We start from the raw sequence: 144,179 nt of genomic DNA, 5'->3' as shown, positions 1-144,179 counted from the left end.
CACATCCCTTGAAAACTCCAGAGGTACGCGGAGATCAGTGCCTCCAAAGGAGACGATGCCTGACTCCTCGTGAAACTTGATAGGAGTCCCAGGATTCCTGTGGCACGTGGAAAGGGACCCTTGGTCTCCGGCCTCAGCTGGAGAGGCGTCCCAATTGCCCTGCCAAGCCTCGAGGAGAATCCCGAGTTGTCCCTCGCAACTAGGCACGAGTCCTGACGTTGCTGAACTAACACGTGTGTGGAAGGGCCATCCCCGTCTTAACTCGAGAATATACCCCAGGTTCCTGCTGCAACTCGGGAAAAACCATGAGACTTCCCCCTCGCCGCGAGATGAGGCCAAATTCCCCTGCACTGCGTGCAGAGCAATTCCGTGTTGCACATCACACATGAAAGGAGCCTTGATTTCCTTGATGGCACTCCAGAGAAACCCCAAGAACACTGTTTCAAGGTTGACAGATCCTGAGGTCACTGTAGCAACACGAAAGAGGTCCGTGGACCAAAAATCAACTCGAGATGAGAGGTTAGTCCCTGGCTTCGACTCCAGAGGAATACCACCTTACCACAAGCACCTCAAGAGGAGGCTTCTCTCAGCTCTATGTATGTGAGAGGGACCCTGAGTTTGCGGCCTCAAGTGGAATGGAGACCGCGATGCCCTGACTCGAAATAAGGCCGGATATCCCTGCAGTGACTTGAATGCAGGCTCGTCTTGCATCTCCCAAGACGAAAGGATGTCTGAATCCCCTGTGGAGACCACAGAGAAAGACCTAGTTCCCCACCTCATGGCGACCGGAGGCCTCACATCCTTTGAAAACTCCAGAGGTACGCGGAGATAAGTGCCTCCAAAGGAGACGATGCCTGACTCCTCGTCAAACTTGATAGGAGTCCCAGGATTCCTGTGGCACGTGGAAAGGGACCCTTGGTCTCCCACCTCAGCTGGAGAGGCGTCCGAATTGCCCTGCCAAGCCTCGAGGAGAATTCCGAGTTGTCCCTCGCAACTAGGCAGGAGTCGTGCCGTCACTGAACTAACACGTGTGTGGAAGGGCCATCCCCGTCGTAACTCGAGAATATACCGCAGGTTCCCGCCGCAACTCGAGAAAAACCATGAGACTTCACCCTCGCCGCGAGATGAGGCCCGATTCCCCTGCACTGCGTGCAGAGCAATTCTGTGTTGCACATCACACATGAAAGGAGCCTTGATTTCCTTGATGGCACTCCAGAGAAACCCCAAGAACACTGTTTCAAGGTTGAGGGATCCTGAGGTCACGGTAGCAACACAAAAGAGCTCCGTGGACCAAAAATCAACTCGAGATGAGAGGTTATTCCCTGGCTTCGACTCCAGAGGAATACCACCTTACCACAAGCACCTCAAGAGGAGGCTTCTCTCAGCTCTGTGTATGTGAGAGGGACCCTGAGTTTGCGGCCTCAAGTGGAATGGAGACCGCGATGCCCTGACTCGAAATAAGGCCGGATATCCCTGCAGTGACTTGAATGCAGGCTCGTCTTGCATCTCCCAAGACGAAAGGATGTCTGAATCCCCTGTGGAGACCACAGAGAAAGACCTAGTTCCCCACCTCATGGCGACCGGAGGCCTCACATCCTTTGAAAACTCCAGAGGTACGCGGAGATCAGTGCCTCCAAAGGAGACGATGCCTGACTCCTCGTCAAACTTGATAGGAGTCCCAGGATTCCTGTGGCACGTGGAAAGGGACCCTTGGTCTCCCACCTCAGCTGGAGAGGCGTCCCAATTGCCCTGCCAAGCCTCGAGGAGAATCCCGAGTTGTCCCTCGCAACTAGGCAGGAGTCCTGCCGTCGCTGAACTAACACGTGTGTGGAAGGGCCATCCCCGTCGTAACTCGAGAATATACCGCAGGTTCCCGCCGCAACTCGAGAAAAACCATGAGACTTCACCCTCGCCGCGAGATGAGGCCCGATTCCCCTGCACTGCGTGCAGAGCAATTCTGTGTTGCACATCACATATGAAAGGAGCCTTGATTTCCTTGATGGCACTCCAGAGAAACCCCGAGAACACTGTTTCAAGGTTGAGGGATCCTGAGGTCACGGTAGCAACACAAAAGAGTTCCGTGGACCAAAAATCAACTCGAGATGAGAGGTTATTCCCTGGCTTCGACTCCAGAGGAATACCACCTTACCACAAGCACCTCAAGAGGAGGCTTCTCTCAGCTCTAACTATGTGAGAGGGACCCTGAGTTTGCGGCCTCAAGTGGAATGGAGACCGCGATGCCCTGACTCGAAATAAGGCCGGATATCCCTGCAGTGACTTGAATGCAGGCTCGTCTTGCATCTCCCAAGACGAAAGGATGTCTGAATCCCCTGTGGAGACCACAGAGAAAGACCTAGTTCCCCACCTCATCGCGACCGGAGGCCTCACATCCTTTGAAAACTCCAGAGGTACGCGGAGATCAGTGCCTCCAAAGGAGACGATGCCTGACTCCTCGTGAAACTTGATAGGAGTCCCAGGATTCCTGTGGCACGTGGAAAGGGACCCTTGGTCTCCCGCCTCAGCTGGAGAGGCGTCCCAATTGCCCTGCCAAGCCTCGAGGAGAATCCCGAGTTGTCCCTCGCAACTAGGCAGGAGTCCTGACGTCGCTGAAGAAACACGTGGGTGGAAGGGCCATCCCCGTCGTAACTCGAGAATATACCGCAGGTTCCCGCCGCAACTCGAGAAAAACCATGAGACTTCCCCCTCGCCGCGAGATGAGGCCCGATTCCCCTGCACTGCGTGCAGAGCAATTCCGTGTTGCACATCACACATGAAAGGAGCCTTGATTTCCTTGATGGCACTCCAGAGAAACCCCAAGAACACTGTTTCAAGGTTGAGGGATCCTGAGATCACTGTAGCAACACGAAAGAGGTCCGTGGACCAAAAATCAACTCGAGATGAGAGGTTAGTCCCTGGCTTCGACTCCAGAGGAATACCACCTTACCACAAGCACCTCAAGAGGAGGCTTCTCTCAGCTCTATGTATGTGAGAGGGACCCTGAGTTTGCGGCCTCAAGTGGAATGGAGACCGCGATGCCCTGACTCGAAATAAGGCCGGATATCCCTGCAGTGACTTGAATGCAGGCTCGTCTTGCATCTCCCAAGACGAAAGGATGTCTGAATCCCCTGTGGAGACCACAGAGAAAGACCTAGTTCCCCACCTCATCGCGACCGGAGGCCTCACATCCTTTGAAAACTCCAGAGGTGCGCGGAGATCAGTGCCTCCAAAGGAGACGATGCCTGACTCCTCGTCAAACTTGATAGGAGTCCCAGGATTCCTGTGGCACGTGGAAAGGGACCCTTGGTCTCCCACCTCAGCTGGAGAGGCGTCCCAATTGCCCTGCCAAGCCTCGAGGAGAATCCCGAGTTGTCCCTCGCAACTAGGCAGGAGTCCTGACGTTGCTGAACAAACACGTGTGTGGAAGGGCCATCCCCGTCGTAACTCGAGAATATACCCCAGGTTCCCGCCGCAACTCGAGAAAAACCATGAGACTTCCCCCTCGCCGCGAGATGAGGCCCGTTTCCCCTGCACTGCGTGCAGAGCAATTCCGTGTTGCACATCACACATGAAAGGAGCCTTGAGTTCCTTGATGGCACTCCAGAGAAACCCCAAGAACACTGTTTCAAGGTTGAGGTATCCTGAGGTCACTGTAGCAACACGAAAGAGCTCCGTGGACCAAAAATCAACTCGAGATGAGAGGTTAGTCCCTGGCTTCGACTCCAGAGGAATACCACCTTACCACAAGCACCTCAAGAGGAGGCTTCTCTCAGCTCTAGGTATGTGAGAGGGACCCTGAGTTTGCGGCCTCAAGTGGAATGGACACCGCGATGCCCTGACGCGAAATAAGGCCGGATATCCCTGCAGTGACTTGAATGCAGGCTCGTCTTGCATCTCCCAAGACCAAAGGATGTCTGAATCCCCTGTGGAGACCACAGAGAAAGACCTAGTTCCCCACCTCATGGCGACCGGAGGCCTCACATCCTTTGAAAACTCCAGAGGTACGCGGAGATCAGTGCCTCCAAAGGAGACGATGCCTGACTCCTCGTGAAACTTGATAGGAGTCTCAGGATTCCTGTGGCACGTGGAAAGGGACTCTTGGTCTCCCGCCTCAGCTGGAGAGGCGTCCCAATTGCCCTGCCAAGCCTCGAGGAGAATCCCGAGTTTTCCCTCGCAACTAGGCAGGAGTCCTGCCGTCGCTGAACTAACACGTGGTTGGAAGGGCCATCCCCGTCGTAACTCGAGAATATACCGCAGGTTCCCGCCGCAACTCGAGAAAAACCATGAGACTTCACCCTCGCCGCGAGATGAGGCCCGATTCCCCTGCACTGCGTGCAGAGCAATTCTGTGTTGCACATCACACATGAAAGGAGCCTTGATTTCCTTGATTGCACTCCAGAGAAACCCCGAGAACACTGTTTCAAGGTTGAGGGATCCTGAGGTCACGGTAGCAACACGAAAGAGCTCCGTGGACCAAAAATCAACTCGAGATGAGAGGTTATTCCCTGGCTTCGACTCCAGAGGAATACCACCTTACCACAAGCACCTCAAGAGGAGGCTTCTCTCAGCTCTAACTATGTGAGAGGGACCCTGAGTTTGCGGCCTCAAGTGGAATGGAGACCGCGATGCCCTGACTCGAAAAAAGGCCGGATATCCCTGCAGTGACTTGAATGCAGGCTCGTCTTGCATCTCCCAAGACGAAAGGATGTCTGAATCCCCTGTGGAGACCACAGAGAAAGACCTAGTTCCCCACCTCATCGCGACCGGAGGCCTCACATCCTTTGAAAACTCCAGAGGTATGCGGAGATCAGTGCCTCCAAAGGAGACGATGCCTGACTCCTCGTGAAACTTGATAGGAGTCCCAGGATTCCTGTGGCACGTGGAAAGGGACCCTTGGTCTCCCGCCTCAGCTGGAGAGGCGTCCCAATTGCCCTGCCAAGCCTCGAGGAGAATCCCGAGTTGTCCCTCGCAACTTGGCAGGAGTCCTGACGTCGCTGAACAAACACGTGGGTGGAAGGGCCATCCCCGTCGTAACTCGAGAATATACCCCAGGTTCCCGCCGCAACTCGAGAAAAACCATGAGACTTCCCCCTCGCCGTGAGATGAGGCCCGATTCCCCTGCACTGCATGCAGAGAAATTCCGTGTTGCACATCAAACAAGAAAGGAGCCTTAATTTCCTTGATGGCACTCCAGAGAAACCCCAAGAACACTGTTTCAAGGCTAGAGGGATCCTGAGGTCAGTGTAGCAACACGAAAAAGCTCCGTGGCCCAAGAATCAACTCGAGATGAGAGGTTAGTCCCTGGCTTCGACTCCAGAGGAATACCACCTTACCACAAGCACCTCAAGAGGAGGCTTCTCTCAGCTCTAGGTATGTGAGAGGGACCCTGATTTTGCGGCCTCAAGTGGAATGGACACCGCGATGCCCTGACTCGAAATAAGGCCGAATATCCCTGCAGTGACTTGAATGCAGGCTCGTCTTGCATCTCCCAAGATGAAAGGAAGTCTGAATCCCCTGTGGAGACCACAGAGAAAGACCTAGTTCACCACCTCATCGCGACCGGAGGCCTCACATCCTTTGAAAACTCCAGAGGTACGCGGAGATCAGTGCCTCCAAAGGAGACGATGCCTGACTCCTCGTGAAACTTGATTGGAGTCCCAGGATTCCTGTGGCACGTGGAAAGGGACCCTTGGTCTCCGCCTCAGCTGGAGAGGCGTCCCAATTGCCCTGCCAAGCCTCGAGGAGAATCCCGAGTTTTCCCTCGCAACTAGGCAGGAGTCCTGCCGTCGCTGAACTAAAACGTGGTTGGAAGGGCCATCCCCGTCGTAACTCGAGAATATACCGCAGGTTCCCGCCGCAACTCGAGAAAAACCATGAGACTTCACCCTCGCCGCGAGATGAGGCCCGATTCCCCTGCACTGCGTGCAGAGCAATTCTGTGTTGCACATCACACATGAAAGGAGCCTTGATTTCCTTGATTGCACTCCAGAGAAACCCCGAGAACACTGTTTCAAGGTTGAGGGATCCTGAGGTCACGGTAGCAACACGAAAGAGCTCCGTGGACCAAAAATCAACTCGAGATGAGAGGTTATTCCCTGGCTTCGACTCCAGAGGAATACCACCTTACCACAAGCACCTCAAGAGGAGGCTTCTCTCAGCTCTAACTATGTGAGAGGGACCCTGAGTTTGCGGCCTCAAGTGGAATGGAGACCGCGATGCCCTGACTCGAAAAAAGGCCGGATATCCCTGCAGTGACTTGAATGCAGGCTCGTCTTGCATCTCCCAAGACGAAAGGATGTCTGAATCCCCTGTGGAGACCACAGAGAAAGACCTAGTTCCCCACCTCATCGCGACCGGAGGCCTCACATCCTTTGAAAACTCCAGAGGTATGCGGAGATCAGTGCCTCCAAAGGAGACGATGCCTGACTCCTCGTGAAACTTGATAGGAGTCCCAGGATTCCTGTGGCACGTGGAAAGGGACCCTTGGTCTCCCGCCTCAGCTGGAGAGGCGTCCCAATTGCCCTGCCAAGCCTCGAGGAGAATCCCGAGTTGTCCCTCGCAACTAGGCAGGAGTCCTGACGTCGCTGAACAAACACGTGGGTGGAAGGGCCATCCCCGTCGTAACTCGAGAATATACCCCAGGTTCCCGCCGCAACTCGAGAAAAACCATGAGACTTCCCCCTCGCCGTGAGATGAGGCCCGATTCCCCTGCACTGCATGCAGAGAAATTCCGTGTTGCACATCACACATGAAAGGAGCCTTGAGTTCCTTGATGGCACTCCAGAGAAACCGCAAGAACACTGTTTCAAGGCTAGAGGGATCCTGAGGTCACTGTAGCAACACGAAAGAGCTCCGTGGACCAAAAATCAACTTGAGATGAGAGGTTAGTCCCTGGCTTCGACTCCAGGGGAATACCACCTTACCACAAGCACCTCAAGAGGAGGCTTCTCTCAGCTCTAGGTATGTGAGAGGGACCCTGATTTTCCGGCCTCAAGTGGAATGGACACTGCAATGCCCTGTCGCAAAATAAGGCCGGATATCCCTGCAGTGATTTGAATGCAGGCTCGTCTTGCATCTCCCAAGATGAACGGATGTCTGAATCCCCTGTGGAGACCGCAGAGAAAGACCTAGTTCCCCACCTCATCGCGACCGGAGGCCTCACATCCTTTGAAAACTCCAGAGGTACGCGGAGATCAGTGCCTCCAAAGGAGACGATGCCTGACTCCTCGTGAAACTTGATAGGAGTCACAGGATTCCTGTGGCAGGTGGAAAGGGACCCTTGGTCTCCCGCCTCAGCTGGAGAGGCGTCCCAATTGCCCTTCCAAGCCTCGAGGAGAATCCCGAGTTGTCCCTCGCAACTAGGTAGGAGTCTGACGTCGCTGAACAAACACGTGTGTGGAAGGGCCATCCACGTCGTAACTCGAGAATATACCCCAGGTTCCCGCCGCAACTCGAGAAAAACCATTAGACTTCCCCTTCGCCGAAAAATGAGGCCCGATACCCTGCACTGCGTGCAGAGCAATTCCGTGTTGCACATCACACATGAAAGGAGCCTTGATTTCCTTGACGGCACTCCAGAGAAACCCCAAGAACACTGTTTCAAGGCTAGAGGGATCCTGAGGTCACTGTAGCAACATGAAAGAGCTCCGTGGACCAAAAATCAACTCGAGATGAGAGGTTAGTCCCTGGCTTCGACTCCAGAGGAATACCACCTTACCACAAGCACCTCAAGAGGAGGCTTCTGTCAGCTCTACGTATGTGAGAGAGACCCTGAGTTTGCGGCCTCAAGTGGAATGGACACCGTGATGCCCTGACGCGAAATAAGGCCGGATATCCCTGCAGTGACTTGAATGCAGGCTCGTCTTGCATCTCCCAAGACGAAAGGATGTCTGAATCCACTGTGGAGACCACAGAGAAAGACCTAGTTCCCCACCTCATCGCGAACGGAGGCCTCACATCCCTTGAAAACTCCAGAGGTACGCGGAGATCAGTGCCTCCAAAGGAGACGATGCCTGACTCCTCGTGAAACTTGATAGGAGTCCCAGGATTCCTGTGGCACGTGGAAAGGGACCCTTGGTCTCCCGCCTCAGCTGGAGAGGCGTCCCAATTGCCCTGCCAAGCCTCGAGGAGAATCCCGAGTTGTCCCTCGCAACTAGGCAGGAGTCCTGCCGTCGCTGAACTAACACGTGTGTGGAAGGGCCATCCCCGTCTTAACTCGAGAATATACCCCAGGTTCCTGCTGCAACTCGAGAAAAACCATGAGACTTCCCCCTCGCCGCGAGATGAGGCCAAATTCCCCTGCACTGCGTGCAGAGCAAATCCGTGTTGCACATCACACATGAAAGGAGCCTTGATTTCCTTGATGGCACTCCAGAGAAACCCCAAGAACACTGTTTCAAGGCTAGAGGGATCCTGAGGTCACTGTAGCAACACGAACGAGCTCCGTGGACCAAAAATCAACTCAAGATGAGAGGTTAGTCCCTGGCTTCCACTCTAGAGGAATACCACCTTACCACAAGCACCTCAAGAGGAGGCTTCTCTCAGCTCTAGGTATGTGAGAGGGACCCTGAGTTTGCGGCCTCAAGTGCAATGGACACCGCGATGCTCTGGCTCGAAATATTCCGCATATGCCTGCAGTGACTTGAATGCAGGCTCGTCTTGCATCTCCCAAGACGAAAGGATGTCTGAATCACCGGTGTAGACCACAGAGAAAGACCTAGTTCCCCACCTCATCGCGACCGGAGGCCTCACATCCTTTGAAAACTCCAGAGGTACGCGGAGATCAGTGCCTCCAAAGGAGACGATGCCTGACTCCTCGTGAAACTTGATAGGAGTCCCAGGATTCCTGTGGCACGTGGAAAGGAACACTTGGTCTCCCACCTCACCTGGAGAGGCGTCCCAATTGCCCTGCCAAGACTCGAGGAGAATCCCGAGTTGTCCCTCGCAACTAGGCAGGAGTCCTGACGTCGCTGAACAAACACTTGGGTGGAAGGGCCATCCCCGTCGTAACTCGAGAATATACCCCAGGTTCCCGCCGCAACTCGAGAAAAACCATGAGACTTCCCCCTCGCCGCGAGATGAGGCCCGATTCCCCTGCACTGCGTGCAGAGCAATTCTGTGTTGCCCATCACACATGAAAGGAACCTTGATTTCCTTGATGGCACTCCAGAGAAACCCCAAGAACACTGTTTCAAGGTTGACGGATCCTGAGGTCACTGTAGCAACACGAAAGAGCTCCGTGGACCAAAAATCAACTCGAGATGAGAGGTTAGTCCCTGGCTTCGACTCCAGAGGAATACCACCTTACCACAAGCACCTCAAGAGGAGGCTTCTCTCAGCTCTATGTATGTGAGAGGGACCCTGAGTTTGCGGCCTCAAGTGGAATGGACACTGCGATGCCCTGACTCGAAATAGGCCGGATAACCCTGCAGTGACTTGAATGCAGGCTCGTCTTGCATCTCCCAAGACGAAAGGATGTCTGAATCCCCTGTGGAGACGACAGAGAAAGACCTAGTTCCCCACCTCATCGCGACCGGAGGCCTCACATCCTTTGAAATCTCCAGAGGTACGCGGAGATCAGTGCCTCCAAAGGAGACGATGCCTGACTCCTCCTGAAACTTGATAGGAGTCCCAGGATTCCTGTGGCACGTGGAAAGGGACCCTTGGTCTCCCGCCTCAGCTGGAGAGGCGTCCCAATTGCCCTGCCAAGCCTCGAGGAGATTCCCGAGTTGTCCCTCGCAACTAGGCAGGAGTCCTGAAGTCGCTGAACAAACACTTGTGTGGAAGGGCCATCCCCGTCGTAACTCGAGAATATACCCCAGGTCCCGCCGCAACTCGAGAAAAACCATGAGACTTCCCCCTCGCCACGAGATGAGGCCCCATTCCCCTGCACTGCGTGCAGAGCAATTCCGTGTTGCACATCACACATGAAAGGAGCCTTGATTTCATTGATGGCACTCCAGAGAAACCCCAAGAACACTGTGTCAAGGCTAGAGGGATCCCGAGGTCACTGTAGCAACACGAAAGAGCTCCGCGGACGAAAAATCAACTCGAGATGAGAGGTTAGTCCCTGGCTTCGACTCCAGAGGAATACCACCTTACCACAAGCACCTCAAGAGGAGGCTTCTCTCAGCTCTAGCTATGTGAGAGGGACCCTGAGTTTGCGGCCTCAAGTGGAATGGACACCGCGATGCCCTGACGCGAAATAAGGCCGGATATCCCTGCAGTGACTTGAATGCAGGCTCGTCTTGCATCTCCCAAGACGAAAGGATGTCTGAATCCCCTGTGGAGACGACAGAGAACGACCTAGTTCCCCACCTCTTCGCGACTTGAGGCCTCACATCCTTTGAAAACTCCAGAGGTACGCGGAGATCAGTGCCTCCAAAGGAGACGATGCCTGACTCCTCGTGAAACTTGATAGGATTCCCAGGATTCCTGTGGCACGTGGAAAGGGACCCTTGGTCTCCCGCCTCAGCTGGAGAGGCGTCGCAATTGCCCTGCCAAGCCTCGAGGAGAATCCCGAGTTGTCCCTCGCAACTAGGCAGAAGTCCTGACGTCGCTGAAAAAACACGTGGGTGGAAGGGCCATCCCCGTCATAACTCGAGAATATACCCCAGGTTCCCGCCGCAACTCGAGAAAAACCATGAGACTTCCCCCTCGCCGCGAGATGAGGCCCGATTCCCCTGCACTGCGTGCAGAGCAATTCCGTGTTGCACATCACACATGAAAGGAGCTTTGATTTCCTTGATGGCACTCCAGAGAAACCCCAAGAACACTGTTTCAAGGCTAGAGGGATCCTGACGTCACTGTAGCAACACGAAAGAGCTCCGTGGACCAAAAATCAACTCGAGATGAGAGGTTAGTTCCTGGCTTCCACTCCAGAGGAATACCACCTTACCACAAGCACCTCAAGAGGAGGCTTCTCTCAGCTCTAGGTATGTGAGAGGGACCCTGAGTTTGCGGCCTCAAGTGGAATGGACACCGCGATTCCCTGACGCAAAATAAGGCCGGATATCCCTGCAGTGACTTGAATGCAGGCTCGTCTTGCATCTCCCAAGACGAAAGGATGTCTGAATCCCCTGTGGAGACCACAGAGAAAGACCTAGTTCCCCACCTCATCGCGACCAGAGGCCTCACATCCTTTGAAAACTCCAGAGGTACGCGGAGATCAGTGCCTCCAAAGGAGACGATGCCTGACTCCTCGTGAAACTTGATAGGAGTCCCAGGATACCTGTGGCACGTGGAAAGGGACCCTTGGTCTCCCGCCTCAGCTGGAGAGGCGTCCCAATTGCCCTGCCAAGCCTCGCGGAGAATCCCGAGTTGTCCCTCGCAACTAGGCAGGAGTCCTGACGTCGCTGAACAAACACGTGGGTGGAAGGGCCATCCCCGTCTAACTCGAGAATATACCCCAGGTTCCCGCCGCAACTCAAGAAAAACCATGAGACTTCCCCCTCGCCGCGAGATGAGGCCCGATTCCCCTGCATTGCGTGCAGAGCAATTCTGTGTTGCACATCACACATGAAAGGAGCCTTGATTTCCTTGATGGCACTCCAGAGAAACCCCAAGAACACTGTTTCAAGGTTGAGGGATCCTGAGGTCACTGTAGCAACAAGAAAGAGCTCCGTGGACCAAAAATCAACTCGAGATGAGAGGTTAGTCCCTGGCTTCGACTCCAGAGGAATACCACCTTACCACAAGCACCTCAAGAGGAGGCTTCTCTCAGCTCTATGTATGTGAGAGGGACCCTGAGTTTGCGGCCTCAAGTGGAATGGAGACCGCGATGCCCTGACGCGAAATAAGGCCGGATATCCCTGCAGTGACTTGAATGCAGGCTCGTCTTGCATCTCCCAAGACGAAAGGATGTCTGAATCCCCTGTGGAGACCACAGAGAAAGTCCTAGTTCCCAACCTCATGGCGACCGGAGGCCTCACATCCTTTGAAAACTCCAGAGGTACGCGGAGATCAGTGCCTCCAAAGGAGACGATGCCTGACTCCTCGTGAAACTTGATAGGAGTTCCAGGATTCCTGTGGCACGTGGAAAGGGACCCTTGGTCTCCCGCCTCAGCTGGAGAGGCGTCGCAATTGCCCTGCCAAGCCTCGAGGAGAATCCCGAGTTGTCCCTCGCAACTAGGCAGGAGTCCTGACGTCGCTGAACAAACACGTGGGTGGAAGGGCCATCCCCGTCGTAACTCGAGAATATACCCCAGGTTCCCGCCGCAACTCGAGAAAAACCATGAGACTTCCCCCTCGCCGCGAGATGAGGCCCGATTCCCCTGCACTGCGTGCAGAGCAATTCCGTGTTGCACATCACACATGAAAGGAGCCTTGATTTCCTTGATGGCACTCCAGAGAAACCAAAAGAACACTGTGTCAAGGCTAGAGGGATCCCGAGGTCACTGTAGCAACACGAAAGAGCTCCGCGGACCAAAAATCAACTCGAGAAGAGATGTTAGTCCCTGGCTTCGACTCCAGAGGAATACCACCTTACCACAAGCACCTCAAGAGGAGGCTTCTCTCAGCTCTAGCTATGTGAGAGGGACCGTGAGTTTGCGGCCTCAAGTGGAATGGAGACCGCGATGCCCTGTCGCGAAATAAGGCCGGATATCCCTGCAGTGACTTGAATGCAGGCTCGTCTTGCATCTCCCAAGACGAAAGGATGTCTGAATCCCCTGTGGAGACCACAGAGAAAGACCTAGTTCCCCACCTCTTCGCGACTTGAGGCCTCACATCCTTTGAAAACTCCAGAGGTACGCGGAGATCAGTGCCTCCAAAGGAGACGATGCCTGACTCCTCGTGAAACTTGATAGGAGTCCCAGGATTCCTGTGGCACGTGGAAAGGGACTCTTGGTCTCCCGCCTCAGCTGGAGAGGCGTCCCAATTGCCCTGCCAAGCCTCGAGGAGAATCCCGAGTTGTCCCTCGCAACTAGGCAGAAGTCCTGACGTCGCTGAACAAACACGTGGGTGGAAGGGCCATCCCCGTCATAACTCGAGAATATACCCCAGGTTCCCGCCGCAACTCGAGAAAAACCATGAGACTTCCCCCTCGCCGCGAGATGAGGCCCGATTCCCCTGCACTGCGTGCAGAGCAATTCCGTGTTGCACATCACACATGAAAGGAGCTTTGATTTCCTTGATGGCACTCCAGAGAATCCCCAAGAACACTGTTTCAAGGCTAGAGGGATCCTGAGGTCACTGTAGCAACACGAAAGAGCTCCGTGGACCAATAATCAACTCGAGATGAGAGGTTAGTCCCTGGCTTCCACTCCAGAGGAATACCACCTTACCACAAGCACCTCAAGAGGAGGCTTCTCTCAGCTCTAGGTATGTGAGAGGGACCCTGAGTTTGCGGCCTCAAGTGGAATGGACACCGCGATTCCCTGACGCGAAATAAGGCCGTATATCCCTGCAGTGACTTGAATGCAGGCTGGTCTTGCATCTCCCAAGACGAAAGGATGTCTGAATCCCCTGTGGAGACCACAGAGAAAGACCTAGATCCCCACCTCATCGCGACTGGAGGCCTCACATCCTTTGAAAACTCCAGAGGTACGCGGAGATCAGTGCCTGCAAAGGAGACGATGCCTGACTCCTCGTGAAACTTGATAGGAGTCCCAGGATACCTGTGGCACGTGGAAAGGGACCCTTGGTCTCCCGCCTCAGCTGGAGAGGCGTCGCAATTGCCCTGCCAAGCCTCGAGGAGAATCCCGAGTTGTCCCTCGCAACTAGGCAGGAGTCCTGACGTCGCTGAACAAACACGTGGGTGGAAGGGCCATCCCCGTCGTAACTCGAGAATATACCCCAGGATCCCGCCGCAACTCGAGAAAAACCATGAGACTTCCCCCTCGCCGCGAGATGAGGCCCGATTCCCCTGCACTGCGTGCAGAGCAATTCCGTGTTGCACATCACACATGAAAGGAGCCTTGATTTCCTTGATGGCACTCCAGAGAAACCCCAAGAACACTGTGTCAAGGCTAGAGGGATCCCGAGGTCACTGTAGCAACACGAAAGAGCTCCGCGGACCAAAAATCAACTCGAGATGAGATGTTAGTCCCTGGCTTCGACTCCAGAGGAATACCACCTTACCACAAGCACCTCAAGAGGAGGCTTCTCTCAGCTCTATGTATGTGAGAGGGACCCTGAGATTGCGGCCTCAAGTGGAATGGAGACCGCGATGCCCTGACGCGAAATAAGGCCGGATATCCCTGCAGTGTCTTGAATGCAGGCTCGTCTTGCATCTCCCAAGACGAAAGGATGTCTGAATCCCCTGTGGAGACCACAGAGAAAGACCTAGTTCCCCACCTCATCGCGACCGGAGGCCTCACATCCTTTGAAAACTCCAGAGGTACGCGGAGATCAGTGCCTCCAAAGGAGATGATGCCTGACTCCTCGTGAAACTTGATAGGAGTCCCAGGATTCCTGTGGCACGTGGAAAGGGACCCTTGGTCTCCCGCCTCAGCTGGAGAGGCGTCGCAATTGCCCTGCCAAGCCTCGAGGAGAATCCCGAGTTGTCCCTCGCAACTAGGCAGTAGTCCTGACGTCGCTGAACAAACACGTGGGTGGAAGGGCCATCCCCGTCGTAACTCGAGAATATACCCCAGGTTCCCGCCGCAACTCGAGAAAAACCATGAGACTTCCCCCTCGCCGCGAGATGAGGCCCGATTCCCCTGCACTGCGTGCAGAGCAATTCCGTGTTGCACATCACACATGAAAGGAGACTTGATTTCCTTGATGGCACTCCAGAGAAACCCCAAGAACACTGTTTCCAGGCTAGAGGGATCCTGAGGTCACTGTAGCAACACGAAAGAGCTCCGTGGACCAAAAATCAACTCGAGATGAGAGGTTAGTCCCTGGCTTCGACTCCAGAGGAATACCACCTTACCACAAGCACCTCAAGAGGAGGCTTCTCTCAGCTCTAGGTATGTGAGAGGGACCCTGAATTTGCGGCCTCAAGTGGAATGGACACCGCGATGCCCTGACTCGAAATAAGGCCGGATATCCCTGCAGTGACTTCAATGCAGGCTCGTCTTGCATCTCCCAAGACGAAAGGATGTCTGAATCCCCTGTGGAGACCACAGAGAAAGACCTAGTTCCCCACCTCATCGCGACCGGAGGCCTCACATCCTTTGAAAACTCCAGAGGTACGCGGAGATCAGTGCCTCCAAAGGAGACGATGCCTGACTCCTCGTGAAACTTGATAGGAGTCACAGGATTCCTGTGGCACATGGAAAGGGACACTTGGTCTCCCACCTCAGCTGGAGAGGCGTCCCAATTGCCCTGCCAAGCCTCGAGGAGAATCCCGAGTTGTCCCTCGCAACTAGGCAGGAGTCCTGACGTCGCTGAACAAACACGTGGGTGGAAGGGCCATCCCCGTCGTAACTCGAGAATATACCCCAGGTTCCCGCCGCAACTCGAGAAAAACCATGAGACATCCCCCTCGCCACGAGATGAGGCCCGATTCCACTGCACTGCGTGCAGAGCAATTCCGTGTTGCACATCACACATGAAAGGAGCCTTGATTTCCTTGATGGCACTCCAGAGAAACCCCAAGAACACTGTTTCAAGGCTAGAGGGATCCTGAGGTCACTGTAGCAACATGAAAGAGCTCCGTGGACCAAAAATCAACTCGAGATGAGAGGTTAGTCCCTGGCTTCGACTCCAGAGGAATACCACCTTACCACAAGCACCTCAAGAGGAGGCTTCTCTCAGCTCTAGGTATGTGAGAGGGACCCTGAGTTTGCGGCCTCAAGTGGAATGGACACCACGATGCCCTGGCTCGAAATAAGGCCGGATATCCCTGCAGTGACTTGAATGCAGGCTCGTCTTGCATCTCCCAAGACGAAAGGATGTCTGAATTCCCTGTGGAGACCACAGAGAAAGACCTAGTTCCCCACCTCATCGCGACCGGAGGCCTCACATCCTTTGAAAACTCCAGAGGTACGCGGAGATCAGTGCCTCCAAAGGAGACGATGCCTGACTCCTCGTGAAACTTGATAGGAGTCCCAGGATTCCTGTGGCACGTGGAAAGGGACCCTTGGTCTCCGGCCTCAGCTGGAGAGGCCTCCCAATTGCCCTGCCAAGCGTCGAGGAGAATCCCGAGTTGTCCCTCGCAACTAGGCAGGAGTCCTGACGTCGCTGAACAAACACGTGGGTGGAAGGGCCATCCCCGTCGTAACTCTAGAATATACCCCAGGTTCCCGCCGCAACTCGAGAAAAACCATGAGACTTCCCCCTCGCCGCGAGATGAGGCCCGATTCCCCTGCACTGCGTGCAGAGCAATTCCGTGTTGCACATCACACATGAAAGGAGCCTTGATTTCCTTGATGGAATTCCAGAGAAACCCCAAGAACACTGTTTCAAGGCTAGAGGGATCCTGAGGTCACTGTAGCAACACGAAAGAGCTCCGTGGACCAAAAATCATCTCGAGATGAGAGGTTAGTCCCTGGCTTCGACTCCAGAGGAATACCACCTTACCACAAGCACCTCAAGAGGAGGCTTCTCTCAGCTCTAGCTATGTGAGAGGGACCCTGAGTTTGCGGCCTCAAGTGGAATGGACACCGCGATTCCCTGACGCGAAATAAGGCCGGATATCCCTGCAGTGACTTGAATGCAGGCTCGTCTTGCATCTTCCAAGACGAAAGGATGTCTGAATCCCCTGTGGAGACCACAGAGAAAGACCTAGTTCCCCACCTCATCGCGACCGGAGGCCTCACATCCTTTGAAAACTCCAGAGGTACGCGGAGATCAGTGTCTCCAAAGGAGACGATGCCTGACTCCTCGTGAAACTTGATAGGAGTCCCAGGATACCTGTGGCACGTGGAAAGGGACCCTTGGTCTCCCGCCTCAGCTGGAGAGGTGTCGCAATTGCCCTGCCAAGCCTCGAGGAGAATCCCGAGTTGTCCCTCGCAACTAGGCAGGAGTCCTGACGTCGCTGAACTAACACGTGGGTAGAAGGGCCATCCCCGTCGTAACTCGAGAATATACCCCAGGTTCCCGCCGCAACTCGAGAAAAACCATGAGACTTCCCCCTCGCCGCGAGATGAGGCCCGATTCCCCTGCACTGCGTGCAGAGCAATTCCGTGTTGCACATCACACATGAAAGGAGCCTTGATTTCCTTGATGGCACTCCAGAGAAACCCCAAGAACACTGTTTCAAAGCTAGAGGGATCCTGAGGTCACTGTAGCAACACGAAAGAGCTCCGTGGACCAAAAATCAACTCGAGATGAGAGGTTAGTCCCTGGCTTCGACTCCAGAGGAATACCACCTTACCACAAGCACCTCAAGAGGAGGCTTCTCTCAGCTCAATGTATGTGAGAGGGACCCTGAGTTTGCGGCCTCAAGTGGAATGGACAACGCGATGCCCTGACTCGAAATAAGGCCGGATATAACTGCAGTGACTTGAATGCAGGCTCGTCTTGCATCTCCCAAGACGAAAGGATGTCTGAATCCCCTGTGGAGACCACAGAGAAAGACCTAGTTCCCCACCTCATCGCGACCGGAGGCCTCACATCCTTTGAAAACTACAAAGGTACGCGGAGATCAGTGCCTCCAAAGGAGACGATGCCTGACTCCTCGTGAAACTTGATAGGAGTCCCAGGATTCCTGTGGCACGTGGAAAGGGACCCTTGTTATCCGGCCTCAGCTGGAGAGGCGTCCCAATTGCCCTGCCAAGCCTCGAGGAGAATCCCGAGTTGTCCCTCGCAACTAGGCAGGAGTCCTGACGTCGCTGAACAAACACGTGGCTGGAAGGGCCATCCCCGTCGTAACTCGAGAATATACCCCAGGTTCCCGCCGCAACTCGAGAAAAACCATGAGACTTCCCCCTCGCCGCGAGATGAGGCCCGATTCCCCTGCACTGCGTGCAGAGCAATTCCGTGTTGCACATCACACATGAAAGGAGCCTTGATTTCCTTGATGGCACTCCAGAGAAACCCCAAGAACACTGTTTCAAGGATAGAGGGATCCTGAGGTCACTGTAGCAACACGAAAGAGCTCCGTGGACCAAAAATCAACTCGAGATGAGAGGTTAGTCCCTGGCTTCCACTCCAGAGGAATACCACCTTACCACAAGCACCTCAAGAGGAGGCTTCTCTCAGCTCTAGGTATGTGAGAGGGACCCTGAGTTTGCGGCCTCAAGTGGAATGGACACCGCGATGCCCTGGCTCGAAATAAGGCCGGATATCCCTGCAGTGACTTGAATGCAGGCTCGTCTTGCATCTCCCAAGACGAAAGGATGTCTGAATCCCCTGTGGAGACCACAGAGAATGACCTAGTTCCCCACCTCATCGCGACCGGAGGCCTCACATCCTTTGAAAACTCCAGAGGTACGCGGAGATCAGTGCCTCCAAAGAAGACGATGCCTGACTCCTCGTGAAACTTGATAGGAGTCCCAGGATACCTGTGGCACGTGGAAAGGGACCCTTGGTCTCCCGCCTCAGCTGGAGAGGCGTCCCAATTGCCCTGCCAAGCCTCGAGGAGAATCCCGAGTTGTCCCTCGCAACTAGGCAGGAGTCCAGACGTCGCTGAACAAACACGTGGGTGGAAGGGCCATCCCCGTCATGACTGGAGAATATACCCCAGGTTCCCGCCGCAACTCGAGAAAAACCATGAGACTTCCCCCTCGCCGCGAGATGAGGCCCGATTCCCCTGCACTGCGTGCAGAGCAATTCCGTGTTGCACATCACACATGAAAGGAGCCTTGATTCCCTTGATGGCACTCCAGAGAAACCCCAAGAACACTGTTTCAAGGCTAGAGGGATCCTGAGGTCACTGTAGCAACACGAAAGAGCTCCGTGGACCAAAAATCAACTCGAGATGAGAGGTTAGTCCCTGGCTTCGACTCCAGAGGAATACCACCTTACCACAAGCACCTCAAGAGGAGGCTTCTCTCAGCTCTATGTATGTGAGAGGGACCCTGAGTTTGCGGCCTCAAGTGGAATGGACACTGCGATGCCCTGACTCGAAATAGGCCGGATAACCCTGCAGTGACTTGAATGCAGGCTCGTCTTGCATCTCCCAAGACGAAAGGATGTCTGAATCCCCTGTGGAGACCACAGAGAAAGACCTAGTTCCCCACCTCATCGCGACCGGAGGCCTCACATCCTTTGAAAACTCCAGAGGTACGCGGAGATCATTGCCTCCAAAGGAGACGATGCCTGACTCCTCGTGAAACTTGATAAGAGTCCCAGGATTCCTGTGGCACGTGGAAAGGGACCCTTGGTCTCCCGCCTCAGCTGGAGAGGCGTCCCAATTGCCCTGCCAAGCCTCGAGGAGAACCCCGAGTTGTCCCTCGCAACTAGGCAGGAGTCCTGACGTCGCTGAACAAACACGTGGGTGGAAGGGCCATCCCCATCGTACTTCGAGAATGTACCCCAGGTTCCCGCCGCAACTCGAGAAAAACCATGAGACTTCCCCCTCGCCGCGAGATGAGGCCCGATTCCCATGCACTGCGTGCAGAGCAATTCCGTGTTGCACATCACACATGAAAGGAGCCTTGATTTCCTTGATGGCACTCCAGAGAAACCCCAAGAACACTGTTTCAAGGCTAGAGGGATCCTGAGGTCACTGTAGCCACACGAAAGAGCTCCGTGGACCAAAAATCAACTCGAGATGAGAGGTTAGTCCCTGGCTTCGACTCCAGAGGAATACCACCTCACCACAAGCACCTCAAGAGGAGGCTTCTCTCAGCTTTAGCTATGTGAGAGGGACCCTGAATTTGCGGCCTCAAGTGGAATGGACACGGCGATGCCCTGACGTGAAATAAGGCCGGATATCCCTGCAGTGACTTGAATGCAGGCTCGTCTTGCATTTCCCATGACGAAAGGATGTCTGAATCCCCTGTGGAGACCACAGAGAAAGACCTAGTTCCCCACCTCATCGCGACCGGAGGCCTCACATCCCTTGAAAACTCCAGAGGTACGCGGAGATCAGTGCCTCCAAAGAGACGATGACTGACTCCTCGTGAAACTTGATAGGAGTCCCAGGATTCGTGTGGCACGTGGAAAGGGACCCTTGGTCTCCTGCCTCAGCTGGAGAGGCGTCCCAATTGCCCTGCCAAGCCTCGAGGAGAATCCCGAGTTGTCCCTCGCAACTAGGCAGGAGTCCTGCCGTCGCTGAACTAACACGTGTGTGGAAGGGCCATCCCCGTCGTAACTCGAGAATATACCCCAGGTTCCCGCCGCAACTCGAGAAAAACCATGAGACTTCCCCCTCGCCGCGAGATGAGGCCCGATTCCCCTGCACTGCGTGCAGAGCAATTCCGTGTTGCACATCACACATGAAAGGAGCCTTGATTTCCTTGATGGCACTCCAGAGAAACCCCAACAACACTGTTTCAAGGCTAGAGGGATCCTCAGGTCACTGTAGCCACACGAAAGAGCTCCGTGGACCAAAAATCAACTCGAGATGAGAGGTTAGTCCCTGGCTTCGACTCCAGAGGAATACCACCTTACCACAAGCACCTCAAGAGGAGGCTTCTCTCAGCTCTAGCTATGTGAGAGGGACCCTGAGTTTGCGGCCTCAAGTGGAATGGACACCGCGATGCCCTGACTCGAAATAAGGCCGGATATCCCTGCAGAGACTTGAATGCAGGCTCGTCTTGCATCTCCCAAGACGAAAGGATGTCTGAATCCCCTGTGGAGACCACAGAGAAAGACCTAGTTTCCCACCTCATCGCGACCGGAGGCCTCACATCCTCTGAAAACTCCAGAGGTACGCGGAGATCAGTGCCTCCAAAGGAGACGATGCCTGACTCCTCGTGAAACTTGATAGGAGTCCCAGGATTCCTGTGGCACGTGGAAAGGGACCCTTGGTCTCCCGCCTCAGCTGGAGAGGCGTCCCAATTGCCCTGCCAAACCTCGAGGAGAACCCCCAGTTGTCCCTCGCAACTAGGCAGGAGTCCTGCCGTCGCTAAACAAACACGTGGTTGGAAGGGCCATCCCCGTCGTACTTCGAGAATATACCCCAGGTTCCCGCCGCAACTCGAGAAAAACCATGAGACTTCCCCCTCGCCGCGAGATGAGGCCCGATTCCCCTGCACTGCGTGCAGAGCAATTCCGTGTTGCACATCACACATGAAAGGAGCCTTGATTTCCTTGATGTTACTCCAGAGAAACCCCAAGAACACTGTTTCAAGGCTAGAGGGATCCTGAGGTCACTGTAGCAACACGAAAGAGCTCCGTGGACCAAAAATCAACTCGAGATGAGAGGTTAGTCCCTGGCTTCGACTCCAGAGGAATACCACCTCACCACAAGCACCTCAAGAGGAGGCTTCTCTCAGCTCTAGCTATGTGAGAGGTACCCTGAGTTTGCGGCCTCAAGTGGAATGGACACCGCGATGCCCTGACTCGAAATAAGGCCGGATATCCCTGCAGTGACTTGAATGCAGGCTCGTCTTGCATCTCCCAAGACGAAAGGATGTCTGAATCCCCTGTGCAGACCACAGAGAAAGACCTAGTTCCCCACCTCATCGCGACCGGAGGCCTCACATCCTTTGAAAACTCCAGAGGTACGCGGAGATCAGTGCCTCCAAAGGAGACGATGCCTGACTCCTCGTGAAACTTGATAGGAGTCCCAGGATTCCTGTGGCACGTGGAAAGGGACCCTTGGTCTCCCGCCTCAGCTGGAGAGGCGTCCCAATTGCCCTGCCAAGCCTCGAGGAGAATCCCGAGTTGTCCCTCGCAACTAGGCAGGAGTCCTGCCGTCGCTGAACTAACACGTGTGTGGAAGGGCCATCCCCGTCGTAACTCGAGAATATGCCCCAGGTTCCCGCCGCAACATGAGAAAAACCATGAGACTTCCCCCTCGCCGCGAGATGAGGCCCGATTCCCCTGCACTGCGTGCAGAGCAATTCCGTGTTGCACATCACACATGAAAGGAGCCTTGATTTCCTTGATGGCACTCCAGAGAAACCCCAAGAACACTGTTTCAAGGCTAGAGGGATCCTGAGGTCACTGTAGCAACACGAAAGAGCTCCGTGGACCAAAAATCAACTCGAGATGAGAGGTTAGTCCCTGGCTTCGACTCCAGAGGAATACCACCTTACCACAAGCACCTCAAGAGGAGGCTTCTCTCAGCTCTAGCTATGTGAGAGGGACCCTGAGTTTGCGGCATCAAGTGGAATGGACACGGCGATGCCCTGACGTGAAATAAGGCCGGATATCCCTGCAGTGACTTGAATGCAGGCTCGTCTTGCATCTCCCAAGACGAAAGGATGTCTGAATCCCCTGTGGAGACCACAGAGAAAGACCTAGTTCCCCAGCTCATCGCGACCGGAGGCCTCACATTCCTTGAAAACTCCAGAGGTACGCGGAGATCAGTGCCTCCAAAGGAGACGATGCCTGACTTCTCGTGAAATTTGATAGGAGTCCCAGGATTCCTGTGGCACGTGGAAAGGGACCCTTGGTCTCCCGCCTCAGCTGGAGAGGCGTCCCAATTGCCCTGCCAAGCCTCGAGGAGAATCCCAAGTTGTCCCTCGCAACTAGGCAGGAGTCCTGCCGTCGCTGAACTAACACGTGTGTGGAAGGGCCATCCCTGTCGTAACTCGAGAATATACCCCAGGTTCCCGCCGCAACTCGAGAAAAACCATGAGACTTCCCCCTCGCCGCGAGATGAGGCCCGATTCCCCTGCACTGCGTGCAGAGCAATTCCGTGTTGCACATCACACATGAAAGGAGCCTTGATTTCCTTGATGGCACTCCAGAGAAACCCCAACAACACTGTTTCAAGGCTAGAGGGATCCTGAGGTCACTGTAGCCACACGAAAGAGCTCCGTGGACCAAAAATCAACTCGAGATGAGAGGTTAGTCCCTGGCTTCGACTCCAGAGGAATACCACCTTACCACAAGCACCTCAAGAGGAGGCTTCTCTCAGCTCTAGCTATGTGAGAGGGACCCTGAGTTTGCGGCCTCAAGTGGAATGGACACCGCGATGCCCTGACTCGAAATAAGGCCGGATATCCCTGCAGAGACTTGAATGCAGGCTCGTCTTGCATCTCCCAAGACGAAAGGATGTCTGAATCCCCTGTGGAGACCACAGAGAAAGACCTAGTTTCCCACCTCATCGCGACCGGAGGCCTCACATCCTCTGAAAACTCCAGAGGTACGCGGAGATCAGTGCCTCCAAAGGAGACGATGCCTGACTCCTCGTGAAACTTGATAGGAGTCCCAGGATTCCTGTGGCACGTGGAAAGGGACCCTTGGTCTCCCGCCTCAGCTGGAGAGGCGTCCCAATTGCCCTGCCAAGCCTCGAGGAGAACCCCCAGTTGTCCCTCGCAACTAGGCAGGAGTCCTGCCGTCGCTGAACAAACACGTGGTTGGAAGGGCCATCCCCGTCGTACTTCGAGAATATACCCCAGGTTCCCGCCGCAACTCGAGAAAAACCATGAGACTTCCCCCTCGCCGCGAGATGAGGCCCGATTCCCCTGCACTGCGTGCAGAGCAATTCCGTGTTGCACATCACACATGAAAGGAGCCTTGATTTCCTTGATGGCACTCCAGAGAAACCCCAAGAACACTGTTTCAAGGCTAGAGGGATCCTGAGGTCACTGTAGCAACACGAAAGAGCTCCATGGACCAAAAATCAACTCGAGATGAGAGGTTAGTCCCTGGCTTCGACTCCAGAGGAATACCACCTCACCACAAGCACCTCAAGAGGAGGCTTCTCTCAGCTCTAGCTATGTGAGAGGGACCCTGAGTTTGCGGCCTCAAGTGGAATGGACACCGCGATGCCCTGACTCGAAATAAGGGCGGATATCCCTGCAGTGACTTGAATGCAGGCTCGTCTTGCATCTCCCAAGACGAAAGGATGTCTGAATCCCCTGTGGAGACCACAGAGAAAGACCTAGTTCCCCACCTCATCGCGACCGGAGGCCTCACATTCTTTGAAAACTCCAGAGGTACGCGGAGATCAGTGCCTCCAAAGGAGACGATGCCTGACTCCTCGTGAAACTTGATAGGAGTCCCAGGATTCCTGTGGCACGTGGAAAGGGACCCTTGGTCTCCCGCCTCAGCTGGAGAGGCGTCCCAATTGCCCTGCCAAGCCTCGAGAAGAATCCCGAGTTGTCCCTCGCAACTAGGCAGGAGTCCTGACGTCGCTGAAGAAACACGTGGGTGGAAGGGCCATCCCCGTCGTAACTCGAGAATATACCCCAGGTTCCCGCCGCAACTCGAGAAAAACCATGAGACTTCCCCCTCACCGCGAGATGAGGCCCGATTCCCCCTCACTGCGTGCAGAGCAATTCCGTGTTGCACATCACACATGAAAGGAGCCTTGATTTCCTTGATGGCACTCCAGAGAAACCCCAAGAACACTGTTTCAAGGCTAGAGGGATCCTGAGGTCACTGTAGCAACACGAAAGAGCTCCGTGGACCAAAAATCAACTCGAGATGAGAGGTTAGTCCCTGGCTTCGACTCCAGAGGAATACCACCTTACCACCAGCGCCTCAAGAGGAGGCTTCTCTCAGCTCTAGGTATGTGAGAGGGACCCTGAGTTTGCGGCCTCAAGTGGAATGGACACCGCGATGCCCTGACTTGAAATAATGCTGGATATCCCTGCAGTGACTTGAATGCAGGCTCGTCTTGCATCTCCCAAGACGAAAGGATGTCTGAATCCCCTGTGGAAACCACAGAGAAAGACCTAGTTCCCAAGCTCATCGCGACCGGAGGCCTCAAATCCCTTGAAAACTCCAGAGGTACGCGGAGATCAGTGCCTCCAAAGGAGACGATGCCTGACTCCTCGTGAAACTTGATAAGAGTCCCAGGATTCCTGTGGCACGTGGAAAGGGACCCTTGGTCTCCCGCCTCAGCTGGAGAGGCATCGCAATTGCCCTGCCAAGCCTCGAGGAGAATCCCGAGTTGTCCCTCGCAACTAGGCAGGAGTCCTGACGTCGCTGAACAAACACGTGGGTGGAAGGGCCATCCCCGTCGTAACTCGAGAATATACCCCAGGTTCCCGCCGCAACTCGAGAAAAACCATGAGACTTCCCCCTCGCCGCGAGATGAGGCCCGATTCCCCTGCACTGCGTGCAGAGCAATTCTGTTTTGCACATCACACATGAAAGGAGCCTTGATTTCCTTGATGGCACTCCAGAGAAACCCCAAGAACACTGTTTCAAGGTTGAGGGATCCTGAGGTCACTGTAGCAACACGAAAGAGCTCCGTGGACCAAAAATCAACTCGAGATGAGAGGTTAGTCCCTGGCTTCGACTCCAGAGGAATACCACCTTACCACAAGCACCTCAAGAGGAGGCTTCTCTCAGCTCTATGTATGTGAGAGGGACCCTGAGATTGCGGCCTCAAGTGGAATGGAGACCGCGATGCCCTGACGCGAAATAAGGCCGGATATCCCTGCAGTGTCTTGAATGCAGGCTCGTCTTGTATCTCCCAAGACGAAAGGATGTCTGAATCACCTGTGGAGACCACAGAGGAAGACCTAGTTCCCCACCTCATCGCGACCGGAGGCCTCACATCCTTTGAAAACTCCAGAGGTACGCGGAGATCAGTGCCTCCAAAGGAGACGATGCCTGACTCCTCGTGAAACTTGATAGGAGTCCCAGGATTCCTGTGGCACGTGGAAAGGGACCCTTGGTCTCCCGCCTCAGCTGGAGAGGCGTCGCAATTGCCCTGCCAAGCCTCGAGGAGAATCCCGAGTTGTCCCTCGCAACTAGGCAGGAGTCCTGACGTCGCTGAAGAAACACGTGTGTGGAAGGGCCATCCCCGTCGTAACTCGAGAATATACCCCAGGTTCCCGCCGGAACTCGAGAAAAACCATGAGACTTCCCCCTCACCGCGAGATGAGGCCCGATTCCCCTGCACTGCGTGCAGAGCAATTCCGTGTTGCACATCACACATGAAAGGAGCCTTGATTTCCTTGATGGCACTCCAGAGAAACCCCAAGAACACTGTTTCAAGGCTAGAGGGATCCTGAGGTCACTGTAGCAACACGAAAGAGCTCCGTGGACCAAAAATCAACTCGAGATGAGAGGTTAGTCCCTGGCTTCGACTCCAGAGGAATACCACCTTACCACAAGCACCTCAAGAGGAGGCTTCTCTCAGCTCTATGTATGTGAGAGGGACCCTGAGTTTGCGGCCTCAAGTGGAATGGAGACCGCGATGCCCTGACTCGAAATAAGGCCGGATATCCCTGCAGTGACTTGAATGCAGACTCGTCTTGCATCTCCCAAGACGAAACGATGTCTGAATCCCCTGTGGAGACCACAGAGAAAGACCTAGTTCCACACCTCATCGCGACCGGAGGCCTCACATCCTTTGAAAACTCCAGAGGTACGCGGAGATCAGTGCCTCCAAAGGAGACGATGCCTGACTCCTCGTGAAACTTGATAGGAGTCCCAGGATTCCTGTGGCACGTGGAAAGGGACCCTTGGTCTCCGGCCTCAGCTGGAGAGGCCTCCCAATTGCCCTGCCAAGCCTCGAGGAGAATCCCGAGTTGTCCCTCGCAACTAGGCAGGAGTCCTGACGTCGCTGAACAAACACGTGGGTGGAAGGGCCATCCCCGTCGTAACTCGAGAATATACCCCAGGTTCCCGCCGCAACTCGAGAAAAACCATGAGACTTCCCCCTCGCCGCGAGATGAGGCCCGATTCCCCTGCACTGCGTGCAGAGCAATTCCGTGTTGCACATCACACATGAAAGGAGCCTTGATTTCCTTGATGGCACTCCAGAGAAACCTCAAGAACACTGTTTCAAGGCTACAGGGATCCTGAGGTCACTGTAGCAACATGAAAGAGCTCCGTGGACCAAAAATCAACTCGAGATGAGAGGTTAGTCCCTGGCTTCGACTCCAGAGGAATACCACCTTACCACAAGCACCTCAAGAGGAGGCTTCTCTCAGCTCTAGGTATGTGAGAGGGACCCTGAGTTTGCGGCCTCAAGTGGAATGGACACCGCGATGCCCTGGCTCGAAATAAGGCCGGATATCCCTGCAGTGACTTGAATGCAGGCTCGTCTTGCATCTCCCAAGACGAAAGGATGTCTGAATCCCCTGTGGAGACCACAGAGAATGACCTAGTTCCCCACCTCATCGCGACCGGAGGCCTCACATCCTTTGAAAACTCCAGAGGTACGCGGAGATCAGTGCCTCCAAAGGAGACGATGCCTGACTCCTCGTGAAACTTGATAGGAGTCACAGGATTCCTGTGGCACGTGGAAAGGGACACTTGGTCTCCCGCTTCAGCTGGAGAGGCGTCCCAATTGCCCTGCCAAGCCTCGAGGAGAATCCCGAGTTGTCCCTCGCAACTAGGCAGGAGTCCTGACGTCGCTGAACAAACACGTGTGTGGAAGGGCCATTCCCGTCGTAACTCGAGAATATACCCCAGGTTCCCGCCGCAACTCGAGAAAAACCATGAGACTTCCCCCTCGCCGCGAGATGAGGCCCGATTCCCCTGCACTGCGTGCAGAGCAATTCCGTGTTGCACATCACACATGAAAGGAGACTTGATTTCCTTGATGGCACTCCAGAGAAACCCCAAGAACACTGTTTCAAGGCTGGAGGGATCCTGAGGTCCCTGTAGCAGCACGAAAGATCTCCGTGGACCATGAATCAACACGAGATGAGAGGTTAGTCCCTGGCTTCGACTCCAGAGGAATACCACCTTACCACAAGCACCTCAAGAGGAGGCTTCTCTCAGCTCTATGTATGTGAGAGGGACCCTGAGTTTGTGGCCTCAAGTGGAATGGACACTGCGATGCCCTGACTCGAAATAGGCCGGATATCCCTGCAGTGACTTGAATGCAGGCTCGTCTTGCATCTCCCAAGACGAAAGGATGTCTGAATCCCCTGTGGAGACCACAGAGAAAGACCTAGTTCCCCACCTCATCGCGACCGGAGGCCTCACATCCTTTGAAAACTCCAGAGGTATGCGGAGATCAGTGCCTCCAAAGGAGACGATGCCTGACTCCTCGTGAAACTTGATAGGAGTCCCAGGATTCCTGTGGCACGTGGAAAGGGACCCTTGGTCTCCCGCCTCAGCTGGAGAGGCGTCCCAATTGCCCTGCCAAGCCTCGAGGAGAATCCCGAGTTGTCCCTCGCAACTAGGCAGGAGTCCTGACGTCGCTGAAGAAACACGTGTGTGGAAGGGCCATCCCCGTCGTAACTCGAGAATATACCCCAGGTTCCCGCCGCAACTCGAGAAAAACCATGAGACTTCCCCCTCGCCACCAGATGAGGCCCGATTTCCCTGCACTGCGTGCAGAGCAATTCCGTGTTGCACATCACACATGAAAGGAGCCTTGATTTCATTGATGGCACTCCAGAGAAACCCCAAGAACACTGTGTCAAGGCTAGAGGGATCCCGAGGTCACTGTAGCAACACGAAAGAGCTCCGTGGACCAAGAATCAACTCGAGATGAGAGGTTAGTCCCTGGCTTCGACTCCAGAGGAATACCACCTTACCACAAGCACCTCAAGAGGAGGCTTCTCTCAGCTCTATGTATGTGAGAGGGACCATGAGATTGCGGCCTCAAGTGGAATGGAGACCGCGATGCCCTGACGCGAAATAAGGCCGGATATCCCTGCAGTGTCTTGAATGCAGGCTCGTCTTGCATCTCCCAAGACGAAAGGATGTCTGAATCCCCTGTGGAGACCACAGAGAAAGACCTAGTTCCCCACCTCATCGCGACCGGAGGCCTCACATCCTTTGAAAACTCCAGAGGTACGCGGAGATCAGTGCCTCCAAAGGAGACGATGCCTGACTCCTCGTGAAACTTGATAGGAGTCCCAGGATACCTGTGGCACGTGGAAAGGGACCCTTGGTCTCCCGCCTCAGCTGGAGAGGCGTCGCAATTGCCCTGCCAAGCCTCGAGGAGAATCCCGAGTTGTCCCTCGCAACTAGGCAGGAGTCCTGACGTCGCTGAACAAACACGTGGGTGGAAGGGCCATCGCCGTCGTAACTCGAGAATATACCCCAGGTTCCCGCCGCAACTCGAGAAAAACCATGAGACTTCCCCCTCGCCGCGAGATGAGGCCCGATTCTCCTGCACTGCGTGCAGAGCAATTCCGTGTTGCACATCACACATGAAAGGAGCCTTGATTTCCTTGATGGCACTCCAGAGAAACCCCAAGAACACTGTTTCAAAGCTAGAGGGATCCTGAGGTCACTGTAGCAACACGAAAGAGCTCCGTGGACCAAAAATCAACTCGAGATGAGAGGTTAGTCCCTGGCTTCGACTCCAGAGGAATACCACCTTACCACAAGCACCTCAAGAGGAGGCTTCTCTCAGCTCTAGGTATGTGAGAGGGACCCTGAGTTTGCGGCCTCAAGTGGAATGGACAACGCGATGCCCTGACGCGAAATAAGGCCGGATATCCCTGCAGTGACTTGAATGCAGGCTCGTCTTACATCTCCCAAGACGAAAGGATGTCTGAATCCCCTGTGGAGACCACAGAGAATGACCTAGTTCCCCACCTCATCGCGACCGGAGGCCTCACATCCTTTGAAAACTCCAGAGGTACGCGGAGATCAGTGCCTCCAAAGAAGACGATGCCTGACTCCTCGTGAAACTTGATAGGAGTCCCAGGATACCTGTGGCACGTGGAAAGGGACACTTGGTCTCCCGCCTCAGCTGGAGAGGCGTCCCAATTGCCCTGCCAAGCCTCGAGGAGAATCCCGAGTTGTCCCTCGCAACTAGGCAGAAGTCCTGACGTCGCTGAACAAACACGTGGGTGGAAGGGTCATCCCCGTCATGACTCGAGAATATACCCCAGGTTCCCGCCGCAACTCGAGAAAAACCATGAGACTTCCCCCTCGCCGCGAGATGGGACCGATTCCCCTGCACTGCGTGCAGAGCAATTCCGTGTTGCACATCACACATGAAAGGAGCCTTGATTTCCTTGATGGCACTCCAGAGAAACCCCAAGAACACTGTTTCAAGGCTAGAGGGATCCTGAGGTCACTGTAGCAACACGAAAGAGCTCCGTGGACCAAAAATCAACTCGAGATGAGAGGTTAGTCCCTGGCTTCGACTCCAGAGGAATACCACCTTACCACAAGCACCTCAAGAGGAGGCTTCTCTCAGCTCTATGTATGTGAGAGGGACCCTGAGTTTGCGGCCTCAAGTGGAATGGACACTGCGATGCCCTGACTCGAAATAGGCCGGATAACCCTGCAGTGACTTGAATGCAGGCTCGTCTTGCATCTCCCAAGACGAAAGGATGTCTGAATCCCCTGTGGAGACCACAGAGAAAGACCTAGTTCCCCAGCTCATCGCGACCGGAGGCCTCACATCCCTTGAAAACTCCAGAGGTACGCGGAGATCAGTGCCTCCAAAGGAGACGATGCCTGACTCCTCGTCAAACTTGATAGGAGTCCCAGGATTCCTGTGGCACGTGGAAAGGGACCCTTGGTCTCCCGCCTCAGCTGGAGAGGCGTCGCAATTGCCCTGCCAAGCCTCGAGGAGAATCCCGAGTTGTCCCTCGCAACTAGGCAGGAGTCCTGACGTCGCTGAACAAACACGTGGGTGGAAGGGCCATCCCCGTCGTAACTCGAGAATATACCCCAGGTTCCCGCCGCAACTCGAGAAAAACCATGAGACTTCCCCCTCGCCGCGAGATGAGGCCCGATTCCCCTGCACTGCGTGCAGAGCAATTCCGTGTTGCACATCACACATGAAAGGAGCCTTGATTTCCTTGATGGCACTCCAGAGAAACCCCAAGAACACTGTTTCAAAGCTAGAGGGATCCTGAGGTCACTGTAGCAACACGAAAGAGCTCCGTGGACCAAAAATCAACTCGAGATGAGAGGTTAGTCCCTGGCTTCGACTCCAGAGGAATACCACCTTACCACAAGCACCTCAAGAGGAGGCTTCTCTCAGCTCTACGTATGTGAGAGGGACCCTGAGTTTGCGGCCTCAAGTGGAATGGAGACCGCGATGCCCTGACTCGAAATAAGGCCGGATATCCCTGCAGTGACTTGAATGCAGGCTCGTCTTGCATCTCCCAAGACGAAAGGATGTCTGAATCCCCTGTGGAGACCACAGAGAAAGACCTAGTTCCCCACCTCATCGCGACTGGAGGCCTCACAGCCTTTGAAAACTCCAGAGGTACGCGGAGATCAGTGCCTCCAAAGGAGACGATGCCTGACTCCTCGTGAAACTTGATAGGAGTCCCAGGATTCCTGTGGCACGTGGAAAGGGACCCTTGGTCTCCCGCCTCAGCTGGAGAGGCGTCCCAATTGCCCTGCCAAGCCTCGAGGAGAACCCCGAGTTGTCCCTCGCAACTAGGCAGGAGTCCTGACGTCGCTGAACAAACACGTGGGTGGAAGGGCCATCCCCATCGTACTTCGAGAATGTACCCCAGGTTCCCGCCGCAACTCGAGAAAAACCATGAGACTTCCCCCTCGCCGCGAGATGAGGCCCGATTCCCCTGCACTGCGTGCAGAGCAATTCCGTGTTGCACATCACACATGAAAGGAGCCTTGATTTCCTTGATGGCACTCCAGAGAAACCCCAAGAACACTGTTTCAAGGCTAGAGGGATCCTGAGGTCACTGTAGCCACACGAAAGAGCTCCGTGGACCAAAAATCAACTCGAGATGACAAGTTAGTCCCTGGCTTCGACTCCAGAGGAATACCACCTTACCACAAGCACCTCAAGAGGAGGCTTCTCTCAGCTCTAGCTATGTGAGAGGGACCCTGAGTTTGCGGCCTCAAGTGGAATGGAGACCGCGATGCCCTGACTCGAAATAAGGCCGGATATCCCTGCAGTGACTTGAATGCAGGCTCGTCTTGCATCTCCCAAGACGAAAGGATGTCTGAATCCCCTGTGGAGAACACAGAGAATGACCTAGTTCCCCACCTCATCGCGACCGGATGCCTCACATCCTTTGAAAACTCCAGAGGTACGCGGAGATCAGTACCTCCAAAGGAGACGATGCCTGACTCCTCGTGAAACTTGATAGGAGTCCCAGGATTCCTGTGGCACGTGGAAAGGGACCCTTGGTCTCCCGCCTCAGCTGGAGAGGCGTCCCAATTGCCCTGCCAAGCCTCGAGGAGAATCCCGAGTTGTCCCTCGCAACTAGGCAGGAGTCCTGACGTCGCTGAAGAAACACGTGTGTGGAAAGGCCATCCCCGTCGTAACTCGAGAATATACCCCAGGTTCCCGCCGCAACTCGAGAAAAACCATGAGACGTCCCCCTCGCCGCGAGATGAGTCCCGATTCCCCTGCACTGCGTGCAGAGCAATTCCGTGTTGCACATCACACATGAAAGGAGCCTTGATTTCCTTGATGGCACTCCAGAGAATCCCCAAGAACACTGTTTCAAGGCTAGAGGGATCCTGAGGTCACTGTAGCAACACGAAAGAGCTCCGTGGACCAAAAATCAACTCGAGATGAGAGGTTAGTCCCTGGCTTCGACTCCAGAGGAATACCACCTCACCACAAGCACCTCAAGAGGAGGCTTCTCTCAGCTTTAGCTATGTGAGAGGGACCCTGAGTTTGCGGCCTCAAGTGGAATGGACACGGCGATGCCCTGACGTGAAATAAGGCCGGATATCCCTGCAGTGACTTGAATGCAGGCTCGTCTTGCATCTGTCAAGACGAAAGGATGTCTGAATCCCCTGTGGAGACCACAGAGAAAGACCTAGTTCCCCACCTCATGGCGACCGGAGGCCTCACATCCCTTGAAAACTCCAGAGGTACGCGGAGATCAGTGCCTCCAAAGAGACGATGACTGACTCCTCGTGAAACTTGATAGGAGTCCCAGGATTCGTGTGGCACGTGGAAAGGGACCCTTGGTCTCCTGCCTCAGCTGGAGAGGCGTCCCAATTGCCCTGCCAAGCCTCGAGGAGAATCCCGAGTTGTCCCTCGCAACTAGGCAGGAGTCCTGCCGTGGCTGAACTAACACGTGTGTGGAAGGGCCATCCCCGTCGTAACTCGAGAATATACCCCAGGTTCCCGCCGCAACTCGAGAAAAACCATGAGACTTCCCCCTCGCCGCGAGATGAGGCCCGATTCCCCTGCACTGCGTGCAGAGCAATTCCGTGTTGCACATCACACATGAAAGGAGCCTTGATTTCCTTGATGGCACTCCAGAGAAACCCCAACAACACTGTTTCAAGGCTAGAGGGATCCTGAGGTCACTGTAGCCACACGAAAGAGCTCCGTGGACCAAAAATCAACTCGAGATGAGAGGTTAGTCCCTGGCTTCGACTCCAGAGGAATACCACCTTACCACAAGCACCTCAAGAGGAGGCTTCTCTCAGCTCTATGTATGTGAGAGGGACCCTGAGTTTGCGGCCTCAAGTGGAATGGACACCGCGATGCCCTGACTCGAAATAAGGCCGGATATCCCTGCAGAGACTTGAATGCAGGCTCGTCTTGCATCTCCCAAGACGAAAGGATGTCTGAATCCCCTGTGGAGACCACAGAGAAAGACCTAGTTTCCCACCTCATCGCGACCGGAGGCCTCACATCCTCTGAAAACTCCAGAGGTACGCGGAGATCAGTGCCTCCAAGGGAGACGATGCCTGACTCCTCGTGAAACTTGTTAGGAGTCCCAGGATTCCTGTGGCACGTGGAAAGGGACCCTTGGTCTCCCGCCTCAGCTGGAGAGGCGTCCCAATTGCCCTGCCAAGCCTCGAGGATAACCCCCAGTTGTCCCTCGCAACTAGGCAGGAGTCCTGCCGTCGCTGAACAAACACGTGGTTGGAAGGGCCATCCCCGTCGTACTTCGAGAATATACCCCAGGTTCCCGCCGCAACTCGAGAAAAACCATGAGACTTCCCCCTCGCCGCGAGATGAGGCCCGATTCCCCTGCACTGCGTGCAGAGCAATTCCGTGTTGCACATCACACATGAAAGGAGCCTTGATTTCCTTGATGGCACTCCAGAGAAACCCCAAGAACACTCTTTCAAGGATAGAGGGATCCTGAGGTCACTGTAGCAACACGAAAGAGCTCCGTGGACCAAAAATCAACTCGAGATGAGAGGTTAGTCCCTGGCTTCGACTCCAGAGGAATACCACCTCACCACAAGCACCTCAAGAGGAGGCTTCTCTCAACTCTAGCTATGTGAGAGGGACCCTGAGTTTGCGGCCTCAAGTGGAATGGACACCGCGATGCCCTGACTCGAAATAAGGCCGGATATCCCTGCAGTGACTTGAATGCAGGCTCGTCTTGCATCTCCCAAGACGAAAGGATGTCTGAATCCCCTGTGCAGACCACAGAGAAAGACCTAGTTCCCCACCTCATCGCGACCGGAGGCCTCACATCCTTTGAAAACTCCAGAGGTACGCGGAGATCAGTGCCTCCAAAGGAGACGATGCCTGACTCCTCGTGAAACTTGATAGGAGTCCCAGGATTCCTGTGGCACGTGGAAAGGGACACTTGGTCTCCCGCCTCAGCTGGAGAGGCGTCCCAATTGCCCTGCCAAGCCTCGAGGAGAATCCCGAGTTGTCCCTCGCACCTAGGCAGGAGTCCTGACGTCGCTGAAGAAACACGTGGGTGGAAGGGCCATCCCCGTCGTAACTCGAGAATATACCCCAGGTTCCCGCCGCAACTCGAGAAAAACCATGAGACTTCCCCCTCACCGCAAGATGAGGCCCGATTCCCCTGCACTGCGTGCAGAGCAATTCCGTGTTGCACATCACACATGAAAGGAGCCTTGATTTCCTTGATGGCACTCCAGAGAAACCCCAAGAACACTGTTTCAAGGCTAGAGGGATCCTGAGGTCACTGTAGCAACACGAAAGAGCTCCGTGGACCAAAAATCAACTCGAGATGAGAGGTTAGTCCCTGGCTTCGACTCCAGAGGAATACCACCTTACCACAAGCACCTCAAGAGGAGGCTTCTCTCAACTCTACGTATGTGAGAGGGACCCTGAGTTTGCGGCCTCAAGTGGAATGGAGACCGCGATGCCCTGACTCGAAATAAGGCCGGATATCCCTACAGTGACTTGAATGCAGGCTCGTCTTGCATCTCCCAAGACGAAAGGATGTCTGAATCCCCTGTGGAGACCACAGAGAAAGACCTAGTTCCCCACCTCATCGCGACCGGAGGCCTCACAGCCTTTGAAAACTCCAGAGGTACGCGGAGATCAGTGCCTCCAAAGGAGACAATGACTGACTCCTCTTGAAACTTGATAGGAGTCCCAGGATTCCTGTGGCACGTGGAAAAAGACCCTTGGTCTCCCGCCTCAGCTGGAGAGGCGTCCCAATTGCCCTGCCAAGCCTCGAGGAGAACCCCGAGTTGTCCCTCGCAACTAGGCAGGAGTCCTGACGTCGCTGAACAAACACGTGGGTGGAAGGGCCATCCCCATCGTACTTCGAGAATGTACCCCAGGTTCCCGCCGCAACTCGAGAAAAACCATGAGACGTCCCCCTCGCCGCGAGATGAGTCCCGATTCCCCTGCACTGCGTTCAGAGCAATTCCGTGTTGCACATCACACATGAAAGGAGCCTTGATTTCCTTGATGGCACTCCAGAGAAACCCCAAGAACACTGTTTCAAGGCTAGAGGGATCCTGAGATCACTGTAGCAACACGAAAGAGCTCCGTGGACCAAAAATCAACTCGAGATGAGAGGTTAGTCCCTGGCTTCGACTCCAGAGGAATACCACCTCACCACAAGCACCTCAAGAGGAGGCTTCCCTCAGCTTTAGCTATGTGAGAGGGACCCTGAGTTTGCGGCCTCAAGTGGAATGGACACGGCGATGCCCTGACGGGAAATAAGGCTGGATATCCCTGCAGTGACTTGAATGCAGGCTCGTCTTGCATCTGTCAAGACGAAAGGATGTCTGAATCCCCTGTGGAGACCACAGAGAAAGACCTAGTTCCCCACCTCATGGCGACCGGAGGCCTCACATCCCTTGAAAACTCCAGAGGTACGCGGAGATCAGTGCCTCCAAAGAGACGATGACTGTCTCCTCGTGAAACTTGATAGGAGTCCCAGGATTCGTGTGGCACGTGGAAAGGGACCCTTGGTCTCCTGCCTCAGCTGGAGAGGCGACCCAATTGCCCTGCCAAGCCTCGAGGAGAATCCCGAGTTGTCCCTCGCAACTAGGCAGGAGTCCTGCCGTCGCTGAACTAACACGTGTGTGGAAGTGCCATCCCCGTCGTAACTCGAGAATATACCCCAGGTTCCCGCCGCAACTCGAGAAAAACCATGAGACTTCCCCCTCACCGTGAGATGAGGCCCGATTCCCCTGCACTGCGTGCAGAGCAATTCCGTGTTGCACATCACACATGAAAGGAGCCTTGATTTCCTTGATGGCACTCCAGAGAAACCCCAAGAACACTGTTTCAAGGCTAGAGGGATCCTGAGGTCACTGTAGCAACACGAAAGAGCTCCGTGGACCAAAAATCAACTCGAGATGAGAGGTTAGTCCCTGGCTTCGACTCCAGAGGAATACCACCTTACCACCAGCGCCTCAAGAGGAGGCTTCTCTCAGCTCTAGGTATGTGAGAGGGACCCTGAGTTTGCGGCCTCAAGTAGAATGGACACCGCGATGCCCTGACTTGAAATAAGGCTGGATATCCCTGCAGTGACTTGAATGCAGGCTCGTCTTGCATCTCCCAAGACGAAAGGATGTCTGAATCGCCTGTGGAAACCACAGAGAAAGACCTAGTTCCCAAGCTCATCGCGACCGGAGGCCTCAAATCCCTTGAAAACTCCAGAGGTACGCGGAGATCAGTGCCTCCAAAGGAGACGATGCCTGACTCCTCGTGAAACTTGATAAGAGTCCCAGGATTCCTGTGGCACGTGGAAAGGGACCCTTGGTCTCCCGCCTCAGCTGGAGAGGCGTCCCAATTGCCCTGCCAAGCCTCGAGGAGAATCCCGAGTTGTCCCTCGCAACTAGGCAGGAGTCCTGCCGTCGCTGAACTAACACGTGTGTGGAAGGGCCATCCCCGTCGTAACTCGAGAATATACCCCAGGTTCCCTCCGCAACTCGAGAAAAACCATGAGACTTCCCCCTCGCCGCGAGATGAGGCCCGATTCCCCTGCACTGCGTGCAGAGCAATTCCGTGTTGCACATCACACATGAAAGGAGCCTTGATTTCCTTGACGGCAATTCAGCAAAACCCCAAGAACACTGTTTCAAGGCTAGAGGGATCCTGAGGTCACTGTAGCAACACGAAAGAGCTCCGTGGACCAAAAATCAACTCGAGATGATAGGTTAGTCCCTGGCTTCGACTCCAGAGGAATACCACCTTACCACAAGCACCTCAAGAGGAGGCTTCTCTCAGCTCTAGGTATGTGAGAGGGACCCTGAGTTTGCGGCCTCAAGTGGAATGGAGACCGCGATGCCCTGACTCGAAATAAGGCCGGATATCCCTGCAGTGACTTGAATGCAGGCTCGTCTTGCATCTCCCAAGACGAAAGGATGTCTGAATCCCCTGTGGAGACCACAGAGAAAGGCCTAGTTCCCCACATCATCGCGACCGGAGGCCTCACATCCTTTGAAAACTCCAGAGGTATGCGGAGATCAGTGCCTCCAAAGGAGACGATGCCTCACTCCTCGTGAAACCTGATAGGAGTCACAGGATTCCTGTGGCACTTGGAAAGGGACACTTGGTCTCCCACCTCAGCTGGAGAGGCGTCCCAATTGCCCTGCCAAGCCTCGAGGAGAATCCCGAGTTGTCCCTCGCAACTAGGCAGGAGTCCTGACCTCGCTGAACAAACACGTGGTTGGAAGGGCCATCCCCATCGTAACTCGAGAATATACCCCAGGTTCCCGCCGCAACTCGAGAAAAACCATGAGACTTCCCCCTCGCCGCGAGATGAGGCCCGATTCCCCTGCACTGCGTGCAGAGCAATTCCGTGTTGCACATCACACATGAAAGGAGCCTTGATTTCCTTGATGGCACTCCAGAGAAACCCCAAGAACACTGTTTCAAGGCTAGAGGGATCCTGAGGTCACTGTAGCAACATGAAAGAGCTCCGTGGACCAAAAATCAACTCGAGATGAGAGGTTAGTCCCTGGCTTCGACTCCAGAGGAATACCACCTTACCACAAGCACCTCAAGAGGAGGCTTCTCTCAGCTCTAGCTATGTGAGAGGGACCCTGAGTTTGCGGCCTCAAGTGGAATGGACACCGCGATGCCCTGGCTCGAAATAAGGCCGGATATCCCTGCAGTGACTTGAATGCAGGCTCGTCTTGCATCTCCCAAGACGAAAGGATGTCTGAATCCCCTGTGGAGACCACAGAGAATGACCTAGTTCCCCACCTCATCGCGACCGGACGCCTCACATCCTTTGAAAACTCCAGAGGTACGCGGAGATCAGTGCCTCCAAAGGAGACGATGCCTGACTCCTCGTGAAACTTGATAGGAGTCACAGGATTTCTGTGGCACGTGGAAAGGGACACTTGGTCTCCCGCCTCAGCTGGAGAGGCGTCGCAATTGCCCTGCCAAGCCTCGAGGAGAATCCCGAGTTGTCCCTCGCAACTAGGCAGGAGTCCTGACGTCGCTGAACAAACACGTGGGTGGAAGGGCCATCCCCGTCGTAACTCGAGAATATACCCCAGGTTCCCGCCGCAACTCGAGAAAAACCATGAGACTTCCCCCTCGCCGCGAGATGAGGCCCGATTCCCCTGCACTGCGTGCAGAGCAATTCCGTGTTGCACATCACACATGAAAGGAGCCTTGATTTCCTTGATGGCACTCCAGAGAAACCCCAAGAACACTGTTTCAAGGCTGGAGGGATCCTGAGGTCCCTGTAGCAGCACGAAAGATCTCCGTGGACCAAGAATCAACTCGAGATGAGAGGTTAGTCCCTGGCTTCGACTCCAGAGGAATACCACCTTACCACAAGCACCTCAAGAGGAGGCTTCTCTCAGCTCTAGGTATGTGAGAGGGACCCTGAGTTTGCGGCCTCAAGTGGAATGGACACCGCGATGCCCTGACGCGAAATAAGGCCGGATATCCCTGCAGGGACTTGAATGAGGGCTCGTCTTGCATCTCCCAAGATGAAAGGATGTCTGAATCCCCTGTGCAGACCACAGAGAAAGACCTAGTTCCCCACCTCATCGCGACCGGAGGCCTCACATCCTTTGAAAACTCCAGAGGTACGCGGAGATCAGTGCCTCCAAAGGAGACGATGCCTGACTCCTCGTGAAACTTGATAGGAGTCTCAAGATTCCTGTGGCACGTGGAAAGGGACCCTTGGTCTCCCGCCTCAGCTGGAGAGGTGTCCCAATTGCCCTGCCAAGCCTCGAGGAGAATCCCGAGTTGTCCCTCGCAACTAGGCAGGAGTTCTGCCGTCGCTGAACTAACGCGTGTGTGGAAGTGCCATCCCCGTCGTAACTCGAGAATATACCGCAGGTTCCCGCCGCACCTCGAGAAAAATCATGAGACTTCCCCCTCGCCGCGAGATGAGGCCCGATTCCCCTGCACTGCGTGCAGAGCAATTCTGTGTTGCACATCACACATGAAAGGAGCCTTGATTTCCTTGATGGCACTCCAGAGAAACCCCAAGAACACTGTTTCAAGGTTGAGGGATCCTGAGGTCACTGTAGCAACACGAAAGAGCTCCGTGGACCAAAAATCAACTCGAGATGAGAGGTTAGTCCCTGGCTTCGACTCCAGAGGAATACCACCTTACCACAAGCACCTCAAGAGGAGGCTTCTCTCAGCTCTAGGTATGTGAGAGGGACCCTGAGTTTGCGGCCTCAAGTGGAATGGACACCGCGATGCCCTGACTCGAAATAAGGCCGGATATCCCTGCAGTGACTTGAATGCAGGCTCGTCTTGCATCTCCCAAGACGAAAGGATGCCTGAATCCCCTGTGGAGACCACAGAGAAAGGCCTAGTTCCCCACATCATCGCGACCGGAAGCCTCACATCCTTTGAAAACTCCACAGGTACGCGGAGATCAGTGCCTCCAAAGGAGACGATGCCTGACTCCTCGTGAAACTTGATAGGAGTCCCAGGATTCCTGTGGTACGTGGAAAGGGACCCTTGGTCTCCCGCCTCAGCTGGAGAGGTGTCCCAATTGTACTGCCAAGCCTCGAGGAGAATCCCGAGTTGTCCCTCGCAACTAGGCAGGAGTCCAGACGTCGCTGAACAAACACGTGGGTGGAAGGGCCATCCCCGTCGTAACTCGAGAATATACCCCAGGTTCCCGCCGCAACTCGAGAAAAACCATGAGACTTCCCCCTCGCCGCGAGATGAGGCCCGATTCCCCTGCACTGCGTGCAGAGCAATTCCGTGTTGCACATCACACATGAAAGGAGCCTTGATTTCCTTGATGGCACTCCAGAGAAACCCCAAGAACACTGTTTCAAGGTTGAGGGATCCTGAGGTCACTGTAGCAACACGAAAGAGCTCCGTGGACCAAAAATCAACTCGAGATGAGAGGTTAGTCCCTGGCTTCGACTCCAGAGGAATACCACCTTACCACAAGCACCTTAAGAGGAGGCTTCTCTCAGCTCTAGGTATGTGAGAGGGACCCTGAGTTTGCAGCCTCAAGTGGAATGGAGACCGCGATGCCCTGACTCGAAATAAGGCCGGATATCCCTGCAGTGACTTGAATGCAGGCTCGTCTTGCATCTCCCAAGACGAAAGGATGTCTGAATCCCCTGTGTAGACCACAGAGAAAGACCTAGTTCCCCACCTCATCGCGACCGGAGGCCTCACATCCTTTGAAAACTCCAGAGGTACGCGGAGATCAGTGCCTCCAAAGGAGACGATGCCTGACTCCTCGTGAAACTTGATAGGAGTCCCAGGATTCCTGTGGCACGTGGAAAGGGACCCTTGGTCTCCCACCTCAGCTGGAGAGTCGTCGCAATTGCCCTGCCAAGCCTCGAGGAGAATCCCGAGTTGTCCCTCGCAACTAGGCAGGAGACCTGCCGTCGCTGAAAAAACACGTGTGTGGAAGGGCCATCCCCGTCGTAACTCGAGAATATACCCCAGGTTCCCGCCGCAACTCGAGAAAAACCATGAGACTTCCCCCTCGCCGCGAGATGAGGCCCGATTCCCCTGCACTGCGTGCAGAGCAATTCCGTGTTGCACATCACACATGAAAGGAGCCTTGATTTCCTTGATGGCACTCCAGAGAAACCCCAAGAACACTGTTTCAAGGTTGAGGGATCCTGAGATCACTGTAGCAACACGAAATAGCTCCGTGGACCAAAAATCAACTCGAGATGAGAGGTTAGTCCCTGGCTTCGACTCCAGAGGAATACCACCTTACCACAAGCACCTCAAGAGGAGGCTTCTCTCAGCTCTAGGTATGTGAGAGGGACCCTGAGTTTGCGGCCTCAAGTGGAATGGACACCGCGATGCCCTGACTCGAAATAAGGCCGGATATCCCTGCAGTGACTTGAATGCAGGCTCGTCTTGCATCTCCCAAAACGAAAGGATGTCTGAATCCCCTGTGGAGACCATAGAGAAAGACCTAGTTCCCCACCTCCTCGCGACCGGAGGCCTCACATCCTTTGAAAACTCCAGAGGTACGCGGAGATCAGTGCCTCCAAAGGAGACAATAACTGACTCCTCGTGAAACTTGATAGGCTTCCCAGGATTCCTGTGGCACGTGGAAAGGGACCCTTGGTCTCCCGCCTCAGCTGGAGAGGCGTCCCAATTGCCCTGCCAAGCCTCGAGGAGAATCCCGAGTTGTCCCTCGCACCTAGGCAGGAGTCCTGACGTCGCTGAAGAAACACGTGGGTGGAAGGGCCATCCCCGTCGTAACTCGAGAATATACCCCAGGTTCCCGCCGCAACTCGAGAAAAACCATGAGACTTCCCCCTCACCGCAAGATGAGGCCCGATTCCCCTGCACTGCGTGCAGAGCAATTCCGTGTTGCACATCACACATGAAAGGAGCCTTGATTTCCTTGATGGCACTCCAGAGAAACCCCAAGAACACTGTTTCAAGGCTAGAGGGATCCTGAGGTCACTGTAGCAACACGAAAGAGCTCCGTGGACCAAAAATCAACTCGAGATGAGAGGTTAGTCCCTGGCTTCGACTCCAGAGGAATACCACCTTACCACAAGCACCTCAAGAGGAGGCTTCTCTCAACTCTACGTATGTGAGAGGGACCCTGAGTTTGCGGCCTCAAGTGGAATGGAGACCGCGATGCCCTGACTCGAAATAAGGCCGGATATCCCTGCAGTGACTTGAATGCAGGCTCGTCTTGCATCTCCCAAGACGAAAGGATGTCTGAATCCCCTGTGGAGACCACAGAGAAAGACCTAGTTCCCCACCTCATCGCGACCGGAGGCCTCACAGCCTTTGAAAACTCCACAGGTACGCGGAGATCAGTGCCTCCAAAGGAGACGATGCCTGACTCCTCTTGAAACTTGATAGGAGTCCCAGGATTCCTGTGGCACGTGGAAAAAGACCCTTGGTCTCCCGCCTCAGCTGGAGAGGCGTCCCAATTGCCCTGCCAAGCCTCGAGGAGAACCCCGAGTTGTCCCTCGCAACTAGGCAGGAGTCCTGACGTCGCTGAACAAACACGTGGGTGGAAGGGCCATCCCCATCGTACTTCGAGAATGTACCCCAGGTTCCCGCCGCAACTCGAGAAAAACCATGAGACGTCCCCCTCGCCGCGAGATGAGTCCCGATTCCCCTGCACTGCGTTCAGAGCAATTCCGTGTTGCACATCACACATGAAAGGAGCCTTGATTTCCTTGATGGCACTCCAGAGAAACCCCAAGAACACTGTTTCAAGGCTAGAGGGATCCTGAGATCACTGTAGCAACACGAAAGAGCTCCGTGGACCAAAAATCAACTCGAGATGAGAGGTTAGTCCCTGGCTTCGACTCCAGAGGAATACCACCTCACCACAAGCACCTCAAGAGGAGGCTTCCCTCAGCTTTAGCTATGTGAGAGGGACCCTGAGTTTGCGGCCTCAAGTGGAATGGACACGGCGATGCCCTGACGGGAAATAAGGCTGGATATCCCTGCAGTGACTTGAATGCAGGCTCGTCTTGCATCTGTCAAGACGAAAGGATGTCTGAATCCCCTGTGGAGACCACAGAGAAAGACCTAGTTCCCCACCTCATGGCGACCGGAGGCCTCACATCCCTTGAAAACTCCAGAGGTACGCGGAGATCAGTGCCTCCAAAGAGACGATGACTGACTCCTCGTGAAACTTGATAGGAGTCCCAGGATTCGTGTGGCACGTGGAAAGGGACCCTTGGTCTCCTGCCTCAGCTGGAGAGGCGTCCCAATTGCCCTGCCAAGCCTCGAGGAGAATCCCGAGTTGTCCCTCGCAACTAGGCAGGAGTCCTGCCGTCGCTGAACTAACACGTGTGTGGAAGTGCCATCCCCGTCGTAACTCGAGAATATACCCCAGGTTCCCGCCGCAACTCGAGAAAAACCATGAGACTTCCCCCTCGCCGCGAGATGAGGCCCGATTCCCCTGCACTGCGTGCAGAGCAATTCCGTGTTGCACATCACACATGAAAGGAGCCTTGATTTCCTTGATGGCACTCCAGAGAAACCCCAAGAACACTGTTTCAAGGCTAGAGGGATCCTGAGGTCACTGTAGCAACACGAAAGAGCTCCGTGGACCAAAAATCAACTCGAGATGAGAGGTTAGTCCCTGGCTTCGACTCCAGAGGAATACCACCTTACCACCAGCGCCTCAAGAGGAGGCTTCTCTCAGCTCTAGGTATGTGAGAGGGACCCTGAGTTTGCGGCCTCAAGTAGAATGGACACCGCGATGCCCTGACGCGAAATAAGGCCGGATATCCCTGCAGGGACTTGAATGAGGGCTCGTCTTGCATCTCCCAAGATGAAAGGATGTCTGAATCCCCTGTGCAGACCACAGAGAAAGACCTAGTTCCCCACCTCATCGCGACCGGAGGCCTCACATCCTTTGAAAACTCCAGAGGTACGCGGAGATCAGTGCCTCCAAAGGAGACGATGCCTGACTCCTCGTGAAACTTGATAGGAGTCTCAAGATTCCTGTGGCACGTGGAAAGGGACCCTTGGTCTCCCGCCTCAGCAGGAGAGGTGTCCCAATTGCCCTGCCAAGCCTCGAGAAGAATCCCGAGTTGTCCCTCGCAACTAGGCAGGAGTTCTGCCGTCGCTGAACTAACGCGTGTGTGGAAGTGCCATCCCTGTCGTAACTCGAGAATATACCGCAGGTTCCCGCCGCACCTCGAGAAAAATCATGAGACTTCCCCCTCGCCGCGAGATGAGGCCCGATTCCCCTGCACTGCGTGCAGAGCAATTCTGTGTTGCACATCACACATGAAAGGAGCCTTGATTTCCTTGATGGCACTCCAGAGAAACCCCAAGAACACTGTTTCAAGGTTGAGGGATCCTGAGGTCACTGTAGCAACACGAAAGAGCTCCGTGGACCAAAAATCAACTCGAGATGAGAGGTTAGTCCCTGGCTTCGACTCCAGAGGAATACCACCTTACCACAAGCACCTCAAGAGGAGGCTTCTCTCAGCTCTAGGTATGTGAGAGGGACCCTGAGTTTGCGGCCTCAAGTGGAATGGACACCGCGATGCCCTGACTCGAAATAAGGCCGGATATCCCTGCAGTGACTTGAATGCAGGCTCGTCTTGCATCTCCCAAGACGAAAGGATGCCTGAATCCCCTGTGGAGACCACAGAGAAAGGCCTAGTTCCCCACATCATCGCGACCGGAAGCCTCACATCCTTTGAAAACTCCACAGGTACGCGGAGATCAGTGCCTCCAAAGGAGACGATGCCTGACTCCTCGTGAAACTTGATAGGAGTCCCAGGATTCCTGTGGTACGTGGAAAGGGACCCTTGGTCTCCCGCCTCAGCTGGAGAGGTGTCCCAATTGTACTGCCAAGCCTCGAGGAGAATCCCGAGTTGTCCCTCGCAACTAGGCAGGAGTCCTGACGTCGCTGAACAAACACGTGGGTGGAAGGGCCATCCCCGTCGTAACTCGAGAATATACCCCAGGTTCCCGCCGCAACTCGAGAAAAACCATGAGACTTCCCCCTCGCCGCGAGATGAGGCCCGATTCCCCTGCACTGCGTGCAGAGCAATTCCGTGTTGCACATCACACATGAAAGGAGCCTTGATTTCCTTGATGGCACTCCAGAGAAACCCCAAGAACACTGTTTCAAGGTTGAGGGATCCTGAGATCACTGTAGCAACACGAAAGAGCTCCGTGGACCAAAAATCAACTCGAGATGAGAGGTTAGTCCCTGGCTTCGACTCCAGAGGAATACCACCTTATCACAAGCACCTTAAGAGGAGGCTTCTCTCAGCTCTAGGTATGTGAGAGGGACCCTGAGTTTGCAGCCTCAAGTGGAATGGAGACCGCGATGCCCTGACTCGAAATAAGGCCGGATATCCCTGCAGTGACTTGAATGCAGGCTCGTCTTGCATCTCCCAAGACGAAAGGATGTCTGAATCCCCTGTGTAGACCACAGAGAAAGACCTAGTTCCCCACCTCATCGCGACCGGAGGCCTCACATCCTTTGAAAACTCCAGAGGTACGCGGAGATCAGTGCCTCCAAAGGAGACGATGCCTGACTCCTCGTGAAACTTGATAGGAGTCCCAGGATACCTGTGGCACTTGGAAAGGGACACTTGGTCTCCCGCCTCAGCTGGAGAGGCGTCCCAACTGCCCTGCCAAGCCTCGAGGAGAATCCAGAGTTGTCCCTCGCAACTAGGCAGGAGTCCTGACGTCGCTGAGGAAACACGTGGGTGGAAGGGCCATCCCCGTCGTAACTCGAGAATATACCCCAGGTTCCCGCCGCAACTCGAGAAAAACCATGAGACTTCCCCTCGATGTGAGATGAGGCCCGATTCCCCTGTACTCCGTGCAGAGCAATTCCGTCTTGCACATCACACATGAAAGGAGCCTTGATTTCCTTGATGGCACTCCAGAGAAACCCCAAGAACACTGTTTCAAGGCTAGAGGGATCCTGAGGTCACTGTAGCAACACGAAAGAGCTCCGTGGACCAAAAATCAACTCGAGATGAGAGGTTAGTCCCTGGCTTCGACTCCAGAGGAATACCACCTTACCACCAGCGCCTCAAGAGGAGGCTTCTCTCAGCTCTAGGTATGTGAGAGGGACCCTGAGTTTGCGGCCTCAAGTAGAATGGACACCGCGATGCCCTGACGCGAAATAAGGCCGGATATCCCTGCAGGGACTTGAATGAGGGCTCGTCTTGCATCTCCCAAGATGAAAGGATGTCTGAATCCCCTGTGCAGACCACAGAGAAAGACCTAGTTCCCCACCTCATCGCGACCGGAGGCCTCACATCCTTTGAAAACTCCAGAGGTACGCGGAGATCAGTGCCTCCAAAGGAGACGATGCCTGACTCCTCGTGAAACTTGATAGGAGTCTCAAGATTCCTGTGGCACGTGGAAAGGGACCCTTGGTCTCCCGCCTCAGCTGGAGAGGTGTCCAATTGCCCTGCCAAGCCTCGAGAAGAATCCCGAGTTGTCCCTCGCAACTAGGCAGGAGTTCTGCCGTCGCTGAACTAACGCGTGTGTGGAAGTGCCATCCCCGTCGTAACTCGAGAATATACCGCAGGTTCCCGCCGCACCTCGAGAAAAATCATGAGACTTCCCCCTCGCCGCGAGATGAGGCCCGATTCCCCTGCACTGCGTGCAGAGCAATTCTGTGTTGCACATCACACATGAAAGGAGCCTTGATTTCCTTGATGGCACTCCAGAGAAACCCCAAGAACACTGTTTCAAGGTTGAGGGATCCTGAGGTCACTGTAGCAACACGAAAGAGCTCCGTGGACCAAAAATCAACTCGAGATGAGAGGTTAGTCCCTGGCTTCGACTCCAGAGGAATACCACCTTACCACAAGCACCTCAAGAGGAGGCTTCTCTCAGCTCTAGGTATGTGAGAGGGACCCTGAGTTTGCGGCCTCAAGTGGAATGGACACCGCGATGCCCTGACTCGAAATAAGGCCGGATATCCCTGCAGTGACTTGAATGCAGGCTCGTCTTGCATCTCCCAAGACGAAAGGATGCCTGAATCCCCTGTGGAGACCACAGAGAAAGGCCTAGTTCCCCACATCATCGCGACCGGAAGCCTCACATCCTTTGAAAACTCCACAGGTACGCGGAGATCAGTGCCTCCAAAGGAGACGATGCCTGACTCCTCGTGAAACTTGATAGGAGTCCCAGGATTCCTGTGGTACGTGGAAAGGGACCCTTGGTCTCCCGCCTCAGCTGGAGAGGTGTCCCAATTGTACTGCCAAGCCTCGAGGAGAATCCCGAGTTGTCCCTCGCAACTAGGCAGGAGTCCAGACGTCGCTGAACAAACACGTGGGTGGAAGGGCCATCCCCGTCGTAACTCGAGAATATACCCCAGGTTCCCGCCGCAACTCGAGAAAAACCATGAGACTTCCCCCTCGCCGCGAGATGAGGCCCGATTCCCCTGCACTGCGTGCAGAGCAATTCCGTGTTGCACATCACACATGAAAGGAGCCTTGATTTCCTTGATGGCACTCCAGAGAAACCCCAAGAACACTGTTTCAAGGTTGAGGGATCCTGAGATCACTGTAGCAACACGAAAGAGCTCCGTGGACCAAAAATCAACTCGAGATGAGAGGTTAGTCCCTGGCTTCGACTCCAGAGGAATACCACCTTATCACAAGCACCTTAAGAGGAGGCTTCTCTCAGCTCTAGGTATGTGAGAGGGACCCTGAGTTTGCAGCCTCAAGTGGAATGGAGACCGCGATGCCCTGACTCGAAATAAGGCCGGATATCCCTGCAGTGACTTGAATGCAGGCTCGTCTTGCATCTCCCAAGACGAAAGGATGTCTGAATCCCCTGTGTAGACCACAGAGAAAGACCTAGTTCCCCACCTCATCGCGACCGTAGGCCTCACATCCTTTGAAAACTCCAGAGGTACGCGGAGATCAGTGCCTCCAAAGGAGACGATGCCTGACTCCTCGTGAAACTTGATAGGAGTCCCAGGATACCTGTGGCACTTGGAAAGGGACACTTGGTCTCCCGCCTCAGCTGGAGAGGCGTCCCAACTGCCCTGCCAAGCCTCGAGGATAATCCAGAGTTGTCCCTCGCAACTAGGCAGGAGTCCTGACGTCGCTGAGGAAACACGTGGGTGGAAGGGCCATCCCCGTCGTAACTCGAGAATATACCCCAGGTTCCCGCCGCAACTCGAGAAAAACCATGAGACTTCCCCTCGATGTGAGATGAGGCCCGATTCCCCTGTACTCCGTGCAGAGCAATTCCGTCTTGCACATCACACATGAAAGGAGCCTTGATTTCCTTGATGGCACTCCAGAGAAACCCCAAGAACACTGTTTCAAGGATAGAGGGATCCTGAGGTCACTGTAGCAACACGAAAGAACTCTGTGGACCAAAAATCAACTCGAAAAGAGAGGTTAGTCCCTGGATTCGTCTCCAGAGGAATACCACCTTACCACAAGCACCTCAAGAGGAGGCTTCTCTCAGCTCTAGGTATGTGAGAGGGACCCTGAGTTTGCGGCCTCAAGTGGAATGGACACCGCGATGCCCTGACTCGAAATAAGGCCGAATATCCCTGCAGTGACTTCAATGCAGGCTCGTCTTGCATCTCCCAAGACGAAAGGATGTCTGAATCCCCTGTGGAAAGCACAGAGAAAGACTTAGTTCCCCACCTCATCGCGACCGATAGCCTCACATCCTTTGAAAACTCCAGAGGTACGCGGAGATCAGTGCCTCCAAAGGAGACGATGCCTGACTCCTCGTGAAACTTGATAAGAGTCCCAGGATTCCTGTGGCACGTGGAAAGGGACCCTTGGTCTCCCGCCTCAGCTGGAGAGGCGTCCCAATTGCCTTGCCAAGCCTCGAGGAGAATCCCGAGTTGTGTCTCGCAACTAGGCAAGAGTCCTGACGTGGCTGAACAAACACGTGTGTGGAAGGGCCATCCCCGTCGTAACTCGAGAATATACCCCAGGTTCCCGCCGCAACTCGAGAAAAATCATGAGACTTCCCCCTCGCCGCGAGATGAGGCCCGATTCCCCTGCACTGCGTGCAGAGCAATTCTGTGTTGCACATCACACATGAAAGGAGTCTTGATTTCCTTCATGGCACTCCAGAGAAACCCCAAGAACACTGTTTCAAGGCTAGAGGGATCCTGAGGTCACTGTAGCAACACGAAAGAGCTCCGTGGACCAAAAATCAACACGAGATGAGAGGTTAGTCCCTGGCTTCGACTCCAGAGGAATACCACCTTACCACAAGCAGCTCAAGAGGAGGCTTCTCTCAGCTCTAGGTATGTGAGAGGGACCCTGAGTTTGCGGCCTCAAGTGGAATGGACACCGCGATGCCCTGACTCGAAATAAGGCCGGATATCCCTGCAGTGACTTGAATGCAGGCTCGTCTTGCATCTCCCAAGATGAAAGGATGTCTGAATCCCCTGTGGAGACCACAGAGAAAGACCTAGTTCCCCACCTCATCGCGACCGGAGGCCTCAAATCCTTTGAAAACTCCAGAGGTATGCGGAGATCAGTGCCTCCAAAGGAGACGATGCCTGACTCCTCGTGAAACTTGATAGTAGTCCCAGGATTCCTGTGGCACGTGGAAAGGGACCCTTGGTCTCCCGTCTCAGCTGGAGAGGCGTCCCAATTGCCCTGCAAAGCCTCGAGGAGAATCCTGGGTTGGCCCTCGCAACTAGGCAGGAGTCCTGACATGGCTGAACACACACGTGTGTGGAAGGGCCATCCCCGTCGTAACTCGAGAATATACCCCAGGTTCCCGCCGCAACTCGAGAAAAACCATGAGACTTCCCCCTCGATGCGAGATGAGGCCCGATTCCCCTGCACTGCGTGCAGAGCAATTCCGTCTTGCACATCACACATGAAAGGAGCCTTGATTTCCTTGATGGCACTCCAGAGAAACCCCAAGAACACTGTTTCAAGGCTAGAGGGATCCTGAGGTCACTGTAGCAACACGAAAGAGCTCCGTGGACCAAGAATCAACACGAGATGAGAGGTTAGTCCCTGGCTTCGACTCCTGAGGAATACCACCTTACCACAAGCACCTCAAGAGGAGGCTTCTCTCAGCTCTAGGTATGTGAGAGGGATCCTGAGTTTGCGGCCTCAAGTGGAATGGACACCGCGATGCCCTGACGCGAAATAAGGCCTGATATCCCTGCAGTGACTTGAATGCAGGCTCGTCTTGCATCTCCCAAGAAGAAAGGATGTCTGAATCCCCTGTGGAGACCACAGAGAAACACCTAGTTCCCCACCTCATCGCGACCGGAGGCCTCACATCCTTTGAAAACTCCAGAGGTACCCGGAGATTAGTGCCTCCAAAGGAGACGATGCCTGACTCCTCGTGAAACTTGATAGGAGTCCCAGGATTCTTGTGGCACGTGGAAAGGGACCCTTGGTCTCCCGCCTCAGCTGGAGAGGCGTTCCAATTGCCCTGCCAAGCCTCGAGGAGAATCCCGAGTTGTCCCTCGCAACTAGGCAGGAGTCCTGACGTGGCTGAACAAACACGTGGGTGGAAGGGCCATCCCCGTCGTAACTCGAGAATATACCCCAGGTTCCCGCTGCAACTCAAGAAAAACCATGAGACTTCCCCCTCGATGCGAGATGAGGCCCGATTCCCCTGTACTGCGTGCAGAGCAATTCCGTCTTGCACATCACACATGAAAGGAGCCTTGATTTCCTTGATGGCACTCCAGAGAAACCCCAAGAACACTGTTTCAAGGACAGAGGGATCCTGAGGTCACTGTAGCAACACGAAAGAACTCTGTGGACCAAAAATCAACTCGAAAAGAGAGGTTAGTCCCTGGATTCGTCTCCAGAGGAATACCACCTTACCACAAGCACCTCAAGAGGAGGCTTCTCTCAGCTCTAGGTATGTGAGAGGGACCCTGAGTTTGCGGCCTCAAGTGGAATGGACACCGCGATGCCCTGACTCGAAATAAGGCCGGATATCCCTGCAGTGACTTCAATGCAGGCTCGTCTTGCATCTGCCAGGACGAAAGGATGTCTGAATCCCCTGTGGAAAGCACAGAGAAAGACTTAGTTCCCCACCTCATCGCGATCGATAGCCTCACATCCTTTGAAAACTCCAGAGGTACGCGGAGATCAGTGCCTCCAAAGGAGACGATGCCTGACTCCTCGTGAAATTTGATAGGAGTCCCAGGATTCCTGTGGCACTTGGAAAGGGACACTTGGTCTCCCACCTCAGCTGGAGAGGCGTCCCAATTGCCTTGCCAAGCCTCGAGGAGAATCCTGAGTTGTCCCTTGCAACTAGGCAGGAGTCCTGACGTCGCTGAAGAAACACGTGGGTGGAAGGGCCATCCCTGTCGTAACTCGAGAATATACCCCAGGTTCCCGCCGCAACTCGAGAAAAACGATGAGACTTCCCCCTCACCGCGAGATGAGGCCAGATTCCCCTGCACTGCGTGCAGAGCAATTCCGTGTTGCACATCACACATGAAAGGAGCCTTGATTTCCTTGATGGCACTCCAGAGAAACCCCAAGAACACTGTTTCAAGGCTAGAGGGATCCTGAGGTCACTGTAGCAACACGAAAGAGCTCCGTGGACCAAGAATCAACACGAGATGAGAGGTTAGTCCCTGGCTTCGACTCATGAGGAATACCACCTTACCACAAGCACCTCAAGAGGAGGCTTCTCTCAGCTCTAGGTATGTGAGAGGGACCCTGAGTTTGCGGCCTCAAGTGGAATGGACACCGCGATGCCCTGACTCGAAATAAGGCCAGATATCCCTGCAGTGACTGGAATGCAGGCTGGTCTTGCATCTCCCAAGACGAAAGGGTGTCTGAATCCCCTGTGGAGACCACAGAGAAAGACCTAGTTCCCCACCTCATCGCGACAGGAGGCCTCTAATCCTTTGAAAACTCCAGAGGTATGCGGAGATCAGTGCCTCCAAAGGAGACGATGCCTGACTCCTCGTGAAACTTGATAGGAGACCCAGGATTCCTGTGGCACGTGGAAAGGGACCCTTGGTCTCCCGTCTCAGCTGGAGAGGCGTCCCAATTGCCCTGCCAAGCCTCGAGGAGAATCCAGAGTTGTCCCTCGCAACTAGGCAGGAGTCCTGACGTGGCTGAACAAACACGTGGGTGGAAGGGCCATCCCCGTCGTAACTCGAGAATATAACCCAGGTTCCCGCCGCAACTCGAGAAAAACCATGAGACTTCCCCCTCGATGCGAGATGAGGCCTGATTCCCCTTTACTGCGTGCAGAGCAATTCCGTCTTGCACATCACACATGAAAGGAGCCTTGATTTCCTTGATGGCACTCCAGAGAAACCCCAAGAACACTGTTTCAAGGATAGAGGGATCCTGAGGTCACTGTAGTAACACGAAAGATCTCTGTGGACCAAAAATCAACTCGAAAAGAGAGGTTAGTCCCTGGATTCGTCTCCAGAGGAATACCACCTTACCACAAGCACCTCAAGAGGAGGCTTCTCTCAGCTCTAGGTATGTGAGAGGGACCCTGAGTTTGCGGCCTCAAGTGGAATGGACACCGCGATGCCCTGACTCGAAATAAGGCCGGATATCCCTGCAGTGACTTCAATGCAGGCTCGTCTTGCATCTCCCAAGACGAAAGGATGTCTGAATCCCCTGAGGAAAGCACAGAGAAAGACTTAGTTCCCCACCTCATCGCGACCAATAGCCTCACATCCTTTGAAAACTCCAGAGGTACGCGGAGATCAGTGCCTCCAAAGGAGACGATGCCTGACTTCTCGTGAAACTTGATAGGAGTCCCAGGATTCCTGTGGCACGTGGAAAGGGACCCTTGGTCTCCCGCCTCAGCTTGAGAGGCATCCCAATTGCCTTGCCAATCCTCGAGGAGAATCCCGAGTTGTGTCTCGCAACTAGGCAAGAGTCCTGACGTGGCTGAACAAACACGTGTGTGGAAGGGCCATACCCGTCGTAACTCGAGAATATACCCCAGGTTCCCGCCGCAACTCGACAAAAACCATGAGACTTCCCCCTCGACGCGAGATGAGGCCCGATTCCCCTGCACTACATGCAGAGCAATTCTGTGTTGCACATCACACATGAAAGGAGCCTTGATTTCCTTCATGGCACTCCAGAGAAACCCCAAAAACACTGTTTCAAGGCTAGAGGGATCCTGAGGTCACTGCAGCAACACGAAAGAGCTCCGTGGACCAAAAATCAACTCGAGATGAGAGGTTAGTCCCTGGCTTCGACTCCAGAGGAATACCACCTTACCACAAGCACCTCAAGAGGAGGCTTCTCTCAGCTCTAGGTATGTGAGAGGGACCCTGAGTTTGCGGCCTCAAGTGGAATGGACACCGCGATGCCCTGACTCGAAATAAGGCCAGATATCCCTGCAGTGACTGGAATGCAGGCTCGTCTTGCATCTCCCAAGACGAAAGGGTGTCTGAATCCCCTGTGGAGACCACAGAGAAAGACCTAGTTCCCCACCTCATCGCGACAGGAGGCCTCAAATACTTTGAAAACTCCAGAGGTATGCGGAGATCAGTGCCTCCAAAGGAGACGATGCCTGACTCCTCGTGAAACTTGATAGGAGTCCCAGGATTCCTGTGGCACGTGGAAAGGGACCCTTGGTCTCCCGCCTCAGCTTGAGAGGCATCCCAATTGCCTTGCCAAGCCTCGAGGAGAATCCCGAGTTGTGTCTCGCAACTAGGCAAGAGTCCTGACGTGGCTGAACAAACACGTGTGTGGAAGGGCCATACCCGTCGTAACTCGAGAATATACCCCAGGTTCCCGCCGCAACTCGAGAAAAACCATGAGACTTCCCCCTCGCCGCGAGATGAGGCCCGATTCCCCTGCACTGCATGCAGAGCAATTCTGTGTTGCACATCACACATGAAAGGAGCCTTGATTTCCTTCATGGCACTCCAGAGAAACCCCAAAAACACTGTTTCAAGGCTAGAGGGATCCTGAGGTCACTGTAGCAACACGAAAGAGCTCCGTGGACCCAAAATCAACTCGAGATGAGAGGTTAGTCCCTGGCTTCGACTCCAGAGGAATACCATCTTACCACAAGCACCTCAAGAGGAGGCTTCTCTCAGCTCTAGGTATGTCAGAGGGATCCTGAGTTTGCGGCCTCAAGTGGAATGGACACCGCGATGCCCTGACTCGAAATAAGGCCGGATATCCCTGCAGTGACTTGAATGCAGGCTCGTCTTGCATCGCCCAAGAAGAAAGGATGTCTGAATTCCCTGTGGAGACCACAGAGAAACACCTAGTTCCCCACCTCATCGCGACCGGAGGCCTCACATCCTTTGAAAACTCCAGAGGTACGCGGAGATCAGTGCCTCCAAAGGAGACGATGCCTGACTCCTCGTGAAACTTGATAGGAGTCCCAGGATTCTTGTGGCACGTGGAAAGGGACCCTTGGTCTCCCGCCTCAGCTGGAGAGGCGTCCCAATTGCCCTGCCAAGCCTCGAGGAGAATCCAGAGTTGTCCCTCGCAACTAGGCAGGAGTCCTGACGTGGCTGAACAAACACGTGGGTGGAAGGGCCATCCCCGTCGTAACTCGAGAATATACCCCAGGTTCCCGCCGCAACTCGAGAAAAACCATGAGACTTCCCCCTCGATGCGAGATGAGGCCCGATTCCCCTGTACTGCGTGCAGAGCAATTCCGTCTTGCACATCACACATGAAAGGAGCCTTGATTTCCTTGATGGCACTCCAGAGAAACCCCAAGAACACTGTTTCAAGGATAGAGGGATCCTGAGGTCACTGTAGCAACACGAAAGAACTCTGTGGACCAAAAATCAACTCGAAAAGAGAGGTTAGTCCCTGGATACGTCTCCAGAGGAATACCACCTTACCACAAGCACCTCAAGAGGAGGCTTCTCTCAGCTCTAGGTATGTGAGAGGGACCCTGAGTTTGCGGCCTCAAGTGGAATGGACACCGCGATGCCCTGACTCGAAATAAGGCTGGATATCCCTGCAGTGACTTCAATGAAGGCTCGTCTTGCATCTCCCAGGACGAAAGGATGTCTGAATCCCCTGTGGAAAGCACAGAGAAAGACTTAGTTCCCCACCTCATCGCGACCGATAGCCTCACATCCTTTGAAAACTCCAGAGGTACGCGGAGATCAGTGCCTCCAAAGGAGACGATGCCTGACTCCTCGTGAAACTTGATAGGAGTCCCAGGATTCCTGTGGCACTTGGAAAGGGACACTTGGTCTCCCGCCTCAGCTGGAGAGGCGTCCCAATTGCCCTGCCAAGCCTCGAGGAGAATCCAGAGTTGTCCCTCGCAACTAGGCAGGAGTCCTGACGTGGCTGAACAAACACGTGGGTGGAAGGGCCATCCCCGTCGTAACTCGAGAATATACCCCAGGTTCCCGCCGCAACTCGAGAAAAACCATGAGACTTCCCCCTCGCCACGAGATGAGGCCCGATTCCCCTGCACTGCGTGCAGAGCAATTCCGTGTTGCACATCACACATGAAAGGAGCCTTGATTTCCTTGATGGCACTCCAGAGAAACCCCAAGAACACTGTTTCAAGGCTAGAGGGATCCTGAGGTCACTGTAGCAACACCAAAGAGCTCCGTGGGCCAAAAATCAACTCGAGATGAGAGGTTAGTCCCTGGCTTCGACTCCAGAGGAATACCACCTTACCACAAGCACCTCAAGAGGAGGCTTCTCTCAGCTCTAGGTATGTGAGAGGGACCCTGAGTTTGCGGCCTCAAGTGGAATGGACACCGCGATGCCCTGACTCGAAATAAGGCCGGATATCCCTGCAGTGACTTCAATGCAGGCTCGTCTTGCATCTCCCAAGATGAAAGGATGTCTGAATCCCCTGTGGAGACCACAGAGAAAGACCTAGTTCCCCACCTCATCGCGACCGGAGGCCTCACATCCTTTGAAAACTCCAGAGGTACGCGGAGATCAGTGCCTCCAAAGGAGACGATGCCTGACTCCTCGTGAAACTTGATAGGAGTCCCAGGATTCTTGTGGCACGTGGAAAGGGACCCTTGGTCTCCCGCCTCAGCTGGAGAGGCGTCCCAATTGCCCTGCCAAGCCTCGAGGAGAATCCAGAGTTGTCCCTCGCAACTAGGCAGGAGTCCTGACGTGGCTGAACAAACAAGTGGGTGGAAGGGCCATCCCCGTCGTAACTCGAGAATATACCCCAGGTTCCCGCCGCAACTCGAGAAAAACCATGAGACTTCCCCCTCGATGCGAGATGAGGCCCGATTCCCCTGTACTGCGTGCAGAGCAATTCCGTCTTGCACATCACACATGAAAGGAGCCTTGATTTCCTTGATGGCACTTCAGAGAAACCCCAAGAACACTGTTTCAAGGATAGAGGGATCCTGAGGTCACTGTAGCAACACGAAAGAACTCTGTGAACCAAAAATCAACTCAAAAAGAGAGGTTAGTCCCTGGATTCGTCTCCAGAGGAATACCACCTTACCACAAGCACCTCAAGAGGAGGCTTCTCTCAGCTCTAGGTATGTGAGAGGGATCCTGAGTTTGCGGCCTCAAGTGGAATGGACACCGCGATGCCCTGACTCGAAATAAGGCCGGATATCCCTGCAGTGACTTGAATGCAGGCTCGTCTTGCATCTCCCAGGACGAAAGGATGTCTGAATCCCCTGTGGAGACCACAGAGAAAGACCTAATTCCCCACCTTATCGCGACAGGAGGCCTCAAATCCTTTGAAAACTCCAGAGGTTTGCGGAGATCAGTGCCTCCAAAGGAAACGATGCCTGACTCCTCGTGAAACTTGATAGGATACCCAGGATTCCTGTGGCACGTGGAAAGGGACCCTTGGTCTCCCGTCTCAGCTGAAGAGGCGTCCCAATTGCCCTGCAAAGCCTCTAGGAGAATCCCGAGTTGTTCCTCGCAACTAGGCAGGAGTCCTGACGTCGCTGAAGAAACACGTGTGTGGAAGGGCCATCCCCGTCGTAACTCGAGAATATACCCCAGGTTCCCGCCGCAACTCGAGAAAAACCATGAGACTTCCCCCTCGCCGCGAGATGAGGCCCGATTCCCCTGCACTGCGTGCAGAGCAATTCCGTGTTGCACATCACACATGAAAGGAGCCTTGATTTCCTTGATGGCACTCCAGAGAAACCCCAAGAACACTGTTTCAAGGCTAGAGGGATCCTGAGGTCACTGTAGCAACACGAAAGAGCTCCGTGGACTAAGAATCAACACGAGATGAGAGGTTATTCCCTGGCTTCGACTCCTGAGGAATACCACCTTACCACAAGCACCTCAAGAGGAGGCTTCTCTCAGCTCTAGGTATGTGAGAGGGATCCTGAGTTTGCGGCCTCAAGTGGAATGGACACCGCGATGCCCTGACTCGAAATAAGGCCGGATATGCCTGCAGTGACTTGAATGCAGGCTCGTCTTGCATCTCCCAAGAAGAAAGGATGTCTGAATCCCCTGTGGAGACCACAGAGAAAGACCTAGTTCCCCACCTCATCGCGACCGGAGACCTCACATCCTTTGAAAACTCCAGAGGTACGCGGAGATCAGTGCCTCCAAAGGAGATGATGCCTGACTCCTCGTGAAACTTGATAGGAGTCCCAGGATTCTTGTGGCACGTGGAAAGGGACCCTTGGTCTCCCGCCTCAGCTGGAGAGGCGTTCCAATTGCCCTGCCAAGCCTCGAGGAGAATCCCGAGTTGTCCCTCGCAACTAGGCAGGAGTCCTGACGTGGCTGAACAAACACGTGGGTGGAAGGGCCATCCCCGTCGTAACTCGAGAATATACCCCAGGTTCCCGCCGCAACTCGAGAAAAACCATGAGACTTCCCCCTCGATGCGAGATGAGGCCCGATTCCCCTGTACTGCGTGCAGAGCAATTCCGTCTTGCACATCACACATGAAAGGAGCCTTGATTTCCTTGATGGCACTCCAGAGAAACCCCAAGAACACTGTTTCAAGGATAGAGGGATCCTGAGGTCACTGTAGCAACACGAAAGAACTCTGTGGACCAAAAATCAACTCGAAAAGAGAGGTTAGTCCCTGGATACGTCTCCAGAGGAATACCACCTTACCACAAGCACCTCAAGAGGAGGCTTCTCTCAGCTCTAGGTATGTGAGAGGGACCCTGAGTTTGCGGCCTCAAGTGGAATGGACACCGCGATGCCCTGACTCGAAATAAGGCTGGATATCCCTGCAGTGACTTCAATGAAGGCTCGTCTTGCATCTCCCAGGACGAAAGGATGTCTGAATCCCCTGTGGAAAGCACAGAGAAAGACTTAGTTCCCCACCTCATCGCGACCGATAGCCTCACATCCTTTGAAAACTCCAGAGGTACGCGGAGATCAGTGCCTCCAAAGGAGACGATGCCTGACTCCTCGTGAAACTTGATAGGAGTCCCAGGATTCCTGTGGCACTTGGAAAGGGACACTTGGTCTCCCGCCTCAGCTGGAGAGGCGTCCCAATTGCCCTGCCAAGCCTCGAGGAGAATCCAGAGTTGTCCCTCGCAACTAGGCAGGAGTCCTGACGTGGCTGAACAAACACGTGGGTGGAAGGGCCATCCCCGTCGTAACTCGAGAATATACCCCAGGTTCCCGCCGCAACTCGAGAAAAACCATGAGACTTCCCCCTCGCCACGAGATGAGGCCCGATTCCCCTGCACTGCGTGCAGAGCAATTCCGTGTTGCACATCACACATGAAAGGAGCCTTGATTTCCTTGATGGCACTCCAGAGAAACCCCAAGAACACTGTTTCAAGGCTAGAGGGATCCTGAGGTCACTGTAGCAACACCAAAGAGCTCCGTGGGCCAAAAATCAACTCGAGATGAGAGGTTAGTCCCTGGCTTCGACTCCAGAGGAATACCACCTTACCACAAGCACCTCAAGAGGAGGCTTCTCTCAGCTCTAGGTATGTGAGAGGGACCCTGAGTTTGCGGCCTCAAGTGGAATGGACACCGCGATGCCCTGACTCGAAATAAGGCCGGATATCCCTGCAGTGACTTCAATGCAGGCTCGTCTTGCATCTCCCAAGATGAAAGGATGTCTGAATCCCCTGTGGAGACCACAGAGAAAGACCTAGTTCCCCACCTCATCGCGACCGGAGGCCTCACATCCTTTGAAAACTCCAGAGGTACGCGGAGATCAGTGCCTCCAAAGGAGACGATGCCTGACTCCTCGTGAAACTTGATAGGAGTCCCAGGATTCTTGTGGCACGTGGAAAGGGACCCTTGGTCTCCCGCCTCAGCTGGAGAGGCGTCCCAATTGCCCTGCCAAGCCTCGAGGAGAATCCAGAGTTGTCCCTCGCAACTAGGCAGGAGTCCTGACGTGGCTGAACAAACAAGTGGGTGGAAGGGCCATCCCCGTCGTAACTCGAGAATATACCCCAGGTTCCCGCCGCAACTCGAGAAAAACCATGAGACTTCCCCCTCGATGCGAGATGAGGCCCGATTCCCCTGTACTGCGTGCAGAGCAATTCCGTCTTGCACATCACACATGAAAGGAGCCTTGATTTCCTTGATGGCACTTCAGAGAAACCCCAAGAACACTGTTTCAAGGATAGAGGGATCCTGAGGTCACTGTAGCAACACGAAAGAACTCTGTGAACCAAAAATCAACTCAAAAAGAGAGGTTAGTCCCTGGATTCGTCTCCAGAGGAATACCACCTTACCACAAGCACCTCAAGAGGAGGCTTCTCTCAGCTCTAGGTATGTGAGAGGGATCCTGAGTTTGCGGCCTCAAGTGGAATGGACACCGCGATGCCCTGACTCGAAATAAGGCCGGATATCCCTGCAGTGACTTGAATGCAGGCTCGTCTTGCATCTCCCAGGACGAAAGGATGTCTGAATCCCCTGTGGAGACCACAGAGAAAGACCTAATTCCCCACCTTATCGCGACAGGAGGCCTCAAATCCTTTGAAAACTCCAGAGGTTTGCGGAGATCAGTGCCTCCAAAGGAAACGATGCCTGACTCCTCGTGAAACTTGATAGGATACCCAGGATTCCTGTGGCACGTGGAAAGGGACCCTTGGTCTCCCGTCTCAGCTGAAGAGGCGTCCCAATTGCCCTGCAAAGCCTCTAGGAGAATCCCGAGTTGTTCCTCGCAACTAGGCAGGAGTCCTGACGTCGCTGAAGAAACACGTGTGTGGAAGGGCCATCCCCGTCGTAACTCGAGAATATACCCCAGGTTCCCGCCGCAACTCGAGAAAAACCATGAGACTTCCCCCTCGCCGCGAGATGAGGCCCGATTCCCCTGCACTGCGTGCAGAGCAATTCCGTGTTGCACATCACACATGAAAGGAGCCTTGATTTCCTTGATGGCACTCCAGAGAAACCCCAAGAACACTGTTTCAAGGCTAGAGGGATCCTGAGGTCACTGTAGCAACACGAAAGAGCTCCGTGGACTAAGAATCAACACGAGATGAGAGGTTATTCCCTGGCTTCGACTCCTGAGGAATACCACCTTACCACAAGCACCTCAAGAGGAGGCTTCTCTCAGCTCTAGGTATGTGAGAGGGATCCTGAGTTTGCGGCCTCAAGTGGAATGGACACCGCGATGCCCTGACTCGAAATAAGGCCGGATATGCCTGCAGTGACTTGAATGCAGGCTCGTCTTGCATCTCCCAAGAAGAAAGGATGTCTGAATCCCCTGTGGAGACCACAGAGAAAGACCTAGTTCCCCACCTCATCGCGACCGGAGACCTCACATCCTTTGAAAACTCCAGAGGTACGCGGAGATCAGTGCCTCCAAAGGAGATGATGCCTGACTCCTCGTGAAACTTGATAGGAGTCCCAGGATTCTTGTGGCACGTGGAAAGGGACCCTTGGTCTCCCGCCTCAGCTGGAGAGGCGTTCCAATTGCCCTGCCAAGCCTCGAGGAGAATCCCGAGTTGTCCCTCGCAACTAGGCAGGAGTCCTGACGTGGCTGAACAAACACGTGGGTGGAAGGGCCATCCCCGTCGTAACTCGAGAATATACCCCAGGTTCCCGCCGCAACTCGAGAAAAACCATGAGACTTCCCCCTCGATGCGAGATGAGGCCCAATTCCCCTGTACTGCGTGCAGAGCAATTCCGTCTTGCACATCACACATGAAAGGAGCCTTGATTTCCTTGATGGCACTCCAGAGAAACCCCAAGAACACTGTTTCAAGGATAGAGGGATCCTGAGGTCACTGTAGCAACACGAAAGAACTCTGTGGACCAAAAATCAACTCGAAAAGAGAGGTTAGTCCCTGGATACGTCTCCAGAGGAATACCACCTTACCACAAGCACCTCAAGAGGAGGCTTCTCTCAGCTCTAGGTATGTGAGAGGGACCCTGAGTTTGCGGCCTCAAGTGGAATGGACACCGCGATGCCCTGACTCGAAATAAGGCTGGATATCCCTGCAGTGACTTCAATGAAGGCTCGTCTTGCATCTCCCAGGCCGAAAGGATGTCTGAATCCCCTGTGGAAAGCACAGAGAAAGACTTAGTTCCCCACCTCATCGCGACCGGAGGCCTCACATCCTTTGAAAACTCCAGAGGTACGCGGAGATCAGTGCCTCCAAAGGAGACGATGCCTGACTCCTCGTGAAACTTGATAGGAGTCCCAGGATTCCTGTGGCACTTGGAAAGGGACACTTGGTCTCCCGCCTCAGCTGGAGAGGCGTCCCAATTGCCCTGCCAAGCATCGAGGAGAATCCAGAGTTGTCCCTCGCAACTAGGCAGGAGTCCTGACGTGGCTGAACAAACACGTGTGTGGAAGGGCCATACCCGTCGTAACTCGAGAATATACCCCAGGTTCCCGCCGCAACTCGACAAAAACCATGAGACTTCCCCCTCGACGCGAGATGAGGCCCGATTCCCCTGCACTACATGCAGAGCAATTCTGTGTTGCACATCACACATGAAAGGAGCCTTGATTTCCTTCATGGCACTCCAGAGAAACCCCAAAAACACTGTTTCAAGGCTAGAGGGATCCTGAGGTCACTGCAGCAACACGAAAGAGCTCCGTGGACCAAAAATCAACTCGAGATGAGAGGTTAGTCCCTGGCTTCGACTCCGGAGGAATACCACCTTACCACAAGCACCTCAAGAGGAGGCTTCTCTCAGCTCTAGGTATGTGAGAGGGACCCTGAGTTTGCGGCCTCAAGTGGAATGGACACCGCGATGCCCTGACTCGAAATAAGGCCAGATATCCCTGCAGTGACTGGAATGCAGGCTCGTCTTGCATCTCCCAAGACGAAAGGGTGTCTGAATCCCCTGTGGAGACCACAGAGAAAGACCTAGTTCCCCACCTCATCGCGACAGGAGGCCTCAAATACTTTGAAAACTCCAGAGGTATGCGGAGATCAGTGCCTCCAAAGGAGACGATGCCTGACTCCTCGTGAAACTTGATAGGAGTCCCAGGATTCCTGTGGCACGTGGAAAGGGACCCTTGGTCTCCCGCCTCAGCTTGAGAGGCATCCCAATTGCCTTGCCAAGCCTCGAGGAGAATCCCGAGTTGTGTCTCGCAACTAGGCAAGAGTCCTGACGTGGCTGAACAAACACGTGTGTGGAAGGGCCATACCCATCGTAACTCGAGAATATACCCCAGGTTCCCGCCGCAACTCGAGAAAAACCATGAGACTTCCCCCTCGCCGCGAGATGAGGCCCGATTCCCCTGCACTGCATGCAGAGCAATTCTGTGTTGCACATCACACATGAAAGGAGCCTTGATTTCCTTCATGGCACTCCAGAGAAACCCCAAAAACACTGTTTCAAGGCTAGAGGGATCCTGAGGTCACTGTAGCAACACGAAAGAGCTCCGTGGACCCAAAATCAACTCGAGATGAGAGGTTAGTCCCTGGCTTCGACTCCAGAGGAATACCATCTTACCACAAGCACCTCAAGAGGAGGCTTCTCTCAGCTCTAGGTATGTCAGAGGGATCCTGAGTTTGCGGCCTCAAGTGGAATGGACACCGCGATGCCCTGACTCGAAATAAGGCCGGATATCCCTGCAGTGACTTGAATGCAGGCTCGTCTTGCATCGCCCAAGAAGAAAGGATGTCTGAATTCCCTGTGGAGACCACAGAGAAACACCTAGTTCCCCACCTCATCGCGACCGGAGGCCTCACATCCTTTGAAAACTCCAGAGGTACGCGGAGATCAGTGCCTCCAAAGGAGACGATGCCTGACTCCTCGTGAAACTTGATAGGAGTCCCAGGATTCTTGTGGCACGTGGAAAGGGACCCTTGGTCTCCCGCCTCAGCTGGAGAGGCGTCCCAATTGCCCTGCCAAGCCTCGAGGAGAATCCAGAGTTGTCCCTCGCAACTAGGCAGGAGTCCTGACGTGGCTGAACAAACACGTGGGTGGAAGGGCCATCCCCGTCGTAACTCGAGAATATACCCCAGGTTCCCGCCGCAACTCGAGAAAAACCATGAGACTTCCCCCTCGATGCGAGATGAGGCCCGATTCCCCTGTACTGCGTGCAGAGCAATTCCGTCTTGCACATCACACATGAAAGGAGCCTTGATTTCCTTCATGGCACTCCAGAGAAAACCCAAGAACACTGTTTCAAGGATAGAGGGATCCTGAGGTCACTGTAGCAACACGAAAGAACTCTGTGGACCAAAAATCAACTCGAAAAGAGAGGTTAGTCCCTGGATACGTCTCCAGAGGAATACCACCTTACCACAAGCACCTCAAGAGGAGGCTTCTCTCAGCTCTAGGTATGTGAGAGGGACCCTGAGTTTGCGGCCTCAAGTGGAATGGACACCGCGATGCCCTGACTCGAAATAAGGCTGGATATCCCTGCAGTGACTTCAATGAAGGCTCGTCTTGCATCTCCCAGGACGAAAGGATGTCTGAATCCCCTGTGGAAAGCACAGAGAAAGACTTAGTTCCCCACCTCATCGCGACCGATAGCCTCACATCCTTTGAAAACTCCAGAGGTACGCGGAGATCAGTGCCTCCAAAGGAGACGATGCCTGACTCCTCGTGAAACTTGATAGGAGTCCCAGGATTCCTGTGGCACTTGGAAAGGGACACTTGGTCTCCCGCCTCAGCTGGAGAGGCGTCCCAATTGCCCTGCCAAGCCTCGAGGAGAATCCAGAGTTGTCCCTCGCAACTAGGCAGGAGTCCTGACGTGGCTGAACAAACACGTGGGTGGAAGGGCCATCCCCGTCGTAACTCGAGAATATACCCCAGGTTCCCGCCGCAACTCGAGAAAAACCATGAGACTTCCCCCTCGCCACGAGATGAGGCCCGATTCCCCTGCACTGCGTGCAGAGCAATTCCGTGTTGCACATCACACATGAAAGGAGCCTTGATTTCCTTGATGGCACTCCAGAGAAACCCCAAGAACACTGTTTCAAGGCTAGAGGGATCCTGAGGTCACTGTAGCAACACCAAAGAGCTCCGTGGGCCAAAAATCAACTCGAGATGAGAGGTTAGTCCCTGGCTTCGACTCCAGAGGAATACCACCTTACCACAAGCACCTCAAGAGGAGGCTTCTCTCAGCTCTAGGTATGTGAGAGGGACCCTGAGTTTGCGGCCTCAAGTGGAATGGACACCGCGATGCCCTGACTCGAAATAAGGCCGGATATCCCTGCAGTGACTTCAATGCAGGCTCGTCTTGCATCTCCCAAGATGAAAGGATGTCTGAATCCCCTGTGGAGACCACAGAGAAAGACCTAGTTCCCCACCTCATCGCGACCGGAGGCCTCACATCCTTTGAAAACTCCAGAGGTACGCGGAGATCAGTGCCTCCAAAGGAGACGATGCCTGACTCCTCGTGAAACTTGATAGGAGTCCCAGGATTCTTGTGGCACGTGGAAAGGGACCCTTGGTCTCCCGCCTCAGCTGGAGAGGCGTCCCAATTGCCCTGCCAAGCCTCGAGGAGAATCCAGAGTTGTCCCTCGCAACTAGGCAGGAGTCCTGACGTGGCTGAACAAACAAGTGGGTGGAAGGGCCATCCCCGTCGTAACTCGAGAATATACCCCAGGTTCCCGCCGCAACTCGAGAAAAACCATGAGACTTCCCCCTCGATGCGAGATGAGGCCCGATTCCCCTGTACTGCGTGCAGAGCAATTCCGTCTTGCACATCACACATGAAAGGAGCCTTGATTTCCTTGATGGCACTTCAGAGAAACCCCAAGAACACTGTTTCAAGGATAGAGGGATCCTGAGGTCACTGTAGCAACACGAAAGAACTCTGTGAACCAAAAATCAACTCAAAAAGAGAGGTTAGTCCCTGGATTCGTCTCCAGAGGAATACCACCTTACCACAAGCACCTCAAGAGGAGGCTTCTCTCAGCTCTAGGTATGTGAGAGGGATCCTGAGTTTGCGGCCTCAAGTGGAATGGACACCGCGATGCCCTGACTCGAAATAAGGCCGGATATCCCTGCAGTGACTTGAATGCAGGCTCGTCTTGCATCTCCCAGGACGAAAGGATGTCTGAATCCCCTGTGGAGACCACAGAGAAAGACCTAATTCCCCACCTTATCGCGACAGGAGGCCTCAAATCCTTTGAAAACTCCAGAGGTTTGCGGAGATCAGTGCCTCCAAAGGAAACGATGCCTGACTCCTCGTGAAACTTGATAGGATACCCAGGATTCCTGTGGCACGTGGAAAGGGACCCTTGGTCTCCCGTCTCAGCTGAAGAGGCGTCCCAATTGCCCTGCAAAGCCTCTAGGAGAATCCCGAGTTGTTCCTCGCAACTAGGCAGGAGTCCTGACGTCGCTGAAGAAACACGTGTGTGGAAGGGCCATCCCCGTCGTAACTCGAGAATATACCCCAGGTTCCCGCCGCAACTCGAGAAAAACCATGAGACTTCCCCCTCGCCGCGAGATGAGGCCCGATTCCCCTGCACTGCGTGCAGAGCAATTCCGTGTTGCACATCACACATGAAAGGAGCCTTGATTTCCTTGATGGCACTCCAGAGAAACCCCAAGAACACTGTTTCAAGGCTAGAGGGATCCTGAGGTCACTGTAGCAACACGAAAGAGCTCCGTGGACTAAGAATCAACACGAGATGAGAGGTTATTCCCTGGCTTCGACTCCTGAGGAATACCACCTTACCACAAGCACCTCAAGAGGAGGCTTCTCTCAGCTCTAGGTATGTGAGAGGGATCCTGAGTTTGCGGCCTCAAGTGGAATGGACACCGCGATGCCCTGACTCGAAATAAGGCCGGATATGCCTGCAGTGACTTGAATGCAGGCTCGTCTTGCATCTCCCAAGAAGAAAGGATGTCTGAATCCCCTGTGGAGACCACAGAGAAAGACCTAGTTCCCCACCTCATCGCGACCGGAGACCTCACATCCTTTGAAAACTCCAGAGGTACGCGGAGATCAGTGCCTCCAAAGGAGATGATGCCTGACTCCTCGTGAAACTTGATAGGAGTCCCAGGATTCTTGTGGCACGTGGAAAGGGACCCTTGGTCTCCCGCCTCAGCTGGAGAGGCGTTCCAATTGCCCTGCCAAGCCTCGAGGAGAATCCCGAGTTGTCCCTCGCAACTAGGCAGGAGTCCTGACGTGGCTGAACAAACACGTGGGTGGAAGGGCCATCCCCGTCGTAACTCGAGAATATACCCCAGGTTCCCGCCGCAACTCGAGAAAAACCATGAGACTTCCCCCTCGATGCGAGATGAGGCCCAATTCCCCTGTACTGCGTGCAGAGCAATTCCGTCTTGCACATCACACATGAAAGGAGCCTTGATTTCCTTGATGGCACTCCAGAGAAACCCCAAGAACACTGTTTCAAGGATAGAGGGATCCTGAGGTCACTGTAGCAACACGAAAGAACTCTGTGGACCAAAAATCAACTCGAAAAGAGAGGTTAGTCCCTGGATACGTCTCCAGAGGAATACCACCTTACCACAAGCACCTCAAGAGGAGGCTTCTCTCAGCTCTAGGTATGTGAGAGGGACCCTGAGTTTGCGGCCTCAAGTGGAATGGACACCGCGATGCCCTGACTCGAAATAAGGCTGGATATCCCTGCAGTGACTTCAATGAAGGCTCGTCTTGCATCTCCCAGGCCGAAAGGATGTCTGAATCCCCTGTGGAAAGCACAGAGAAAGACTTAGTTCCCCACCTCATCGCGACCGGAGGCCTCACATCCTTTGAAAACTCCAGAGGTACGCGGAGATCAGTGCCTCCAAAGGAGACGATGCCTGACTCCTCGTGAAACTTGATAGGAGTCCCAGGATTCCTGTGGCACTTGGAAAGGGACACTTGGTCTCCCGCCTCAGCTGGAGAGGCGTCCCAATTGCCCTGCCAAGCATCGAGGAGAATCCAGAGTTGTCCCTCGCAACTAGGCAGGAGTCCTGACGTGGCTGAACAAACACGTGGGTGGAAGGGCCATCCCCGTCGTAACTGGAGAATATACCCCAGGTTCCCGCCGCAACTCGAGAAAAACCATGAGACTTCCCCCTCGCCGCGAGATGAGGCCCGATTCCCCTGCACTGCGTGCAGAGCAATTCTGTGTTGCACATCACACATGAAAGGAGCCTTGATTTCCTTGATGGCACTCCAGAGAAACCCCAAGAACACTGTTTCAAGGCTAGAGGGATCCTGAGGTCACTGTAGCAACACCAAAGAGCTCCGTGGGCCAAAAATCAACTCGAGATGAGAGGTTAGTCCCTGGCTTCGACTCCAGAGGAATACCACCTTACCACAAGCACCTCAAGAGGAGGCTTCTCTCAGCTCTAGGTATGTGAGAGGGACCCTGAGTTTGCGGCCTCAAGTGGAATGGACACCGCGATGCCCTGACTCGAAATAAGGCCGGATATACCTGCAGTGACTGGAATGCAGGCTCGTCTTGCATCTCCCAAGACGAAAGGGTGTCTGAATCCCCTGTGGAGACCACAGAGAAAGACCTAGTTCCCCACCTTATCGCGACAGGAGGCCTCAAATCCTTTGAAAACTCCAGAGGTTTGCGGAGATCAGTGCCTCCAAAGGAAACGATGCCTGACTCCTCGTGAAACTTGATAGGAGACCCAGGATTCCTGTGGCACGTGGAAAGGGACCCTTGGTCTCCCGTCTCAGCTGGAGAGGCGACCCAATTGCCCTGCAAAGCCTCGAGGAGAATCCCGAGTTGTCCCTCACAACTAGGCAGGAGTCCTGACGTCGCTGAAGAAACACGTGTGTGGAAGGGCCATCCCCGTCGTAACTCGAGAATACACCCCAGGTTCCCGCCGCAACTCGAGAAAAACCATGAGACTTCCCCCTCGCCACGAGATGAGGCCCGATTCCCCTGCACTGCGTGCAGAGCAATTCCGTGTTGCACATCACACATGAAAGGAGCCTTGATTTCCTTGATGGCACTCCAGAGAAACCCCAAGAACACTGTTTCAAGGCTAGAGGGATCCTGAGGTCACTGTAGCAACACGAAAGAGCTCCGTGGACCAAGAATCAACACGAGATGAGAGGTTAGTCCCTGGCTTCGACTCCAGAGGAATACCACCTTACCACAAGCACCTCAAGAGGAGGCTTCTCTCAGCTCTAGGTACGTGAGAGGGATCCTGAGTTTGAGGCCTCAAGTGGAATGGACACCGCGATGCCCTGACTCGAAATAAGGCTGGATATCCCTGCAGTGACTTCAATGAAGGCTCGTCTTGCATCTCCCAGGACGAAAGGATGTCTGAATCCCCTGTGGAAAGCACAGAGAAAGACTTAGTTCCCCACCTCATCGCGACCGGAGGCCTCACATCCTTTGAAAACTCCAGAGGTACGCGGAGATCAGTGCCTCCAAAGGAGACGATGCCTGACTCCTCGTGAAACTTGATAGGAGTCCCAGGATTCCTGTGGCACTTGGAAAGGGACACTTGGTCTCCCGCCTCAGCTGGAGAGGCGTCCCAATTGCCCTGCCAAGCCTCGAGGAGAATCCAGAGTTGTCCCTCGCAACTAGGCAGGAGTCCTGACGTGGCTGAACAAACACGTGGGTGGAAGGGCCATCCCCGTCGTAACTCGAGAATATACCCCAGGTTCCCGCCGCAACTCGAGAAAAACCATGAGACTTCCCCCTCGCCACGAGATGAGGCCCGAATCCCCTGCACTGCGTGCAGAGCAATTCCGTGTTGCACATCACACATGAAAGGAGCCTTGATTTCCTTGATGGCACTCCAGAGAAACCCCAAGAACACTGTTTCAAGGCTAGAGGGATCCTCAGGTCACTGAAACAACACGAAAGAGCTCCGTGGGCCAAAAATCAACTCGAGATGAGAGGTTAGTCCCTGGCTTCGACTCCAGAGGAATACCACCTTACCACAAGCACCTCAAGAGGAGGCTTCTCTCAGCTCTAGGTATGTGAGAGGGACCCTGAGTTTGCGGCCTCAAGTGGAATGGACACCGCGATGCCCTGACTCGAAATAAGGATGGATATCCCTGCAGTGACTTGAATGCAGGCTCGTCTTGCATCTCCCAAGTTGAAAGGATGTCTGAATCCCCTGTGGAGACCACAGAGAAAGATCTAGTTCCCCACCTCATCGCGACCGGAGGCTTCACATCCTTTGAAAACTCCAGAGGTACGCGGAGATCAGTGCCTCCAAAGGAGACGATGCCTGACTCCTCGTGAAACTTGATAGGAGACCCAGGATTCCTGTGGCACGTGGAAAGGGACCCTTGGTCTCCCGCCTCAGCTGGAGAGGCGTCCCAATTGCCTTGCCAAGCCTCGAGGAGAATGCCGAGTTGTGTCTCGCAACTAGGCAAGAGTCCTGACGTGGCTGAACAAACACGTGTGTGGAAGGGCCATCCCCGTCGTAACTGGAGAATATACCCCAGGTTCCCGCCGCAACTCGAGAAAAACCATGAGACTTCCCCCTCGCCGCGAGATGAGGCCCGATTCCCCTGCACTGCGTGCAGAGCAATTCTGTGTTGCACATCACACATGAAAGGAGCCTTGATTTCCTTGATGGCACTCCAGAGAAACCCCAAGAACACTGTTTCAAGGCTAGAGGGATCCTGAGGTCACTGTAGCAACACGAAAGAGCTCCGTGGACCAAAAATCAACTCGAGATGAGAGGTTAGTCCCTGGCTTCGACTCCAGAGGAATACCACCTTACCACAAGCACCTCAAGAGGAGGCTTCTCTCAGCTCTAGGTATGTGAGAGGGACCCTGAGTTTGCGGCCTCAAGTGGAATGGACACCGCGATGCCCTGACTCGAAATAAGGCCGGATATACCTGCAGGGACTGGAATGCAGGCTCGTCTTGCATCTCCCAAGACGAAAGGGTGTCTGAATCCCCTGTGGAGACCACAGAGAAAGACCTAGTTCCCCACCTTATCGCGACAGGAGGCCTCAAATCCTTTGAAAACTCCAGAGGTTTGCGGAGATCAGTGCCTCCAAAGGAAACGATGCCTGACTCCTCGTGAAACTTGATAGGAGACCCAGGATTCCTGTGGCAGGTGGAAAGGGACCCTTGGTCTCCCGTCTCAGCTGGAGAGGCGTCCCAATTGCCCTGCAAAGCCTCGAGGAGAATCCCGAGTTGTCCCTCGCAACTAGGCAGGAGTCCTGACGTCGCTGAAGAAACACGTGTGTGGAAGGGCCATCCCCGTCGTAACTCGAGAATACACCCCAGGTTCCCGCCGCAACTCGAGAAAAACCATGAGACTTCCCCCTCGCCACGAGATGAGGCCCGATTCCCCTGCACTGCGTGCAGAGCAATTCCGTGTTGCACATCACACATGAAAGGAGCCTTGATTTCCTTGATGGCACTCCAGAGAAACCCCAAGAACACTGTTTCAAGGCTAGAGGGATCCTGAGGTCACTGTAGCAACACGAAAGAGCTCCGTGGACCAAGAATCAACACGAGATGAGAGGTTAGTCCCTGCCTTCGACTCCTGAGGAATACCACCTTACCACAAGCACCTCATGAGGAGGCTTCTCTCAGCTCTAGGTATGTGAGAGGGATCCTGAGTTTGCGGCCTCAAGTGGAATGGACACCGCGATGCCCTGACTCGAAATAAGGCCGGATATCCCTGCAGTGACTTGAATGCAGGCTCGTCTTGCATCTCCCAAGAAGAAAGGATGTCTGAATCCCCTGTGAAGACCACAGAGAAAGACCTAGTTCCCCACCTCATCGCGACCGGAGGCCTCACATCCTTTGAAAACTCCAGAGGTACGCGGAGATCAGTGCCTTCAAAGGAGACGATGCCTGACTCCTCGTGAAACTTGATAGGAGTCCCAGGATTCTTGTGGCACGTGGAAAGGGACCCTTGGTCTCCCGCCTCAGCTGGAGAGGCGTTCCAATTGCCCTGCCAAGCCTCGAGGAGAATCCCGAGTTGTCCCTCGCAACTAGGCAGGAGTCCTGACGTGGCTGAACAAACACATGGGTGGAAGGGCCATCCCCGTCGTAACTCGAGAATATACCCCAGGTTCCCGCCGCAACTCGAGAAAAACCATGAGACTTCCCCCTCGATGCGAGATGAGGCCCAATTCCCCTGTACTGCGTGCAGAGCAATTCCGTCTTGCACATCACACATGAAAGGAGCCGTGATTTCCTTGATGGCACTCCAGAGAAACCCCAAGAACACTGTTTCAAGGATAGAGGGATCCTGAGGTCACTGTAGCAACACGAAAGAACTCTGTGGACCAAAAATCAACTTGAAAAGAGAGGTTAGTCCCTGGATTCGTCTCCAGAGGAATACCACCTTACCACAAGCACCTCAAGAGGAGGCTTCTCTCAGCTCTAGGTATGTGAGAGGGACCCTGAGTTTGCGGCCTCAAGTGGAATGGACACCGCGATGCCCTGACTCGAAATAAGGCCGGATATCCCTGCAGTGACTTCAATGCAGGCTCGTCTTGCATCTCCCAAGATGAAAGGATGTCTGAATCCCCTGTGGAGGCCACAGAGAAAGACCTAGTTCCCCACCTCATCGCGACCGGAGGCCTCACATCCTTTGAAAACTCCAGAGGTACGCGGAGATCAGTGCCTCCAAAGGAGACGATGCCTGACTCCTCGTGAAACTTGATAGGAGTCCCAGGATTCCTGTGGCACGTGGAAAGGGACCCTTGGTCTCCCGCCTCAGCTGGAGAGGCGTCCCAATTGCCTTGCCAAGCCTCGAGGAGAATCCCGAGTTGTGTCTCGCAACTAGGCAAGAGTCCTGACGTGGCTGAACAAACACGTGTGTGGAAGGGCCATCCCCGTCGTACCTGGAGAATATACCCCAGGTTCCCGCCGCAACTCGAGAAAAACCATGAGACTTCCCCCTCGCCGCGAGATGAGGCCCGATTCCCCTGCACTGCGTGCAGAGCAATTCTGTGTTGCACATCACACATGAAAGGAGCCTTGATTTCCTTGATGGCACTCCAGAGAAACCCAAGAACACTGTTTCAAGGCTAGAGGGATCCTGAGGTCACTGTAGCAACACGAAAGAGCTCCGTGGACCCAAAATCAACTCGAGATGAGAGGTTAGTCCCTGGCTTCGACTCCAGAGGAATACCACCTTACCACAAGCACCTCAAGAGGAGGCTTCTCTCAGCTCTAAGTATGTCAGAGGGATCCTGAGTTTGCGGCCTCAAGTGGAATGGACACCGCGATGCCCTGACTCGAAATAAGGCCGGATATCCCTGCAGTGACTTGAATGCAGGCTCGTCTTGCATCGCCCAAGAAGAAAGGATGACTGAATTCCCTGTGGAGACCACAGAGAAACACCTAGTTCCCCACCTCATCGCGACCGGAGGCCTCACATCCTTTGAAAACTCCAGAGGTACGCGGAGATCAGTGCCTCCAAAGGAGACGATGCCTGACTCCTCGTGAAACTTGATAGGAGTCCCAGGATTCTTGTGGCACGTGGAAAGGGACCCTTGGTCTCCCGCCTCAGCTGGAGAGGCGTCCCAATTGCCCTGCCAAGCCTCGAGGAGAATCCAGAGTTGTCCCTCGCAACTAGGCAGGAGTCCTGACGTGGCTGAACAAACACGTGGGTGGAAGGGCCATCCCCGTCGTAACTCGAGAATATACCCCAGGTTCCCGCCGCAACTCGAGAAAAACCATGAGACTTCACCCTCGATGCGAGATGAGGCCCGATTCCCCTGTACTGCGTGCAGAGCAATTCCGTCTTGCACATCACACATGAAAGGAGCCTTGATTTCCTTGATGGCACTTCAGAGAACCCCAAGAACACTGTTTCAAGGATAGAGGGATCCTGAGGTCACTGTAGCAACACGAAAGAACTCTGTGAACCAAAAATCAACTCGAAAAGAGAGGTTAGTCCCTGGATTCGTCTCCAGAGGAATACCACCTTACCACAAGCACCTCAAGAGGAGGCTTCTCTCAGCTCTAGGTATGTGAGAGGGACCCTGAGTTTGCGGCCTCAAGTGGAATGGACACCGCGATGCCCTGACTCGAAATAAGGCCGGATATCCCTGCAGTGACTTGAATGCAGGCTCGTCTTGCATCTCCCAGGACGAAAGGGTGTCTGAATCCCCTGTGGAGACCACAGAGAAAGACCTAGTTCCCCACCTCATCGCGACAGGAGGCCTCAAATCCTTTGAAAACTCCAGAGGTTTGCGGAGATCAGTGCCTCCAAAGGAAACGATGCCTGACTCCTCGTGAAACTTGATAGGAGACCCAGGATTCCTGTGGCACGTGGAAAGGGACCCTTGGTCTCCCGTCTCAGCTGAAGAGGCGTCCCAATTGCCCTGCAAAGCCTCTAGGAGAATCCCGAGTTGTCCCTCGCAACTAGGCAGGAGTCCTGACGTCGCTGAAGAAACACGTGTGTGGAAGGGCCATCCCCGTCGTAACTCGAGAATATACCCCAGGTTCCCGCCGCAACTCGAGAAAAACCATGAGACTTCACCCTCGCCGCGAGATGAGGCCCGATTCCCCTGCACTGCGTGCAGAGCAATTCCGTGTTGCACATCACACATGAAAGGAGCCTTGATTTCCTTGATGGCACTCCAGAGAAACCCCAAGAACACTGTTTCAAGGCTAGAGGGATCCTGAGGTCACTGTAGCAACACGAAAGAGCTCCGTGGACTAAGAATCAACACGAGATGAGAGGTTAGTCCCTGGCTTCGACTCCTGAGGAATACCACCTTACCACAAGCACCTCAAGAGGAGGCTTCTCTCAGCTCTAGGTATGTGAGAGGGATCCTGAGTTTGCGGCCTCAAGTGGAATGGACACCGCTATGCCCTGACTCGAAATAAGGCCGGATATCCCTGCAGTGACTTGAATGCAGGCTTGTCTTGCATCTCCCAAGAAGAAAGGATGTCTGAATCCCCTGTGGAGACCACAGAGAAAGACCTAGTTCCCCACCTCATCGCGATCGGAGGCCTCACATCCTTTGAAAACTCCAGAGGTACGCGGAGATCAGTGCCTCCAAAGGAGACGATGCCTGACTCCTCGTGAAACTTGATAGGAGTCCCAGGATTCTTGTGGCACGTGGAAAGGGACCCTTGGTCTCCCGCCTCAGCTGTAGAGGCGTTCCAATTGCCCTGCCAAGCCTCGAGGAGAATCCCGAGTTGTCCCTCGCAACTAGGCAGGAGTCCTGACGTGGCTGAACAAACACGTGGGTGGAAGGGCCATCCCCGTCGTAACTCGAGAATATACCCCAGGTTCCCGCCGCAACTCGAGAAAAACCATGAGACTTCCCCCTCGCCGCGAGATGAGGCCCGATTCCCCTGCACTGCGTGCAGAGCAATTCCGTGTTGCACATCACACATGAAAGGAGCCTTGATTTCCTTGATGGCACTCCAGAGAAACCCCAAGAACACTGTTTCAAGGATAGAGGGATCCTGAGGTCACTGTAGCAACACGAAAGAGCTCCGTGGGCCAAAAATCAACTCGAAAAGAGAGGTTAGTCCCTGGCTTCGACTCCAGAGGAATACCACCTTACCACAAGCACCTCAAGAGGAGGCTTCTCTCAGCTCTAGGTATGTGAGAGGGACCCTGAGTTTGCGGCCTCAAGTGGAATGGACACCGCGATGCCCTGACGCGAAATAAGGCTGGATATCCCTGCAGTGACTTGAATGCAGGCTCGTCTTGCATCTCCCAAGATGAAAGGATGTCTGAATCCCCTGTGGAGACCACAGAGAAAGACCTAGTTCCCCACCTCATCGCGACAGGAGGCATCACATCCTTTGAAAACTCCAGAGGTACGCGGAGATCAGTGCCTCCAAAGGAGACGATGCCTGACTCCTCGTGAAACTTGATAGGAGTCCCAGGATTCCTGTGGCACGTGGAAAGGGACCCTTGGTCTCCCGCCTCAGCTGGAGAGGCGTCCCAATGGCCTTGCCAAGCCTCGAGGAGAATCCCGAGTTGTGTCTCGCAACTAGGCAAGAGTCCTGACGTGGCTGAACACACACATGGGTGGAAGGGCCATCCCCATCGTAACTCGAGAATATACCCCAGGTTCCCGCCGCAACTCGAGAAAAACCATGAGACTTCCCCCTCGCCGCGAGATGAGGCCCGATTCCCCTGCACTGCGTGCAGAGCAATTCTGTGTTGCACATCACACATGAAAGGAGCCTTGATTTCCTTGATGGCACTCCAGAGAACCCCCAAGAACACTGTTTCAAGGCTAGAGGGATCCTGAGGTCACTGTAGCAACACGAAAGAGCTCCGTGGACCAAAAATCAACTCGAGATGAGAGGTTAGTCCCTGGCTTCGACTCCAGAGGAATACCACCTTACCACAAGCACCTCAAGAGGAGGCTTCTCTCAGCTCTAGGTATGTGAGAGGCACCCTGAGTTTGCGGCCTCAAGTGGAATGGACACCGCGATGCCCTGACTCGAAATAAGGCCGGATATCCCTGCAGTGACTGGAATGCAGGCTCGTCTTGCATCTCCCAAGACGAAAGGATGTCTGAATCCCTTGTGGAGACCACAGAGAAAGACCTAGTTCCCCACCTCATCGCGACCGGAGGCCTCACATCCTTTGAAAACTCCAGAGGTACGCGGATATCAGTGCCTCCAAAGGAGACGATGCCTGACTCCTCGAGAAACTTGATAGGAGACCCAGGATTCCTGTGGCACCTGGAAAGGGACCCTTGGTCTCCCGTCTCAGCTGGAGAGGCGTCCCAATTGCCCTGCAAAGCCTCGAGGAGAATCCCGAGGTGTCCCTCGCAACTAGGCAGGAGTCCTGACGTCGCTGAAGAAACACGTGGGTGGAAGGGCCATCCCCGTCGTAACTCGAGAATATACCGCAGGTTCCCGCCGCAACTCGAGAAAAACCATGAGACTTCCCCCTCGCCGCGAGATGAGGCCCGATTCCCCTGCACTGCGTGCAGAGCAATTCTCTGTTGCACATCACACATGAAAGGAGCCTTGATTTCCTTGATGGCACTCCAGAGAAACCCCAAGAACACTGTTTCAAGGCTAGAGGGATCATGAGGTCACTGTAGCAACACGAAAGAGCTCCGTGGGCCAAAAATCAACTCAAGATGAGAGGTTAGTACCTGGCTTCGACTCCAGAGGAATACCACCTTACCACAAGCACCTCAAGAGGAGGCTTCTCTCAGCTCTAGGTATGTGAGAGGGACCCTGAGTTTGCGGCCTCAAGTGGAATGGACACCGCGATGCCCTGACGCGAAATAAGGCCGGATATCCCTGCAGTGACTTGAATGCAGGCTCGTCTTGCATCTCCCAAGATGAAAGGATGTCTGAATCCCCTGTGGAAACCACAGAGAAAGACCTAGTTCCCCACCTCATGGCGACCGGAAGCCTCACATCCTTTGAAAACTCCAGAGGTACGCGGAGATCAGTGCCTCCAAAGGAGACGATGCCTGACTCCTCGTGAAACTTGATAGGAGTCCCAGGATTCCTGTGGCACGTGGAAAGGGACCCTTGGTCTCCCGCCTCAGCTGGAGAGGCGTCCCAATTGCCTTGCCAAGCCTCGAGGAGAATCCTGAGTTGTGTCTCGCAACTAGGCAAGAGTCCTGACGTGGCTGAACAAACACGTGGGTGGAAGGGCCATCCCCGTCGTAACTCGAGAATATACCCCAGGTTCCCGCCGCAACTCGAGAAAAACCATGAGACTTCCCCCTCGCCGCGAGATGAGGCCCGATTCCCCTGCACTGCGTGCAGAGCAATTCCGTGTTGCACATCACACATGAAAGGAGCCTTGATTTCCTTGATGGCACTCCAGAGAAAACCCAAGAACACTGTTTCATGGTTAGAGGGATCCTGAGGTCACTGTAGCAACAGGAAAGAGCTCCGTGAACCAAGAATCAACACGAGATGAGAGGTTAGTCCCTGGCTTTGACTCCTGAGGAATACCACCTTACCACAAGCACCTCAAGAGGAGGCTTCTCTCAGCTCTAGGTATGTGAGAGGGATCCTGAGTTTGCGGCCTCAAGTGGAATGGACACCGCGATGCCCTGACTCGAAATAAGGCCGAATATCCCTGCAGTGACTTGAATGCAGGCTCGTCTTGCATCTCCCAAGAAGAAAGGATGTCTGAATCCCCTCTGGAGACCACAGAGAAACACCTAGTTCCCCACCTCATCGCGACCGGAGGCCTCACATCCTTTGAAAACTCCAGAGGTACGCGGAGATCAGTGCCTCCAAAGGAGACGATGCCTGACTCCTCGTGAAACTTGATAGGAGTCCCAGGATTCTTGTGGCACGTGGAAAGGGACCCTTGGTCTCCCGCCTCAGCTGGAGAGGCGTTCCAATTGCCCTGCCAAGCCTCGAGGAGAATCCCGAGTTGTCCCTCGCAACTAGGCAGGAGTCCTGACGTGGCTGAACAAACACGTGGGTGGAAGGGCCATCCCCGTCGTAACTCGAGAATATACCCCAGGTTCCCGCCACAACTCGAGAAAAACCATGAGACTTTCCCCTCGATGCGAGATGAGGCCCGATTCCCCTGTACTGCGTGCAGAGCAATTCCGTCTTGCACATCACACATGAAAGGAGCCTTGATTTCCTTGATGGCACTCCAGAGAAACCCCAAGAACACTGTTTCAAGGATAGAGGGATCCTGAGGTCACTGTAGCAACACGAAAGAACTCTGTGGACCAAAAATCAACTCGAAAAGAGAGGTTAGTCCCTGGATTCGTCTCCAGAGGAATACCACCTTACCACAAGCACCTCAAGAGGAGGCTTCTCTCAGCTCTAGGTATGTGAGAGGGACCCTGAGTTTGCGGCCTCAAGTGGAATGGACACCGCGATGCCCTGACTCGAAATAAGGCCGGATATCCCTGCAGTGACTTCAATGCAGGCTCGTCTTGCATCTCCCAGGACGAAAGGATGTCTGAATCCCCTGTGGAAAGCACAGAGAAAGACTTAGTTCCACACTTCATCGCGACCGATAGCCTCACATCCTTTGAAAACACCAGAGGTACGCGGAGATCAGTGCCTCCAAAGGAGACGATGCCTGACTCCTCGTGAAACTTGATAGGAGTCCCAGGATTCCTGTGGCACTTGGAAAGGGACACTTGGTCTCCCGCCTCAGCTGGAGAGGCGTCCCAAATGCCCTGCCAAGCCTCGAGGAGAATCCAGAGTTGTCCCTCGCAACTAGGCAGGAGTCCTGACGTCGCTGAAGAAACACGTGGGTGGAAGGGGCATCCCCGTCGTAACTCGAGAATATACCCCAGGTTCCCGCCGCAACTCGAGAAAAACCATGAGACTTCCCCCTCGCCACGAGATGAGGCCCGATTCCCCTGCACTGCGTGCAGAGCTATTCCGTGTTGCACATCACACATGAAAGGAGCCTTGATTTCCTTGATGGCACTCCAGAGAAACCCCAAGAACACTGTTTCAAGGCTAGAGGGATCCTGAGGTCACTGTAGCAAGACGAAAGGGCTCCGTGGGCCAAAAATCAACTCGAGATGAGAGGTTAGTCCCTGGCTTCGACTCCAGAGGAATACCACCTTACCACAAGCACCTCAAGAGGAGGCTTCTCTCAGCTCTAGGTATGTGAGAGGGACCCTGAGTTTGCGGCCTCAAGTGGAATGGACACCGCGATGCCCTGACGCGAAATAAGGCTGGATATCCCTGCAGTGACTTGAATGCAGGCTCGTCTTGCATCTCCCAAGATGAAAGGATGTTTGAATCCCCTGTGGAGACCACAGAGAAAGACCTAGTTCCCCACCTCATCGCGACCGGAGGCCTCACATCCTTTGAAAACTCCAGAGGTACGCGGAGATCAGTGCCTCCAAAGGAGACGATGCCTGACTCCTCGTGAAACTTGATAGGAGTCCCAGGATTCCTGTGGCACGTGGAAAGGGACACTTGGTCTCCCGCCTCATCTGGAGAGGCGTCCCAATTGCCTTTCCAAGCCTCGAGGAGAATTCCGAGTTGTGTCTCGCAACTAGGCAAGAGTCCTGACGTGGCTGAACAAACACGTGTGTGGAAGGGCCATCCCCGTCGTAACTCGAGAATATACCCCAGGTTCCCGCCGCAACTCGAGAAAAACCATGAGACTTCCCCCTCGCCGCGAGATGAGGCCCGATTCCCCTGCACTGCGTGCAGAGCAATTCTGTGTTGCACATCACACATGAAAGGAGCCTTGATTTCCTTGATGGCACTCCAGAGAAACCCCAAGAACACTGTTTCAAGGATAGAGGGATCCTGAGGTCACTGTAGCAACACGAAAGAACTCTGTGGACCAAAAATCAACTCGAAAAGAGAGGTTAGTCCCTGGATTCGTCTCCAGAGGAATACCACCTTACCACAAGCACCTCAAGAGGAGGCTTCTCTCAGCTCTACGTATGTGAGAGGGACCCTGAGTTTGCGGCCTCAAGTGGAATGGACACCGCGATGCCCTGACTCGAAATAAGGCCGGATATCCCTGCAGTGACTTCAATGCAGGCTCGTCTTGCATATCCCAGGACGAAAGGATGTCTGAATCCCCTGTGGAAAGCACAGAGAAAGACTTAGTTCCCCACCTCATCGCGACCGATAGCCTCACATCCTTTGAAAACTCCCGAGGTACGCGGAGATCAGTGCCTCCAAAGGAGACGATGCCTGACTCCTCGTGAAACTTGATAGGAGTCCCAGGATTCCTGTGGCACTTGGAAAGGGACACTTGGTCTCCCGCCTCACTTGGAGAGGCGTCCCAATTGCCCTGCCAAGCCTCGAGGAGAATCCAGAGTTGTCCCTCGCAAGTAGGCAGGAGTCCTGACGTCGCTGAAGAAACACGTGGATGGAAGGGCCATCCCCGTCGTAACTCTAGAATATACCCCAGGTTCCCGCCGCAACTCGAGAAAAACCATGAGACTTCCCCCTCGCCGCGAGATGAGGCCCGATTCCCCTGCACTGCGTGCAGAGCAATTCCGTCTTGCACATCACACATGAAAGGCGCCTTGATTTCCTTGATGGCACTCCAGAGAAACCCCAAGAACACTGTTTCAAGGCTAGAGGAATCCTGAGGTCACTGTAGCAACATGAAAGAGCTCCGTGGGCCAAAAATCAACTCGAGATGAGAGGTTAGTCCCTGGCTTCGACTCCAGAGGAATACCACCTTACCACAAGCACCTCAAGGGGAGGGTTCTCTCAGCTCTAGGTATGTGAGAGGGACCCTGAGTTTGCGGCCTCAAGTGGAATGGACACCGCGATGCCCTGACTCGAAATGAGGCCGGATATCCCTGCAGTGACTGGAATGCAGGCTCGTCTTGCATCTCCAAAGACGAAAGGGTGTCTGAATCCCCTGTGGAGACCACAGAGAAAGACCTAGTTCCCCACCTCATCGCGACAGGAGGCCTCAAATCCTTTGAAAACTCCAGAGGTATGCGGAGATCAGTGCCTCCAAAGGAGACGATGCCTGACTCCTCGTGAAACTTGATAGGAGTCCCAGGATTCCTGTGGCACGTGGAAAGGGACCCTTGGTCTCCCGTCTCAGCTGGAGAGGCGTCCCAATTGCCCTGCAAAGCCTCGAGGAGAATCCCGAGTTGTGTCTCGCAACTAGGCAGGAGTCCTGACATGGCTGAACACACACGTGTGTGGAAGGGCCATCCCCGTCGGAACTCGAGAATATACCCCAGGTTCCCGCCGCAACTCGAGAAAAACCATGAGACTTCCCCCTCGCCGCGAGATGAGGCCCGATTCCCCTGCACTGCGTGCAGAGCAATTCCATGTTGCACATCACACATGAAAGGAGCCTTGATTTCCTTGATGGCACTCCAGAGAAACCCCAAGAACACTGTTTCAAGGCTAGAGGGATCCTGAGGTCACTGTAGCAACACGAAAGAGCTCCGTGGACCAAGAATCAACACGAGATGAGAGGTTAGTCCCTGGCTTCGACTCCTGAGGAATACCACCTTACCACAAGCACCTCAAGAGGAGGCTTCTCTCAGCTCTAGGTATGTGAGAGTGATCCTGAGTTTGCGGCCTCAAGTGGAATGGACACCGCGATGCCCTGACTCGAAATAAGGCCGGATATCCCTGCAGTGACTTGAATGCAGGCTCGTATTGCATCTCCCAAGATGAAAGGATGTCTGAATCCCCTGTGGAGACCACAAAGAAAGACCTAGTTCCCCACTTCATCGCGACCTGAGGCCTCACATCCTTTGAAAACTCCAGAGGTACGCGGAGATCAGTGCCTCCAAAGGAGACGATGCCTGACTCCTCGTGAAACTTGATAGGAGTCCCAGGATTCTTGTGGCACGTGGAAAGAGACACTTGGTCTCCCGCCTCAGCTGGAGAGGCGTCCCAATTGCCCTGCAAAGCCTCGAGGAGAATCCCGAGTTGTCCCTCGCAACTAGGCAGGAGTCCTGACGTGGCTGGACAAACACATGGGTGGAAGGGCCATCCCCGTCGTAACTCGAGAATATACCCCAGGTTCCCGCCGCAACTCGAGAAAAACCATGAGACTTCCCCCTCGCCGCGAGATGAGGCCCGATTCCCCTGTACTGCGTGCAGAGCAATTCCGTCTTGCACATCACACATGAAAGGAGCCTTGATTTCCTTGATGGCACTCCAGAGAAACCCCAAGAACACTGTTTCAAGGCTAGAGCGATCCTGAGGTCACTGTAGCAAAACGAAAGAGCTCCGTGGGCCAAAAATCAACTCGAGATGAGAGATTAGTCCCTGGCTTCGACTCCAGAGGAATACCACCTTACCACAAGCACCTCAAGAGGAGGCTTCTCTCAGCTCTAGGTATGTGAGAGGGATCCTGAGTTTGCGGCCTCAAGTGGAATGGACACCGCGATGCCCTGACTCGAAATAAGGCCGGATATCCCTGCAGTGACTTGAATGCAGGCTCGTCTTGCATCTCCCAAGAAGAAAGTATGTCTGAATCCCCTGTGGAGACCACAAAGAAAGACCTAGTTCCCCACCTCATCGCGACCGGAGGCCTCACATCCTTTGAAAACTCCAGAGGTACGCGGAGATCAGTGCCTCCAAAGGAGACGATGCCTGACTCCTCGTGAAACTTGATAGGAGTCCCAGGATTCTTGTGGCACGTGGAAAGGGACCCTTGGTCTCCCGCCTCAGCTGGAGAGGCGTTCCAATTGCCCTGCCAAGCCTCGAGGAGGATCCCGAGTTGTCCCTCGCAACTAGGCAGGAGTCCTGACGTGGCTGAACAAACACGTGGGTGGAAGGGCCATCCCCGTCGTAACTCGAGAATATACCCCAGGTTCCCGCCGCAACTCGAGAAAAACCATGAGACTTGCCCCTCGATACGAGATGAGGCCCGATTCCCCTGTACTGCGTGCAGAGCAATTCCGTCTTGCACATCACACATGAAAGGAGCCTTGATTTCCTTGATGGCACTCCAGAGAAACCCCAAGAACACTGTTTCAAGGATAGAGGGATCCTGAGGTCACTGTAGCAACACGAAAGAACTCTGTGGACCAAAAATCAACTCGAAAAGAGAGGTTAGTCCCTGAATTCGTCTCCAGAGGAATACCATCTTACCACAAGCACCTCAAGAGGAGGCTTCTCTCAGCTCTAGGGATGTGAGAGGGACCCTGAGTTTGCGGCCTCAAGTGGAATGGACACCGCGATGCCCTGACTCGAAATAGGGCCGGATATCCCTGCAGTGACTTCAATGCAGGCTCGTCTTGCATCTCCCAGGACGAAATGATGTCTGAATCCCCTGTGGAAAGCACAGAGAAAGACTTAGTTCCCCACCTCATCGCGACCGATAGCCTCACATCCTTTGAAAACTCCAGAGGTACGCGGAGATCAGTGCCTCCAAAGGAGTCGATGCCTGACTCCTCGTGAAACTTGATAGGAGTCCCAGGATTCCTGTGGCACTTGGAAAGGGACACTTGGTCTCCCGCCTCAGCTGGAGAGGCGTCCCAATTGCCCTGCCAAGCCTCGAGGAGAATCCAGAGTTGTCGATCGCAAGTAGGCAGGAGTCCTGACGTCGCTGAAGAAACACGTGGGTGGAAGGGCCATCCCCGTCGTAACTCGAGAATATACCCCAGGTTCCCGCCGCAACTCGAGAAAAACCATGAGACTTCCCCCTCGCCGCGAGATGAGGCCCGATTCCCCTGCACTGCGTAGAGTAATTCTGTGTTGCACATCACACATGAAAGGAGCCTTGATTTCCTTGATGGCACTCCAGAGAAACCCCAAGAACACTGTTTCAAGGCTAGAGGGATCCTGAGGTCACTGTAGCAACAGGAAAGAGCTCCGTGGACCGAAAATCAACTCGCGATGAGAGGTTAGTCCCTGGCTTCGACTCCAGAGGAATACCACCTTACCACAAGCACCTCAAGAGGAGGCTTCTCTCAGCTCTAGGTATGTGAGAGGGACCCTGAGTTTGCGGCCTCAAGTGGAATGGACACCGCGATGCCCTGACTCGAAATAAGGCCGGATATCCCTGCAGTCACTGGAATGCAGGCTCGTCTTGCATCTCCCAAGAAGAATGGATGTCTGAATCCCCTGTGGAGACCACAGAGAAACACCTAGTTCCCCACCTCATCGCGACCGGAGGCATCACATCCTTTGAAAACTCCAGAGGTACGCGGAGATCAGTGCCTCCAAAGGAGACGATGCCTGACTCCTCGTGAAACTTGATAGGAGTCCCAGGATTCTTGTGGCACGTGGAAAGGGACCCTTGGTCTCCCGCCTCAGCTGGAGAGGCGTCCCAATTGCCCTGCCAAGCCTCGAGGAGAATCCCGAGTTGTCCCTCGCAACTAGGCAGGAGTCCTGACGTGGCTGAACAAACACGTGGGTGGAAGGGCCATCCCCGTCGTAACTCGAGAATATACCCCAGGTTCCCGCCGCAACTCGAGAAAAACAATGAGACTTCCCCCTCGATGCGAGATGAGGCCCGATTCCCCTGTACTGCGTGCAGAGCAATTCCGTCTTGCACATCACACATGAAAGGAGCCTTGATTTCCTTGATGGCACTCCAGAGAAACCCCAAGAACACTGTTTCAAGGATAGAGGGATCCTGAGGTCACTGTAGCAACACGAAAGAACTCTGTGGACCAAAAATCAACTCGAAAAGAGAGGTTAGTCCCTGGATTCGTCTCCAGAGGAATACCACCTTACCACAAGCACCTCAAGAGGAGGCTTCTCTCAGCTCTAGGTATGTGAGAGGGACCCTGAGTTTGCGGCCTCAAGTGGAATGGACACCGCGATGCCCTGACTCGAAATAAGGCCGGATATCCCTGCAGTGACTTCAATGCAGGCTCGTCTTGCATCTCCCAGGACGAAAGGATGTCTGAATCCCCTGTGGAAAGCACAGAGAAAGACTTAGTTCCCCACCTCATCGCGACCGATAGCCTCACATCCTTTGAAAACTCCAGAGGTACGTGGAGATCAGTGCCTCCAAAGGAGACGATGCCTGACTCCTCGTGAAAATTGATAGGAGTCCCAGGATTCCTGTGGCACTTGGAAAGGGACACTTGGTCTCCCGCCTCACCTGGAGAGGCGTCCCAATTGCGCTGCCAAGCCTCGAGGAGAATCCAGAGTTGTCCTTCGCAACTAGGCAGGAGTCCTGACGTCGCTGAAGAAACACGTGGGTGGAAGGGCCATCCCCGTCGTAACTCGAGAATATACCCCAGGTTCCCGCCGCAACTCGAGAAAAACCATGAGACTTCCCCCTCGCCGCGAAATGAGGCCCGATTCCCCTGCACTGTGTGCAGAGCAATTCCGTGTTGCACATCACACATGAAAGGAGCCTTGATTTCCTTGATGGTACTCCAGAGAAACCCCAAGAACACTGTTTCAAGGCTAGAGGGATCCTGAGGTCACTGTAGCAACATGAAAGAGCTCCGTGGGCCAAAAATCAACTCGAGATGAGAGGTTAGTCCCTGGCTTCGACTCCAGAGGAATACCACCTTACCACAAGCACCTCAAGAGGAGGCTTCTCTCAGCTCTAGGTATGTGAGAGGGACCCTGAGTTTGCGGCCTCAAGTGGAATGGACACCGCGATGCCCTGACTCGAAATAAGGCCGGATATCCCTGCAGTGCCTTCAATGCAGGCTCGTCTTGCATCTCCCAGGACGAAAGGATGTCTGAATCCCCTGTGGAAAGCACAGAGAAAGACTCAGTTCCCCACCTCATCACGACCGATAGCCTCACATCCTTTGAAAACTCCAGAGGTACGCGGAGATCAGTGCCTCCAAAGGAGACGATGCCTGACTCCTCGTGAAACTTGATAGGAGTGCCAGGATTCCTGTGGCACTTGGAAAGGGACACTTGGTCTCCCGCCTCAGCTGTAGAGGCGTCCCAATTGCCCTGCCAAGCCTCGAGGAGAATCCCGAGTTGTCCCTCGCAACTAGGCAGGAGTCCTGACATGGCTGAACACACACGTGTGTGGAAGGGCCATCCCCGTCGTAACTCGAGAATATACCCCAGGTTCCCGCCGCAACTCGAGAAAAACCATGAGACTTGCCCCTCGATGCGAGATGAGGCCCAATTCCCCTGTACTGCGTGCAGAGCAATTCCGTCTTGCACATCACACATGAAAGGAGCCTTGATTTCCTTGATGGCACTCCAGAGAAACCCCAAGAACACTCTTTCAAGGATAGAGGGATCCTGAGGTCACTGTAGCAACACGAAAGAGCTCCGTGGACCAAGAATCAACACGAGATGAGAGGTTAGTCTCTGGCTTCGACTCCTGAGGAATACCACCTTACCACAAGCACCTCAAGAGGAGGCTTCTCTCAGCTCTAGGTATGTGAGAGGGATCCTGAGTTTTCGGCCTCAAGTGGAATGGACACCGCGATGCCCTGACTCGAAATAAGGCTGGATATCCCTGCAGTGACTTGAATGCAGGCTCGTCTTGCATCTCCCAAGAAGAAAGGATGTCTGAATCCCCTGTGGAGACCACAGAGAAACACCTAGTTCCCCACCTCATCGCGACCGGAGGCCTCACATCCTTTGAAAACTCCAGAGGTACGCGGAGATCAGTGCCTCCAAAGGAGACGATGCCTGACTCCTCGTGAAACTTGATAGGAGTCCCAGGATTCTTGTGGCACGTGGAAAGGGACCCTTGGTCTCCCGCCTCAGCTGGAGAGGGGTTCCAATTGCCCTGCCAAGCCTCGAGGAGAATCCCGAGTTGTCCCTCGCAACTAGGCAGGAGTCCTGACGTCGCTGAACAAACACGTGGGTGGAAGGGCCATCCCCGTCGTAACTCGAGAATATACCCCAGGTTCCCACCGCAACTCGAGAAAAACCATGAGACTTGCCCCTCGATGCAAGATGAGGCCCAATTCCCCTGTACTGCGTGCAGAGCAATTCCGTCTTGCACATCACACATGAAAGGAGCCTTGATTTCCTTGATGGCACTCCAGAGAAACCCCAAGAACACTCTTTCAAGGATAGAGGGATCCTGAGGTCACTGTAGCAACACGAAAGAACTCTGTGGACCAAAAATCAACTCGAAAAGAGAGGTTAGTCCCTGGATTCGTCTCCAGAGGAATACCACCTTACCACAAGCACCTCAAGAGGAGGCTTCTCTCAGCTCTAGGTATGTGAGAGGGACCCTGAGTTTGCGGCCTCAAGTGGAATGGACACCGCGATGCCCTGACTCGAAATAAGGCCGGATATCCCTGCAGTGACTTCAATGCAGGCTCGTCTTGCATCTCCCAGGACGAAAGGATGTCTGAATCCCCTGTGGAAAGCACAGAGAAAGACTTAGTTCCCCACCTCATCGCGACCGATAGCCTCACATCCTTTGAAAACTCCAGAGGTACGCGGAGATCAGTGCCTCCAAAGGAGATGATGCCTGACTCCTCGTGAAACTTGATAGGAGTCCCAGGATTCCTGTGGCACTTGGAAAGGGACACTTGGTCTCCCGCCTCAGCTGGAGAGGCGTCCCAATTGCCCTGCCAAGCCTCGAGGAGAATCCAGAGTTGTCCCTCGCAACTAGGCAGGAGTCCTGACGTCGCTGAAGAAACACGTGGGTGGAAGGGCCATCCCCGTCGTAACTCGAGAATATACCCCAGGTTCCCGCCGCAACTCGAGAAAAACCATGAGACTTCCCCCTCGCCGCGAGATGAGGCCCGATTCCCCTGCACTGCGTGCAGACCAATTCCGTCTTGCACATCACACATGAAAGGAGCCCTGATTTCCTTGATGGCACTCCAGAGAAACCCCAAGATCACTGTTTCAAGGCTAGAGGGAACCTGAGGTCACTGTAGCAACACGAAAGAGCTCCGTGGGCCAAAAATCAACTCGAGATGAGAGGTTAGTCCCTGGCTTCGACTCCAGAGGAATACCACCTTACCACAAGCACCTCAAGAGGAGGCTTCTCTCAGCTCTAGGTATGTGAGAGGGACCCTGAGTTTGCGGCCTCAAGTGGAATGGACACCGCGATGCCCTGACGCGAAATAAGGCCGGATATCCCTGCAGTGACTTGAATGCAGGCTCGTCTTGCATCTCCCAAGATGAAAGGATGTCTGAATCCCCTGTGGAGACCACAGAAAAACACCTAGTTCCCCACCTCATCGCGACCGGAGGCCTCACATCCTTTGAAAACTCCAGAGGTACGCGGAGATCAGTGCCTCCAAAGGAGACGATGCCTGACTCCTCGTGAAACTTGATAGGAGTCCCCGGATTCCTGTGGCACGTGGAAAGGGACACTTGGTCTCCCGCCTCAGCTGGAGAGGCGTCCCAATTGCCTTGCCAAGCCTCGAGGAGAATCCCGAGTTGTGTCTCGCAACTAGGCAAGAGTCCTGACGTGGCTGAAAAAACACGTGTGTGGAAGGGCCATCCCCGTCGTAACTCGAGAATATACCCCAGGTTCCCGCCGCAACTCGAGAAAAACCATGAGACTTCCCCCTCGCCGCGAGATGAGGCCCGATTCCCCTGCACTGCGTGCAGAGCAATTCTGTGTTGCACATCACACATGCAAGGAGCCTTGATTTCCTTGATGGCACTCCAGAGAAACCCCAAGAACACTGTTTCAAGGCTAGAGGGATCCTGAGGTCCCTGTAGCAACACGAAAGAGCTCCGTGGACCAAAAATCAACTCGAGATGAGAGGTTAGTCCCTGGCTTCGACTCCAGAGGAATACCACCTTACCACAAGCACCTCAAGAGTAGGCTTCTCTCAGCTCTATGTATGTGAGAGGGACCCTGAGTTTGCGGCCTCAAGTGGAATGGACACCGCGATGCCCTGACTCGAAATAAGGCCGGATATCCCTGCAGTGACTGGAATGCAGGCTCGTCTTGCATCTCCCAAGACGAAAGGGTGTCTGAATCCCCTGTGGAGACCACAGAGAAAGACCTAGTTCCCCACCTCATCGCGACAGGAGGCCTCAAATCCTTTGAAAACTCCAGAGGTATGCGGAGATCAGTGCCTCCAAAGGAGACGATGCCTGACTCCTCGTGAAACTTGATAGGAGACCCAGGATTCCTGTGGCACGTGGAAAGGAACCCTTGGTCTCCCGTCTCAGCTGGAGAGGCGTCCCAATTGCCCTGCAAAGCCTCGAGGAGAATCCCGAGTTGTCCCTCGCAACTAGGCAGGAGTCCTGACATGGCTGAACACACACGTGTGTGGAAGGGCCATCCCCGTCGTAACTCGAGAATATACCCCAGGTTCCCGCCGCAACTCGAGAAAAACCATGAGACTTCCCCCTCGCCGCGAGATGAGGCCCGATTCCCCTGCACTGCGTGCAGAGCAATTCCGTGTTGCACATCACACATGAAAGGAGCCTTGATTTCCTTGATGGCACTCCAGAGAAACCCCAAGAACACTTTTTCAAGGCTAGAGGGATCCTGAGGTCACTGTAGCAACACGAAAGAGCTCCGTGGACCAAGAATCAACACGAGATGAGAGGTTAGTCTCTGGCTTCGACTCCTGAGGAATACCACCTTACCACAAGCACCTCAAGAGGAGGCTTCTCTCAGCTCTAGGTATGTGAGAGGGATCCTGAGTTTTCGGCCTCAAGTGGAATGGACACCGCGATGCCCTGACTCGAAATAAGGCTGGATATCCCTGCAGTGACTTGAATGCAGGCTCATCTTGCATCTCCCAAGAAGAAAGGATGTCTGAATCCCCTGTGGAGACCACAGAGAAACACCTAGTTCCCCACCTCATCGCGACCGGAGGCCTCACATCCTTTGAAAACTCCAGAGGTACGCGGAGATCAGTGCCTCCAAAGGAGACGATGCCTGACTCCTCGTGAAACTTGATAGGAGTCCCAGGATTCTTGTGGCACGTGGAAAGGGACCCTTGGTCTCCCGCCTCAGCTGGAGAGGGGTTCCAATTGCCCTGCCAAGCCTCGAGGAGAATCCCGAGTTGTCCCTCGCAACTAGGCAGGAGTCCTGACGTGGCTGAACAAACACGTGGGTGGAAGGGCCATCCCCGTCGTAACTCGAGAATATACCCCAGGTTCCCACCGCAACTCGAGAAAAACCATGAGACTTGCCCCTCGATGCGAGATGAGGCCCGATTCCCCTGTACTGCGTGCAGAGCAATTCCGTCTTGCACATCACACATGAAAGGAGCCTTGATTTCCTTGATGGCACTCCAGAGAAACCCCAAGAACACTCTTTCAAGGATAGAGGGATCCTGAGGTCACTGTAGCAACACGAAAGAACTCTGTGGACCAAAAATCAACTCGAAAAGAGAGGTTAGTCCCTGGATTCGTCTCCAGAGGAATACCACCTTACCACAAGCACCTCAAGAGGAGGCTTCTCTCAGCTCTAGGTATGTGAGAGGGACCCTGAGTTTGCGGCCTCAAGTGGAATGGACACCGCGATGCCCTGACTCGAAATAAGGCCGGATATCCCTTCAGTGACTTCAATGCAGGCTCGTCTTGCATCTCCCAGGACGAAAGGATGTCTGAATCCCCTGTGGAAAGCACAGAGAAAGACTTAGTTCCCCACCTCATCGCGACCGATAGCCTCACATCCTTTGAAAACTCCAGAGGTACGCGGAGATCAGTGCCTCCAAAGGAGACGATGCCTGACTCCTCGTGAAACTTGATAGGAGTCCCAGGATTCCTGTGGCACGTGGAAAGGGACCCTTGGTCTCCCGCCTCAGCTGGAGAGGCGTCCCAGTTGCCTTGCCAAGCCTCGAGGAGAATCCCGAGTTGAGTCTCGCAACTAGGCAAGAGTCCTGACGTGGCTGAACAAACACGTGTGTGGAAGGGCCATCCCCGTCGTAACTCGAGAATATACCCCAGGTTCCCGCCGCAACTCGAGAAAAACCATGAGACTTCCCCCTCGCCGCGAAATGAGGCCCGATTCCCCTGCACTGCGTGCAGAGCAATTCTGTGTTACACATCACACATGAAAGGAGCCTTGATTTCCTTGATGGCACTCCAGAGAAACCCCAAGAACACTGTTTCAAGGCTAGAGGGATCCTGAGCTCACTGTAGCAACACGAAAGAGCTCCGTGGACCAAGAATCAACACGAGATGAGAGGTTAGTCCCTGGCTTCGACTCCTGAGGAATACCACCTTACCACAAGCACCTCAAGAGGAGGCTTCTCTCAGCTCTAGGTATGTGAGAGGGATCCTGAGTTTGCGGCCTCAAGTGGAATGGACACCGCGATGCCCTGACTCGAAATAAGGCCGGATATCCCTGCAGTGACTGGAATGCAGGCTCGTCTTGCATCTCCCAAGAAGAAAGGATGTCTGAATCCCCTGTGGAGACCACAGAGAAACACCTAGTTCCCCACCTCATCGCGACCGGAGGCCTCACATCCTTTGAAAACTCCAGAGGTACGCGGAGATCAGTGCCTCCAAAGGATACGATGCCTGACTCCTCGTGAAACTTGATAGGAGTCCCAGGATTCTTGTGGCACGTGGAAAGGGACCCTTGGTCTCCCGCCTCAGCTGGAGAGGCGTTCCAATTGCCCTGCCAAGCCTCGAGGAGAATCCCGAGTTGTCCCTCGCAACTAGGCAGGAGTCCTGACGTGGCTGAACAAACACGTGGGTGGAAGGGCCATCCCCGTCGTAACTCGAGAATATACCCCAGGTTCCCGCCGCAACTCGAGAAAAACCATGAGACTTGCCCCTCGATGCGAGATGAGGCCCGATTCCCCTGTACTGCGTGCAGAGCAATTCCGTCTTGCACATCACACATGAAAGGAGCCTTGATTTCCTTGATGGCACTCCAGAGAAACCCCAAGAACACTGTTTCAAGGATAGAGGGATCCTGAGGTCACTGTAGCAACACGAAAGAACTCTGTGGACCAAAAATCAACTCGAAAAGAGAGGTTAGTCCCTGGATTCGTCTCCAGAGGAATACCACCTTACGACAAGCACCTCAAGAGGAGGCTTCTCTCAGCTCTAGGTATGTGAGAGGGACCCTGAGTTTGCGGCCTCAAGTGGAATGGACACCGCGATGCCCTGACTCGAAATAAGGCTGGATATCCGTGCAGTGACTTGAATGCAGGCTCGTCTTGCATCTCCCAGGACGAAAGGATGTCTGAATCCCCTGTGGAAAGCACAGAGAAAGACTTAGTTCCCCACCTCATCGCGACCGATAGCCTCACATCCTTTGAAAACTCCATAGGTACGCGGAGATCAGTGCCTCCAAAGGAGACGATGCCTGACTCCTCGTGAAACTTGATAGGAGTCCCAGGATTCTTGTGGCACGTGGAAAGGGACCCTTGGTCACAAGCCTCAGCTGGAGAGGCGTCCCAATTGCCCTGCCAAGCCTCGAGGAGAATCCAGAGTTGTCCCTCGCAACTAGGCAGGAGTCCTGACGTCGCTGAAGAAACACGTGGGTGGAAGGGCCATCCCCGTCGTAACTCGAGAATATACCCCAGGTTCCCGCCGCAACTCGAGAAAAACCATGAGACTTCCCCCTCGCCGCGAGATGAGGCCCGATTCCCCTGCACTGCGTGCAGACCAATTCCGTCTTGCACATCACACATGAAAGGAGCCTTGATTTCCTTGATGGCACTCCAGAGAAACCCCAAGAACACTGTTTCAAGGCTAGAGGGATCCTGAGGTCTCTGTAGCAACACGAAAGAGCTCCGTGGGCTAAAAATCAACTCGAGATGAGAGGTTAGTCCCTGGCTTCGACTCCAGAGGAATACCACCTTACCACAAGCACCTCAAGAGGAGGCTTCTCTCAGCTCTAGGTATGTGAGAGGGACCCTGAGTTTGCGGCCTCAAATGGAATGGACACCGCGATGCCCTGACGTGAAATAAGGCTGGATATCCCTGCAGTGACTTGAATGCAGGCTCGTCTTGCATCTCCCAAGATGAAAGGATGTCTGAATCCCTTGTGGAGACCACAGATAAAGACCTAGTTCGCCACCTCATCGCGACCGGAGGCCTCACATCCTTTGAAAACTCCAGAGGTACGCGGAGATCAGTGCCTCCAAAGGAGACGATGCCTGACTCCTCGTGAAACTTGATAGGAGTCCCAGGATTCTTGTGGCACGTGGAAAGGGACCCTTGGTCTCCCGCCTCAGCTGGAGAGGCGTTCCAATTGCCCTGCCAAGCCTCGAGGAGAATCCCGAGTTGTGTCTCGAAACTAGGCAAGAGTCCTGACGTGGCTGAACAAAAACGTGTGTGGAAGGGCCATCCCCGTCGTAACTCGAGAATATACCCCAGGTTCCCGCCGCAACTCGAGAAAAACCATGAGACTTCCCCCTCGCCGCGAGATGAGGCCCGATTCCCCTGCACTGCGTGCAGAGCAATTCTGTGTTGCACATCACACATGAAAGGAGCCTTGATTTCCCTCATGGCACTCCAGAGACACTCCAAGAACACTGTTTCAAGGCTAGAGGGATCCTGAGGTCACTGTAGCAACACGAAAGAGCTCCGTGGACCAAAAATCAACTCGAGATGAGAGGTTAGTCCCTGGCTTCGACTCCAGAGGAATACCACCTTACCACAAGCACCTCAAGAGGAGGCTTCTCTCAGCTCTAGGTATGTGAGAGGGACCCTGAGTTTGCGGCCTCAAGTGGAATGGACACCGCGATGCCCTGACTTGAAATAAGGCCGGATATCCCTGCAGTGACTGGAATGCAGGCTCGTCTTGCATCTCCCAAGACGAAAGGGTGTCTGAATCCCCTGTAGAGACCACAGAGAAAGACCTAGTTCCCCACCTCATCGCGACAGGAGGCCTCAAATCCTTTGAAAACTCCAGAGGTATGCGGAGATCAGTGCCTCCAAAGGAGACGATGCCTGACTCCTCGTGAAACTTCATAGGAGACCCAGGATTCCTGTGGCACGTGGACAGGGACCCTTGGTCTCCCGTCTCAGCTGGAGAGGCGTCCCAATTGCCCTGCAAAGCCTCGAGGAGAATCCCGAGTTGTCCCTCGCAACTAGGCAGGAGTCCTGACGTCTCTGAAGAAACACGTGGGTGGAAGGGCCATCCCCGTCGTAACTCGAGAATATACCCCAGGTTCCCGCCGCAACTCGAGAAAAACCATGAGACTTCCCCCTCGCCGCGAGATGAGGCCCGATTCCCCTGCACTGCGTGCAGAGCAATTCCGTGTTGCACATCACACATGAAAGGAGCCTTGATTTCCTTGATGGCACTCCAGAGAAACCCCAAGAACACTGTTTCAAGGCTAGAGGGATCCTGAGGTCACTGTAGCAACACGAAAGAGCTCCGTGGACCAAGAATCAACATGAGATGAGAGGTTAGTCCCTGGCTTCGACTCCTGAGGAATACCACCTTACCACAAGCACCTCAAGAGGAGGCTTCTCTCAGCTCTAGGTATGTGAGAGGGATCCTGAGTTTGCGGCCTCAAGTGGAATGGACACCGCGATGCCCTGACTCGAAATAAGGCCGGATATCCCTGCAGTGACTGGAATGCAGGCTCGTCTTGCATCTCCCAAGAAGAAAGGATGTCTGAATCCCCTGTGGAGACCACAGAGAAACACCTAGTTCCCCACTTCATCGCCACCGGAGGCCTCACATCCTTTGAAAACTCCAGAGGTACGCGGAGATCAGTGCCTCCAAAGGAGACGATGCCTGACTCCTCGTGAAACTTGATAGGAGTCCCAGAATTCCTGTGGCACGTGGAAAGGGACCCTAGGTCTCCCGCCTCAGCTCGAGAGGCGTTCCAATTGCCATGCCAAGCCTCGAGGAGAATCCCGAGTTGTCCCTCGCAACTAGGCAGGAGTCCTGACGTCGCTGAAGAAACACGTGGGTGGAAGGGCCATCCCCGTCGTAACTCGAGAATATACCCCAGGTTCCCGCCGCAATTCGAGAAAAACCTTGAGACTTCCCCTTCGATGCGAGATGAGGCCCGATTCCCCTGTACTGCGTGCAGAGCAATTCCGTCTTGCACATCACACATGAAAGGAGCCTTGATTTCCTTGATGGCACTCCAGAGAAACCCCAAGAACACTGTTTCAAGGATAGAGGGATCCTGAGGTCACTGTAGCAACACGAAAGAACTCTGTGGACCAAAAATCAACTCGAAAAGAGAGGTTAGTCCCTGGATTCGTCTCCAGAGGAATACCACCTTACCACAAGCACCTCAAGAGGAGGCTTCTCTCAGCTCTAGGTATGTGAGAGGGACCCTGAGTTTGCGGCCTCAAGTGGAATGGACACCGCGATGCCCTGACTCGAAATAAGGCCGGATATCCCTGCAGTGCCTTCAATGCAGGCTCGTCTTGCATCTCCCAGGACGAAAGGATGTCTGAATCCCCTGTGGAAAGCACAGAGAAAGACTTAGTTCCCCACCTCATCGCGACCGATAGCCTCACATCCTTTGAAAACTCCAGAGGTACGTGGAGATCAGTGCCTCCAAAGGAGACGATGCCTGACTCCTCGTGAAACTTGATAGGAGTCCCAGGATTCCTTTGGCACTTGGAAAGGGACACTTGGTCTCCCGCCTCAGCTGGAGAGGCGTCCCAATTGCCCTGCCAAGCCTCGAGGAGAATCCAGAGTTGTCCCTCGCAACTAGGCAGGAGTCCTGACGTCGCTGAAGAAACACGTGGGTGAAAGGGCCATCCCCGTCGTAACTCGAGAATATACCCCAGGTTCCCGCCGCAACTCGAGAAAAACCATGAGACTTCCCCCTCGCCGCGAGATGAGGCCCGATTCCCCTGCACTGTGTGCAGAGCAATTCCGTGTTGCACATCACCCATGAAAGGAGCCTTGATTTCCTTGATGGCACTCCAGAGAAACCCCAAGAACACTGTTTCAAGGCTAGAGGGATCCTGAGGTCACTGTAGCAAGACGAAAGAGCTCCGTGGGCCAAAAATCAACTCGAGATGAGAGGTTAGTCCCTGGCTTCGACTCCAGAGGAATACCACCTTACCACAAGCACCTCAAGAGGAGGCTTCTCTCAGCTCTAGGTATGTGAGAGGGACCCTGAGTTTGCGGCCTCAAGTGGAATGGACACTGCGATGCCCTGACTCGAAATAAGGCTGGATATCCCTGCAGTGACTTGAATGCAGGCTCGTCTTGCATCTCCCAGGACGAAAGGATGTCTGAATCCCCTGTGGAAAGCACAGAGAAAGACTTAGTTCCCAACCTCATCGCGACCGATAGCCTCACATCCTTTGAAAACTCCAGAGGTACGCGGAGATCAGTGCCTCCAAAGGAGATGATGCCTGACTCCTCGTGAAACTTGACAGGAGTCCCAGGATTCCTGTGGCACTTGGAAAGGGACACTTGGTCTCCCGCCTCAGCTGGAGAGGCGTCCCAATTGCCCTGCAAAGCCTCGAGGAGAATCCAGAGTTGTCCCTCGCAACTAGGCAGGAGTCCTGACGTCGCTGAAGAATCACGTGGGTGGAAGGGCCATCCCCGTCGTAACTCGAGAATATACCCCAGGTTCCCGCCGCAACTCGAGAAAAACCATGAGACATCCCACTCGCCGCGAGATGAGGCCCGATTCCCCTGCACTGCGTGCAGAGCAATTCCGTGTTGCACATCACACATGAAAGGAGCCTTGATTTCCTTGATGGCACTCCAGAGAAACCCCAAGAACACTGTTTCAAGGCTAGAGGGATCCTGAGGTCACTGTAGCAACACCAAAGAGCTCCGTGGGCCAAAAATCAACTCGAGATGAGAGGTTAGTCCCTGGCTTCGACTCCAGAGGAATACCACCTTACCACAAGCACCTCAAGAGGAGGCTTCTCTCAGCTCTAGGTATGTGAGAGGGACCCTGAGTTTGCGGCCTCAAGTGGAATGGACACCGCGATGCCCTGACTCGAAATAAGGACGGATATCCCTGCAGTGACTGGAATGCAGGCTCGTCTTGCATCTCCCAAGACGAAAGGATGTCTGAATCCCCTGTGGAGACCACAGAGAAAGACCTAGTTCCCCACCTCATCGCGACCCGATGCCTCACATCCTTTGAAAACTCCAGAGGTACGCGGAGATCAGTGCCTCCAAAGGAGACGATGCCTGACTCCTCGTGAAACTTGATAGGAGACCCAGGATTCCTGTGGCACGTGGAAAGGGACCCTTGGTCTCCCGTCTCAGCTGGAGAGGCGTCCCAATTGCCCTGCAAAGCCTCGAGGAGAATCCCGAGTTGTCCCTCGCAACTAGGCAGGAGTCCTGACGTCGCTGAAGAAACACGTGGGTGGAAGGGCCATCCCCGTCGTAACTCGAGAATATACCCCAGGTTCCCGCCGCAACTCGAGAAAAACCATGAGACTTCCCCCTCGCCGCGAGATGAGGCCCGATTCCCCTGCACTGCGTGCAGAGCAATTCCGTGTTGCACATCACACATGAAAGGAGCCTTGATTTCCTTGATGGCACTCCAGAGAAACCCCAAGAACACTGTTTCAAGGCTAGAGGGATCCTGAGGTCCCTGTAGCAACACGAAAGAGCTCCGTGGGCCAAAAATCAACTCGAGATGAGAGGTTAGTCCCTGGCTTCGACTCCAGAGGAATACCACCTTACCACAAGCACCTCAAGAGGAGGCTTCTCTCAGCTCTAGGTATGTGAGAGGGACCCTGAGTTTGCGGCCTCAAGTGGAATGGACACCGCGATGACCTGACTCGAAATAAGGCTGGATATCCCTGCAGAGACTTCAATGCAGGCTCGTCTTGCATCTCCCAAGACGAAAGGGTGTCTGAATCCCCTGTGGAGACCACAGAGAAAGACCTAGTTCCACACCTCATCGCGACAGGAGGCCTCAAATCCTTTGAAAATTCCAGAGGTATGCGGAGATCAGTGCCTCCAAAGGAGACGATGCCTGACTCCTCGTGAAACTTGATAGGAGACCCAGGATTCCTGTGGCACGTGGAAAGGGACCCTTGGTCTCCCGTCTCAGCTGGAGAGGCATCCCAATTGCCCTGCAAAGCCTCGAGGAGAATCCCGAGTTGTCCCTCGCAACTAGGCAGGAGTCCTGACGTGGCTGAACAAACACGTGTGTGGAAGGGCCATCCCCGTCGTAACTCGAGAATATACCCCAGGTTTCCGCCGCAACTCGAGAAAAACCATGAGACTTCCCCCTCGCCGCGAGATGAGGCCCGATTCCCCTGTACTGCGTGCAGAGCAATTCCGTCTTGCACATCACACATGAAAGGAGCCTTGATTTCCTTGATGGCACTCCAGAGAAACCCCAAGAACACTGTTTCAAGGCTAGAGGGATCCTGAGGTCACTGTAGCAACACGAAAGAACTCTGTGGACCAAAAATCAACTCGAAAAGAGAGGTTAGTCCCTGGATACGTCTCCAGAGGAATACCACCTTACCACAAGCACCTCAAGAGGAGGCTTCTCTCAGCTCTAGGTATGTGAGAGGGACCCTGAGTTTGCGGCCTCAAGTGGAATGGACACCGCGATGCCCTGACTCGAAATAAGGCCGGATATCCCTGCAGTGACTTCAATGCAGGCTCGTCTTGCATCTCCCAGGACGAAAGGATGTCTGAATCCCCTGTGAAAAGCACAGAGAAATACTTAGTTCCCAACCTCATCGCGACTGATAGCCTCACATCCTTTGAAAACTCCAGAGGTACGCGGAGATCAGTGCCTCCAAAGGAGACGATGCCTGACTCCTCGTGAAACTTGATAGGAGTCCCAGGATTCCTGTGGCACTTGGAAAGGGACACTTGGTCTCCCGCCTCAGCTGGAGAGGCGTCCCAATTGCCCTGCCAAGCCTCGAGGAGAATCCAGAGTTGTCCCTCGCAACTAGGCAGGAGTCCAGACGTCGCTGAAGAAACACGTGGGTGGAAGGGCCATCCCCGTCGTAACTCGAGAATATACCCCAGGTTCCCGCCGCAACTCGAGAAAAACCATGAGACTTCCCCCTCGCCGCGAGATGAGGCCCGATTCCCCTGCACTGCGTGCAGAGCAATTCCGTGTTGCACATCACACATGAAAGGAGCCTTGATTTCCTTCATGGCACTCCAGAGAAACCCCAAGAACACTGTTTCAAGGCTAGAGGGATCCTGAGGTCACTGTAGCAACACGAAAGAGCTCCGTGGGCCAAAATTCAACTCGAGATGAGAGGTTAGTCCCTGGCTTCGACTCCAGAGGAATACCACATTACCACAAGCACCTCAAGAGGAGGCTTCTCTCAGCTCTAGGTATGTGAGAGGGTCCCTGAGTTTGCGGCCTCAAGTGGAATGGACACCGCGATGCCCTGACGCGAAATAAGGCTGGATATCCCTGCAGTGACTTGAATGCAGGCTCGTCTTGCATCTCCCAAGATGAAAGGATGTCTGAATCCCCTGTGGAGACCACAGAGAAAGACCTAGTTCCCCACCTCATCGCAACCGGAGGCCTCACATCCTTTGAAAACTCCAGAGGTACGCGGAGATCAGTGCCTCCAAAGGAGACGATGCCTGACTCCTCGTGAAACTTGATAGGAGTCCCAGGATTCCTGTGGCACGTGGAAAGGGACCCTTGGTCTCCCGCCTCAGCTGGAGAGGCGTTCCAATTGCCTTGCCAAGCCTCGAGGAGAATCCAGAGTTGTGTCTCGCAACTAGGCAAGAGTCCTGACGTGGCTGAACACACACGTGTGTGGAAGGGCCATCCCCGTCGTAACTCGAAAATATACCCCAGGTTCCCGCCGCAAATCGAGAAAAACCATGAGACTTCCCCCTCGCCGCGAGATGAGGCCCGATTCCCCTGCACTGCGTGCAGAGCAATTCTGTGTTGCACATCACACATGAAAGGAGCCTTGATTTCCTTCATGGCACTCCAGAGAAACCCCAAGAACACTGTTTCAAGGCTAGAGGGATCCTGAGGTCACTGTAGCAACACGAAAGAGCTCCGTGGACCAAAAATCAACTCGAGATGAGAGGTTAGTCCCTGGCTTCGACTCCAGAGGAATACCACCTTACCACAAGCACCTCAAGAGGAGGCTTCTCTCAGCTCTAGGTATGTGAGAGGGACCCTGAGTTTGCGGCGTCAAGTGGAATGGACACCGCGATGCCCTGACTCGAAATAAGGCCGGATATACCTGCAGTGACTGGAATGCAGGCTCGTCTTGCATCTCCCAAGACTAAAGGGTGTCTGAATCCCCTGTGGAGACCACAGAGAAAGACCTAGTTCCCCACCTCATCGCGACAGGAGGCCTCAAATTCTTTGAAAACTCCAGAGGTATGTGGAGATCAGTGCCTCCAAAGGAGACGATGCCTGACTCCTCGTGAAACTTGATAGGAGACCCAGGATTCCTGTGGCACGTGGAAAGGGACCCTTGGTCTCCCGCCTCAGCTGGAGAGGCGTTCCAATTGCCCTGCCAAGCCTCGAGGAGAATCCCGAGTTGTCCCTCGCAACTAGGCAGGAGTCCTGACGTGGCTGAACAAACATGTGGGTGGAAGGGCCATCCCCGTCGTAACTCGAGAATATACCCCAGGTTCCCGCCGCAACTCGAGAAAAACCATGAGACTTCCCCCTCGCCGCGAGATGAGGCCCGATTCCCCTGCACTGCGTGCAGAGCAGTTCCGTGTTGCACATCACACATGAAAGGAGCCTTGATTTCCTTCATGGCACTCCAGAGAAACCCCAAGAACACTGTTTCAAGGCTAGAGGGATCCTGAGGTCTCTGTAGCAACACGAAAGAGCTCCGTGGACCAAGAATCAACACGAGATGAGAGGTTAGTCCCTGGCTTCGACTCCTGAGGAATACCACCTTACCACAAGCACCTCAAGAGGAGGCTTCTCTCAGCTCTAGGTATGTGAGAGGGATCCTGAGTTTGCGGCCTCAAGTGGAATGGACACCGCGATGCCCTGACTCGAAATAAGGCCGGATATGCCTGCAGTGACTTGAATGCAGGCTCGTCTTGCATCTCCCAAGAAGAAAGGATGTCTGAATCCCCTGTGGAAAGCACAGAGAAAGACCTAGTTCCCCACCTCATCGCGACCGATAGCCTCACATCCTTTGAAAACTCCAGAGGTACGCGGAGATCAGTGCCTCCAAAGGAGACGATGCCTGACTCCTCGTGAAACTTGATAGGAGTCCCTGGATTCTTGTGGCACGTGGAAAGGGACCCTTGGTCTCCCGCCTCAGCTGGAGAGGCATTCCAATTGCCCTGCCAAGCCTCAAGGAGAATCCCGAGTTGTCCCTCGCAACTAGGCAGGAGTCCTGACGTGGCTGAACAAACACGTGGGTGGAAGGGCCATCCCCGTCGTAACTCGAGAATATACCCCAGGTTCCCGCCGGAACTCGAGAAAACCCATGAGACTTCCCCCTCGATGCCAGATGAGGCCCGATTCCCCTGTACTGCGTGCAGAGCAATTCCGTCTTGCACATCACACATGAAAGGAGCCTTGATTTCCTTGATGGCACTCCAGAGAAACCCCAAGAACACTGTTTCAAGGATAGAGGGATCCTGAGGTCACTGTAGCAACACGAAAGAACTCTGTGGACCAAAAATCAACTCGAAAAGAGAGGTTAGTCCCTGGATTCGTCTCCAGAGGAATACCACCTTACCACAAGCACCTCAAGAGAAGGCTTCTCTCAGCTCTAGGTATGTGAGAGGGACCCTGAGTTTGCGGCCTCAAGTGGAATGGACACCGCGATGCCCTGACTCGAAATAAGGCCGGATATCCCTGCAGTGACTGGAATGCAGGCTCGTCTTGCATCTCCCAAGACGAAAGGGTGTCTGAATCCCCTCTGGAGACCACAGAGAAAGACCTAGTTCCCCACCTCATCGCGACAGGAGGCCTCAAATCCTTTGACAACTCCAGAGGTATGCGGAGATCAGTGCCTCCAAAGGAGACGATGCCTGACTCCTCGTGAAACTTGATAGGAGACCCAGGATTCCTGTGGCACGTGGAAAGGGAACCTTGGTCTCCCGTCTCAGCTGGAGAGGCGTCCCAATTGCCCTGCAAAGCCTCGAGGAGAATCCCGAGTTGTCCCTCGCAACTAGGCAGGAGTCCTGACGTGGCTGAACAAACACGTGTGTGGAAGGGCCATCCCCGTCGTAACTCGAGAATATACCCCAGGTTTCCGCCGCAACTCGAGAAAAACCATGAGACTTCCCCCTCGCCGCGAGATGAGGCCCGATTCCCCTGTACTGCGTGCAGAGCAATTCCGTCTTGCACATCACACATGAAAGGAGCCTTGATTTCCTTGATGGCACTCCAGAGAAACCCCAAGAACACTGTTTCAAGGATAGAGGGATCCTGAGGTCACTGTAGCAACACGAAAGAACTCTGTGGACCAAAAATCAACTCGAAAAGAGAGGTTAGTCCCTGGATACGTCTCCAGAGGAATACCACCTTACCACAAGCACCTCAAGAGGAGGCTTCTCTCAGCTCTAGGTATGTGAGAGGGACCCTGAGTTTGCGGCCTCAAGTGGAATGGACACCGCGATGCCCTGACTCGAAATAAGGCCGGATATCCCTGCAGTGACTTCAATGCAGGCTCGTCTTGCATCTCCCAGGACGAAAGGATGTCTGAATTCCCTGTGAAAAGCACAGAGAAATACTTAGTTCCCAACCTCATCGCGACTGATAGCCTCACATCCTTTGAAAACTCCAGAGGTACGCGGAGATCAGTGCCTCCAAAGGAGACGATGCCTGACTCCTCGTGAAACTTGATAGGAGTCCCAGGATTCCTGTGGCACTTGGAAAGGGACACTTGGTCTCCCGCCTCAGCTGGAGAGGCGTCCCAATTGCCCTGCCAAGCCTCGAGGAGAATCCAGAGTTGTCCCTCGCAACTAGGCAGGAGTCCAGACGTCGCTGAAGAAACACGTGGGTGGAAGGGCCATCCCCGTCGTAACTCGAGAATATACCCCAGGTTCCCGCCGCAACTCGAGAAAAACCATGAGACTTCCCCCTCGCCGCGAGATGAGGCCCGATTCCCCTGCACTGCATGCAGAGCAATTACGTGTTGCACATCACACATGAAAGGAGCCTTGATTTCCTTCATGGCACTCCAGAGAAACCCCAAGAACACTGTTTCAAGGCTAGAGGGATCCTGAGGTCACTGTAGCAACACGAAAGAGCTCCGTGGGCCAAAATTCAACTCGAGATGAGAGGTTAGTCCCTGGCTTCGACTCCAGAGGAATACCACATTACCACAAGCACCTCAAGAGGAGGCTTCTCTCAGCTCTAGGTATGTGAGAGGGTCCCTGAGTTTGCGGCTTCAAGTGGAATGGACACCGCGATGCCCTGACGCGAAATAAGGCTGGATATCCCTGCAGTGACTTGAATGCAGGCTCGTCTTGCATCTCCCAAGATGAAAGGATGTCTGAATCCCCTGTGGAGACCACAGAGAAAGACCTAGTTCCCCACCTCATCGCAACCGGAGGCCTCACATCCTTTGAAAACTCCAGAGGTACGCGGAGATCAGTGCCTCCAAAGGAGACGATGCCTGACTCCTCGTGAAACTTGATAGGAGTCCCAGGATTCCTGTGGCACGTGGAAAGGGACCCTTGGTCTCCCGCCTCAGCTGGAGAGGCGTTCCAATTGCCTTGCCAAGCCTCGAGGAGAATCCAGAGTTGTGTCTCGCAACTAGGCAAGAGTCCTGACGTGGCTGAACACACACGTGTGTCGAAGGGCCTTCCCCGTCGTAACTCGAAAATATACCCCAGGTTCCCGCCGCAAATCGAGAAAAACCATGAGACTTCCCCCTCGCCGCGAGATGAGGCCCGATTCCCCTGCACTGCGTGCAGAGCAATTCTGTGTTGCACATCACACATGAAAGGAGCCTTGATTTCCTTCATGGCACTCCAGAGAAACCCCAAGAACACTGTTTCAAGGCTAGAGGGATCCTGAGGTCACTGTAGCAACACGAAAGAGCTCCGTGGACCAAAAATCAACTCGAGATGAGAGGTTAGTCCCTGGCTTCGACTCCAGAGGAATACCACCTTACCACAAGCACCTCAAGAGGAGGCTTCTCTCAGCTCTAGGTATGTGAGAGGGACCCTGAGTTTGCGGCGTCAAGTGGAATGGACACCGCGATGCCCTGACTCGAAATAAGGCCGGATATACCTGCAGTGACTGGAATGCAGGCTCGTCTTGCATCTCCCAAGACTAAAGGGTGTCTGAATCCCCTGTGGAGACCACAGAGAAAGACCTAGTTCCCCACCTCATCGCGACAGGAGGCCTCAAATTCTTTGAAAACTCCAGAGGTATGCGGAGATCAGTGCCTCCAAAGGAGACGATGCCTGACTCCTCGTGAAACTTGATAGGAGACCCAGGATTCCTGTGGCACGTGGAAAGGGACCCTTGGTCTCCCGCCTCAGCTGGAGAGGCGTTCCAATTGCCCTGCCAAGCCTCGAGGAGAATCCCGAGTTGTCCCTCGCAACTAGGCAGGAGTCCTGACGTGGCTGAACAAACATGTGGGTGGAAGGGCCATCCCCGTCGTAACTCGAGAATATACCCCAGGTTCCCGCCGCAACTCGAGAAAAACCATGAGACTTCCCCCTCGCCGCGAGATGAGGCCCGATTCCCCTGCACTGCGTGCAGAGCAGTTCCGTGTTGCACATCACACATGAAAGGAGCCTTGATTTCCTTCATGGCACTCCAGAGAAACCCCAAGAACACTGTTTCAAGGCTAGAGGGATCCTGAGGTCTCTGTAGCAACACGAAAGAGCTTCGTGGACCAAGAATCAACACGAGATGAGAGGTTAGTCCCTGGCTTCGACTCCTGAGGAATACCACCTTACCACAAGCACCTCAAGAGGAGGCTTCTCTCAGCTCTAGGTATGTGAGAGGGATCCTGAGTTTGCGGCCTCAAGTGGAATGGACACCGCGATGCCCTGACTCGAAATAAGGCCGGATATGCCTGCAGTGACTTGAATGCAGGCTCGTCTTGCATCTCCCAAGAAGAAAGGATGTCTGAATCCCCTGTGGAAAGCACAGAGAAAGACCTAGTTCCCCACCTCATCGCGACCGATAGCCTCACATCCTTTGAAAACTCCAGAGGTACGCGGAGATCAGTGCCTCCAAAGGAGACGATGCCTGACTCCTCGTGAAACTTGATAGGAGTCCCTGGATTCTTGTGGCACGTGGAAAGGGACCCTTGGTCTCCCGCCTCAGCTGGAGAGGCATTCCAATTGCCCTGCCAAGCCTCAAGGAGAATCCCGAGTTGTCCCTCGCAACTAGGCAGGAGTCCTGACGTGGCTGAACAAACACGTGGGTGGAAGGGCCATCCCCGTCGTAACTCGAGAATATACCCCAGGTTCCCGCCGGAACTCGAGAAAACCCATGAGACTTCCCCCTCGATGCCAGATGAGGCCCGATTCCCCTGTACTGCGTGCAGAGCAATTCCGTCTTGCACATCACACATGAAAGGAGCCTTGATTTCCTTGATGGCACTCCAGAGAAACCCCAAGAACACTGTTTCAAGGCTAGAGGGATCCTGAGGTCACTGTAGCAACACGAAAGAACTCTGTGGACCAAAAATCAACTCGAAAAGAGAGGTTAGTCCCTGGATTCGTCTCCAGAGGAATACCACCTTACCACAAGCACCTCAAGAGGAGGCTTCTCTCAGCTCTAGGTATGTGAGAGGGACCCTGAGTTTGCGGCCTCAAGTGGAATGGACACCGCGATGCCCTGACTCGAAATAAGGCCGGATATCCCTGCAGTGACTCGAATGCAGGCTCGTCTTGCATCTCCCAAGACGAAAGGGTGTCTGAATCCCCTCTGGAGACCACAGAGAAAGACCTAGTTCCCCACCTCATCGCGACAGGAGGCCTCAAATCCTTTGACAACTCCAGAGGTATGCGGAGATCAGTGCCTCCAAAGGAGACGATGCCTGACTCCTCGTGAAACTTGATAGGAGACCCAGGATTCCTGTGGCACGTGGAAAGGGAACCTTGGTCTCCCGTCTCAGCTGGAGAGGCGTCCCAATTGCCCTGCAAAGCCTCGAGGAGAATCCCGAGTTGTCCCTCGCAACTAGGCAGGAGTCCTGACGTGGCTGAACAAACACGTGGGTGGAAGGGCCATCCCCGTCGTAACTCGAGAATATACCCCAGGTTCCCGCCACAACTCGAGAAAAACCATGAGACTTCCCCCTCGATGCGAGATGAGGCCCGATTCCCCTGTACTGCGTGCAGAGCAATTCCGTCTTGCACATCACACATGAAAGGAGCCTTGATTTCCTTGATGGCACTCCAGAGAAACCCCAAGAACACTGTTTCAAGGATAGAGGGATCCTGAGGTCACTGTAGCAACACGAAAGAACTCTGTGGACCAAAAATCAACTCGAAAAGAGAGGTTAGTCCCTGGATTCGTCTCCAGAGGAATACCACCTTACCACAAGCACCTCAAGAGGAGGCTTCTCTCAGCTCTAGGTATGTGAGAGGGACCCTGAGTTTGCGGCCTCAAGTGGAATGGACACCGCGATGCCCTGACTCGAAATAAGGCCGGATATCCCTGCAGTGACGGGGATGCAGGCTCGTCTTGCATCTCTCAAGACGAAAGGGTGTCTGAATCCCCTGTGGAGACCACAGAGAAAGACCTAGTTCCACACCTCATCGCGACAGGAGGCCTCAAATCCTTTGAAAATTCCAGAGGTATGCGGAGATCAGTGCCTCCAAAGGAGACGATGCCTGCCTCCTCGTGAAACTTGATAGGAGACCCAGGATTCCTGTGGCATGTGGAAAGGGACCCTAGGTCTCCCGTCTCAGCTGGAGAGGCATCCCAATTGCCCTGCAAAGCCTCGAGGAGAATCCCGAGTTGTCCCTCGCAACTAGGCAGGAGTCCTGACGTGGCTGAACAAACACGTGTGTGGAAGGGCCATCCCCGTCGTAACTCGAGAATATACCCCAGGTTCCCGCCGCAACTCGAGAAAAACCATGAGACTTCCCCCTCGCCGCGAGATGAGGCCCGATTCCCCTGCACTGCGTGCAGAGCAATTCCGTGTTTCACATCACACATGAAAAGAGCCTTGATTTCCTTGATGGCACTCCAGAGAAACCCCAAGAACACTGTTTCAAGGCTAGAGGGATCCTGAGGTCACTGTAGCAACACGAAAGAGCTCCGTGGACCAAAATCAACACGAGATGAGAGGTTAGTCCCTGGCTTCGACTTCTGAGGAATACCACCTTACCACAAGCACCTCAAGAGGAGGCTTCTCTCAGCTCTAGGTATGTGAGAGGGATCCTGAGTTTGCGGCCTCAAATGGAATGGACACCGCGATGCCCTGACTCGAAATAAGGCCGGATATCCCTGCAGTGACTTGAATGCAGGCTCGTCTTGCATCTCCCAAGAAGAAAGGATGTCTGAATCCCCTGTGGAGACCACAGAGAAACACCTAGTTCCCCAGCTCATCGCGACCGGAGGCCTCACATCCTTTGAAAACTCCAGAGGTACGCGGAGATCAGTGCCTCCAAAGGAGACGATGCCTGACTCCTCGTGAAACTTGATAGGAGTCCCAGGATTCCTGTGGCACGTGGAAAGGGACCCTTGGTCTCCCGCCTCAGCTGGAGAGGCGTCCCAATTGCCCTGCCAAGCTTCGAGGAGAATCCAGAGTTGTCCCTCGCAACTAGGCAGGAGTCCTGACGTCGCTGAACACACACGTGTGTGGAAGGGCCATCCCCGTCGTAACTCGAGAATATACCCCAGGTTCCCGCCGCAACTCGAGAAAAACCATGAGACTTCCCCCTCGCCGCGAGATGAGGCCCGATTCCCCTGCACTGCGTGCAGAGCAATTCTGTGTTGCACATCACACATGAAAGGAGCCTTGATTTCCTTCATGGCACTCCAGAGAAACCCCAAGAACACTGTTTCAAGGCTAGAGGGATCCTGAGGTCACTGTAGCAACACGAAAGAGCTCCGTGGACCAAAAATCAACTCGAGATGAGAGGTTAGTCCCTGGCTTCGACTCCAGAGGAATACCACCTTACCACAAGCACCTCAAGAGGAGGCTTCTCTCAGCTCTAGGTATGTGAGAGGGACCCTGAGTTTGCGGCCTCAAGTGGAATGGACACCGCGATGCCCTGACGCGAAATAAGGCTGGATATCCCTGCAGTGACTTGAATGCAGGCTCGTCTTGCATCTCCCAAGAAGAAAGGATGTCTGAATCCCCTGTGGAGACCACAGAGAAAGACCTAGTTCCCCACCTCATCGCGACCGGAGGCCTCACATCCTTTGAAAACTCCAGAGGTACGCGGAGATCAGTGCCTCCAAAGGAGACGATGCCTGACTCCTCGTGAAACTTGATAGGAGTCCCAGGATTCCTGTGGCACGTGGAAAGGGACCCTTGGTCTCCCGCCTCAGCTGGAGAGGCGTCCCAATTGCCTTGCCAAGCCTCGAGGAGAATCCCGAGTTGTGTCTCGCAACTAGGCAAGAGTCCTGACGTGGCTAAACAAACACGTGTGTGGAAGGGCCATCCCCATCGTAACTCGAGAATATACCCCAGGTTCCCGCCGCAACTCGAGAAAAACCATGAGACTTCCCCCTCGCCGCGAGATGAGGCCCGATTCCCCTGCACTGCGTGCAGAGCAATTCTGTGTTGCACATCACACATGAAAGGAGCCTTGATTTCCTTCATGGCACTCCAGAGAAACCCCAAGAACACTGTTTCAAGGCTAGAGGGATCCTGAGGTCACTGTAGCAACACGAAAGAGCTCCGTGGACCAAAAATCAACTCGAGATGAGAGGTTAGTCCCTGGCTTCGACTCCAGAGGAATACCACCTTACCACAAGCACCTCAAGAGGAGGCTTCTCTCAGCTCTAGGTATGTGAGAGGGACCCTGAGTTTGCGGCCTCAAGTGGAATGGACACCGCGATGCCCTGACGCGAAATAAGGCTGGATATCCCTGCAGTGACTTGAATGCAGGCTCGTCTTGCATCTCCCAAGTTGAAAGGATGTCTGAATCCCCTGTGGAGACCACAGAGAAAGACCTAGTTCCCCACCTCATCGCGACCGGAGGCCTCACATCCTTTGAAAACTCCAGAGGTACGCGGAGATCAGTGCCTCCAAAGGAGACGATGCCTGACTCCTCGTGAAACTTGATAGGAGTCCCAGGATTCCTGTGGCACGTGGAAAGGGACCCTTGGTCTCCCGCCTCAGCTGGAGAGGCGTCCCAATTGCCTTGCCAAGCCTCGAGGAGAATCCCGAGTTGTGTCTCGCAACTAGGCAAGAGTCCTGACGTGGCTGAACAAACACGTGTGTGGAAGGGCCATCCCAATCGTAACTGGAAAATATACCCCAGGTTCCCGCCGCAACTCGAGAAAAACCATGAGACTTCCCCCTCTCTGCGAGATGAGGCCCGATTCCCCTGCACTGCGTGCAGAGCAATTCTGTGTTGCACATCACACATGAAAGGAGCCTTGATTTCCTTCATGGCACTCCAGAGAAACCCCAAGAAAACTGTTTCAAGGCTAGAGGGATCCTGAGGTCACTGTAGCAACACGAAAGAGCTCCGTGGACCAAAAATCAACTCGAGATGAGAGGTTAGTCCCTGGCTTCGACTCGTGAGGAATACCACCTTACCACAAGCACCTCAAGAGGAGGCTTCTCTCAGCTCTAGGTATGTGAGAGGGACCCTGAGTTTGCGGCCTCAAGTGGAATGGACACCGCGATGCCCTGACTCGAAATAAGGCCGGATATCCCTGCAGTGACTGGAATGCAGGCTCGTCTTGCATCTCCCAAGACGAAAGGGTGTCTGAATCCCCTGTGGAGACCACAGAGAAAGACCTAGTGCCCCACCTCATCGCGACAGGAGGCCTCAAATCCTTTGAAAACTCCAGAGGTATGCGGAGATCAGTGCCTCCAAAGGAGACGATGCCTGACTCCTTGTGAAACTTGATAGGAGACCCAGGATTCCTGCGGCACGTGGAAAGGGACACTTGGTCTCCCGTCTCAGCTGGAGAGGCGTCTCAATTGCCCTGCCAAGCCTCGAGGAGAATCCAGAGTTGTCCCTCGCAACTAGGCAGGAGTCCTGACGTCGCTGAAGAAACACGTGGGTGGAAGGGCCATCCCCGTCGTAACTCGAGAATATACCCCAGGTTCCCGCCGCAACTCGAGAAAAACCATGAGACTTCCCCCTCGCCGCGAGATGAGGCCCGATTCCCCTGCACTGCAGGCAGAGCAATTCCGTGTTGCACATCACACATGAAAGGAGCCTTTATTTCCTTGATGGCACTCCAGAGAAACCCCAAGAACACTGTTTCAAGGCTAGAGGGATCCTGAGGTCACTGTAGCAACACGAAAGAGCTCCGTGGACCAAGAATCAACACGAGATGAGAGGTTAGTCCCTGGCGTCGACTCCTGAGGAATACCACCTTACCACAAGCACCTCAAGAGGAGGCTTCTCTGAGCTCTAGATATGTGAGAGGGATCCTGAGTTTGCGGCCTCAAGTGGAATGGACACCGCGATGCCCTGACTCGAAATAAGGCCGGATATGCCTGCAGTGACTTGAATGCAGGCTCGTCTTGCATCTCCCAAGAAGAAAGGATGTCTGAATCCCCTGTGGAGACCACAGAGAAACACCTAGTTCCCCACCTCATCGCGACCGCAGGCCTCACATCCTTTGAAAACTCCAGAGGTACGCGGAGATCAGTGCCTCCAAAGGAGACGATGCCTGACTCCTCGTGAAACTTGATAGGAGTCCCAGGATTCTTGTGGCACGTGGAAAGGGACCCTTGGTCTCCCGCCTCAGCTGGAGAGGCGTTCCAATTGCCCTGCCAAGCCTCGAGGAGAATCCCGAGTTGTCCCACGCAACTAGGCAGGAGTCCTGACGTGGCTGAACAAACACGTGGGTGGAAGGGCCATCCCCGTCGTAACTCGAGAATATACCCCAGGTTCCCGCCGCAACTCGAGAAAAACCATGAGACTTCCCCCTCGATGCGAGATGAGGCCCGATTCCCCTGTACTGCGTGCAGAGCAATTCCGTCTTGCACATCACACATGAAAGGAGCCTTGATTTCCTTGATGGCACTCCAGAGAAACCCCAAGAACACTGTTTCAAGGATAGAGGGATCCTGAGGTCACTGTAGCAACACGAAAGAACTCTGTGGACCAAAAATCAACTCGAAAAGAGAGGTTAGTCCCTGGATTCGTCTCCAGAGGAATACCACCTTACCACAAGCACCTCAAGAGGAGGCTTCTCTCAGCTCTAGGTATGTGAGAGGGACCCTGAGTTTGCGGCCTCAAGTGGAATGGACACCGCGATGCCCTGACTCGAAATAAGGCCGGATATCCCTGCAGTGACTTCAATGCAGGCTCGTCTTGCATCTCCCAGGACGAAAGGATGTCTGAATCCCCTGTGGAAAGCACAGAGAAAGACTTAGTTCCCCACCTCATCGCGACCGATAGCCTCACATCCTTTGAAAACTCCAGAGGTACGCGGAGATCAGTGCCTCCAAAGGAGACGATGCCTGACTCCTCATGAAACTTGATAGGAGTCCCAGGATTGCTGTGGCATTTGGAAAGGGACACTTGGTCTCCCGCCTCAGCTGGAGAGGCGTCCCAATTGCCCTGTCAAGCCTCGAGGAGAATCCAGAGTTGTCCCTCGCAACTAGGCAGGAGTCCTGACGTCGCTGAAGAAACACGTGGGTGGAAGGGCCATCCCCGTCGTAACTCGAGAATATACCCCAGGTTCCCGCCGCAACTCGAGAAAAACCATGAGACTTCCCCCTCGCCGCGAGATGAGGCCCGATTCCCCTGCACTGCGTGCAGAGCAATTCCGAGTTGCACATCACACATGAAAGGAGCCTTGATTTCCTTGATGGCACTCCAGAGAAACCCCAAGAACACTGTTTCAAGGCTAGAGGGATCCTGAGGTCACTGTAGCAACACGAAAGAGCTCCGTGGGCCAAAAATCAACTCGAGATGAGAGGTTAGTCCCTGGCTTCGACTCCAGAGGAATAACACCTTACCACAAGCACCTCAAGAGGAGGCTTCTCTCAGCTCTAGGTATGTGAGAGGGACCCTGAGTTTGCGGCCTCAAGTGGAATGGACACCGCGATGCCCTGACGCGAAATAAGGCTGGATATCCCTGCAGTGACTTGAATGCAGGCTCGTCTTGCATCTGCCAAGATGAAAGGATGTCTGAATCCCCTGTGGAGACCACAGAGAAAGACCTAGTTCCCCACCTCATCGCGACCGGAGGCCTCACATCCTTTGAAAACTCCAGAGGTACGCGGAGATCAGTGCCTCCAAAGGAGACGATGCCTGACTCCTCGTGAAACTTGATAGGAGTCCCAGGATTCCTGTGGCACGTGGAAAGGGACCCTTGGTCTCCCGCCTCAGCTGGAGAGGCGTCCCAATTGACTTGCCAAGCCTCGAGAAGAATCCCCAGTTGTGTCTCGCACCTAGGCAAGAGTCCTGACGTGGCTGAACAAACACGTGTGTGGAAGGGCCATCCCGTCGTAACTCGAGAATATACCCCAGGTTCCCGCCGCAACTCGAGAAAAACCATGAGACTTCCCCCTCGCCGCGAGATGAGGCCCGATTCCCCTGCACTGCGTGCAGAGCAATTCTGTGTTGCACATCACACATGAAAGGAGCCTTGATTTCCTTCATGGCACTCCAGAGAAACCCCAAGAACACTGTTTCAAGGCTAGAGGGATCCTGAGGTCACTGAAGCAACACGAAAGAGCTCCGTGGACCAAAAATCAACTCGAGATGAGAGGTTAGTCCCTGGCTTCGACTCCAGAGGAATACCACCTTACCACAAGCACCTCAAGAGGAGGCTTCTCTCAGCTCTAGATATGTGAGAGGGACCCTGAGTTTGCGGCCTCAAGTGGAATGGACACCGCGATGCCCTGACTCGAAATAAGGCCGAATATCCCTGCAGTGACTGGAATGCAGGCTCGTCTTGCATCTCCCAAGACGAAAGGGTGTCTGAATCCCCTGTGGAGACCACAGAGAAAGACCTAGTTCCCCACCTCATCGCGACAGGAGGCCTCAAATCCTTTGAAAACTCCAGAGGTATGCGGAGATCAGTGCCTCCAAAGGAGACGATGCCTGACTCCTCGTGAAACTTGATAGGAGACCCAGGATTCCTGCGGCACGTGGAAAGGGACACTTGGTCTCCCGTCTCAGCTGGAGAGGCGTCCCAATTGCCCTGCAAAGCCTCGAGGAGAATCCCGAGTTGTCCCTCGCAACTAGGCAGGAGTCCTGACGTCGCTGAAGAAACACGTGGGTGGAAGGGCCATCCCCGTCGTAACTCGAGAATATACCCCAGGTTCCCGCCGCAACTCGAGAAAAACCATGAGACTTCCCCCTCGCCGCGAGATGAGGCCCGATTCCCCTGCACTGCATGCAGAGCAATTCCGTGTTGCACATCACACATGAAAGGAGCCTTGATTTCCTTGATGGCACTCCAGAGAAACCCCAAGAACACTGTTTCAAGGCTAGAGGGATCCTGAGGTCACTGTAGCAACACGAAAGAGCTCCGTGGACCAAGAATCAACACGAGATGAGAGGTTAGTCCCTGGCGTCGACTCCTGAGGAATACCACCTTACCACAAGCACCTCAAGAGGAGGCTTCTCTCAGCTCTAGATATATGAGAGGGATCCTGAGTTTGCGGCCTCAAGTGGAATGGACACCGCGATGCCCTGACTCGAAATAAGGCCGGATATGCCTGCAGTGACTTGAATGCAGGCTCGTCTTGCATCTCGCAAGAAGAAAGGATGTCTGAATCCCCTGTGGAGACCACAGAGAAACACCTAGTTCCCCACCTTATCGCGACCGCAGGCCTCACATCCTTTGAAAACTCCAGAGGTACGCGGAGATCAGTGCCTCCAAAGGAGACGATGCCTGACTCCCCGTGAAACTTGATAGGAGTCCCAGGATTCTTGTGGCACTTGGAAAGGGACCCTTGGTCTCCCGCCTCAGCTGGAGAGGCGTTCCAATTGCCCTGCCAAGCCTCGAGGAGAATCCCGAGTTGTCCCACGCAACTAGGCAGGAGTCCTGACGTGGCTGAACAAACACGTGGGTGGAAGGGCCATCCCCGTCGTAACTCGAGAATATACCCCAGGTTCCCGCCGCAACTCGAGAAAAACCATGAGACTTCCCCCTCGATGCGAGATGAGGCCCGATTCCCCTGTACTGCGTGCAGAGCAATTCCGTCTTGCACATCACACATGAAAGGAGCCTTGATTTCCTTGATGGCACTCCAGAGAAACCCCAAGAACACTGTTTCAAGGATAGAGGGATCCTGAGGTCACTGTAGCAACACGAAAGAACTCTGTGGACCAAAAATCAACTCGAAAAGAGAGGTTAGTCCCTGGATTCGTCTCCAGAGGAATACCACCTTACCACAAGCACCTCAAGAGGAGGCTTCTCTCAGCTCTAGGTATGTGAGAGGGACCCTGAGTTTGCGGCCTCAAGTGGAATGGACACCACGATGCCCTGACTCGAAATAAGGCCGGATATCCCTGCAGTGACTTCAATGCAGGCTCGTCTTGCATCTCCCAGGACGAAAGGATGTCTGAATCCCCTGTGGAAAGCACAGAGAAAGACTTAGTTCCCCACCTCATCGCGACCGATAGCCTCACATCCTTTGAAAACTCCAGAGGTACGCGGAGATCAGTGCCTCCAAAGGAGACGATGCCTGACTCCTCATGAAACTTGATAGGAGTCCCAGGATTCCTGTGGCATTTGGAAAGGGACACTTGGTCTCCCGCCTCAGCTGGAGAGGCGTCCCAATTGCCCTGTCAAGCCTCGAGGAGAATCCAGAGTTGTCCCTCGCAACTAGGCAGGAGTCCTGACGTCGCTGAAGAAACACGTGGGTGGAAGGGCCATCCCCGTCGTAACTCGAGAATATACCCCAGGTTCCCGCCGCAACTCGAGAAAAACCATGAGACTTCCCCCTCGCCGCGAGATGAGGCCCGATTCCCCTGCACTGCGTGCAGAGCAATTCCGTGTTGCACATCACACATGAAAGGAGCCTTGATTTCCTTGATGGCACTCCAGAGAAACCCCAAGAACACTGTTTCAAGGCTAGAGGGATCCTGAGGTCACTGTAGCAACACGAAAGAGCTCCGTGGGCCAAAAATCAACTCGAGATGAGAGGTTAGTCCCTGGCTTCGACTCCAGAGGAATACCACCTTACCACAAGCACCTCAAGAGGAGGCTTCTCTCAGCTCTAGGTATGTGAGAGGGATCCTGAGTTTGCGGCCTCAAGTGGAATGGACACCGCGATGCCCTGACGCGAAATAAGGCTGGATATCCCCGCAGTGACTTGAATGGGGGCTCGTCTTGCATCTGCCAAGATGAAAGGATGTCTGAATCCCCTGTGGAGACCACAGAGAAAGACCTAGTTCCCCACCTCATCGCGACCGGAGGCCTCACATCCTTTGAAAACTCCAGAGGTACGCGGAGATCAGTGCCTCCAAAGGAGACGATGCCTGACTCCTCGTGAAACTTGATAGGAGTCCCAGGATTCCTGTGGCACTTGGAAAGGGACACTTGGTCTCCCGCCTCAGCTGGAGAGGCGTCCCAATTGCCCTGCCAAGCCTCGAGGAGAATCCAGAGTTGTCCCTCGCAACTAGGCAGGAGTCCTGACGTCGCTGAAGAAACACGTGGGTGGAAGGGCCATCCCCGTCGTAACTCGAGAATATACCCCAGGTTCCCGCCGCAACTCGAGAAAAACCATGAGACTTCCCCCTCGATGCGAGATGAGGCCCGATTCCCCTGCACTGCGTGCAGAGCAATTCCGTGTTGCACATCACACATGAAAGGAGCCTTGATTTCCTTGATGGCACTCCAGAGAAACCCCAAGAACACTGTTTCAAGGCTAGAGGGATCCTGAGGTCACTGTAGCAACACGAAAGAGCTCCGTGGACCAAGAATCAACAAGAGATGAGAGGTTAGTCCCTGGCTTCGACTCCTGAGGAATACCACCTTACCACAAGCACCTCAAGAGGAGGCTTCTCTCAGCTCTAGATATGTGAGAGGGATCCTGAGTTTGCGGCCTCAAGTGGAATGGACACCGCGATGCCCTGACTCGAAATAAGGCCGGATATGCCTGCAGTGACTTGAATGCAGGCTCGTCTTGCATCTCCCAAGAAGAAAGGATGTCTGAATCCCCTGTGGAGACCACAGAGAAACACCTAGTTCCCCACCTCATCGCGACCGCAGGCCTCACATCCTTTGAAAACTCCAGAGGTACGCGGAGATCAGTGCCTCCAAAGGAGACGATGCCTGACTCCTCGTCAAACTTGATAGGAGTCCCAGGATTCTTGTGGCACGTGGAAAGGGACCCTTGGTCTCCCGCCTCAGCTGGAGAGGCGTTCCAATTGCCCTGCCAAGCCTCGAGGAGAATCCCGAGTTGTCCCTCGCAACTAGGCAGGAGTCCTGACGTGGCTGAACAAACACGTGGGTGGAAGGGCCATCCCCGTCGTAACTCGAGAATATACCCCAGGTTCCCGCCGCAACTCGAGAAAAACCATGAGACTTCCCCCTCGATGCGAGATGAGGCCCGATTCCCCTGTACTGCGTGCAGAGCAATTCCGTCTTGCACATCACACATGAAAGGAGCCTTGATTTCCTTGATGGCACTCCAGAGAAACCCCAAGAACACTGTTTCAAGGATAGAGGGATCCTGAGGTCACTGTAGCAACACGAAAGAACTCTGTGGACCAAAAATCAACTCGAAAAGAGAGGTTAGTCCCTGGATTCGTCTCCAGAGGAATACCACCTTACCACAAGCACCTCAAGAGGAGGCTTCTCTCAGCTCTAGGTATGTGAGAGGGACCCTGAGTTTGCGGCCTCAAGTGGAATGGACACCGCGATGCCCTGACTCGAAATAAGGCCGGATATCCCTGCAGTGACTTCAATGCAGGCTCGTCTTGCATCTCCCAGGACGAAAGGATGTCTGAATCCCCTGTGGAAAGCACAGAGAAAGACTTAGTTCCCCACCTCATCGCGACCGATAGCCTCACATCCTTTGAAAACTCCAGAGGTACGCGGAGATCAGTGCCTCCAAAGGAGACGATGCCTGACTCCTCATGAAACTTGATAGGAGTCCCAGGATTCCTGTGGCATTTGGAAAGGGACACTTGGTCTCCCGCCTCAGCTGGAGAGGCGTCCCAATTGCCCTGTCAAGCCTCGAGGAGAATCCAGAGTTGTCCCTCGCAACTAGGCAGGAGTCCTGACGTCGCTGAAGAAACACGTGGGTGGAAGGGCCATCCCCGTCGTAACTCGAGAATATACCCCAGGTTCCCGCCGCAACTCGAGAAAAACCATGAGACTTCCCCCTCGCCGCGAGATGAGGCCCGATTCCCCTGCACTGCGTGCAGAGCAATTCCGAGTTGCACATCACACATGAAAGGAGCCTTGATTTCCTTGATGGCACTCCAGAGAAACCCCAAGAACACTGTTTCAAGGCTAGAGGGATCCTGAGGTCACTGTAGCAACACGAAAGAGCTCCGTGGGCCAAAAATCAACTCGAGATGAGAGGTTAGTCCCTGGCTTCGACTCCAGAGGAATACCACCTTACCACAAGCACCTCAAGAGGAGGCTTCTCTCAGCTCTAGGTATGTGAGAGGGACCCTGAGTTTGCGGCCTCAAGTGGAATGGACACCGCGATGCCCTGACGCGAAATAAGGCTGGATATCCCTGCAGTGACTTGAATGCAGGCTCGTCTTGCATCTGCCAAGATGAAAGGATGTCTGAATCCCCTGTGGAGACCACAGAGAAAGACCTAGTTCCCCACCTCATCGCGACCGGAGGCCTCACATCCTTTGAAAACTCCAGAGGTACGCGGAGATCAGTGCCTCCAAAGGAGACGATGCCTGACTCCTCGTGAAACTTGATAGGAGTCCCAGGATTCCTGTGGCACTTGGAAAGGGACACTTGGTCTCCCGCCTCAGCTGGAGAGGCGTCCCAATTGCCCTGCCAAGCCTCGAGGAGAATCCAGAGTTGTCCCTCGCAACTAGGCAGGAGTCCTGACGTCGCTGAAGAAACACGTGGGTGGAAGGGGCATCCCCGTCGTAACTCGAGAATATACCCCAGGTTCCCGCCGCAACTCGAGAAAAACCATGAGACTTCCCCCTCGCCGCGAGATGAGGCCCGATTCCCCTGCACTGCGTGCAGAGCAATTCCGTCTTGCACCTCACACATGAAAGGAGCCTTGATTTCCTTGATGGCATTCCAGAGAAACCCCAAGAACACTGTTTCAAGGCTAGAGGGATCCTGAGGTCACTGTAGCAACACGAAAGAGCTCCGTGGGCCAAAAATCAACTCGAGATGAGAGGTTAGTCCCTGGCTTCGACTCCAGAGGAATACCACCTTACCACAAGCACCTCAAGAGGAGGCTTCTCTCAGCTCTAGGTATGTGAGAGGGACCCTGAGTTTGCGGCCTCAAGTGGAATGGACACCGCGATGCCCTGACTCGAAATAAGGCCGGATATCCCTGCAGTGACTTGAATGCAGGCTCGTCTTGCATCTCCCAAGAAGAAAGGATGTCTGAATCCCCTGTGGAGACCACAGAGAAACACCTAGTTCCCCACCTCATTGCGACCGGAGGCCTCACATCCTTTGAAAACTCCAGAGTTACGCGGAGATCAGTGCCTCCAAAGGAGACGATGCCTGACTCTTGTGAAACTTGATAGGAGTCCCAGGATTCTTGTGGCACGTGGAAAGGGACCCTTGGTCTCCCGCCTCAGCTGGAGAGGCGTTCCAATTGCCGTGCCAAGCTTCGAGGAGAATCCCGAGTTTTCCCTCTCAACTAGGCAGGAGTCCTGACGTGGCTGAACAAACACGTGGGTGGAAGGGCCATCCCCGTCGTACCTCGAGAATATACCCCAGGTTCCCGCCGCAACTCGAGAAAAACCATGAGACTTCCCCCTCGATGCGAGATGAGGCCCGATTCCCCTGTACTGCGTGCAGAGCAATTCCGTCTTGCACATCACACATGAAAGGAGCCTTGATTTCCTTGATGGCACTCCAGAGAAACCCCAAGAACACTGTTTCAAGGATAGAGGGATCCTGAGGTCACTGTAGCAACACGAAAGAACTCTGTGGACCAAAAATCAACTCGAAAAGAGAGGTTAGTTCCTGGATTCGTCTCCAGAGGAATACCACCTTACCACAAGCACCTCAAGAGGAGGCTTCTCTCAGCTCTAGGTATGTGAGAGGGATCCTGAGTTTGCGGCCTCAAGTGGAATGGACACCGCGATGCCCTGACTCGAAATAAGGCTGGATATCCCTGTAGTGACTTGAATGCAGGCTCGTCTTGCATCTCCCAGGACGAAAGGATGTCTGAATCCCCTGTGGAAAGCACAGAGAAAGACTTAGTTCCCCACCTCATCGCGACCGATAGCCTCACATCCTTTGAAAACCCCAGAGGTACGCGGAGATCAGTGCCTCCAAAGGAGACGATGCCTGACTCCTCGTGAAACTTGATAGGAGTCCCAGGATTCCTGTGGCACTTGGAAAGGGACACTTGGTCTCCCGCCTCAGCTGGACAGGCGTCCCAATTGCCCTGCCAAGCCTCGAGGAGAATCCAGAGTTGTCCCTCGCAACTAGGCAGGAGTCCTGACGTCGCTGAAGAAACACGTGGGTGGAAGGGCCATCCCCGTCGTAACTCGAGAATATACCCCAGGTTCCCGCAGCAACTCGAGAAAAACCGTGAGACTTCCCCCTCGCCGCGAGATGAGGCCCGATTCCCCTGCACTGCGTGGAGAGCAATTCCGTGTTGCACATCACACATGAAAGGAGCCTTGATTTCCTTGATGGCACTCCAGAGAAACCCCAAGAACACTGTTTCAAGGCTAGAGGGATCCTGAGGTCACTGTAGCAACACGAAAGAGCTCCGTGGACCAAAAATCAACTCGAGATGAGAGGTTAGTCCCTGGCTTCGACTCCAGAGGAATACCACCTTACCACAAGCACCTCAAGAGGAGGCTTCTCTCAGCTCTAGGTATGTGAGAGGGACCCTGAGTTTGCGGCCTCAAGTGGAATGGACACCGCGATGCCCTGACTCGAAATAAGGCCGGATATCCCTGCAGTGACTGGAATGCAGGCTCGTCTTGCATCTCCCAAGACGAACGGGTGTCTGAATCCCCTGTTGAGACCACAGAGAAAGACCTAGTTCCCCACCTCATCGCGACAGGAGGCCTCAAATCCTTTGAAAACTCCAGAGGTATGCGGAGATCAGTGCCTCCAAAGGAGACGATGCCTGACTCCTCGTGAAACTTGATAGGAGACTCAGGATTCCTGTGGCACGTGGAAAGGGACACTTGGTCTCCCGTCTCAGCTGGAGAGGCGTCCCAATTGCCCTGCAAAGCCTCGAGGAGAATCCCGAGTTGTCCCTCGCAACTAGGCAGGAGTCCTGACATCGCTGAAGAAACACGTGGGTGGAAGGGCCATCCCCGTCGTAACTCGAGAATATACCCCAGGTTCCCGCCGCAACTCGAGAAAAACCATGAGACTTCCCCCTCGCCGAGAGATGAGGCCCGATTCCCCTGCACTGCGTGCAGAGCAATTCCGTGTTGCACATCACACATGAAAGGAGCCTTGATTTCCTTGATGGCATTCCAGAGAAACCCCAAGAACACTGTTTCAAGGCTAGAGGGATCCTGAGGTCACTGTAGCAACACGAAAGAGCTCCGTGGACGAAGAATCAACACGAGATGAGAGGTTAGTCCCTGGCTTCGACTCCAGAGGAATACCACCTTACCACAAGCACCTCAAGAGGAGGCTTCTCTCAGCTCTAGGTATGTGAGAGGGACCCTGAGTTTGCGGCCTCAAGTGGAATGGACACCGCGATGCCCTGACGCGAAATAAGGCTGGATATCCCTGCAGTGACTTGAATGCAGGCTCGTCTTGCATCTCCCAAGATGAAAGGATGTCTGAATCCCCTGTGGAGACCACAGAGAAAGACCTAGTTCCCCACCTCATCGCGACCGGAGGCCTCACATCCTTTGAAAACTCCAGAGGTACGCGGAGATCAGTGCCTCCAAAGGAGACGATGCCTGACTCCTCGTGAAACTTGATAGGAGTCCCAGGATTCCTGTGGCAGGTGGAAAGGGAACCTTGGTCTCCCGCCTCAGCTGGAGAGGCGTTCCAATTGCCGTGCCAAGCCTCGAGGAGAATCCCGAGTTGTCCCTCGCAACTAGGCAGGAGTCCTGACGTGGCTGAACAAACACGTGGGTGGAAGGGCCATCCCCGTCGTAACTCGAGAATATACCCCAGGTTCCCGCCGCAACTCGAGAAAAACCATGAGACTTCCCCCTCGATGCGAGATGAGGCCCGATTCCCCTGTACTGCGTGCAGAGCAATTCCGTCTTGCACATCACACATGAAAGGAGCCTTGATTTCCTTGATGGCACTCCAGAGAAACCCCAAGAACACTGTTTCAAGGCTAGAGGGATCCTGAGGTCACTGTAGCAACACGAAAGAACTCTGTCGACCAAAAATCAACTCGAAAAGAGAGGTTAGTCCCTGGATTCGTCTCCAGAGGAATACCACCTTACCACAAGCACCTCAAGAGGAGGCTTCTCTCAGCTCTAGGTATGTGAGAGGGACCCTGAGTTTGTGGCCTCAAGTGGAATGGACACCGCGATGCCCTGACTCGAAATAAGGCCGGATATCCCTGCAGTGACTGGAATGCAGGCTCGTCTTGCATCTCCCAAGACGAAAGGGTGTCTGAATCCCCTGTGGAGACCACAGAGAAAGACCTAGTTCCCCACCTCATCGTGACAGGAGGCCTCAAATCCTTTGAAAATTCCAGAGGTATGCGGAGATCAGTGCCTCCAAAGGAGACGATGCCTGACTCCTCGTGAAAATTGATAGGAGACCCAGTATTCCTGTGGCACGTGGAAAGGGACCCTTGGTCTCCCGTCTCAGCTGGAGAGGCGTCCCAATTGCCCTGCAAAGCCTCGAGGAGAATCCCGAGTTGTCCCTCGCTACTAGGCAGGAGTCCTGGCGTCGCTGAAGAAACACGTGGGTGGAAGGGCCATCCCCGTCGTAACTCGAGAATATACCCCAGGTTCCCGCCGCAACTCGAGAAAAACCATGAGACGTCCCCCTCGCCGCGAGATGAGGCCCGATTCCCCTGCACTGCGTGCAGAGCAATTCCGTCTTGCACATCACACATGAAAGGAGCCTTGATTTCCTTGATGGCACTCCAGAGAAACCCCAAGAACACTGTTTCAAGGCTAGAGGGATCCTGAGGTCACTGTAGTAACACGAAAGAGCTCCGTGGACCAAGAATCAACACGAGATGAGAGGTTAGTCCCTGGCTTCGACTCCTGAGGAATACCACCTTACCACAAGCACCTCAAGAGGAGGCTTCTCGCAGCTCTAGGTATGTGAGAGGGATCCTGAGTTTGCGGCCTCAAGTGGAATGGACACCACGATGCCCTGACTCGAAATAAGGCCGGATATCCCTGCAGTGACTTGAATGCAGGCTCGTCTTGCATCTCCCAAGAAGAAAGGATGTCTGAATCCCCTGTGGAGACCACAGAGAAAGACCTAGTTCCCCACCTCATCGCGACCGGAGGCCTCACATTCTTTGAAAACTCCAGAGGTACGCGGAGATCAGTGCCTCCAAAGGAGACGATGTCTGACTCCTCGTGAAACTTGATAGGAGTCCCAGGATTCTTGTGGCACGTGGAAAGGGACCCTTGGTCTCCCGCCTCAGCTGGAGAGGCGTTCCAATTGCCCTGCCAAGCCTCGAGGAGAATCCCGAGTTGTCCCTCGCAACTAGGCAGGAGTCCTGACGTGGCTGAACAAACACGTGGGTGGAAGGGCCATCCCCGTCGTAACTCGAGAATATACCCCAGGTTCCCCCCGCAACTCGAGAAAAACCATGAGACTTCCCCCTCGATGCGAGATGAGGCCCGATTCCCCTGTACTGCGTGCAGAGCAATTCCGTCTTGCACATTACACATGAAAGGAGCCTTGATTTCCTTGATGGCACTCCAGAGAAACCCCAAGAACACTGTTTCAAGGCTAGAGGGATCCTGAGGTCACTGTAGCAACACGACAGAACTCTGTGGACCACAAATCAACTCGAAAAGAGAGGTTAGTCCCTGGATTCGTCTCCAGAGGAAAACCACCTTACCACAAGCACCTCAAGAGGAGGCTTCTCTCAGCTCTAGGTATGTGAGAGGGACCCTGAGTTTGCGGCCTCAAGTGGAATGGACACCGCGATGCCCTGACTCGAAATAAGGCCGGATATCCCTGCAGTGACTTCAATGCAGGCTCGTCTTGCATCTCCCAAGACGAAAGGATGTCTGAATCCCCTGTGGAAAGCACAGAGAAAGACTTAGTTCCCCACCTCATCGCGACCGATAGCCTCACATCCTTTGAAAACTCCAGAGGTACGCGGAGATCAGTGCCTCCAAAGGAGACGATGCCTGACTTCTCATGAAACTTGTTAGGAGTCCCAGGATTCCTGTGGCACTTGGAAAGGGACACTTGGTCTCCCGCCTCAGCTGGAGAGGCGTCCCAATTGCCCTGCCAAGCCTCGACGAGAATCCAGAGTTGTGTCTCGCAACTAGGCAAGAGTCCTGACGTGGCTGAACAAACACGTGTGTGGAAGGGCCATCCCCGTCGTAACTCGAGAATATACCCCAGGTTCCCGCCGCAACTCGAGAAAAACCATGAGACTTCCCCCTCGCTGCGAGATGAGGCCCGATTCCCCTGCACTACATGCAGAGCAATTCCGTGTTGCACATCACACATGAAAGGAGCCTTGATTTCCTTGATGGCACTCCAGAGAAACCCCAAGAACACTGTTTCAAGGCTAGAGGGATCCTGAGGTCACTGTAGCAACACGAAAGAGCTCCGTGGGCCAAAAATCAACTCGAGATGAGAGGTTAGTCCCTGGCTTCGACTCCTGAGGAATACCACCTTACCACAAGCACCTCAAAAGGAGGCTTCTCTCAGCTCTATGTATGTGAGAGGGACCCTGAATTTGCGGCCTCAAGTGGAATGGACACCGCGATGCCCTGACGCGAAATAAGGCTGGATATCCCTGCAGTGACTTGAATGCAGGCTCGTCTTGCATCTCCCAAGATGAAAGGATGTCTGAATCCCCTGTGGAGACCACAGAGAAAGACCTAGTTCCCCACCTCATCGCGACCGGAGGCCTCACATCCTTTGAAAACTCCAGAGGTACGCGGAGATCAGTGCCTCCAAAGGAGACGATGCCTGACTCCTCGTGAAACTTGATAGGAGTCCCAGGATTCCTGTGGCACGTGGAAAGGGACACTTGGTCTCCCGCCTCAGCTGGAGAGGCGTCCCAATTGCCTTACCAAGCCTCGAGGAGAATCCCGAGTTGTGTCTCGCAACTAGGCAAGAGTCCTGACGTGGCTGAACAAACACGTGTGTGGAAGGGCCATCCCCGCCGTAACTCGAGAATATACCCCAGGTTCCCGCCGCAACTCGAGAAAAACCATGAGACTTCCCCCTCGCCGCGAGATGAGGCCCGATTCCCCTGCACTGCGTTCAGAGCAATTCTGTGTTGCACATCACACATGAAAGGAGCCTTGATTTCCTTGATGGCACTCCAGAGAAACCCCAAGAACACTGTTTCAAGGCTAGAGGGATCCTGAGGTCACTGTAGCAACACGAAAGAGCTCCGTGGGCCAAAAATCAACTCGAGATGAGAGGTTAGTCCCTGGCTTCGACTCCTGAGGAATACCACCTTACCACAAGCACCTCAAGAGGAGGCTTCTCTCAGCTCTAGGTATGTGAGTGGGACCCTGAGTTTGCGGCCTCAAGTGGAATGGACACCGCGATGCCCTGACGCGAAATAAGGCTGGATATCCCTGCAGTGACTTGAATGCAGGATCGTCTTGCATCTCCCAAGATGAAAGGATGTCTGAATCCCCTGTGGAGACCACAGAGAAAGACCTAGTTCCCCACCTCATCGCGACCGGAGGCCTCACATCCTTTGAAAACTCCAGAGGTACGCGGAGATCAGTGCCTCCAAAGGAGACGATGCCTGACTCCTCGTGAAACTTGATAGGAGTCCCAGGATTATTGTGGCACGTGGAAAGGGACCCTTGGTCTCCCGCCTCAGCTGGAGAGGCGTTCCAATTGCCCTGCCAAGCCTCGAGGAGAATCCCGAGTTGTCCCTCGCAACTAGGCAGGAGTCCTGACGTGGCTGAACAAACACGTGGGTGGAAAGGCCATCCCCGTCGTAACTCGAGAATATACCCCAGGTTCCCGCCGCAACTCGAGAAAAACCATGAGACTTCCCACTCGACGGGAGATGAGGCCCGATTCCCCTGTACTGCGTGCAGAACAATTCCGTCTTGCACATCACACATGAAAGGAGCCTTGATTTCCTTGATGGCACTCCAGAGAAACCCCAAGAACACTGTTTCAAGGCTAGAGGGATCCTGAGGTCACTGTAGCAACACGAAAGAACTCTGTGGACCAAAAATCAACTCGAAAAGAGAGGTTAGTCCCTGGCTTCGACTCCTGAGGAATACCACCTTACCACAAGCACCTCAAGAGGAGGCTTCTCTCAGCTCTAGGTATGTGAGAGGGATCCTGAGTTTACGGCCTCAAGTGGAATGGACACCGCGATGCCCTGACTCGAAATAAGGCCGGATATCCCTGCAGTGACTTCAATGCAGGCTCGTCTTGCATCTCCCAGGACGAAAGGATGTCTGAATCCCCTGTTGAAAGCACAGAGAAAGACTTAGTTCCCCTCCTCATCGCGACCGATTGCCTCACATCCTTTGAAAACTCCAGAGGTACGCGGAGATCAGTGCCTCCAAAGGAGACGATGCCTGACTCCTCGTGCAACTTGATAGGAGTCCCAGGATTCCTGTGGCACTTGGAAAGGGACACTTGGTCTCCCGCCTCAGCTGGAGAGGCGTCCCAATTGCCCTGCCAAGCCTCGAGGAGAATCCAGAGTTGTCCCTCGCAACTAGGCAGGAGTCCTGACGTCGCTGAAGAAACACGTGGGTGGAAGGGCCATCCCCGTCGTAACTCGAGAATATACCCCAGGTTCCCGCCGCAACTCGAGAAAAACCATGAGACTTCCCCCTCGCCGCGAGATGAGGCCCGATTCCCCTGCACTGCGTGCAGAGCAATTCCGTGTTGCACATCACACATGAAAGGAGCCTTGATTTCTTTGATGGCACTCCAGAGAAACCCCAAGAACACTGTTTCAAGGCTAGAGGGATCCTGAGATCACTGTAGCAACACGAAAGAGCTCCGTGGGCCAAAAATCAACTCGAGATGAGAGGTTAGTCCCTGGTTTCGACTCCTGAGGAATACCACCTTACCACAAGCACCTCAAGAGGAGGCTTCTCTCAGCTCTAGGTACGTGAGAGGGACCCTGAGTTTGCGGCCTCAAGTGGAATGGACACCACGATGCCCTGACTCGAAATAAGGCCGGATATCCCTGCAGTGACTGGAATGCAGGCTCGTCTTGCATCTCACAAGACGAAAGGGTGTCTGAATCCCCTGTGGAGACCACAGAGAAAGACCTAGTTCCCCACCTCATCGCGACAGGAGGCCTCAAATCCTTTGAAACCTGCAGAGGTATGCGTAGATCAGTGCCTCCAAAGGAGACGATGCCTGACTCCTCGTGAAACTTGATAGGAGACACAGGATTCCTGTGGCACGTGGAAAGGGACCCTTGGTCTCCCGTCTCAGCTGGAGAGGCGTCCCAATTGCCCTGCAAAGCCTCGAGGAGTATCCCGAGTTGTCCCTCGCAACTAGGCAGGAGTCCTGACATGGCTGAACACACACGTGTGTGGAAGGGCCATCCCCGTCGTAACTCGAGAATATACCCCAGGTTCCCGCCGCAACTCGAGAAAAACCATGAGACTTCCCCCTCGCCGCGAGATGAGGCCCGATTCCTCTGCACTGCGTGCAGAGCAATTCCGTGTTGCACATCACACATGAAAGGAGCCTTGATTTCCTTGATGGCACTCCAGAGAATCCCCAAGAACACTGTTTCAAGGCTAGAGGGATCCTGAGGTCACTGTAGCAACACGAAAGAGCTCCGTGGACCAAGAATCAACACGAGATGAGAGGTTAGTCCCTGGCTTCGACTCCTGAGGAATACCACCTTACCACAAGCACCTCAAGAGGAGGCTTCTCTCAGCTCTAGGTATGTGAGAGGGATCCTGAGTTTGCGGCCTCAAGTGGAATGGACACCGTGATGCCCTGACTCGAAATAAGGCCGGATATCCCTGCAGTGACTTGAATGCAGGCTCGTCTTGCATCTCCCAAGAAGAAAGGATGTCTGAATCCCCTGTGGAGACCACAGAGAAACACCTAGTTCCCCACCTCATCGCGACCGGAGGCCTCACATCCTTTGAAAACTCCAGAGGTACGCGGAGATCATTGCCTCCAAAGGAGACGACGCCTGACTCCTCGTGAATCTTGATAGGAGTCCCAGGATTCCTGTGGCACTTGGAAATGGACACTTGGTCTCCCGCCTCAGCTGGAGAGGCGTCCCAATTGCCCTGCCAAGCCTCGAGGAGAATCCCGAGTTGTCCCTCGCAACTAGGCAGGAGTCCTGATGTCGCTGAAGAAACACGTGGGTGGAAGGGCCATCCCCGTCGTAACTCGAGAATATACCCCAGGTTCCCGCCGCAACTCGAGAAAAACCATGAGACTTCCCCCTCGCCGCGAAATGAGGCCCGATTCCCCTGCACTGCGTGCAGAGCAATTTTGTGTTGCACATCACACATGAAAGGAGCCTTGATTTCCTTGATGGCACTCCAGAGAAACCCCAAGAACACTGTTTCAATGCTAGAGGGATCCTGAGGTCACTGTAGCAAAACGGAAGAGCTCCGTGGACCAAGAATCAACACGAGATGAGAGGTTAGTCCCTGGCTTCGACTCCTGAGGAATACCACCTTACCACAAGCACCTCAAGAGGAGGCTTCTCTCAGCTCTAGGTATGTGAGAGGGACCCTGAGTTTGCGGCCTCAAGTGGAATGGACACCGCGATGCCCTGACTCGAAATAAGGCCGGATATCCCTGCAGTGACTTCAATGGAGGCTCGTCTTGCATCTCCCAGGACGAAAGGATGTCTGAATCCCCTGTGGAAAGCACAGAGAAAGACTTAGTTCCCCACCTCATCGCGACCGGAGGCCTCACATCCTTTGAAAACTCCAGAGGTACGCGGAGATCAGTGCCTCCAAAGGAGACGACGCCTGACTCCTCGTGAATCTTGATAGGAGTCCCAGGATTCCTGTGGCACTTGGAAAGGGACACTTGGTCTCCCGCCTCAGCTGGAGAGGCGTCCCAATTGCCCTGCCAAGCCTCGAGGAGAATCCCGAGTTGTCCCTCGCAACTAGGCAGGAGTCCTGACGTCGCTGAAGAAACACGTGGGTGGAAGGGCCATCCCCGGCGTAACTCGAGAATATTCCCCAGGTTCCCACCGCAACTCGGGAAAAACCATGAGATTTCCCCCTCGCCGCGAGATGAGGCCCGATTCCCCTGCACTGCGTGCAGAGCAATTCCGTGTTGCACATCACACATGAAAGGAGCCTTGATTTCCTTGACGGCACTCCAGAGAAACCCCAAGAATACTGTTTCAAGGCTAGAGGGATCCTGAGGTCACTGTAGCAACACGAAAGAGCTCCGTGGGCCAAAAATCAACTCGAGATGAGAGGTTAGTCCCTGGCTTCGACTCCAGAGGAATACCACCTTACCACAAGCACCTCAAGAGGAGGCTTCTCTCAGCTCTAGGTATCTGAGAGGGACCCTGAGTTTGCGGCCTCAAGTGGAATGGACACCGTGATGCCCTGACGCGAAATAAGGCTGGATATCCCTGCAGTGACTTGAATGCAGGCTCGTCTTGCATCTCCGAAGATGAAAGGATGTCTGAATCCCCTGTGGAGACCACAGAGAAAGACCTAGCTCCCCACCTCATCGCGACCGATAGCCTCACATCCTTTGAAAACTTCAGAGGTACGCGGAGATCAGTGCCTCCAAAGGAGACGATGCCTGACTCCTCGTGAAACTTGATAGGAGTCCCAGGATTCCTGTGGCACGTGGAAAGGGACCCTTGGTCTCCCGCCTCAGCTGGAGAGGCGTCCCAATTGCCCTGCAAAGCCTCGAGGAGAATCCCGAGTTGTCCCTCGCAAGTAGGCAGGAGTCCTGACATGGCTGAACACACACGTGTGTGGAAGGGCCATCCCCGTCGTAACTCGAGAATATACCCCAGGTTCCCGCCGCAACTCGAGAAAAACCATGAGACTTCCCCCTCGCCGCGAGATGAGGCTCGATTCCCCTGCACTGCGTGCAGAGCAATTCTGTGTTGCACATCACACATGAAAGGAGCCTTGATTTCCTTGATGGCACTCCAGAGAAACCCCAAGAACACTGTTTCAAGGCTAGAGGGATCCTGAGGTCACTGTAGCAACACGAAAGAACTCTGTGGACCAAAAATCAACTCGAAAAGAGAGGTTAGTCCCTGGATTCGTCTCCAGAGGAATACCACCTTACCACAAGCACCTCAAGAGGAGGCTTCTCTCAGCTCTAGGTATGTGAGAGGGACCCTGAGTTTGCGGCCTCAAGTGGAATGGACACCGCGATGCCCTGACTCGAAATAAGGCCGGATATCCCTGCAGTGACTTCAATGCAGGCTCGTCTTGCATCTCCCGGGACGAAAGGATGTCTGAATCCCCTGTGGAAAGCACAGAGAAAGACTTAGTTCCCCACCTCATCGCGACCGATAGCCTCACATCCTTTGAAAACTCCAGAGGTACGCGGAGATCAGTGCCTCCAAAGGAGACGATGCCTGACTCCTCGTGAAACTTGATAGGAGTCCCAGGATTCCTGTGGCACGTGGAAAGGGACCCTTGGTCTCCCACCTCAGCTGGAGAGGCGTCCCAATTGCCCTGCCAAGCCTCGAGGAGAATCCAGAGTTGTCCCTCGCAACTAGGCAGGAGTCCTGACGTCGCTGAAGAAACACGTGGGTGGAAGGGCCATCCCCGTCGTAACTCCAGAATATACCCCAGGTTCCCGCCGCAACTCGAGAAAAACCATGAGACTTCCCCCTCGATGCGAGATGAGGCCCGATTCCCCTGCACTGCATGCAGAGCAATTCCGTGTTGCACATCACACATGAAAGGAGCCTTGATTTCCTTGATGGCACTCCAGAGAAACCCCAAGAACACTGTTTCAAGGCTAGAGGGATCCTGAGGTCACTGTAGCAACACGAAAGAGCTCCGTGGGCCAAAAATCAACTCGAGATGAGAGGTTAGTCCCTGGCTTCGACTCCAGAGGAATACCACCTTACCACAAGCACCTCAAGAGGAGGCTTCTCTCAGCTCTAGGTATGTGAGAGGGACCCTGAGTTTGCGGCCTCAAGTGGAATGGACACCACGATGCCCTGACGTGAAATAAGGCTGGATATCCCTGCAGTGACTTGAATGCAGGCTCGTCTTGCATCTCCCAAGATGAAAGGATGTCTGAATCCCCTGTAGAGACCACAGAGAAAAACTTGGTTCCCCACCTCATCGCGACCGGAGGCCTCACATCCTTTGAAAACTCCAGAGGTACGCGGAGATCAGTGCCTCCAAAGGAGACGATGCCTGACTCCTCGTGAAACTTGATAGGAGTCCCAGGATTCCTGTGGCACTTGGAAAGGGACACTTGGTCTCCCGCCTCAGCTGGAGAGGCGTCCCAATTGCCTTGTCAAGCCTCGAGGAGAATCCCGAGTTGTGTCTCGCAACTAGGCAGGAGTCCTGACGTGGCTGAACAAACACGTGTGTGGAAGGGCCATCCCCGTCGTAACTCGAGAATATACCCCAGGTTCCCGCCGCAACTCGAGAAAAACCATGAGACTTCCCCCTCGCCGCGAGATGAGGCCCGATTCCCCTGCACTGCGTGCAGAGCAATTCCGTGTTGCACATCACACATGAAAGGAGCCTTGATTTCCTTGATGGCACTCCAGAGAAACCTCAAGAACACTGTTTCAAGGCTAGAGGGATCCTGAGGTCACTGTAGCAACACGAAAGAGCTCCGTGGGCCACAAATCAACTCGAGATGAGAGGTTAGTCCCTGGCTTCGACTCCAGAGGAATACCACCTTACCACAAGCACCTCAAGAGGAGGCTTCTCTCAGCTCTAGGTATGTGAGAGGGACCCTGAGTTTGCGACCTCATGTGGAATGGACACCGCGATGCCCTGACGCGAAATAAGGCTGGATATCCCTGCAGTGACTTGAATGCAGGCTCGTCTTGCATCTCCCAAGATGAAAGGATGTCTGAATCCCCTGTGGAGACCACAGAAAGACCTAGTTCCCCACCTCATCGCGACCGGAGGCCTCACATCCTTTGAAAACTCCAGAGGTACGCGGAGATCAGTGGCTCCAAAGGAGACGATGCCTGACTCCTCGTGAAAATTGATAGGAGTCCCAGGATTCCTGTGACACGTGGAAAGGGACCCTTGGTCTCCCGCCTCAGCTGGAGAGGGGTCCCAATTGCCTTGCCAAGCCTCGAGGAGAATCCTGAGTTGTGTCTCGTAACTAGGCAGGAGTCCTGACATGGCTGAACACACACGTGTGTGGAAGGGCCATCCCCGTCGTTACTCGAGAATATAACCCAGGTTCCTACCGCAACTCGAGAAAAACCATGAGACTTCCCCCTCGCCGCGAGATGAGGCCCGATTCCCCTGCACTGCGTGCAGAGCAATTCCGTGTTGCACATCACACATGAAAGGAGCCTTGATTTCCTTGATGGCACTCCAGAGAAACCCCAAGAACACTGTTTCAAGGCTAGAGGGATCCTGAGGTCACTGTAGCAACACGAAAGAGCTCCGTGGGCCAAAAATCAACTCGAGATGAGAGGTTAGTCCCTGGTTTCGACTCCAGAGGAATACCACCTTACCACAAGCACCTCAAGAGGAGGCTTCTCTCAGCTCTAGGTATGTGAGAGGGACCCTGAGTTTGCGGCCTCAAGTGGAATGGACACCACGATGCCCTGACTCGAAATAAGGCCGGATATCCCTGCAGTGACTGGAATGCAGGCTCGTCTTGCATCTCCCAAGACGAAAGGGTGTCTGAATCCCCTGTGGAGACCACAGAGAAAGACCTAGTTCCCCACCTCATCGCGACAGGAGGCCTCAAATCCTTTGAAAACTCCAGAGGTATGCGGAGATCAGTGCCTCCAAAGGAGACGATGCCTGACTCCTCGTGAAACTTGATAGGAGACCCAGGATTCCTGTGGCACGTGGAAAGGGACCCTTGGTCTCCCGCCTCAGTTGGAGAGGCGTCTCAATTGCCCTGCCAAGCCTCGAGGAGAATCCCGAGTTGTCCCTCGCAACTAGGCAGGAGTCCTGACATGGCTGAACACACACGTGTGTGGAAGGGCCATCCCCGTCGTAACTCGAGAATATACCCCAGGTTCCCGCCGCAACTCGAGAAAAACCATGAGACTTCCCCCTCGCCGCGAGATGAGGCCCGATTCCCCTGCACTGCGTGCAGAGCAATTCCGTGTTGCACATCACACATGAAAGGAGCCTTGATTTCTTTGATGGCACTCCAGAGAAACCCCAAGAACACTGTTTCAAGGCTAGAGGGATCCTGAGGTCACTGTAGCAACACGAAAGAGCTCCGTGGGCCAAAAATCAACTCGAGATGAGAGGTTAGTCACTGGTTTCGACTCCTGAGGAATACCACCTTACCACAAGCACCTCAAGAGGAGGCTTCTCTCAGCTCTAGGTACGTGAGAGGGACCCTGAGTTTGCGGCCTCAAGTGGAATGGACACCACGATGCCCTGACTCGAAATAAGGCCGGATATCCCTGCAGTGACTGGAATGCAGGCTCGTCTTGCATCTCACAAGACGAAAGGGTGTCTGAATCCCCTGTGGAGACCACAGAGAAAGACCTAGTTCCCCACCTCATCGCGACAGGAGGCCTCAAATCCTTTGAAACCTGCAGAGGTATGCGTAGATCAGTGCCTCCAAAGGAGACGATGCCTGACTCCTCGTGAAACTTGATAGGAGACACAGGATTCCTGTGGCACGTGGAAAGGGACCCTTGGTCTCCCGTCTCAGCTGGAGAGGCGTCCCAATTGCCCTGCAAAGCCTCGAGGAGAATCCCGAGTTGTCCCTCGCAACTAGGCAGGAGTCCTGACATGGCTGAACACACACGTGTGTGGAAGGGCCATCCCCGTCGTAACTCGAGAATATACCCCAGGTTCCCGCCGCAACTCGAGAAAAACCATGAGACTTCCCCCTCGCCGCGAGATGAGGCCCGATTCCTCTGCACTGCGTGCAGAGCAATTCCGTGTTGCACATCACACATGAAAGGAGCCTTGATTTCCTTGATGGCACTCCAGAGAATCCCCAAGAACACTGTTTCAAGGCTAGAGGGATCCTGAGGTCACTGTAGCAACACGAAAGAGCTCCGTGGACCAAGAATCAACACGAGATGAGAGGTTAGTCCCTGGCTTCGACTCCTGAGGAATACCACCTTACCACAAGCACCTCAAGAGGAGGCTTCTCTCAGCTCTAGGTATGTGAGAGGGATCCTGAGTTTGCGGCCTCAAGTGGAATGGACACCGTGATGCCCTGACTCGAAATAAGGCCGGATATCCCTGCAGTGACATGAATGCAGGCTCGTCTTGCATCTCCCAAGAAGAAAGGATGTCTGAATCCCCTGTGGAGACCACAGAGAAACACCTAGTTCCCCACCTCATCGCGACCGGAGGCCTCACATCCTTTGAAAACTCCAGAGGTACGCGGAGATCATTGCCTCCAAAGGAGACGACGCCTGACTCCTCGTGAATCTTGATAGGAGTCCCAGGATTCCTGTGGCACTTGGAAATGGACACTTGGTCTCCCGCCTCAGCTGGAGAGGCGTCCCAATTGCCCTGCCAAGCCTCGAGGAGAATCCCGAGTTGTCCCTCGCAACTAGGCAGGAGTCCTGATGTCGCTGAAGAAACACGTGGGTGGAAGGGCCATCCCCGGCGTAACTCGAGAATATACCCCAGGTTCCCGCCGCAACTCGAGAAAAACCATGAGACTTCCCCCTCGCCGCGAAATGAGGCCCGATTCCCCTGCACTGCGTGCAGAGCAATTTTGTGTTGCACATCACACATGAAAGGAGCCTTGATTTCCTTGATGGCACTCCAGAGAAACCCCAAGAACACTGTTTCAATGCTAGAGGGATCCTGAGGTCACTGTAGCAACACGAAAGAGATCCGTGGACCAAGAATCAACACGAGATGAGAGGTTAGTCCCTGGCTTCGACTCCTGAGGAATACCACCTTACCACAAGCACCTCAAGAGGAGGCTTCTCTCAGCTCTAGGTATGTGAGAGGGACCCTGAGTTTGCGGCCTCAAGTGGAATGGACACCGCGATGCCCTGACTCGAAATAAGGCCGGATATCCCTGCAGTGACTTCAATGGAGGCTCGTCTTGCATCTCCCAGGACGAAAGGATGTCTGAATCCCCTGTGTAAAGCACGGAGAAAGACTTAGTTCCCCACCTCATCGCGACCGGAGGCCTCACATCCTTTGAAAACTCCAGAGGTACGCGGAGATCAGTGCCTCCAAAGGAGACGACGCCTGACTCCTCGTGAATCTTGATAGGAGTCCCAGGATTCCTGTGGCACTTGGAAAGGGACACTTGGTCTCCCGCCTCAGCTGGAGAGGCGTCCCAATTGCCCTGCCAAGTCTCGAGGAGAGTCCCGAGTTGTCCCTCGCAACTAGGCAGGAGTCCTGACGTCGCTGAAGAAACACGTGGGTGGAAGGGCCATCCCCGGCGTAACTCGAGAATATTCCCCAGGTTCCCGCCGCAACTCGGGAAAAACCATGAGATTTCCCCCTCGCCGCGAGATGAGGCCCGATTCCCCTGCACTGCGTGCAGAGCAATTCCGTGTTGCACATCACACATGAAAGGAGCCTTGATTTCCTTGACGGCACTCCAGAGAAACCCCAAGAATACTGTTTCAAGGCTAGAGGGATCCTGAGGTCACTGTAGCAACACGAAAGAGCTCCGTGGGCCAAAAATCAACTCGAGATGAGAGGTTAGTCCCTGGCTTCGACTCCAGAGGAATACCACCTTACCACAAGCACCTCAAGAGGAGGCTTCTCTCAGCTCTAGGTATGTGAGAGGGACCCTGAGTTTGCGGCCTCAAGTGGAATGGACACCGTGATGCCCTGACGCGAAATAAGGCTGGATATCCCTGCAGTGACTTGAATGCAGGCTCGTCTTGCATCTCCGAAGATGAAAGGATGTCTGAATCCCCTGTGGAGACCACAGAGAAAGACCTAGTTCCCCACCTCATCGCGACCGATAGCCTCACATCCTTTGAAAACTTCAGAGGTACGCGGAGATCAGTGCCTCCAAAGGAGACGATGCCTGACTCCTCGTGAAACTTGATAGGAGTCCCAGGATTCCTGTGGCACGTGGAAAGGGACCCTTGGTCTCCCGCCTCAGCTGGAGAGGCGTCCCAATTGCCCTGCAAAGCCTCGAGGAGAATCCCGAGTTGTCCCTCGCAAGTAGGCAGGAGTCCTGACATGGCTGAACACACACGTGTGTGGAAGGGCCATCCCCGTCGTAACTCGAGAATATACCCCAGGTTCCCGCCGCAACTCGAGAAAAACCATGAGACTTCCCCCTCGCCGCGAGATGAGGCTCGATTCCCCTGCACTGCGTGCAGAGCAATTCTGTGTTGCACATCACACATGAAAGGAGCCTTGATTTCCTTGATGGCACTCCAGAGAAACCCCAAGAACACTGTTTCAAGGCTAGAGGGATCCTGAGGTCACTGTAGCAACACGAAAGAACTCTGTGGACCAAAAATCAACTCGAAAAGAGAGGTTAGTCCCTGGATTCGTCTCCAGAGGAATACCACCTTACCACAAGCACCTCAAGAGGAGGCTTCTCTCAGCTCTAGGTATGTGAGAGGGACCCTGAGTTTGCGGCCTCAAGTGGAATGGACACCGCGATGCCCTGACTCGAAATAAGGCCGGATATCCCTGCAGTGACTTCAATGCAGGCTCGTCTTGCATCTCCCGGGACGAAAGGATGTCTGAATCCCCTGTGGAAAGCACAGAGAAAGACTTAGTTCCCCACCTCATCGCGACCGATAGCCTCACATCCTTTGAAAACTCCAGAGGTACGCGGAGATCAGTGCCTCCAAAGGAGACGATGCCTGACTCCTCGTGAAACTTGATAGGAGTCCCAGGATTCCTGTGGCACGTGGAAAGGGACCCTTGGTCTCCCGCCTCAGCTGGAGAGGCGTCCCAACTGCCCTGCCAAGCCTCGAGGAGAATCCAGAGTTGTCCCTCGCAACTAGGCAGGAGTCCTGACGTCGCTGAAGAAACACGTGGGTGGAAGGGCCATCCCCGTCGTAACTCCAGAATATACCCCAGGTTCCCGCCGCAACTCGAGAAAAACCATGAGACTTCCCCCTCGCCGCGAGATGAGGCCCGATTCCCGTGCACTGCGTGCAGAGCAATTCCGTGTTGCACATCACACATGAAAGGAGCCTTGATTTCCTTGATGGCACTCCAGAGAAACCCCAAGAACACTGTTTCAAGGCTAGAGGGATCCTGAGGTCACTGTAGCAACACGAAAGAGCTCCGTGGGCCACAAATCAACTCGAGATGAGAGGTTAGTCCCTGGCTTCGACTCCAGAGGAATACCACCTTACCACAAGCACCTCAAGAGGAGGCTTCTCTCAGCTCTAGGTATGTGAGAGGGACCCTGAGTTTGCGACCTCAAGTGGAATGGACACCGCGATGCCCTGACGCGAAATAAGGCTGGATATCCCTGCAGTGACTTGAATGCAGGCTCGTCTTGCATCTCCCAAGATGAAAGGATGTCTGAATCCCCTGTGGAGACCACAGAAAGACCTAGTTCCCCACCTCATCGCGACCGGAGGCCTCACATCCTTTGAAAACTCCAGAGGTACGCGGAGATCAGTGCCTCCAAAGGAGACGATGCCTGACTCCTCGTGAAAATTGATAGGAGTCCCAGGATTCCTGTGACACGTGGAAAGGGACCCTTGGTCTCCCGCCTCAGCTGGAGAGGGGTCCCAATTGCCTTGCCAAGCCTCGAGGAGAATCCTGAGTTGTGTCTCGCAACTAGGCAGGAGTCCTGACGTGGCTGAACACACACGTGTGTGGAAGGGCCATCCCCGTCGTTACTCGAGAATATAACCCAGGTTCCTGCCGCAACTCGAGAAAAACCATGAGACTTCCCCCTCGCCGCGAGATGAGGCCCGATTCCCCTGCACTGCGTGCAGAGCAATTCCGTGTTGCACATCACACATGAAAGGAGCCTTGATTTCCTTGATGGCACTCCAGAGAAACCCCAAGAACACTGTTTCAAGGCTAGAGGGATCCTGAGGTCACTGTAGCAACACGAAAGAGCTCCGTGGGCCAAAAATCAACTCGAGATGAGAGGTTAGTCCCTGGTTTCGACTCCAGAGGAATACCACCTTACCACAAGCACCTCAAGAGGAGGCTTCTCTCAGCTCTAGGTATGTGAGAGGGACCCTGAGTTTGCGGCCTCAAGTGGAATGGACACCACGATGCCCTGACTCGAAATAAGGCCGGATATCCCTGCAGTGACTGGAATGCAGGCTCGTCTTGCATCTCCCAAGACGAAAGGGTGTCTGAATCCCCTGTGGAGACCACAGAGAAAGACCTAGTTCCCCACCTCATCGCGACAGGAGGCCTCAAATCCTTTGAAAACTCCAGAGGTATGCGGAGATCAGTGCCTCCAAAGGAGACGATGCCTGACTCCTCGTGAAACTTGATAGGAGACCCAGGATTCCTGTGGCACGTGGAAAGGGACCCTTGGTCTCCCGCCTCAGCTGGAGAGGCGTCTCAATTGCCCTGCCAAGCCTCGAGGAGAATCCCGAGTTGTCCCTCGCAACTAGGCAGGAGTCCTGACATGGCTGAACACACACGTGTGTGGAAGGGCCATCCCCGTCGTAACTCGAGAATATACCCCAGGTTCCCGCCGCAACTCGAGAAAAACCATGAGACTTCCCCCTCGCCGCGAGATGAGGCCCGATTCCTCTGCACTGCGTGCACAGCAATTCCGTGTTGCACATCACACATGAAAGGTGCCTTGATTTCCTTGATGGCACTCCAGAGAAACCCCAAGAACACTGTTTCAAGGCTAGAGGGATCCTGAGGTCACTGTAGCAACACGAAAGAGCTCCGTGGACCAAGAATCAACACGAGATGAGAGGTTAGTCCCTGGATTCGACTCCTGAGGAATACCACCTTACCACAAGCACCTCAAGAGGAGGCTTCTCTCAGCTCTAGGTATGTGAGAGGGATCCTGAGTTTGCGGCCTCAAGTGGAATGGACACCGTGATGCCCTGACTCGAAATAAGGCCGGATATCCCTGCAGTGACTTGAATGCAGGCTCGTCTTGCATCTCCCAAGAAGAAAGGATGTCTGAATCCCCTGTGGAGACCACAGAGAAACACCTAGTTCCCCACCTCATCGCGACCGGAGGCCTCACATCCTTTGAAAACTCCAGAGGTACGCGGAGATCAGTGCCTCCAAAGGAGACGATGCCTGACTCCTCGTGAAACTTGATAGGAGTCCCAGGATTCTTGTGGCACGTGGAAAGGGACCCTTGGTCTCCCGCCTCAGCTGGAGAGGCGTTCCAATTGCCCTGCCAAGCCTCGAGGAGAATCCCGAGTTGTCCCTCGCAACTAGGGAGGAGTCCTGACGTCGCTGTAGAAACACGTGGATGGAAGGGCCATCCCCGTCGTAACTCGAGAATATACCCCAGGTTCCCGCCGCAACTCGAGAAAAACCATGAGACTTCCCCCTCGCCGCGAGATGAGGCCCGATTCCCCTGCACTGCGTGCAGAGCAATTCCGTGTTGCACATCACACATGAAAGGAGCCTTGATTTCCTTGATGGCACTCCAGAGAAACCCCAAAAACACTGTTTCAAGGATAGAGGGATCCTGAGGTCACTGTAGCAACACGAAAGAGCTCCGTGGGCCAAAAATCAACTCGAGATGAGAGGTTAGTCCCTGGCTTCGACTCCAGAGGCATACCACCTTACCACAAGCACCTCAAGAGGAGGCTTCTCTCAGCTCTAGGTATGTGAGAGGGACCCTGAGTTTGCGGCCTCAAGTGGAATGGACACCGCGATGCCCTGACGCGAAATAAGGCTGGATATCCCTGCAGTGACTTGAATGCAGGCTCGTCTTGCATCTCCCAAGATGAAAGGATGTCTGAATCCCCTGTGGAGACCACAGAGAAAGACCTAGTTCCCCACCTCATCGCGACCGGAGGCCTCACATCCTTTGAAAACTCCAGAGGTACGCGGAGATCATTGCCTCCAAAGTAGACGATGCCTGACTCCTCGTGAAACTTGACAGGAGTCCCAGGATTCCTGTGGCACGTGGAAATGGACCCTTGGTCTCCCGCCTCAGCTAGAGAGGCGTCCCAATTGCCTTGCCAAGCCTCGAAGAGAATCCCGAGTTGTGTCTCGCAACTAGGCAGGAGTCCTGACGTGGCTGAACAAACACGTGTGTGGAAGGGCCATCCCCGTCGTAACTCGAGAATATACCCCAGGTTCCCGCCGCAACTCGAGAAAAACCATGAGACTTCCCCCTCGCCGCGAGATGAGGCCCGATTCCCCTGCACTGCGTGCAGAGCAATTCTGTGTTGCACATCACACATGAAAGGAGCCTTGATTTCCTTGATGGCACTCCAGAGAAACCCCAAGAACACTGTTTCAAGGCTAGAGGGATCCTGAGGTCACTGTAGCAACATGAAAGAGCTCCGTGGGCCAAAAATCAACTCGAGATGAGAGGTTAGTCCCTGGCTTCGACTCCAGAGGAATACCACCTTACCACAAGCACCTCAAGAGGAGGCTTCTCTCAGCTCTAGGTATGTGAGAGGGACCCTGAGTTTGCGGCCTCAAGTGGAATGGACACCGCGATGCCCTGACGCGAAATAAGGCTGGATATCCCTGCAGTGACTTGAATGCAGGCTCGTCTTGCATCTTCCAAGATGAAAGGATGTCTGAATCCCCTGTGGAGACCACAGAGAAAGACCTAGTTCCCCACCTCATCGCGACCGGAGGCCTCACATCCTTTGAAAACTCCAGAGGTACGCGGAGATCAGTGCCTCCAAAGGAGACGATGCCTGACTCCTCGTGAAACTTGATAGGAGTCCCAGGATTCCTGTGGCACGTGGAAAGGGACCCTTGGTTTCCCGTCTCAGCTGGAGAGGCGTCACAATTGCCTTGCCAAGCCTCGAGGAGAATCCCGAGTTGTGTCTCGCAACTAGGCAAGAGTCCTGACGTGGCTGAACAAACACGTGGGTGGAAGGGCCATCCCCGACGTAACTCGAGAATATACCCCAGGTTCCCGCCGCAACTCGAGTAAAACCATGAGACTTCCCGCTCGCCGCGAGATGAGGCCCGATTCCCCTGCACTGCGTGCAGAGCAATTCTGTGTTGCACATCACACATGAAAGGAGCCTTGATTTCCTTCATGGCACTCCAGAGAAACCCCAAGAACACTGTTTCAAGGCTAGAGGGATCCTGAGGTCACTGTAGCAACACGAAAGAGCTCCGTGGACCAAAAATCAACTCGAGATGAGAGGTTAGTCCCTGGCTTTGACTCCAGAGGAATACCACCTTACCACAAGCACCTCAAGAGGAGGCTTCTCTCAGCTCTAGGTATGTGAGAGGGACCCTGAGTTTGCGGCCTCAAGTGGAATGGACACCGCGATGCCCTGACTCGAAATAAGGCCGGATATCCCTGCAGTGACTGGAATGCAGGCTCGTCTTGCATCTCCCAAGACGAAAGGGTGTCTGAATCCCCTGTGGAGACCACAGAGAAAGAACTAGTTCCCCACCTCATCGTGACAGGAGGCCTCAAATACTTTGAAAACTCCAGAGGTACGCGGAGATCAGTGCCTCCAAAGGAGACGATGCCTGACTCCTCGTTAAACTTGATAGGAGACCCAGGATTGCTGTGGCACGTGGAAAGGGACCCTTGGTCTCCCGTCTCAGCTGGAGAGGCGTCCCAATTGCCCTGCAAAGCCTCGAGGAGAATCCCGAGTTGTCCCTCGCAACTAGGCAGGAGAACTGACGTGGCTGAACAAACACCTGGGTGGAAGGGCCATCCCCGTCGTAACTCGAGAATATACCCCAGGTTCCCGCCGCAACTCGAGAAAAACCATGAGACTTCCCCCTCGATGCGAGATGAGGCCCGATTCCCCTGTACTGCCTGCAGAGCAATTCCGTCTTGCACATCACACATGAAAGGAACCTTGATTTCCTTGATAGCACTCCAGAGAAACCCCAAGAACACTGTTTCAAGGCTAGAGGGATCCTGAGGTCACTGTAGCAACACGAAAGAACTCTGTGGACCAAAAATCAACTCGAAAAGAGAGGTTAGTCCCTGGATTCGTCTCCAGAGGAATACCACCTAACCACAAGCACCTCAAGAGGAGGCTTCTCTCAGCTCTAGGTATGTGAGAGGGACCCTGAGTTTGCGGCCTCAAGTGGAATGGACACCACGATGCCCTGACTCGAAATAAGGCCGGATATCCCTGCAGTGACTTCAATGCAGGCTCGTCTTGCATCTCCCAGGACGAAAGAATGTCTGAATCCCCTGTGGAAAGCACAGAGAAAGACTTAGTTCCCCACCTCATCGCGACCGATAGCCTCACATCCTTTGAAAACTCCAGAGGTACGCGGAGATCAGTGCCTCCAAAGGAGACGATGCCTGACTCCTCGTGAAACTTGATAGGAGACCCAGGATTCCTGTGGCACGTGGAAAGGGACCCTTGGTCTCCCGCCTCAGCTGTAGAGGCGTTCCAATTGCCCTGCCAAGCCTCGAGGAGAATCCCGAGTTGTCCCTCGCAACTAGGCAGGAGTGCTGACGTGGCTGAACAAACACGTGGGTGGAAGGGCCATCCCCGTCGAAACTCGAGAATATACCCCAGGTTCCCACCGCAACTCGAGAAAAACCATGAGACTTCCCCCTCGCCGCGAGATGAGGCCCGATTCCCCTGCACTGTGTGCAGAGCAATTCCGTGTTGCACATCACACATGAAAGGAGCCTTGATTTCCTTGATGGCACTCCAGAGAAACCCCAAGAACACTGTTTCAAGGATAGAGGGATCCTGAGGTCACTGTAGCAACACGACAAAGCTCCGTGGGCCAAAAATCAACTCGAGATGAGAGGTTAGTCCCTAGCTTCGACTCCAGAGGAATACCACCTTACCACAAGCACCTCAAGAGGAGGCTTCTCTCAGCTCTAGGTATGTGAGAGGGACCCTGAGTTTGCGGCCTCAAGTGGAATGGACACGGCGATGCCCTGACGCGAAATAAGGCTGGATATCCATGCAGTGACTTGAATGCAGGCTCGTCTTGCATCTCCCAAGATGAAAGGGTGTCTGAATCCCCTGTGGAGACCACAGAGAAAGACCTAGTTCCCCACCTCATCGCGACCGGAGACCTCACATCCTTTGAAAACTCCAGAGGTACGCGGAGATCAGTGCCTCCAAAGGAGACGATGCCTGACTCCTCGTGAAACTTGATAGGAGTCCCAGGATTCCTGTGGCACGTGGAAAGGGACCCTTGGTCTCCCGCCTCACCTGGAGAGGCGTCCCAATTGCCTTGCCAAGCCTCGAGGAGAATCCCAAGTTGTGTCTCGCAACTAGGCAAGAGTCCTGACGTGGCTGAACAAACACGTGTGTGGAAGGGCCATCCCCGTCGTAACTCGAGAATATACCCCAGGTTCCCGCCGCAACTCGAGAAAAACCATGAGACTTCCCCCTCGCCGCGAGATGAGGCCCGATTCCCCTGCACTGCGTGCAGAGCAATTCTGTGTTGCACATCACACATGAAAGGAGCCTTGATTTCCTTCATGGCACTCCAGAGAAACCCCAAGAACACTGTTTCAAGGCTAGAGGGATCCTGAGGTCACTGTAGCAACACGAAAGAGCTCCGTGGACCAAAAATCAACTCGAGATGAGAGGTTAGTCCCTGGCTTCGACTCCAGAGGAATACCACCTTACCACAAGCACCTTAAGCGGAGGCTTCTCTCAGCTCTAGGTATGTGAGAGGGACCCTGAGTTTGCGGCCTCAAGTGGAATGGACACCGCGATGCCCTGACTCGAAATAAGGCCGGATATCCCTGCAGTGACTGGAATGCAGGCTCGTCTTGCATCTCCCAAGACGAAAGGGTGTCTGAATCCCCTGTGGAGACCACAGAGAAAGACCTAGTTCCCCACCTCATCGCGACAGGAGGCCTCAAATCCTTTGAAAACTCCAGAGGTATGCGGAGATCAGTGCCTCCAAAGGAGACGATGCCTGACTCCTCGTGAAACTTGATAGGAGACCCAGGATTCCTGTGGCACGTGAAAAGGGACCCTTGGTCTCCCGTCTCAGCTGGAGAGGCGTCCCAATTGCCCTGCAAAGCCTCGAGGAGAATCCCGAGTTGTCCCTCGCAACTAGGCAGGAGTCCTGACGTCGCTGAAGAAACACGTGGGTAGAAGGGCCATCCCCGTCGTAACTCGAGAATATACCCCAGGTTCCCGCCGCACCTCGAGAAAAACCATGAGACTTCCCCCTCGCCGCGAGATGAGGCCCGATTCCCCTGCACTGCGTGCAGAGCAATTCCGTGTTGCACATCACACATGAAAGGAGCCTTGATTTCCTTGATGGCACTCCAGAGAAACCCCAAGAACACTGTTTCAAGGCTAGAGGGATCCTGAGGTCACTGTAGCAACACGAAAGAGCTCCGTGGACCAAGAATCAACACGAGATGAGAGGTTAGTCCCTGGATTCGACTCGTGAGGAATACCACCTTACCACAAGCACCTCAAGAGGAGGCTTCTCTCAGCTCTAGGTATGTGAGAGGGATCCTGAGTTTGCGGCCTCAACTGGAATGGACACCGCGATGCCCTGACTCGAAATAAGGCCGGATATCCCTGCAGTGACTTGAATGCAGGCTCGTCTTGCATCTCCCAAGAAGAAAGGATGTCTGAATCCCCTGTGGAGACCACAGAGAAAGACCTAGTTCCCCACCTCATCGCGACCGGAGGCCTCACATCCTTTGGAAACTCCAGAGGTACGCGGAGATCAGTGCCTCCAAAGGAGACGATGCCTGACTCCTCGTGAAACTTGATTGGAGTCCCAGGATTCTTGTGGCACGTGGAAAGGGACCCTTGGTCTCCCGCCTCAGCTGGAGAGGCGTTCCAATTGCCCTGCCAAGCCTCGAGGAGAATCCCGAGTTGTCCCTCGCAACTAGGCAGGAGTCCTGACGTGGCTGAACAAACACGTGGGTGGAAGGGCCATCCCCGTCGTAACTCGAGAATATACCCCAGGTTCCCGCCGCACCTCGAGAAAAACCATGAGACTTCCCCCTCGATGCGAGATGAGGCCCGATTCCCCTGTACTGCGTGCAGAGCAATTCCGTCTTGCACATCACACATGAAAGGAGCCTTGATTTCCTTGATGGCACTCCAGAGAAACCCCAAGAACACTGTTTCAAGGATAGAGGGATCCTGAGGTCACTGTAGCAACACGAAAGAACTCTGTGGACCAAAAATCAACTCAAAAAGAGAGGTTAGTCCCTGGATTCGTCTCCAGAGGAATACCACCTTACCACAAGCACCTCAAGAGGAGGCTTCTCTCAGCTCTAGGTATGTGAGAGGGACCCTGAGTTTGCGGCCTCAAGTGGAATGGACACCGCGATGCCCTGACTCGAAATAAGGCCGGATATCCCTGCAGTGACTTGAATGCAGGCTCGTCTTGCATCTCCCAAGAAGAAAGGATGTCTGAATCCCCTGTGGAGACCACAGAGAAACACCTAGTTCCCCACCTCATCGCGACCGGAGGCCTCACATCCTTTGAAAACTCCAGAGGTACGCGGAGATCAGTGCCTCCAAAGGAGACGATGCCTGACTCCTCGTGAACCTTGATAGGAGTCCCAGGATTCTTGTGGCACGTGGAAAGGGACCCTTGGTCTCCCGCCTCAGCTGGAGAGGCGT

The sequence above is a fragment of the Cervus elaphus genome, chromosome 18 (genome assembly GCF_910594005.1).
Source record: "Cervus elaphus chromosome 18, mCerEla1.1, whole genome shotgun sequence".
Taxonomy (NCBI): domain Eukaryota; kingdom Metazoa; phylum Chordata; class Mammalia; order Artiodactyla; family Cervidae; genus Cervus; species Cervus elaphus.
This window is presented reverse-complemented; position numbering follows the sequence as displayed.